The 132240-nt window shown below is 44.0% G+C and overlaps 2 protein-coding genes across 5 annotated transcripts; one reads left to right on the top strand and one right to left on the bottom strand.

Moving 5' to 3' along the window:
* The first annotated feature begins 28547 nt into the window (after positions 1-28547).
* Positions 28548-88569, top strand: PHF19 (PHD finger protein 19). 2 transcript variants are annotated; one of them, XM_077479151.1, is made up of 15 exons: positions 28548-28621; positions 36893-37100; positions 39000-39081; positions 41312-41407; positions 48870-48970; positions 56559-56707; positions 59521-59616; positions 67583-67651; positions 73644-73764; positions 78404-78471; positions 80759-80932; positions 82229-82316; positions 84675-84760; positions 85241-85336; positions 87036-88569. In XM_077479151.1, the coding sequence occupies exons 1-15, from the start codon at positions 28605-28607 to the stop codon at positions 87382-87384; spliced, it is 1800 nt and encodes a 599-aa protein (XP_077335277.1). In that variant the 5' UTR covers positions 28548-28604; the 3' UTR covers positions 87385-88569. The 2 variants fall into 2 exon arrangements, with proteins under 2 accessions (XP_077335277.1, XP_077335279.1); XM_077479153.1 differs by lacking the exon at positions 28548-28621 and adding an exon at positions 32413-32568.
* LOC143981360 (protein CutA homolog) lies at positions 73082-130764 on the bottom strand. Of its 3 annotated transcripts, XR_013274299.1 has the most exons (7): positions 130492-130762; positions 124893-125041; positions 121722-121781; positions 116637-116682; positions 107472-107521; positions 103194-103710; positions 73082-73410 (listed from the first exon to the last, which is right to left on the bottom strand). XR_013274299.1 is itself a non-coding variant. In XM_077479154.1 (6 exons), exons 1-6 carry the CDS (start codon positions 130552-130554, stop codon positions 103608-103610), a joined length of 471 nt encoding a protein of 156 aa, XP_077335280.1. In that variant the 5' UTR covers positions 130555-130762; the 3' UTR covers positions 103121-103607. The 3 variants fall into 3 exon arrangements, 2 of the variants coding, with proteins under 2 accessions (XP_077335280.1, XP_077335281.1); XM_077479154.1 differs by lacking the exon at positions 73082-73410 and having other exon boundaries at positions 103121-103710; XM_077479155.1 differs by lacking the exons at positions 73082-73410; positions 121722-121781 and having other exon boundaries at positions 103121-103710; positions 130492-130764.
* Between the last annotated feature and the right edge of the window lie 1476 nt (positions 130765-132240).

Genomic DNA, 132240 nt, shown 5'->3' with positions numbered 1-132240 from the left:
ATGGCAGAGATGTCACGGCTATGAATCGGTGTGGATTATTGGAGCTGCTATGTGAGGGGTTTACAGATTATCATCAGGGAAGGCAGAAGGGACCTCTTCCCTGAAACCACGTCAGCCGCTCCGCCGATTGTTCGAACCGTGTAAACACAGGAAACAGCTTGGCAGCAATTTGGCTGGGATAGGCCAATCCCTGCTCCAGGGGGGGAGACGCATACACACAGCACGCTTTCCAGGAAAACCAAGACTTGCACAACAAGAGATGGCAACCAAGAAACACTCCACTTCTAAGGAGTACTGAGGATGCCTTGTAGATGTCAAGAGTTTATTATTGTGTCAGTCAAGCTTGCAGCCAAGAGATGAGCGCTAGGATCTTCTTCAAAGGGGAAGCAATAGAGATCCTGCGCTTATTAAAGTAGTAGAAGTATCCTAATTATGGAAGATGCTTGCACCAACAATTGTGTATCCCTTATCAACTAAAAGATCTACCAAAAATTAAAGTAGAACTATAGGCAAAACTTTTTTATTTTTTTTATTTTTTTTTATCATTTTGGATAGAGCAAGGGAAGGTTATAACCCCTGTCGGATTTTTTTTTTTTGTGTGTCATCTGTGTCCTATTGCGGAGATTTCCCTTCACTTCCTTTCCCATATCCAAACAGGAAGTGAGAGGAAATCCCTGTAAATCAAGCAGATTCCCTGGGGATCCCAGGTCACCCAAACTATGGGATTCTTTTACTTTCACTTTCAATGACAATGGTAAATAGGATAAATAGAGAGGGTGAATCTCCTTAACCACTTTCAGACCGGACCAATTTGCTGGTCAAAGACCAGACCACTTTTTGCGATTCGGCACTGCGTCGCTTTAACTGACAATTGCGCGGTCGTGCGACGTGGCTCCCAAACAAAATTGACGTCCTTTTTTTCCCACAAATAGAGCTTTCTTTTGGTGGCATTTGATCACCCCTGCGGTTTTTATTTTTTGCGCTATAAACAAAAATAGAGCGACAATTTTGAAAAAAACACATTATTTTTTACTTTTTGTTATAATAAATATCCCCCAAAAATATATAAAAAAACATTTTTTTCCCTCAATTTAGGCCGATACGTATTCTTCTACATATTTTTGGTAAAAAAAATCGCAATAAGCGATTATTGATTGGTTTGCGCAAAAGTTATAGCGTTTACAAAATAGGGATAGTTTTATAGCATTTTTATTAATAATTTTTTATTATTTTTTTTACTCGTAATGGCGGCGATCTGCGATTTTTATTGTGACTGCGACATTGTCGGGGACCCATCGGACATTTTTGGGACCATTGTCATTTATACAGTAATCACTGCTATATAAATGCAGTGATTCCTATGTAAATGACACTGGCAGTGAAAGGGTTAACCAGTGGGTGGCAGTGTAGGGGTTAAGTGTTCCTAGGGGTGTGTTACTAACTGTGGGGGGGTTGGGCTTTCATTTAGTGTACACTGATCTCTGCTCCAATCGTCACTAGTTGCTAGGCAGAATGGAAAAATTTTGTTTACACAGCATTTCCTCCATTCGGCCGCTCCGTGAGACGATCGCGGGGATGCCCGCGGCGATCGAGTCCGCGGGTCCCGCGACCGGACTCACGGGGGTCCCGACCAGAGCGGGAGCGTGCCGCCGGCGGCTCGCTCCCGATGGCAGGGCGGCATCGAATATTGGACGTACCTGTACGCCAATATGCCTGCCCGTGCCATTCTGTCGACGTACATCGTCATGCGCTGGTCGGGAAGTGGTTAAAGAGGAAGTAAACTCTCCCACTCTGATGCTTCTCTTCATTTAGTCCATTATAATAAGTAATTATCAGACTATAGCCACTGTAATCCAGCCCAAATCGCATATTACTTACTGTTTTAACCACTTGCCGACCATCGCACGACGATGTACGTCGACAGAATGGCACAGGCAGGCAAATGGGCGTACATGTACGTCCCTTTAAATTTGCTGCCCTGCCATCGGGAGCGCTGGTCGGGACCCCCGTGAGTCCGGTCGCGGGACCCGCGGACTCGATCGCCGCGGGCATCCCCGCGATCGTCTCACGGAGCGGCCGAATGAAGAAGTGCCGTTGTAAACAACATTTCTCCATTCTGACTAGCAACTAGTGACGCTGATCTCTGCTCCATGTGATTGGAGCAGAGATCAGTGTTCACTAAATTAAAGCCCAACCCCCCCACAGTTAGTAACACGCCCCTAGGAACACTTAACCCCTACACTGCCACCCACTGGTTAACCACTTCACTGCCAGTGTCATTTACACAGGATTCACTGCATTTATATAGCAGTGATTACTGTATAAATGACAATGGTCCCAAAAATGTGTCAAAAATGTCCGATGGGTCCCCCACAATGTCGCAGTCAGAAGAAAAATCGCTGATCGCCGCCATTACTAGTAAAAAAAAAAATAATAAAAAATTATTAATAAAAATGCTATAAAACTATTCCTATTTTGTAAACGCTATAACTTTTGCGCAAACCCATTAATAATCGCTTATTGCGATTTTTACCAAAAATATGTAGAAGAATACGTATCGGCCTAAACTGAGGGAAAAAAATGTTTTTTTATATATTTTTGGGGGATATTTATTATAACAAAAGTAAAAAATAATGTGTTTTTTTCAAAATTGTCGCTCTATTTTTGTTTATAGCGCAAAAAATAAAAACCGCAGGGGTGATCAAATACCACCAAAAGAAAGCTCTATTTGTGGAAAAAAAAGGACGTCAATTTTGTTTGGGAGCCACGTCGCACGACCGCACAATTGTCAGTTAATGCGACGCAGTGCCGAATCGCAAAAAGTGGTCTGGTCTTTGACCAGCAAATTGGTCCGGTCTGAAAGTGGTTAAAGAAACTTTGGCACAGACCGCAATGAAAACTGACAGGTGTTTAAATACCTGTCCACTCTATCCAAATAAAAAAATAAAAATAATTGCCTTTTAGTTATACTTTTTGGAATGACCAGTGCATGTTAGTTGTCATCATGCATTGCTCTATGTACAGTACAAATCCCATCCATATTCTCTAGTCCCTCTTGGGAGCAAGCAAGAGAGGGTGGCTACATTCCTACATACACTGGGACCACGGAGAACAAATATAGCCACCCTTTAACAGGAAGTCGGGTCACAGCAGCAAAACAAAAAAATGATAATTTGGAGGAGGCTAAGAGAGTCAAGAATACATACTAGAATAGAATTTTTTTTTTTTTTTTATCAAAATTTCATTTTTGTTGTTTTAAAGGACAATGGAATTATTTTACCACTGCCTCCTTTCCAAAGAATTGCAGTGTAAACTCTCTGGTGCAGAGACTGAACAACATGGTTCCATGTTCTCAGTACCGTGCTGCGGAATATAAATGTATAATAATATGTGTGGCTGTGGTGGGGACATTTGAGCTGCTTCTCTGGTGCAGAGGCTGATGTATTTTGGTTCAGTGTTCTCTGCAAATCAATGGAAAGTATGTCAGAGCTACATAAAAGTATGACCATAATAATCATGTGACTTTATCACACACAATAGAATGTACGCTCCTTTGGTACAGACTGATGTGAATGGTTCAGCATTGTCTATACAGAGCTGCTCAATATGTCCAAGTAATTGCATAAAAGTGTAGTGTAACAAAAACCGCGCTGCCCAAACAATATACAAGTAATTGCATAATACATTTATTGAAAATATATTGAGTACAATCAATACTGAGGGGAAAAAAAAACCTCACATGTCCTCGACAGAAAGCAGAAATCTGCTTTTATTTCTTAGTCTGTATCAGAGAACGACTGACTGGCATTCGTGTAGACTAAGCCCTTGTACACACGGTCAGAGATTCCGACGGAATGTGTCCGATCGGACCGTTTTGTCGGATAATCCGACTGTGTGTGGTCTCCATCGGACTGTTTCCGTCGGAGTATCCGATGGACCAAGTTTTCCAACTTGTCGGTAAAATTTTCCGACAACATGATCCGATCGGACATACTCCGATCATGTGTAGAGAATTTCCGATCGGACAAAGTGCCACGCATGCTCAGATCAAATTCCTACACCAAAGCTATTGGCTACTAGCCTGAACGTAGTCCCGTCGTAATGAAATAACGTCATCATGTTCTGAACGATCGGATTTTCCGACAACTTTGTCCGACCGTGTGTATGCAACAGTTTCGGACAAAATCCGACGGATTTGGCTGTCGGAATATCCGACCGTGTGTACAGGGGCTTAGACAGTTGTGGCTGGAGCTGCATACTGCACAGAGCCTGATCAGTGAAGTGCACAGAATTTGCTCTGAAAGATGTACAGTTCTGTAGGGTGTAGAGCAGTGGCGGCTGATGCTCCATTTTTTTCGGAGGGGGGGCGGCAAACAAACCTGAGGCTGCATTTGCTGGGCACGGGCGGGGCTGCGTTTGCAGGGCACGGGCGGGGCTGCGTTTGCTGGGCACGGGGCGGGGCTGCGTTTGCTGGGCACTGAGGAGTGAGGCCTGGGACCTGGGCCCCACTTTGCACAATCAATACAGGCAGCCTAAGGAGAAGGGCCCCCAACTGGCACACTCAGCACTCTCGGCCACACTCCTCTGCAAAGACCAACACATGTGTGCGGACACCTTGGGGCAGGTGGGGCACCACATATCAGAGCCTACATAGAAACATAGTGCAGGATGGGCCCCCAGACCTTCAGAAAGACCCCTCATAGAGAAGGGGCCCCCAGTCATTGCAACGTGTTTTAGAAATTCCCTGCGAGGGGACCAATATCAGACATTGTGGTGTGTTTTTTGTTAATATAGCATACAGGTTAAATTATTTTGTGGTTACATCTGTTTTGTATTTATTTGTTTAATGCATGTGAATTTTGTAAACTGGCACTTTATTTGTTAAAAAAGGAGCACGTTATACACACTTACACTTTTTTATTTTTTGAGGGGGGAGTTCCCAACACTTTTTGTTACAGGACTTGGCCCCTGTCTGTTGGGTATAGAGAATTTGTACTGTAGTTTTTACAGAACCTGCTATTCAGGGTGTATAGAACTTGCCCTGTAAATTGTAGAGAACATCTTCAGTAGGGTGTTCAGAACCTGCTTTGTAGAGCATACAGAACTTACTCATTAGGATGTACAGGACCTGTTGGATTTTGGTCTATAGCGGGGGGTGGCAACCCGTTGATCGCAGTCCACCTGTCAACCACAAGCAGGTGATGCTTGGATCATGAACAGGTTCCTGCCTTCTATGTGTGGGTCCTTGTCTCCCCTCCCAGCCTCTGCCACACCGTCTATCTGCTTATTGTGCTATGGGAGGGAAGGGATGGGGGAGGGGGGCAGAGGTTACTGCTATAGGGGAAAGGGGCACTGTTGTTGGCAGTGTCACCTGCAAAGCAGTGTCCTCTACCACCCTTCAGATCACTCCCCCCCCCCCCCCATCTCTGCATTCTGAGCGCAAAACACCCCTAAACCCTGGATTCTGAGCACAGCCCACTCCTGATCCATGCATTCTGAGCACAGCCCACTCCTGATCCCTGCATTCTGAGCACAGCCCACTCCTGATCCCTGCATTCTGAGCACGGCCCACTCCTGATCCCTGCATTCTGAGCACGGCCCACTCCTGATCCCTGCATTCTGAGCACGGCCCACTCCTGATCCCTGCATTCTGAGCACGGCCCACTCCTGATCCCTGCATTCTGAGCACGGCCCACTCCTGATCCCTGCATTCTGAGCACGGCCCACTCCTGATCCCTGCATTCTGAGCACGGCCCACTCCTGATCCCTGCATTCTGAGCACGGCCCACTCCTGATCCCTGCATTCTGAGCACAGCCCACTCCTGATCCCTGCATTCTGAGCACAGCCCACTCCTGATCCCTGCATTCTGAGCACAGCCCACTCCTGATCCCTGCATTCTGAGCACAGCCCACTCCTGATCCCTGCATTCTGAGCACAGCCCACTCCTGATCCCTGCATTCTGAGCACAGCCCACTCCTGATCCCTGCATTCTGAGCACAATGCACTCCTGATCCCTGTGTTCTGAGCACAGCCCACTCCTGATCCCTGCATTCTGAGCACAATGCACTCCTGATCCCTGCATTCTGAGCACAATGCACTCCTGATCCCTGCATTCTGAGTGTAATGCACTGGTGAACCCTGGATTCTCTGCGGAACGCACTCCTAAACCCTGCACTCTCTTGTAATACTTATTTTTGTTCTGAGTAAAACTATTTTATCAACAAAAAAAAAAGGTCGGTTTTTTTTTTTTTTTGGAGGGTGGGGGACACCATGCCCGGTGATCTTTGTCTTCATCAGTGTTGTTCAAGTAGATCTCCATCTCTCAAAGGTTTCCTACCCCTGCTCTATAGGGTGTACATAACTTGCTCTTAAGCATGTATAAATCCTATGTACAATGTACAGAACCTGCTCGTTTGGGTGTACAGAACCGGCTATGTATGGTGTACAGAACTTGCTCTATGCAGTTTAGCACTAGATCTGAGTGCAGTAACAGACCACCTTCCCAATAACACAGGAAATAAAATATAAATACCTCTTTTCTGAGGTTCTGTCAGGCGTGCACAGACAGGCTGGCCTAGAATTGCAGGCTGCCAAAGTATCTCTTGAATAATAATACATAATAATACAACCTGAGAAAGAAAAAAAAAAAATCTACTTTCAGTTACCTACTTTGGCCATTGACTGTAAAAAAAAAAAAAAAAATAAATGGAAAAAAAAAAAAAAAAAAACTTTGCAATTCTTTTACTACCAGTTCTTTCAGTAAATTTCAAGACTTTGTTTGCTGGGTCTGCAATTATTTGTTTAATATTTAGACGCCCATTAATTAGCATGCTGGTATATCTTGTGTTAACTCCCCTAGTGGGTAAATCATGAGACTGCTAGAGACCATTTTTATGGAACCCACTGACTGCAAATAGAGTAGTTTGTGTCACTCATTATGTCGCTTTCAGCAGCCAGTCCCTATGTTAACCAGACAATGTTGTGACAAACTGTCATTTAAAGATTTTACTTCATAGAGAATGGCTTCCTTACAGTATCCAAAGGAGCATGGCTTATGTTTAATAGAATATATAATTGAAACAATCAATGAGACCATTGATCAAAATAACGACAAAGTTTTCCAAGAAACAAATGTGCCGAATGAGCACTTAGTTTACCTTTAGGCCTCCTTTTTTTTTTTTTTTTTTTTTTACTGCTCTAAATGCAGCCCATTGTTTTTAATGGGCCTGTACACACAGACGCAAATATTTGCAATGCATATAGATGAGTAAAAAAACAAAAACACGCAAATGCACATATGCACCATGATTGTGAACATCCAAATATGCATGTGCGTCATACAGCCCATCCTCACACTGACTATACTATTTTCAAAAACCGCCCGCTAACGAGAGTTCCTCTTTAAATCAGCATTATTTACAGCAAGTGATAATATCTCTTTGCTTTTATAAGCATTTTCTCTATCCGCTGTGCAAGAGCGAAACTATGTAGCACAAAACAGATTTTAATCTGCATATATACAGTATCTCACAAAAGGAGTACACGTACACCCCTCACGTTATTGTAAATATTTTCTGCTATCTTTTCATGTGACAACACTGAAGAAATGACTCTTAGCTACAATGTAAAGTAGTGAGAGTACAGCTTGTATAACAGTGTAAATTTGTTGTCCCCTCAAAATAACTCAACACACAGCCATTAATGTCTAAACCGCTGGCAACAAACATGAGTACACCCCTAAGTGAAAATGTCCAGATTGGGCCCAAAGTGTCAATATTTTATGTGGCCGCCATTATTTTCCAGCACTGCCTTAACCCTCTTGGTCATGGAGTTCCCCAGAGCTTCACAGGTTGCCACTGGAGTCCTCTTCCACACCTCCATGACAACATCATGGAGCTGGTGGATTTTGGAGACCTTGCGCTCCTCCACCTTCCATTTTGAGGATGCCCCACAGATGCTCAACAGGATTTAGGTCTGGAGACATGCTGGGCCAGTCAATCACCTTTTTACCCTCATCTTCTTTAGCAAGGCAGTGGTCGTCTTGGAGGTGTGTTTGGGGTATTTATAAACTGTATCCATAGCCACAACTTTAGTTTTGAATTCAGTATGAAATGTTTAGAAGGATCAATGTAAGGTGTGTGTTTTTATTTATTTTTTTGTTTATTATTTTTTTTTTCTCTCTGTCACAAAGGGAGATTTCCCTTCACTTTCTGTCCTGGTGACACAACAGGAAATCAGAGGAACCCTCTCCAAAGTGAGGGAAATTACTCCACTTTTTTTTTTTTTTTTTTTTTTTTTTAGACATTTGTCACTATGACATGTGGCTGTCAGAAACCATGAATCAGACTGGGACAGAAGTACAATCAAATCACATTTGTTTATTAATAAAAAGGTAAATAGAAAAAAGCGTAGTCAAGCATAGCCAGAGTCCGGTAGTCAGCCAGTCCAAAGTTCATAAACCAGATCGGGTAATCAGCCAGGCCTGAAGTCAGGGATCCAAGGAGAGCAACTCTAAGCAGGATAAGAAGCCAGGTGGAATGTCAGCAAGCCAGTCTTGAAACAAACAGCAGGAGATGGTTCCTTGTGATGTGACCAATGCGAAGGCAAAGGAAAAAGTGAGCTGGAAGGCTTTACATAGGCAGGTCAGATGAGCATCATCGGGAACAGCTGGTAACTGTGGAAAGAGAAGAGAGCTGGCAATTAGCCGACAGCTGAGCGGCCAGCCCAGAGAAGGAAGGGCTAATCCAGCCCTCACAGTGGCCCCGTGTGACTGGTTATGGTTAATTAATTTTTGATTTTTCCATCTTTTTTTTTTTTTTTTTTTTTTTTTTTTTTTTTTTTTACCAGTGACAGTGATTCCCAAGACAACATTTTAAAGGGTGAATCGCCCCAGAGGAAACACAGACAGAAATAAAAAAACTTGACAGAGATTCTACCCTTCCCCACTTCCCTCAAAAAAAAAAAAATCCCATTGGATGAGAGTTCACCAACATGGCACATCCATCTACTACTGATGAAGCTCAATTCACAAAGCCTATACAACAGCGTATGAATTGTTATTTTCAAAATGAGAGAAAAAAAAAGCAGTTATTTTTAGCTGCGCCTGAGTGTAGCCAACTCAGATTTATATGTATCTAAAATTCTAATTTGTTACTGGGACTTATGTTATGATAGTTCCCGGCATCGTACCGTCTTTAGTGCTGATGATCTATGAGCACCATTAAAGCTCTTTTAAGCTCATAAATAATGTTTAATGGCCCCTTAAACTGTATATGTTTTTATTCAGCCTTTTTAATGCAGCCAACATATTTTCTTACACAAAAAAATGACTGAGAAAAAAAAAAAGACAGAAAGAGAAAGCTAAAAAGACAATTCATGAGTCAACTTGTTTCACAAGAGTTGCTTCGTCTAATTGTTTCCATCTTGCAAAGCGAACTTTACCTCCAAGATCTCTGCCTGGAGGGGCGAAGCCGCCTTGCCGTTACAATATCATTTCCTGAACTACACTTTGTGATTCAAGAGTGATGCTGAACTGAGCAAAGCCTGGGATATATCTTGTGCACTTGCCTGGTGTCCAGTGTTAATTTTGGCAGATAATTTCGATTTTAGTTTTAGTCTTAGGACTAAAATGGCATTTTAGTTTTAGTCCCATTTTAGTCTTCTGCAATTGTTTTAGATTTAGTTGACTAAATCTCCAGTAAATTTTAGTCGACCAAAAATGTCTTACGTTTTAGTCGACTAAAACCTCCAGTACATTTTGGTTGACTAAAACAAATTTTAGTCATCTAACATCGAATGGGTGTAATTAAATTGTAATGCATTTGTTAACATTTCTCTACAATTTCCAAACCCATTATATACTGCTGGATTGAAAAACGTCATATGTTATTATTTATGATAATAAGGCATGAATATTGCACTACAGGCCTTATAGTAGAACTGAAGACAAAACTATTTTTTTTTTCCATTTTGTATATAGTAAGAGAGGATTATATCTGTCATTTTTTGCCTTCGGTGTCCCACTGGGGAGATTTCCCTTCAGTTCCTGTCCCATAGCCAAAACGCGAAGAAGAAAATCCAAAGTGAGGGAATCCCGGGGCGTCACCAGAACTAGCGTCCCCATTGGAAGATTTTCCCTCTTTACTGTTCAGGTGTCAACCCAAAATTTGCGATTTTTCTTTTATGTTCACTTTTGATGATAATGGTAAAGGGTGAACTTCTTTTCTGGGGACACAGAGAGGAATAGAAACTGACAAGTGTAATCCTTCTCTCCTCCATTCAAAACGAAAAAAAAATGGTTTTGCCTTTGCAAAATATTGTTTCCCAAAATTAATGTAAATAAAGGCAGTTTAGTTTTAACTACTTAACCGGTTCCCGACCAGCGCACGACGATGTACGTCGACAGAATGGCACGGGCAAGCATTATTGGCGTATATATACGTCCAATCTTCAATGCCGCCCTGCCATCGGGAGCGCGCCGCTAGCGGCGCGCTCCCGCGCTGGTCGGGACCCCCGTAAGTCCGGTCGCGGGTCCCGCGGACTCGATCGCTGCGGGCATACCCGCGATCGTCTCACTGGACGGCTGAATGGAGGAAATGCCTTGTAAACAGCATTTCTCCATTCTGCCTAGCAACTAGTGACGCTGATCTCTGCTCCATGTGATTGGAGCAGAGATCAGTGTTCACTAAATGAAAGCCCAACCCCCCCACAGTTAGTAACACACCCCTAGGAACACTTAACCCCTACACTGCCACCCACTGGTTAACCCCTTCACTGCCAGTGTCATTTACACAGGAATCACTGCATTTATATAGCAGTGATTACTGTATAAATGACAATGGTCCCAAAAATGGGTCAAAAATGTCCGATGGGTCCCCCACAATGTCGCAGTCACAATAAAAATCGCTGATCGCCTCCATTACTAGTAAAAAAAATAATAATAAAAAATTATTAATAAAAATGCTATAAAACTATCCCCTATTTTGTAAATGCTATAACTTTTGCGCAAACCAATCAATAATCGCTTATTGCGATTTTTTTTTTTTTTTTAACAAAAATATGTAGAAGAATACGTATCGGCCTAAACTGAGGGAAAAAAATGTTTCTTTATATATTTTTGGGGATATTTATTATAACAAAAAGTAAAAAAATGCGTTTTTTTCAAAATTGTCGCTCTATTTTTGTTTATAGCGCAAAAAAATAAAAACCGCAGGGGTGATCAAATACCACCAAAAGAAAGCTCTATTTGTGGGAAAAAAAGGACGTCAATTTTGTTTGGGAGCCACGTCGCACGACCGCGCAATTGTCAGTTAAAGCGACGCAGTGCCGAATCGCAAAAAGTGGTCTGGTCTTTGACCAGCAAAATGGTCCGGTCTGTAAGTGGTTAAGGACCGCTCCGGCGCAGTTGTATGTTGGCTGTTTGAAGAGGAGTACCGTTGTTCTGGTTGTCTCCGCTGATTACCGGAGTCATCGGTAGCGGTGGAGACGATCGGGTCCTCTTCCCTCACAGGCTGGATGCTGAGTGGGGGAAAGGTGGCCTCCACTCATCTCCATGGCATTGGATGGTGGAAGCGATGTCAAACGTCACTTCCGCCAAATGCTCTTAACTTCTAGGGATCCGAATGCTGGTTACAGCGCGGACCTGCATTGCTGGGACGACGTCTACTGATGTCGTCCCGTGCACAAGCGGCCTATGTGCCCCGCACTGTGATCAGCGAGTCTATAGATCCCGACCCCTTACCACGTGAACAGCTGTCAGCCAATGACAGCTGATCATGTGATGTCAACACAGCCGGTAATCGGCTATTTTTTCTCCTCGCGCTCACAGCGCAGGGAGAAAATAAAAAGCTGATCACCGGCGGCAGTGAGCGGGACATTAGTCCCAATCGCTGCGATGTGCCACCTGTCAGTGCCACCTGTAAGTGTCCACAATCAGTGCCTGGACAGTGCTGCTGCATATCAGTGCCATCTACCAGTACCTATCAGTGGTACCTATCAGTGCCCATCCGTGCCACCCATCTGTCCCGCCTTATCTGTCTCCATCAGTGCCGCTTTAACTGTGCCTATTAGTGCCCATCAGTGCAGTCTATCAGTGCCCACCAGTGCTGCCTCATCAGCGCATATCAATGAAACAGAACAATTACCTGTTTGCAAAATGTTATAACAAACTATTAAACATGATTTTTTTTTTTTTTTCAAAATTTTCCATCTTTTTTTGTTTGTTTAGCAAAAAATAAAAACCCACCTGTGATTAAATACCACCAAAAGAAAGTTCTGTTTGTGGGAAAAAATATATAAAAATTTTATTTGGGTACACTGTTGTATGACCGCTCAATTGTCATTCAAAGTGCGTCAGCGCCGAAAGCTGAAAATTGGTCTGGACAGGAGGGGGGTTTAAGTGGCCAGTAAGCAAGTGGTTAAAGGGGATTTTTTAATAAATTTATTTTTTTTTACCAAAAAAATAGACATTTTTTATTTTTTATTTTATTGCATTTTAGTGTAAATATGAGATCTAAGGTATTTTTGACCCCAGATCTCATATTTAAGAGGTCCTGATATGCTTTTTTCTATTACAAGGGATGTTTACATAACTATAATAAAAAAAAATATTTATAAGAGATATAAAAGTACAGTGCAAAAAAAAAAATGAAAATGAAAAAAGTTAAAAAAAAAAAAAAAAAATGTAAAACGCCCTGTCCCACCGATTTTGCGCACAGAAGCAAACGCATACGTTATTCACTCCCACATATTAAAAGGGTGTTCAAACCACATATCGTTGGAGTGAGAGCAATAATTCTAGCACTAGACTCTGTAACTCAAAACTGGTAACCTGTAGAAATTTTTAAATGTTGTCTATGGAGATTTTTAAGGGTAAAAGTTTGTCGCCATTCCACGAGTGGGTGCAATTTTTAAGCGTGACATGTTGGGTATCAATTTACTCGGTGTAACGTTATCTTTCACAATATGAGAAAAAAAATTTGTTTGAATGTTACTGTTGTCTTATTTGTTAAGTCAAAGTGTATTTTCCCTAAAAACTTGAGCTTGTAACACCGGTGCGCAAATACGGTGTGACATAACGTATTGCAGATTATATATATATATATATATATATATATATATATATATATATATATATATATATATATATATATATATATATATATATATATATTATATTTAGTTTGGGGGTTCTGAGTAATTTTTTAGCAAAAAAATAAAATGAAAGATTTTTACTTGTAAACATGCGATTTGACATAGGCCTAGTCCTTCAGTGGTTAAACATTATATAGAGAGGGCCCTTTTCTGGCAGAGCACCTGGGTTATTGCACTTTTTGCCCCACTGGTTGGATCTGGTGTAGATCCAATCCACTGCCCCCAGCAGGGAAATCGCTGGCTGGACATGCAGCAGCTGTCCCCATTCTAACAGTTTGTGATCTCAGGTGATTACATAATTGCAGTGCAGTATAATATTAATCATCATTTATGGCTGCTGGCAGTAAAGATCATGTCAATGACTTGCTGAAGGTGTAAAGGAGGTTGAGTTAACCTAGTAAAGGCAATGATGCTGTTTTCACTTTGAATATCCAAGCATGTGCAAGCAAAAATCCTGTTTTCTTTATTTTAGAGGAACATTCTCTATTTTTTGTATATCTGCCCCTCCATTCACAATACACCAAATATTTTAAATTTCAAAGTTTGTTACATAAAAGAAAGCATAAATGATTGGTTGAACGTGTAACAGTAGCACTCAACTCTCAATGGCATATTTGCTACATTTGTGTGGCTATCTTCCTGTAGGCAGTCCTATGGATACCGCTACATATGTATTATACAATATGTTGATGAGAGATGAGTCTGAGCCTAGGTTCGTGAAATCATGTGAGTTCACTCCCGCACGTCAGTCACGATTTCTGGGTCGATTTCAGAGACATCTGTGCGGGTTTCTGCCCAGATGTCAATGGAAATTGCACCCCGAAATCTCCAAAAGTAGTACAGAAACTACTTTTGGAAACTGGTGCAGCACCTCACCGATTAGGGCAGCGCACTTGCCGCCGAATCGCACCAATGTAAACCAGGGTTATGGCTGCATTCACACCTGTGTGTTATCAACTCATAAAACACTGGAAAAAACACCTGAAAAACGCCCAACAAGCAAAATCCCATTAATTTCAATGGCACCTGTAAACATCTGAGCGTTTTGTCACCTGAAGCAAAACGCCTTAGGCCACTTTCACACTGACTTTAAAGTCACACGATTTTTCTGCAATTTCACGGCCGTGATTTTGATGCGCTTTTGACACAATTTCAGGGAATGCCTGTGTAAACTTGAGGTCTTTGGACCTCAATTGGCATCAAAGTTGGACCAAAGTAGTACAGGGACTACTTTTGAAGTCAGTGCAACTTGAAGTTGCACACATATGAACGGTACTCATTGTAAATCATGGGGTAAGACTTGTCATGCAACTTTGCAGTCCCAAGTCGCACAAGTGTGAAAGGGGTCTAAGCTCAAAAAAGAACATGAGCATCTTTGGGGCAGATTACAGGCGTTTTTTCTGCTTTTTACATTGGTGACCTGTACAAAATCGCGGAAAAATTGTAGTAAAAATCGCGTGACTTTGAAACACGAATGCCGCGTACACGCGATCGGAATTCTCTTCGGAAAAATCTCCTGATGGTTTTCCCAACAGAATTCCGACGGAATTCGGCTCAAGCTGTCTTGCCTACACACGATCACACCAAATTCCGATCGTTTATAACGCGGTGACGTACAACACGTGCGACGTGACTAGAAAAAGGAAGTTCAATAGCCAGTAGCCAATAGCTTCCGTCTCGTAGTTGAATCTGAGCATGCGTGATTTTTGGCGTGTCGGAATTGCATACACACGATCGGAATTGCCGATTTAGAAAGTTTTTCCATCGGGAAAATTGAGAACATGCTCTCAATTTTTGGCTGGCGGAAATTCGGACAGCTAAATTCCGATGGAGCGTACACACGGTCGTATTTTCCGATGAAAAGCTCTCATCGGTCTTTTTCTGGCCAGAATTCCAATCGTGTGTACGCGGCATTAGGTGTGAATGCAGCCTGAGAGTTTCAAAATCGCACATTTTTACCACTTTATTTTTTTGCTGCGATTTTTGTACAGGTCACCAATGTAAAAAGCAGAAAAATACCTGTAATCTGCCCAAAGAAGTTTTTTCTTTTTTTTTTTTTTTTTTTTTGGCATTTTGCTTCAGGTGACAAAATGCTCAGATGTGAACAGGGGCCATTAAAATGAATGGGATTTTGCTTGTTGGGCGTTTTTAGAGCTGAGGTTTACAGAAGAAAAACACGCAAAAAAACACCTAGGTGTGAACGGAGCCTTACTGTTATGCAATCATCAAATTATTTTATGTTTTTATTTATGTAAACATAAACTTTGACATTTTATATTTATATTATATTATATTTATTTTTATGATCTTGGTGTTTTAAAAGTCCCAAATAGCCAGTGATTATTTGGTGTATTGTATAACATTGGGGATGTCAACCATGTGGAGCAGATGCTTTCTCTGCTGTGCATTCCTGGTATGCAGTTACAATGCAGACGGCAGATAGCCTGAATATAAACAAAGCCGTGTTCATATAGGCCAAGCTCTATATTAATGACACTCGCAACACAGGGAATGAAAAGCAGAGGAGACTTTATATCTTGCGGAGTCACGTGGCGTCTCTTAAAGTATAAAAAGACTTGTGTTAAAGAGGAACTGCAGTCTGCTCACATAATTTGTAATGAAAACATATTTGCCATTCTGAAGCTTCCCTCCAACCACTTTGCATATTATTTTATATATGTTGTGATTCTGTACTTGCCAAATATGCTGCAGAAGTCTCCCTCCGCTGAGTCTGGCTGCAGCCATTTTAACTGTGGGCAGCTGCTGCCTGTTCACTTCCTGGATTTACACAGACACATAGAGGCACACCTCCAGCCTCTGCAGCTCTCATTGGCCCTCTTATGACTCACCCCCTCTCCCTTCAGGGAAAACTCTCACAAGAGTGAGAGAGGGAGAGCTGTGTATGATATCATAAGCCTAGGCTAATGACCAGACAAGAAACAGGAAGTGGACTGTATAAGGTATTTACTGGCAGAAAAAAAATATTTTACTATCCAAAGTTAAAACAACAAGGGCAGAAGATTTAATAGATGGAAAGATGAAGACATTACTGGAGGTCCGCTCTTGGGTAGAGTTATCATTTACCATTCCAGGTGGGGTATTTGCCTGCATTACTGTATAATTTTTGTAGTGCAGATGAGCACAGCACATGGAGATCTCATTGCTGGGTCATCCCCTCTCTGTCCTCCTGCACTGACATGTTACAGAGACCTGAGGGGATGAGTATTGGCAGGTGATTTCCTTCATCGAACGCTCTGACTCCATGTTAAATAGTTGGTTACATAGTTACATACTTGGTTAGGTTAAAAAAAGACACAAGTCCAACTTGTGTGTGCACTTCTATGTCAGTATTACATTGTATATCCCTGCATGTTGTGGTCATTCAGGTGCTTATCTAATAGCTTTTTTAAACTATTGATTCTCCTCGTGGAAACCACCGCCTGTGGAAGAGAATTCCACATCCTAACTGCTCTTACAGTAAAGAACCCTCTACGTTTAAACCGCTTCTCTTCTATTTTTTATTTTTTTTGTGAATGGCCACGTGTCTTTTTAAATTCCCTTTCACGGAAACATTTTTTTATCCCTATTGAGGGGTCACAGGTATAGTATTTGTATATTGAAATCATATCCCCTCTCAAGGGTCTCTTCTCCAGAGAAAATAAGTTCAGTAATCGCAAACCTTTCTTCATAACCAATATCCTCCAGACCCTTTATTAGATTTGTTGCCCTTTGTAGTCGCTCCATTTCCAGTACAACCTTCCTGAGGACTGCTGCCCAGAACTGGACAGCATAATCCAGGTGCGGCCGGACCAGAGTCTTGTAGAGCTGGAGAATTATCTCTGGAGTTGATCCCCTTTTTAATGGATGCCAATATCCTGTTTGCTTTGTTAGCAGCAGCTTGGCATTGCATGCCATCGCTGAGCCTATCATCTACTAGGAACCCCGGGTCCTTTTCCATCCTAGATTCCCCCAGAGGTTCTCCCCGTAGTGAGTAGATTGCATTCATATTTTTGCCACCCAAATGCATTATTTTTCTACATTAAGCTCTGGTTCACATTGGTCCCGTCTGACATGCGATTTGACACGTCAAATTGGTGGCAATTGTCGGCAATGGCACTATCCTAATCGGTGCGACGCTGCATTTGCAGCACCACACCGATTTCAACAAGTAGTCTGTACTACGTTTTGCGATTTCGGGGCTGCGATTTACATTGACATCTGTACAGATGTCTCTGAAACCACGGCCGAAAATGTCTTTGCAAAATCCAGATACACCACGTCTACAGGCCTTCCTTTATCTAGATGGCAGCTCACCTCCTCATAGGTTAATGGATTGGTTTAGCAAGAACGATTCTTCATGAATCCATTCTGATTACTGCTAATGATTGATTATAACGTTTTCATTACTAAAATCTTGTGTATATAGTCCCTTATCATCCCCTCCAAGAGCTTGCATACGATTGATGTTAAACTAACTGGCCTGTAATTTCCAGGGATTCATCTTGGCCCTTTTTAACCACTTCAGCCCCGGAAGATTTTACCTTTTGCGGACCAGAGCACTTTTTGCGATTCAGCACTGCGTCGCTTTAACTGACAATTGCGCGGTCATGCGACGTTGCACGCCAACAAAACTGACGTCCTTTTTTTTTCTTCCACAAATAGAGCTTTCTTTTGGTGGCATTTGATCACCTCTGTGTTTTTTTGTTTTTTTGTTTTTTTTTTTGCGCTATAAACAAATTTTTTTTAAAAAACAATAAATATCCCGCAAAAATATATAACAAAATAATTTTTTTTCTTCAGTTTAGGCCGATATGTATTCTTCTACATATTTTTGGTAAAAAAAAAAAATCACAATAAGCGTATATTGATTGGTTTGCACAAAAGTTATAGTATAGTATAAAAGTTATAGTATCTATCTTTTATGGCATTTTTATTATTCATTTTTTTTTTTTTTTTTTTTATTAGTAATGTCGGCGATCTGTGATTTTTATCAGGACTGTGACATTATGGCAGACACCTCGGACATTTTTTGACACTATCGCGATCAGTGCTATAAAAATACATTGATTACTGTGTAAATGACACTGGTAGTGAAGGGGTTAACCACTAGTGGGCAATCAAGGGGTTACGTGTGTCCTAGGGAGTGATTCTTACTGTGGGGGTATGGGCTTCAAGTCACATGACAGCGATCACTGCTCCCGATGACAGAGAGCAATGATCTCTGTCATGACACAAGCCAGGGGACATGCCTTGTTTACATAGGCACTGCCCCGTTCTGAGGCTCCGTGACACGATCGATGGGAGACCGGAAGACAACGAGTCCGCTGGTCCTGGCGGCACGGTCATGCTGTACGAGGCAACGCGCGCCTGCTATCCCCGTTTTTTTTAAGGGGACGTACAGGTACGCCCATTTGCCCACTGCTGCCATTGTGCCAACGTATTTCGGCATGCGGCGGTCGGCAACTGGTTAAAATATTGGTGCTACATTGGCTTTTCTCCAATCTGCTGGTACCATTCCAGTCAGTAGACTGTCAGTAAAAATTAGGAACAATGGTCTGGCAATTACTTGACTGAGTTCCTTAAGGACCCTCAGGTGCAAGCCATCTGGTCCCGGTGACTTATTAATGTTAAGTTTTTCAAGTCTATTTCTAATTCTGTCCTCTGTTAGCCATGAGGGTGCTTCCTGTGACGTGTCATGAGGATAAACACTGCCATTTTGGTTACTGAAGCCCCCCAATTGAAGACCAAGGAGAAGAATAAATTCAATACCTTCGCCATCTCTCCATCCTTAGTAACCAAATTCCCTTCATCATTCTTTATGGGGCCAATATGATCTGACCTCCCTTTCTTACTATTTAGATACTCAACCACTTCAATACCAGGCACTTTCCACCATTCCTGCCCAGGCCAATTTTCGGCTTTGAGAGCTGTCACTTTTTAAATGACAATTGTGCAGTCATGCTACACTGTACCCAAACAAAATCTTTATCATTTTGTTCCCACAAATAGAGATTTCTTATGGTGGTATTTGATCAGCTCCTCCATTTTTTTTTTTTTTTTTTTTTTTGCTTGTTAAACAAATAAAGACCTAAAATTTTGAAAAAAATATTTTTTTCTTTTGTTTCTGTTATAAAATATTGTAAATAAGTAAGTTTTCTCCTTCACTAATGGGCACCGATGAGGCTGCACTGGTGGGCATTGATAGGCGGTACTGATGGGCACACATAGATGACACTGATAGGCGACACTGATGGGCACTGAAAGGCTGCACTGATGGGTGGCACTGATGGACACTGATGGATGGCACTGATAGGCATCACTAATTACACTGGCAGGCATGATTGGCATCATGTCTGGACACTGGCATCCCTGGTGGTCCAGGGTGGCATACCTGGTGGCCATCCATGATCAGCATCCCTGGTGGTCCTGGCGGCATCCCTGGTGGTCCTGGGCGGGCATCCACGGGGGGGCTGGGCTGATAATCATCGCAGACCCCCACTGTCAGGAGAGCAGACAACCAGCTCTCCTCTACTCGCCTCTGTCAGACATGAGTGAGGAAAAGCCAATAAACAGCTTTAACTGTTTGCACTGTGATCAGCCGTGATTGGATACGGCTGATCACGTGATAAAGAACCTCCGTCAGAGGCTATTTACAGAGATCGGTGTTGCGGTGTGTCAGACTGACATGCCGCACCACCCTTTTATCCTGAAAGACATCATATGACATCCAGTCAGGATAACTGAACCACCGCCCAGCCGTCATTTTGCTATAGGCCGGGCGGGAAGTGGTTAAAGAATTTCTTGCCATTTATTTTATTTTTTTACACCTCCACTATGTGCCATTTGTGTTCTATTTTAGCTGACCTGATTGCACCCTTACATTTCTTGTTGCATTCTTTGTAAAGTTGGAATGCTGATGATGAACCCTCAGCCTTATATGTTTTGAAGGCCTTCTTCTTTCCTTTTTTATATGCGTTTTTACGTTGAAATTAAGCCACCCAGGACTTTTATTAGCTCTTTTAAATTTATTTACATTGGGATGCACTGGCTAATACCCCTATTTAATGTGCTCTTAAAGCATACCCATTTTTCCTCCGTGTTCATTGTTCCTAACATTTTATCCCATTTAGTATTTTCTAGCCAGGATGGTAGTTTAGGGAAGTTGGCTTTTTTGAAATTCAGTGTCTTTGTATTCCCCTTACCTTTCCTATTTATGTGATTTATACTGAAACAAATTCACCTGAGATCGCTGTTTCCTAAATTGCCCCGGATTTCCACATCCGTGATCAGGTCTGTATTGTTGGTAATCAATAGGTCTAATAACGCTTTGTTTATTGTTAGTGCATTTACTATCTGACCCATGAAATTGTCCTGCAAGACATTTAGGAAATGGCAAGCTTTAGATGAATGTGCGGTTTCTTCTGCCCAGTCTATATCTGGATAATTAAAATTCCCCATTATAATAATAATTCCCATCCTTCCCACTACTCCAAACTGTGATAGGAGGTCCGTCTCCCCCTTCTCCCTCAGGTTAGGGGGCCTGTAACATATTTCCAGTATTACTTTCCACTTAGTTTCCTCCCTTTTGGATTCCACCTCCTCCCTTGCTCCATTAGTGATGTCGTCCCTCACATTCACTTGTACATAATTTTTGATATATAGGCATACCCCTCCCCCCCCCCCCCCCCCCTTTTTTTTTTTTTTTTTTTTTTTTTTTTTTACCTTCCCTATCCCTGCAATATAGGGAAATACCCTTGAATGGTTGCCAGCCAATCATAAGAGCTGTTGAACCAAGTCTCTGAAATTTCCACAAAATCAAAATCCTCCTTGTACAACAGTAGCTCTAGTTCTCCCATCTTGTACGCCAGACTCCTGGCATTGGTGAACATGCTACGTAGTTTAGTCTGGACGCAGACTATCTCCTCCTTGGGTGTTCTGAGGTTGCAAATAGGATTTGTTACTGTACTTACCTCGGGTTTAGGTGCTTTAGTCAACCTACCACTAATGCCCCCAATACTACCCTCTGGAATTTGTTCTGCATTGACTATCTCTACCTCTGGACCCTCCCGCCCCGTCGCCTAGTTTTAAAAGCCCCTCTAACTTGTCGGCCATCTTCTCTCCCAGCCGATCTGCACCTCCCCCATTTAGGTGCAGTCCATCCCTGCTGGTAAGAGCTGGTAACTGACTGAGAAGTTGGCCCAGTTGTCCAGGAACCTAAACCCCCTCCTTTCTACCCCAGCTCCCCAGCCACTTGTTTACTTCTCTAATCTCCTGCTGCCTTTCTGCTGTGTAGGGTGCAAGGCTTTTTAACTGTGTTGTCACATCTCACAAATATGCAAAATGCACAAAACGAAGGGGGGGACAGCGGAATCCACATAGATAAATGCTCATAGCGTGAGAGTTACTACCGTATGACGAGTGCGTGTGCAGTCACCTGTACAGGAAGAAACATACCACTGCTGACCTTTGCCTGAAAGTGCTACTTGTCTGGTTGTCATGATGATCCACTGACTTCAATACTTTGAGTATAAAGAAGTAATGAGCAGGGCCCTCTGATTCAAACTGTATTTAATTGTATTGTAACTGTACTGCCAGGGGTGGACTGAAAACTCATGGGGCCCCCGAGCAATAGGAGATTATGGGGCCCCCAGGCAATCCGAGATTATGGGGCCACACAGTATACACACACACGTATACACACACACGTATACACACACACACACACACACACACACACACACGTATACACACGTATATACACACACACACACACACATATATACACACACACACACGCGCGTATACACACACACACACACGTATACATACACACACACGCACACGTATACACACGCACACATATATACACACATATATATACACACACACACGTATACACAGACATGTTTCTATTGGCTGAGAAGGTACTGGAGAGGTGGGGCAGCTATAATCTCAGGATTTTTAGACCAAAAGGATGTCGGTAAGGGACATTTCAGAGACAGATGTAAAAAAAAAAACACAGATTTTTACATACTGTCACTGGTTTTACTGAGGCTGGAAACCCTGATGGGGCCCCCTAGTGGCTCGGGGGCCCTCAGGCAGTGCCCAAGTGGCCCAATGGTCAGTCTGCCCCTGCTGTCTGCCCTCATCTTGTAAAGGGCACTCATAGTGTGGGAAGGCGACTTGGGGCTTATGCACATAGAGCTTAAAAATGCCACTTTTACAGCCTGTAAAAGCACCTCTATTGAACCCTATATGTCCATGCACACATAGGTGATCACAGGCGTATCAGAAAAGGAGAGTTTACAGGCTGGAAAAAAAAATGCTTCTAACCATGCATAATTGTGCCTAAATGCTAGATATGTCTAGTATTTGAGAGTTAATGCATTCCAATAGCCAGAATAAACTAATATTCTAGCCAGTAGAATACATTAATACTGAGATACTAGAAGTGCCTAAAGCTCCATTCACTCATGATCATAGCGCAACAAGTGTGTGTTTTTTTTTTTTTTTATAGCTTTTTTTGTTTTTATGGGCCCATTCACACCAGAAACTGCACATCACTGCGTGTTTATTTTATTGCATGTTTACGTGCATTTTAAACGCATTTGAGGCGCACTTGACATGCTCTTGAATGCATTTTGCACTGTGTTTGCATGCATTTTTCTATATATTTTATAGGCTTGGCTTAAGGACCCTTTCACACAGAACGCAGTTGGCTGCAGTTTGATGCATTTTGAAAGTGCACTCCAACTGCATAGACAGCCCAAAATTAAAGTAAACTTATGGGCATAGTTCAAATCATTGCAGTGCAGTTCAGCTCAGCTAAAAAAAAAAATAGAGCATGCTGCATTTTTCAGCACCGCAAATGCAGGGAATGTGCTACAAATGCACTTCAAATGTACTGCACTGTGCCCCTTTAAGCCAAGAAAGCCGAGCCCAAAAACATATAGAAAAATGCCCTGCAAACTGCATTCAGATCACACTTCAGAGGCGGTGAGGAAGCACTGCAATGCCCCTTCTCTGCCTGTTTTAACCCAATTTTTCTGATGGAGAATTTATAGATGTAGTGGAGATGACAGGAGTGTTAGCCCTTGTACACACGGTCGGACATTCCGACAACCAAATCCATCGGATTTTGTCTGACGGATTTTGTCCGAAACTTGTGTTGCATACACACGGTCAGACAAATTTGTCGGAAAATCCGATCATTCAGAACGTGATGACGTTATTTAGTTGTGACGGGACTACGTTCAGGCTAGTAGCCAATAGCTTTGGTCTAGGAGTTTGATCTGAGCATGCGTGGCACTTTGTCCGATCGGAATTCTCTACAAACGATCGGAGCAAGTCCGATCGGATCACGTTGTCGGGAAAATTTTATAGCCCAGCTCTAAAACTTTGTCGGTCGTATATTCTGACGGAAACAGTCCGATGGAGCCTACACACGGTCGGATTATCCGACAACACGGTCCGATCTGACATTTTCCGTCGGAATGTCCAACCGTGTGTACAAGGGCATAGAGAAGAGTATGAAGGAAGGCATTCTGTCTAGTAGTAGTATAGGATGGGGATGACTGGATAGGGTTAGCAGCGGATAAGGATGATGGATGGAGAATATATAGATGTAGTGGAGATGACAGGAGTGATAGAGAAGAGTATGAAGGAAGGAATTCTATCACTCCTGTCATCTCCGCTATATCTATATATTCTCCATCCATCACCCTTATCCTCTGCTAACCCTGTCCAGTCCAAATCCCAAAGTTTGGGATATTTTTTTTTTTTTTATAATCTTTAAACTTCTCCACAATTTTATCCCTGACCTGTCTGGTGTGTTCCTTGTCCCTCATGATGCTGTTTGTTTACTAAGGTTCTCTAACAAACCTCTGAGGGCTTCACAGAACAGCTGTATTTATACTGTGATTAAATTACACATAGGTGTACCTAATTATGTGACTTCTGAAGGCAATTGGTTACACTAGATTTTAGTTGGGGGTATCGGAGTAAGGAGGGCTGAATACAAACGCATGCCACACTTTTCACATATTTATTTGTAAAAAAATGTTGAAAACCATTTATCATTTTCCTTCCATTTCACAATTATGTGCCACTTTGTTAAAAAGAGAAGGTAAGAGAGAGACACTGCTCCCTCAAGGATAGTGGGATTTTAATTAATGAATAACTTCCAGTGCGAGCGTCCCAGGAGGCATGCACCAGGACCGGACACACGGGCACAGGCGCACTAGCTCGCAGAACAGCGTGCAGAGGAAGTGAGGAGGGGGAATAAGTCCCTCCCCGCCACCAGGGGCGCCTGAATAGGTTCACTCATGAACAGGGCTCAAGTCCTGCGGGAACGCATGGGAACGGAGTTCCTGTACTTTTTCCATAACAGGAACTCGGTTCCCGTTAGCAGCCGTGTCCTGCAAGACTTTGAAGTATGCAAAGTGTGTGGCAGGTGCTACACCAGCAGCCACTGACACAGCTCGCAATAGTAAGTGCCGCACACCTGACCATTCAGGCATTGCCAGTAGGGGGCCCCATGACAGCTTCCACTTCGATCTACCTGTCAATCACAGCTAGCTGACGGGTAGATCAGCTGTTCTGCTCACAGGACATGCAGGGAGAGAGGTGAGCTGAGGGAGGGTCAGTTTGGGGTGGTAAGCTGAGCACAATACCTGGCAAAGTTTAATGCCAGGAGGGAAGTTTATGTGGAAATATGTGAAGGGTTGGAATAGCAGCGAGTGTGTTGGAGCCCCTGCAGAGTTTGCAGCCCCCCAAGCTAACATACATCTCCTAAGCAGGAACACATCACTATCTCCCCAAGCATTCTGTCCAGATAATGAGCAGTTCATTTATGACCTTTCCGTTTAACCCTGTGTTATCCAAACTCTGTTCAATGAAAAGTGTAACCTCACCACATAAACACTCTATATACAAAATAACATTCCCCAATAAAGATCAGAACATGATGCTCACATTTGTATGGAAGCACAATTGAATGAATGCTGATTATTCAGAGAATTACCGTATTTATGTTTATTGAGGATTGTTGTTTTATGTACTAACAGTTAAGCTTCATACACACAAGACGAAAATTGGATGAGAAATACCACTTATGAAGCGTTCGTGCATATGAGCGTATTTATTTTTATTTTTTTCGGTGGGGGAGGGGATCTAGGGTGGGAGTTCCCACACTTTTTTTTCCCCAGGACTTGACCCTTGCTCATGAACCAACATCCGTGGGAGGTTAACCACTTGCTTACTGGGCACTTAAACCCCCCTCCTGCCCAGACCAATTTTCAGCTTTCAGCGCTGATGCACTTTAAATGACAATTGCGCGGGCATACAGCACTGTACCCAAATGAAATTTTTATCATTTTTTTCCCACAAATGGAGCTTTCTTTTGGTGGTATTTAATTACAGCTGGGAGTTTTATTTTTTGCTAAACAAACAAAAAAAGATGCAAAAAAAAATAAAAAATCATGTTTAATAGTTTGTTATAAAATTTTGCAAACAGGTCATTTTTCTCCTTCATTGAAGTGCGCTGATGAGGCGGCACTGATAGGCTGCACTGGTGGGCACTGATAGGCATAGTTAAGGTGGCACTAATAGGCACAGATAAGGTGGCACCGATAGGCACCGATAAGGCAGTACTGATGGGCACAGATAAGGCAGCACTGATGGGCAAAGATGGGCACAGATAAGATGGCACAGATGGGTGGCACAGATGGGTGGCACAAAGGGGCACTAATAGGTACCACTGATAGATGGGACTGATGGGCACTGATAGGTGGCACTGATAAGTGGCACTGCTGGGCACTGATGGGCGGCACTGATGGGCACTGGTAGATGACACTGATGGGCACAGATATGTGGCACTGGGGTGCAGCACCGTTGTTGAGGCAGATTGTGGGCACTGATGTGTGGCACTGATGGGTGGCACTGTGGGCACTGATGGGTGGCACTGTGGGCACTACTGGGTGGCACTATGGGCACTGCTGGGGGGCACTTATTTATTCGTGAGGTGGCACTGGCAGGGGGCAGGTGGGCACTGGTAAGCTGGCCGTGATCGGGACTGATGTCCCGATCACGGCCGCCGGTGATCAGCTCTTTCTTTTTCTCCTTGCGCTGTCAGCGCGAGGAGGAAAAATGGCTGATTTCCGGCTCCGTTGTATCACATGATCAGCTGTCATTGGCTGACAGCTGATCACGTGGTAAGGGGTCGGGATCGACCCCTTGCTCGGATCCGTGATCAGGCGAGTCTCATAGACTCGCCAATCACAGAGCGCGCCGCGCAGGCCGCTCGTGCACGGGACGACGTCAATAGACGTCGTCCCGGCAAAGGAGGTCCGCGCTGTAGCCGTCATTTGGCTATAGCGCGGATCTCTAGTGGTTAAACAACCAATCCTAAAGCACTCAATGCCACAATCATCCAATCAACACAGCCACATGTTTTAGCATAGAGAAATAGAAATCCCATATGTACAACGGTTCTAGAATACACATGTACAAACATAGAACAACTTATAACATATATAGAAGACACACATATACAGGTGTGTCCTTCTTATTGTCTGGTATAAAAACGGTCACCTAAAAATAATAATTCAAAATAAATACAAATAAGATATTATTATCAACTTATTGATAAAAACAAAAGGGGGGGGGGACAGAAATAAATGAACAAATGGAATGAAATTAATTAGATAATGAATAGAAGAAAATAAAAAATAAAATTTAAATAAAAATGAAAGCAATAAATAACCGGTATGAAACAAAATAGATGTATCAAAATCCCTTACTGATTATTACATCAATCCCTTGGCAATTAACACGATCCAATATCCTTACTGACCAATCCTGGAGGTTCCGGCCTCCACCGGGAAGTTGCTGTGGGCGGTACTTCTTTGACAGCTGATCCTTACACAATGAGATGCCGCAATCATTCACAAATCATCTAAAACCACAGGCTAGGAGAGAATGTGCAGTGAATGTTATTCTGCTATGAATTATTTTATCATTGTTTTAAAATTTTAAAATTGATTAATTGGTATTATAATAATATGTTCTCTGTAACCTAAATGAAATGATGGATGAATGCGGTACCCTGAAGAAGCAGGAATCTGTGAAACATGTTGGCCCCTCTGCATATCCAACCATCTTGTTTCATGTATTAAAGGGGAGGGCCAGCTGCAATTTATTTTTATTTTTTTAAAGTCAGCAGCTACAAACACTGTAGCTGCTGACTTTTAATAAGCACACTTACCTGTCCAGGGTGCCCGCGATGTCGGCCGCTCCCGTCCCTCGGCTTTCGGGTCCCAGTGCAGCCATTCTATCTAAGGGAAACAGGCAGTGGAGCCTTGCAGCTTCACTGCCCATTTCCTACTGCGCATGCGCAAGTCACGCGGCGCTTTGTGAATGGGGGCGCACAGTGTTCTGGGACACACACACACACACACAGTTCCCAGAACACACTGCGCCCCATTCCCCAGAAGACAACGCGAGGAGGAGAAGAGTGAAGATCACTGCGGAGTAGGAAGAGGCAGATTAGGACAATCTGCCTAGCAACAGGCATTTCTGGTAAGATTAAAAAAACATTTTTTTTTCTTTTTTTTTTTTTTTTTGGAACATTTTAATGTAATTTTATTTTTTAGGGCGGCCCTCCACTTTAAGCATCAATTCATAATCAAAATGTTGTGATAACTATGTGATGATTTTTATCTGTTTATTATGTAATAAAAATATTGGTAGGCTGCATTTGATGGGCGCTGGTGAGGCTGCATTTGATGGGCGCTGGTGAGGCTGCATTTGATGGGCACTGGTGAGGCTGCATTTGATGGGAGCTTCATTAAAAAGGTGGGGTATACATGGGCAGGGGAAAAGGGGGTGGAGCCAGAGGGCGGATATATATATGTGTGTATATGTATATATATAGAGAGAGAGAGAGAGAGATAGGTGTGTGTATATATATATATATATATATATATATATGTATGTGCCATTTTGTGTTTGGTCTATCACATAAAATCCCAATAAAATACATTTAGGTTTTTGGTTGTAACATGACAAAATATGGAAAGTTTCAAGGGGTATGAATACTTTTTCAAGGCACTGTAGACGTAGTGGAGACGACAGGAGTGATGGAGAATAATGGGAGGGGTTCTGTCTGGTAGTAGTATAGGATGGTGATGTCACAGTAGCGGTCTCCGCCGCTGGGCGCTGATTGGAGAAGTTCTGGGATCGCTCACATTCAGCTTACGGGGAAGAAGCTGATAGCGGGCTGGGCGGGGCCAAATGACAGGAGGGGCGGAGTACAATGACAGCAGAGGCGGGAAACCGGTGGGCGGGCGGCCAATAGCGGTTCGGGGCGGGTATGGTGGGCGGAGCGATGACAGAAGTGAAACGTCTGTAATTCGCGGGAAACTCTGGAGAAGATGGCGAGACAGACCGAGGGATGACCGCACGGCACAGGTACTGACCCTCCTCCACCGCCCAGTATCACCGTCCCGGCCTGATACCCTCGCACGGCCCTCCCCTGCACACACACCGGCTTTTAGGGGTTAATAAAAGGGGACCTGTCTTGGGAGAATCGTGGGGCTGTCATCGCTGACCTGTCCGGCTGATCTGTGGCTGGAGAGGGTGTGCAGATCCGGAATTCTGCCTGCTCTGCACCACCTACCTACAAAGTGCCAGAGGATCAGCGTGACAGCCAGGCACATAGCATTGCCTTAAGCTAGTCTGGGCTCTTCCATTCAAAGCCTTATTCCAGTCCAGCTTCAGGCGGACTCTTACCCCACTCACTAAGGGGTTAATCCCGAGGCTGGGCAGCGCTCTGACATCTGGAAATTAATAATAGCAGATGGTCACCCCTCCCCCCCCCCCCCCCCCCATGGGTTCAGTGGCTGGCTGGTCTTTGTGGTCTTTTTCTTTTGGCCATGCAGGAGTTAATGTTGGGACTGGCCTCAGAATTTGGCCATGCAAGGGGTTAATGGTAAGCTTGGGGTTAATGGTGGAGCTGGGTTCTACCTTCAGTCATGCATGAATTAATAGTGGGAGCTGGGCTCTGACTCCATCATACATAATGATGGGTCTCATCCCTGAATCTAGTCAGCTGGGGGGGGGGGGGGGGGTAATGGCAAGGCTTTTGGCCACACATAGGGTTAATGGCAGGGCTAGACACTGAATCCACTCATGCCAGGGTTAATGGCAGGTTTGGGCTCTCACTGTAATCATGCAGGAGTTACTGGCATGATTGGGATCCCGGTCTATTCATCCTGGGGTTAATGGTGGGGCTAGGCTCTGCCTCTGGTTACCTAGGGGTTAATAGCAAGGTTGGGCTCTACCTGTGGGCACTTAATGGTAATGGGCTAGGATCTAACTCTGGTCACACATGGGTTAATGGCGAGGCTGGGATCTAACTCTGGTCACTCATGGGTTAATGGCGAGGCTGGGATCTAACTGTGGTCACTCATGGGTTAATGGCGAGGCTGGGATCTAACTGTGGTCACTCATGGGTTAATGGCTAGGCTGGGATCTAACTCTGGTCACACATGGGTTAATGGCGAGGCTGGGATCTAACTCTGGTCACTCATGGGTTAATGGCGAGGCTGGGATCTAACTGTGGTCACTCATGGGTTAATGGCGAGGCTGGGATCTAACTGTGGTCACTCATGGGTTAATGGCTAGGCTGGGATCTAACTCGGGTCACACATGGGTTAGTGGCGAGGCTGGGATCTGACTCTGGTCACCCAAGGGTTAATGGTGAAGCTGAGGTCTAACTCTGGTCACTCATGGGTTAGAGGCGAGTCTGGGATCTAACTCTGGTCACTCATGGGTTAGAGGCGAGTCTGGGATCTAACTCTGGTCACTCATGGGTTAGAGGCGAGGCTGGGATCTAACTCTGGTCACTCATGGGTTAGTGGCGGGGCCGGGATCTGACTCTGGTCACCCAAGGGTTAATGGCGAAGCTGAGGCCCATCTCTGGTCACTGAATGGTTAATGGGTGGGGCTAGGATCTGACTGGTCACTGCAGGTGATGATAGTAGGGATGGGCTCTGACTCTGGTCATTCAGGGGTTAATGGTGAGACTGGGATTTGACTGGTCACCTTGGGGTTTATGGTGAGACTGAGCTTTAACTCCAGTCATGCAGGAGTTAATAGTGGGCTGGGATCATCTGACTGGTCATTTTCGAGGTTTATGGTGAAGCTGGGACCTGACTCTGGTCACCTTGGGGTTAATTCATTTTGAAACTGGGAACTGACTCTGGTCACCTTGGGGTTAATTCATGGTGAAGCTGGGAACTGACTCTGGTCACCTTGGGGTTAATTCATGGTGAAGCTGGGAACTGACTCTGGTCACCTTGGGGTTAATTCATGGTGAAGCTGGGAACTGACTCTGGTCACCTTGGGGTTAATTCATGGTGAAGCTGGGAACTGACTCTGGTCACCTTGGGGTTAATTAATGGTGAAGCTGGGAACTGACTCTGGTCACCTTGGGGTTAATTCATGGTGAAGCTGGGAACTGACTCTGGTCACCTTGGGGTTAATTAATGGTGAAGCTGGGAACTGACTCTGGTCACCTTGGGGTTAATTCATGGTGAAGCTGGGAACTGACTCTGGTCACCTTGGGGTTAATTCATGGTGAAGCTGGGAACTGACTCTGGTCACCTTGGGGTTAATTCATGGTGAAGCTGGGAACTGACTCTGGTCACCTTGGGGTTAATTAATGGTGAAGCTGGGAACTGACTCTGGTCACCTTGGGGTTAATTAATGGTGAAGCTGGGAACTGACTCTGGTCACCTTGGGGTTAATTAATGGTGAAGCTGGGAACTGACTCTGGTCACCTTGGGGTTAATTCTTGGTGAAGCTGGGACCTGACTGGTCATGCAGGGCTTAATGACAGAGTTCCACTTTTAACTTTAGCCAAACAAGGGTTAATGGTAAGGCTGTGCTTTGCCTTCAGTCTCCTGGGGGTTAATGACCAGGCAAGACTCTGCCCTGGTCATACAGAGGTTAATGGTGAGGTTGGGCTCCTGTGAGATTACTGGGTCTTCTTGCCCATTGGTATAATGCATTGGGGGGGGGGGGCACATACAGTAGGTGAGGGGCCAATACATGCACCCAGTATTTGGTGGGTAATATATTGGGGTGTAATCGCTGTGCCCTGCCATGGGGTGTAGGGGAAAGTTGTAGCGCAGTGCCCAAGTGACATCAGAGGGTGGTTGCTCTCCAAAATAAATTGTAATTGAAAAATACGAGGGAGCTTCTGATGCCCCCCTGCGTGCATCGACTGGCATAAGGAGAGGGGGCATTCTGATTGTTTCTTTAGATTTACTAGCATGTGATTGTACATGAATGGGATTTCCCAGGCAGATCCTCGGGCTACATATCGGTATACTCATAGATTGTGACATGTGTGACCAGCCTGGGCTTTCATTTCACATGTCCTCCTCCGTTGAGGCGATCGCCCCGAATGTCATGTACATGATGTGGGTGTTCTGGCTCTTGAATTCCCCGTGTCTACAAGGTGGGACAACTCGGGTGTCACGTTTTGGGGGTGTCAGGCTGAGTTTGACGGTTTAATCTTCTCTCCTGTCAAATGATGCACAGGGATTTATTTTTTTATTTTTTTGTGTGCATTTTGAAGCAGCCAATCACCTTCAAGCCGGCTTGTGTGTATTTTTGGCTGACCTGCTGGACGTTTCCTGTAACGGACGAGAGAAGGCGCCGGGGCACTCCACGCAGGAGGGGGGGGTGGGGGTGTATCAGCGGATCTGCAGCCCAATGACTTCAGGATGTCGGTGAAGCACGGACAGGCGGGTGAACGCCGGACGCCTTCTATGACTGCAGCTTAGGAGAAGTTGGGAAAAGTTTTTCCTTACTTGCTCATTATTGCTCCAGATTTGCCCCCTCCCAAGTGATTTTTTTTTTTTCCTGTGCTACCCTTTCATCTGTAAAACTTTTGATGATTGGCCAGAGAGTAGTGACTGAGGAATGATGAGATGCTGCGTGCCTCGCTCCCTGACGCTGTCACTAGTTCTGGCTCTTTGACAGCTGGGAGGTTGGTTTTGCACGGCAGCCGTTGTGGTTGGTGAGTAATGCTGACTCAATATAATGGTTGTGCATGGAGGGCTCATTAGAATCCTCTGCCTGCAGAGTTCCCCTGTGGGTCACCTGGGGGGGGTGGGGGGGGTGCACCTGCCGGTGTATGCTGCGGCAGCAGGGTGTCGGGGAGAGTTTTATTAGAAAACAGGAAACGCAGAGCACAGAGAGCTTCCCGTGGCCATCACCTGCACTCTGGCTCGCCAAGAGAAGCCGAATCAATACACAAGCAAACAAATCTGCTGCAGAGCCAATATACATGCAGTTGTGTCTACTGCAGGTGGATTCGATGACACCTGGGAGGACTGTCCACTCAGGTGAGTGCTGTGATGCCCTGCAGTTTCCACAAGGGGGAGACACTGACTAGTAAAGGCCAGTAGGGGGGTCCAACTCCTGTCATACTGGCTGAGCTACAGTGGATTATAGCAGTGCATATAGTTGGGGGGGAAAAAACAAAACGAGAAAGGAAGGAGCACTGACCTAGTGCATTACCATAGACAGAGCTTTATTAAAGAGGGATTCCACCTACAAAAAAAATATTAAGACCCCTTTCACACTGGGGCGTTTTTCAGGCTTTTTTCATGCGCTTTAGCGTTAAAAAAAGCGCCTGAAAGAAGCTGCAACTGCAATCCCAATGTAAAAGCCCGAGTGCTTTCACACTGAGGCGCTGCGCTGGCAGAGCGTCAAAAAAAGTCCTGCAAGCAGCTCCTTTGCAGCGCTTTTGGAGCGGTGAATACAACGCTCCTAAAACGCCCCTTCCCATTGAAATCAATGGGAAGCGCTTGTAAAACGCCTGAAAAACGCTATTGGCAGCAGCGTTTTGTGGGCGCTTTTAACCCTTTATTTGGCCACTAGCAGGGGTTAAAAGCGCCCCATTAACGCTCGAAAAACGCTGGTAAAGCACTGCTAGTTTAAGCGGCGCTTTACGAATGTTTTTCGGGCGCTGACGTTTCACACTGGGACTGCAGATGAGGCTTCTTTCAAGCGCTTTACAGGCGCTTTTTTTAACGCTAAAGCGCTTGAAAAATGCCCCAGTGTGAAAGGGGTCTAAAAGCCAGCAGCTATAAATACTACAGCTGCTGACTTAATAAATGGACACTCACCTGTCCCGGGTTCCAGCGATGCCGAGGCCGATCGATCCCTCGGCTGCTGCCGCCACCATTCTAGGTGAGGGAATCAGGAAGTGAAGCGAATCGGCTTCACTTCCCGGTTCCCTACTGCGCATGCGCGAGTCGTGCAGCGCAATAGGAATTGTCCGCGCTGTCTCTGAGACCCGTGTGTGTCCCAGCAGACAGCGCGGCAGGACAGGAAATGGCGTAGACTCCCACGGGAGTCTATGCCTGGAAGTGGGTGTAAATGCCTGTCTTTGACAGGTATCTCCACCCCCCCCTCCCCCCTGAAAGGTGCCAATTGTGACACCGCGGGGGGGAGGGTTCCGATCAGCAGAGGTTCCACTTTAGGGTGGAACCCCGCTTTAAAAACAGAACATATAGCAAAAATGGCTACTCACAAACGAGTATTGATAAAAGGCATAATCAATACAAATCGGGTCCATCACACCGAACATCCACACGTCCAGATCTGATGTCAAGCGAATCGACTAATATATATAATTAATATTACAATTGTGATTAAATGGTAACAAGGGGGTGTACCATAGGCAGGCCAATTCTAACATCCACGCATCCAAATCTGATGTCAAGTGAATCGACTAAATACCCCAACACAAACGGTTGACGCGTTTCGGGGGAGAACCCCTTTCCTCAGAGCCAAGACGGGAGACCATTGCCTGTCTTGGCTCTGAGGAAAGGGGTTCTCCCCCCGAAATGCGTCAGTGGTTTGTGTTGGGGTATTTAGTCGATTCACTTGACATCAGATCTGGACGTGTGGATGTTCGGTGTGATGGACCCGATTTTGTATTGATTATGCCTTTTATCAATACTCGTTTGTGAGTAGCCATTTTTGCTATATGTTGTGTTTTTAATAAAGCTCTGTCTATGGTAATGCACTAGGTCAGTGTGCCTTCCTTTGTTTTTTGTTTTTTCCAGTATTTGAATACCCAATATTCTGAGGAGGGCTGCAAGACTTTTTTTTGACACTACCTGTTAAAACTGTCGGTATCACACTTTGAAGATCCGGACACCAGAGCGCAGGAGAAGTTGTCTTTTTCTTGCATATAGTTGGGCACCATTTTATTGCAGTATATCATTTTTTTTTTTTATGAATACGTGTAAAGGACATTTTGTAAGTTTTGTATATAATAGTATTCTATTTTATATGTATTGCACACAGCCCTCACTGTGCACACGGCACTAATAATGTGTTCAGTACATGTTTGCATTCTTTCGAGTTCTGATTAGAATTGGCCTGCCTATGTTGCGCCCCCCTTGTTACCATTTAAGCACAATTGTAATATTAATGTGATACCTACGTAATCATGTGTATAAAAACCTTCAATTGTGGCATAATAATAATAAAGCAGAACGGTTTATTTCGAAAAGATGTGGAGTATCTTTTCTGTGTCTGTTCCCTACTGCAGTAGTTATTATTAGTTTGGAAACCGCTAATCGATATGAGGATAGGAGTTGCCCATCTATAAATAACCATGCAATCGTGTGATCCCTGCACAACCCCCAGATTCCAGCACCCCAGTTCTGTGTGGTCTGCCCATTTTTCAACATAGGAGAAGCTTTGTATTTATGGTTTTTGTGCATCTCCTCATTTCCCAGCATGCCTCAGTTGTATGGTTTTGACACAGGAAGACTTTGCCGGCTACTGACTCATATCCAGAACGGCAGCACCGCATCTCACATCCAGCTGCCAACAGACATTTTACCCTTTACATGTAACACTTTATAGATTGCCTCTGAACTATTTTCTCTGTTCATCAATATCTGGGAAAGAACTGACCTTACTTGGACCCCCAATAGATGTATGAAATGGGATTAGTGGTGTTCAGGAACAAGAAAAAACATTTACAGGATTCAGATAGGACAGCGGGATGTAACTATCAGGCCAGGAACCTTCAAGAGTCAACACATTGTTGGTTATTATATGGCTTTTTACATCTTTTTGCTGTTTCCTGCGCAATTATTTTTATTGCATTTTCACTTTGTTGTTTGTATTGCCATTTATTTAAAAGACTTGATGCATTTTAAGGATAGTCTTTTTTTTTTTTTTTTTTTTTCCCCCCAAATGACTATAAATTCGCACTGACTCGAAGTATTGAAGCCAATGGGTCAGTGAAACAGGGCAACTAACTTTTTTTTATATTCATTTATTTATTTATTTTTTTATAGGAGGTGCTCAACAATATAGACCCTTGTATATCCAGATTCTGCACTGTATTCTAGACCTATACTAGGATCATAGGCATGTGCAGGGGTTATCAGGTGTACCCCTGGGCACACCACAGGGGCGGACTGACCATTGGCCCACTCGGGCACTGCCCGAGGAGGGCCCCATGCCACTAGGGGGCCCCATCAGGGTTGCCAGCCCCAGTAAAACCAGGGGCAGTATGTAAAAATTTGTGTGTGTTTGTTTGTTTTTTTTCTTTTAAACATCTGTCTCTGAAATGTCCCTGAACATCCTTTTGGTCTAAAAATCCAGAGATTATAGCTGCCCCCCCTCTCCTGTACCTTCTCAGCCATTAGAAACATGTCTGTGTATACTGTGTGATTGTATACTGTGTGTTTGTGTCTACTGTGTGGCCCCATAATCTCCTATTTCCCGGGGGGCCCCATGAGTTGTCAGTCCGCCCCTGGCACACCCTAATCAGTCTGTGCCAATTGCCCCTGCTTACCCGTGTTGCGCCTTCCACAGTGCTGCTCTTTATCATCCATACCCCCCCCCCCCCCCCGCAGCAAGTTTCAGGAAGGAGGGCACACCCTAATGCAATAGTCTGCTCACACCTATGAATGGGATGCAATATGAGGGGCCTGTTTCAAGGTTTTGTCCTTGAACCTGTAGTGGGACATGCTGTGAGGGGCCCCTGTCCAGCTTCTGTACTTGAACCTGTAGTGGGATGTGATATGAGGGGCCCATGTCCAGATTCTGTACTTGAGCCTGTAGTGCAGGGATCTGCAATTGGCGAACCTCCAGCCGTTGCAAAACTACAAGTCCCATCATGCCTCTGCCTCTGGGTGTCATGCTTGTGGCTGTCAGTCTTGCTATGCCTCATGGGACTTGGAGTTCTGCAACAGCTGGAGGTCCGCTAATTGCATATCCCTGCTGTAGTGGGACATGCTATGAGGGGCCCCATGTCCTGGTTCTGCACTTGAACCTACAGTGGGATGTGAAATGAGGGGCCCCATGTCCTGGTTCTGCACTTGAACCTACAGTGGGATGTAAAATGAGGGGCCCTTGTCCAGATTCTGCACTTGAGCCTATAGTGGGATGTGCTGTGCGGGGCCCGTGTCCAGATTCTACACTGGGATTGATAGCAGGTTATGCGAGAGATCCGTGTCCAGAAACTGTAACTGGATCTGTAGTGGAATGTTATATGAGGGGCCCACATCTGGATTCTGCATTGGTATCTGTAGTGTGGAGACTCTGCACTGGGGCTTGGCTTGTAGCACTGGTACAGTATAATTTGCTTGATGGGTTTAGTTTTTTTTTTATACATTTTTTTTTATTTTTCAGGGATCTGTCTCTGGCAATGGAGAATCGCAGCTTGGAGCTGGCACTGAGAGATGTCTACCCTACCTGTAGCAGGTTACGCCGCTCTGCTATGGAAAACTCTGGGAAAAGCGGGCAGGACTGCCCGGAATTGTTGGTCAGTCAAGCAGAAGGCCAGTATGTACTTTGCAGGTGGACGGACGGACTCTATTATCTGGGGAAGATAAAAAGGGTGAGCTGCTGGGAAGCCTTCAGCCATCAATTCATAGAGAAATTAGATATTGTGGAACTTTTTTATTTTTATTTTTTTTACTTCTTTTTTTTAAAGTTATTTTTATTGAATTTCAAGGTAAACACAGAACAGGACATAACAGCCTAATTGGGCATACCCAGGCTGGTCACTACTATACAACAAGAGAAAAAAAATCTCTCTCCCTCTCTCCCTCTCTCCCTCTCTCCCTCTCTCCCTCTCTCCCTCTCTCCCTCTCTCCCTCTCTCCCTCTCTCCCTCTCTCCCTCTCTCCCTCTCTCCCTCTCTCCCTCTCTCCCTCTCTCCCTCTCTCCCTCTCTCCCTCTCTCCCTCTCTCCCTCATGCATGTATGCCTAACAAGACCATTATACACTCCACCACCAATTCAAACCATGCAACGCAAACCTCCAATTTTGCACATACCCTACAACTTCCTTTGATTGTTCATGGGATAAAATTGTACAATACACTTTCGAATGCGTTCTCCCCCTCTTCCCCGTAGATCATTGACAAGAGAGCCCAGGGATGTTAATATAGTCAGGGCAGCTACCCACTTCCTTCCCAGTGCTTAATAGAATGGTACTAATCATCATTCGAATCTGCATTACTGTACTGAGATTCCATCCAAATATCCCATATTTTGTGAAATTTATTGCCACAGCCACGTGACAGGTAAGTAGCTTTATACAGTGGTAGAGCCGTATTCACTAACCTCTTCCAGAAACATATTTAAGGTGCGGCCGAGGCCTTCCATCTTAGTACTATAGATTTACGGGCATAGTAGTAATAGTCCCAGCAGTATTCTAATTGCCCAGTGTGGGGCCAGTGGTTTGACTAGTCCCAACAGACATACCTCTACAGACAATGGCACAGGAACGGTGGTTACTGTCAGAATAAATTCGGTCACCTCCACCCAAAAAATATTTTAGAACTTTTTAAACTTCTGGTCACATAATGATTTGCTATATCACGAACAAATGTTTCATGTCTGAAATGTCAGCATCATTGTATAGAAGCCTTCTGCTTCGGAGAGGCTCATTCCACTTCCTGTAGTGGAACTGGTCGCTGCAAGCACTAATTATTGATCACCTATCTGCCCCCTTGTGGTTTCCAACAATGGGCAGGGATGTCAGCTGCTGTGGGCATTTCCTATAGTGTAGGAATCCAGTGCCTGGCCAAATTATGCCCTCCTATTATGACTGATGGCCTCAGTGTTGCAGCTCTGAATTGCCCTTAGACCCCTTTCACACCAGGGCGTTTTGCAGGCGCTATAGCGTTAGAAATAGCGCCTGCAAAACGCCCTAAAGAAGCTGCACCATTGTGTGTAATGTGAAAGCCCTGAGGGCCTTCACACTACAGCGGTGCGCTGGCAGGACGTCAGAAAAAAGTCCTGCCAGCAGCTTCTTTGGAGCGGTGAAGGAGCGGTGTGTTTACCGCTCCTCCACCGCTGCTGCCCATTGAAATCAATGGGGCAGCGCTGTAATGCCGCCGGCAAAGCGCCGCTATTGCAGCATATTGCCGGCGGTTTTAACCCTTTCGCGGCCGCTAACGGGGGATAAAAGCGCGCCGCAAATCCGGCGGTAAAACGCCGCTAAAAACAGCGGCGTTTTACCGCCAACGCAAGGTGTGGTGTGGTGTGAAAGGGGTCTTAGAGCTACCCTGAGTAAAGCGAGAACAAAAAAATAAAAAATAAAAAAAATAACCGATAAGGAAACTGTAGTCCACCGGATGGATGCCTATATCACCCGGATGTGAAAACGGTGCTGCGTTCCCTGCTGTGCTCCCATTGACTTCTCCTCTCCATTAGTGTGGCATTTTACAGTTACATGATTTGTTCTAAATACTGATATCTGGATGTACTTTTGCTTTTTCTTTCTTGCAGGTCAGCAGTTCAAAGCAAAGTTGTCTTGTGACATTTGAAGATAACTCTAAGTACTGGGTCCTTTGGAAAGACATTCAACACGGTATGTATGCCAGGGCGCTGTGCACTGGACTATGAGAAACTGCTATACGCTTTACTTCAGTCTGCAGCCAGCCAGAGTTTTATGCAACTAACCAGATTCAGTTTGCTCTCTTTGCAATGAAGACAGTTACTTAGTCATGTTGAAAAAAGACACAAGTCCATCTAGTTCAACCAACAGAAAAAAAAAAAAATAGAGTACGTAGAGAACCTCCATACACAAAATCTTAACTCCACAGTTGATCCAAAGGAAGGCAAAAACCCTATAAATCGTGATCCAATTCACTCTGGGGTGGGGGGGGGTTGAACATTTTTTTATTTTTTTTTATTTATTTTTTTATTTTTTTTTTCCACTTGCACAGTTTGGGGTCATCTGCAAATACTTGAATGGTACAATTTAATCCCAAACTCTATCATTTATACCTGTTTAAAAAGTAAAGTCCCAACACAGGACCTTGGGGTACACCACTGTTAACCTTGGACCATTCTGAGTGTAAATCATTCATTACTACTCTCTAAATATGGTCCCCTTTTTAGTCCCTTTTTAGTCCGTTTTCTATCCATTTACAAACTAAATTCTCTAAGCCTGTGTACTATACCTTAAACATAAGCCATGTCAGGGGGAACTGTCAAATTCTTTTGCAAAGTCAAGTATACTAAATCCACAGCCACTACTTTTTTTTACCTAAATTTGCTTACTTCTCATAAAAAGCATATTTGTTTGACAACTTAAGTATTTAGTAAATCCATGCTGTCTATTGCCTAAAATTATATTGTTTTCTAGCAACAACTCTTTGTGATCTTTTAGCAAACTCTCAAGTATCTTCCTAACTATAGAAGTTAAACAAGACAGTACTATGGCTGTCCATATGGATGGGAAGATGACCAAATATGAGGGGAATGAAGCGAATGTTCCTTATAGCACTGAGGGGGATGAAAGACATTAGGGTTGTTTTACTAAAGGCAAATCCACTTTTCACTGTAAGTGCACTTGGAAGTGCAGTCGCTGTAGATCTGAGGGGGACATGATAGGAAAATTAAAAAAACTTAATTTTTGCTTGTACATGATTGGATGATAAAATCAGCAGAGCTTCCCCTCATTTAAGGTCTTCCCCTTAGATCTAAAGTGACTGCACTTCCAAGTGCACTTGTAGTGCAAAGTGGATTTGCCTTTAGTAAATCAACTCCACTGTTCCTTATTACACCGATTTTAGGACTGGAGCCCAAAAAATTTTTGAGCAGAAGTGTTAACGATAGCAGATTCCTTATATACGTTTCTCAGGAAAGAAAAAAAAAAAGACCTAAGTGGCAGATTTTATTTATCCTCCCTCCTTTATGGTTAAAGTTTCCCTTATTGAAAACACTGGCATGGTACAGAAATCATTTAAAAAAAGAGAGAGAATTGGGGCAGAACAAATACTGACAGTATCATGAGCATAGTGCCCTCATGGCATCGGTGCCGGGACAAGGTCACCCAGGGCAAAGATGCCAAACTGCGCCCCCCTTTCCCTTAGGGTCAGGGTGCCCCCTACCCCTGCAATAAACCATTGCGCCAGGGGTAGCCGCACCTCCTGCCCACCCCTTGTCCCGGCCCTGCATGGCATGGTACGAAGTCAAAGCATATACACAGTAAAAATTCCATCACCATGCATTCACCGCAAAATATACAAGATTAGGACCGCAGCCATATCGTGGCCCCACCGGGAGTTGAGGAATAGAAAGGAGTACCCTCTCACTGGGCAGTACATAGCTGCCATACCTCATCTAATTTTCCAAAACCGTTCCTACAAATTGAAGTCAATTTATACATAGGAAGGACATCGTTAATAGCTTTTTCCCAGGAAGCCTCAGAGGGAGGGGATGAAGCCTTTCACTTAAGTATACTTTTTCCCTTGGCATAGTATAGCACGTAAGACATTGGCAATTTTAGTACACTGGGGCCTCTGTGCATCATCTGGAATGCCCAACAACACTGACCCAGGGGAAACTTGAAGGGTCAGCTTAAGACTGAGGTTGATAAGCGCAAACACATCAGCCAAAAACTGTGCTACTCCTGGACCGCTTCAGAACGTATGAAAATATGTTCGCCGCTGCAGCCCGGTGACCTTTGTGGGTAGATCCTGTGCAATCTGAGGAGCATAGTACACTTTGTAAGAATTTTGTTTGAATTTAATTTGCCACTTTGTTTTTTTTAGTGTCCATTACTAACCATTAACCTGACGTATCTCCTTCAGCTGGCGTACCCGGAGAGGAACCCAAGTGTAATGTTTGTAGCGGGAAGAGCTCTGCCACCCACAATCAGATCCTGATCTGTGGAAAGTGTGGACTCGGTAGGTAGATTTCTTATTTTGAATTGTCTGAAAGAATTCGAGATTTGCAGCTACTCTGCTAAATACTGTTTGCTTGTAAATTGATCACATAAAGTAACTCCCCAACCCTTTTTGTGAAACAACTCTGGTTATGGGGCAAAACTTCAATATGGCATGCCTCCCATTGGTTGCCAATAATCCTAATGTAGGGAGGATATAATTGGCATATGGCTCCCACTGATTGCCAGTAATTCTAACCTTGGGCAGGTATAGAAATACAGTAACTATGTGAAATCCCTGAAATGTGTGTTTTTGTTAAAGCATATCTAAACTGCAAACAAAACTATTTTGCAGCTTATCGGTCCTTAGATGTGGTGGCTGCATGAGTTTTTTTTTTTTTTTTTTTTTTTTTTTTTTTTTTTTTTTTTTTTTTTTTTTTTTTTTTTTTTTTTTTTTTAGGATTTTTGTCAGAACAGAAACAAGATAGAACTATATAACTATAGAACCCTTTCCTTCTCTTTTTGTAAATCTAGAGAGGCATGGTTCTGTAAAATCTAAGAATAGTTTAATTGAGAACAGTCAGCAGGAGCGAAAACAACAACATAATTTATTGTTTCACAAGATATCTGGCATGAATAACATGTATTATTTTTAACTTCTTAGAACAGAGATTTAATGTACCAGAAGGGACCAAATAAGAGACATTCATTGTTGGCATTTGTATACATTTATCGGACATAGGGTATCTTGATCTCCATTACAATAGGGTTATGCTGTCACCTTCAGGTGATTGGACACTAGCAAAAAAAGTCACCTTCCCAGGCATAACCCCTCCCCATTAGAAAAGGCTTCATTTTCTTTTTTTCTAGTGTCTTGCTGGTGCTTATGTCTGTAGTTTCTGCACTAAAAGCTAGCCTCTAAATGGCAATAGCTTCGGTAGGTGTCTGTCTGTCTGTCTGTCTGTCTGTCTGTCTGTCAATTTCCTTCAGCTATTCTATTCTTGGAGGAATGGTACCCAAACCACTTTCTGAACATGCAGGGATGGCCTGTAATGTTGCTGGTTGGCTCTGTACCCTGCATAATTGTACATCATATTATCAGAAGTATTTTACACGCACATGAACTTTAATGGCGTCTTAGTCTGTAGGGTTCAATATTAAGTTGGCCCACCCTTCAACTCTTCTGGGAAGGCTGTCCACGAGGTTTAGGAGTGTGTCTATGGGAATGTTTGACCATTCTTCCAGAGGTGCATTTGTGAGGCCAGGCACTGATGTGGACAAGAAGGCCTGGCTCGCAGTCTCTGCTGCCTCATCCCAAAAGTTTTCTATCGGGATGAGGTCAGGACTTTGTGCAGGCCAGTCAAGTTCCTCCACCCCAAACTCGCTCACCCATGTCTTTATGGCCCTTACTTTGTGTGCTGGTGCGCAGTCATGTTATAACGGGAAGGGGCAATCCCATAACCGTTCTCACAAACTTGGGAGTATGAAACTGTCTAGTATGTCTTGGTATGCTGATGCCTTAGGCGTTCCCTTCACTGGAATAAGGGGCCACGTCCAACCCTGGAAAAACAACCTTGCGCCATATACCCCCCCCCCCCCCCCCAATGATTTGGACCAGTGCACAAAGCAAACCCTATGGACTAAGACTGGGATGCCATTAACGTTCATGTGCATGTACAGGCAGACGTTGCAATACTTTTGGTAATATAGTATACAGTATATTGCCTTGCAAACTAGTAGGGTGCTACACAGGTCCAGGGTATTAATCTAAAAGTCGGGAAGTTATTAATGAAGGTCCTTGTAGCAAAGCCTGCTGTAATGGGTGAAGAATAAAATGGAGCGTGCCCTGGTAGGAGCCCTGCTGGTACCCTTTTACATTAGGTCTGGTCCCTTCCTACTGGCAATGGCCATCTTGGATGCATGTGTGGGACTAGTGGAGGATGAGATGGAAAAAGACACGACTATTCCAATAGAAAGGAACACAAAAGAATCCTCATGAAGAATACACTCCTTGGGGGGGGGGGGGGGGGGGGGAGTCGGGGTTTATCGCAGATCTAGAAAGGCCTGTGTGAGTCTTTTCACAGAAGTAATCCTGATCTATTTGATCTGCGCTAGACAAAAACAATAAAAAAAAAAAAAATATGAAGATGGCTGCTGGCCCAGGTTAACAGATACCAACCCAATCAATATAATACAAAGTGCAGCGCTTATAAGTAGGTGAGAAATAAATACAAAATGGTACAAAAAAATTTAATGATAAACAGTCCATATAAAAATGAGGTGTTTTATGTAAGTAAAAGTGAATAAAAAGTCCAAAAATATGCCTTAAAGAAGGTGATGCTTCCCAAAATTATTCTGATCGAGAAGACCTGCAGACCCAAAGGCTCCCAAAATGTCCTGTGAAGTGGCTGCTTACCAGAAATCGTTTGGCTTTCAAATGAAAAGCCAAACATGATGTAGGGGATAAACCCCAAACAAATCCACACTCGGGGCAGCTCCTGATACCCTCAGCTCCTCGATGCCACACTCGTAGGGGATTATATATGACAAAAACTCAGTGTAATACTGTATAACGGTAAGTTTATTTTGTGATCAAACGATATTGCACTTACATTACTGTAGTTAAAAACATGCATTTAATGTTGTATTAGCTTTATAATTTGTAATCCAAAAGGCAAAAAAGGTTAGGCTGAACTTAAGTGGTCCTGCTACTATCTCTTTAAGTGCTCCAGTGAGAGTTCCCTCCGGTATAGTGCAATGCTCAACATGCAACAAGAATTAGCCCTTGAGCCTGCCTAATGTCAGTTTCTGTAAGTTTCTTCCGTGAGGCTACAAATCCCAGCAAACACTGTATGTGATTCTATCTGAATGCAAGTGCGTAACAAGATATGGGCTGCAGCCCGTTCACCAACTGGATCTGAAGTCCAGTTCAACAGCTCTGGTCCAGTGCACCGTAGCTTGCTGCAATGCCGGCTGGCTCCGTCACTCCGTTCCACTGGGTAAGCCGGGTCCTGTGATGCTCTGGCAAGCGTCTCTCATGTTGTCAGATGACTGGCAATGTCTGTTGCTGCAGCGCTCAACAATGTCTGTAGGCTGCTCCTCCTGAAGGCCTCAGCACGGGTCCTCACAGGCAGGCGATGCGTCCGGAAGAGCGCTAAAATGGCCACGCGAGGCCCTTTTATAATCTGTCCAACATGCAATTCTGTCCCAGGTGACCCTGGGTAGGCAAAGGTAAATAGTCACTTCCTATGATGCTTTCCAATGTTCAAGAAAGAAAGATCCAAGTCCATTACTTGCTATTGGCTGCTAGATGGCGCCAAATACTAAGTCACGATAATGTCCATAGACTTGCATCATAATAATTTCAACAAAGATCAATAGGCAGTAATGTCAGCACTACATTAATAATAATATTTGCTATAAAAAAAAATAAAAAAATTCCCCACAAATATGGATCCAAATCCAGGGCTCAGGCTCTAAGCTCAAACCTCGGGTCTATTTAGCCCTCTGATCTAGGGGACAAGTCTTTCTCACAATGATGGGGCTCCCCTTATTGTTTGGGTGGGGTGATGTTTGGCAGGAGGAGATTGTAGACATGCAAGTCTGCAACATAATTGCTCATGGCTACAAGCTGGAATTTTAGAGCCTTTCCCCCTTGCGCTTCATGCTTACAAATGTTTCATTAAATTAAAAAAATGTTTTGCTCTTTTGGCTGCTGCTTCTCATTTTCTCTCAAGAAGATAAGTGATCATTCCGGTCCAGAGGAACATCTCCATCTGGGAGATTTTACTGACATCGGTGTTAATCATAGATGCTTATCTCTACACCTTCCAATCTTTCAACATCAAAAGTTTATGTGGTCTGCAGTGGAGTACTGGTGCTTTGGCAGCCGGACCAGAGAGCCAGAAACATACAGCCTATCCACTGCTTCCAGACTGTTCACTAAGGTCCTGGCTCTGATCCTGGGACTTCTGAGTATTCTATTATGGGTTGCTAGACCACCTGCTTCACTTCTTGACACCAATGTGCCCCAGTTGTTGCACATTTCGAAGAGGTTTGGATGAGTTCCATATTTACAGAAGACAGCATTAATCCCAGCTCAAAGGTTGAATTGTTTGCATCGACCCGTGATACCGTCCAGGTGTGAGCAATCCTCTATAAGGCTGGGTTCACACCTATGCATTTTGCAGATTTGCACTACAGAACATATTCCATAGGAAACCATGTTAAATGGACTGTAGTGCAAATCTGCAAAAAGCACTAAAACTGCATAGGTGTGAATCCAGCCTAAGTGCCTTGACCTGTGAGCTTAGGTGGACTTGCTTAAGATGCTGATAAATCCCTTGATTTGCATGATGGTAAGATGACGGTGCCCTTGCCCAGTTTCATTCCAGGCCCCTCCAATGGAATGTCTTGATGGCTTGAGAAAGGAGGACTGTCCTTGGATTCCTGGTGATGTTACTCCAGGTATTTTTCTCTGCACTGGTGGATATCCTCATACATGCTGGAGATAGCAAAATGGTTTCTTCCTTTTTACCCTGGAGGGTCTTGACAATGGACGTCGGGCTGCTGCGGTGTTCTGGATAACCTCAGGCCAGGGGATTTGGTCACCGGAGAGGTTGATGCCCATCAACATGCTGGAATTGAGGGTGATTCACCTCTCCCCGCTTCATTGGTCAGTGTAGCTGCAGAGCGTTCATGTAAGACCTGTAGGCGTTCGGTCAGACAATGCCATGGCAGTGGCATACATAAATCATCAATGTGGCATCAGAAGTAGCGTGGGCCAGGAGGAAGTGGACTTCATACTGTCTCTTCAAGGGAAATCTATGATTTCACACTGTCTGCAGTCCACATTCCAGGCTTGAAAAAAATTGGATCTTCTGACATCCAGATTCAGTGTGACTTCCAAGGATTCCCCACGGGACTTGGAAATCTTTATTTTGCTTGATGTGAAGCTAGGGGATTTCAGATCTAATATTTCCCCAGATCAATTTTAACATGGGTTTTTGTTCCTGTCTTGCAGGAAGTAAAATTTCAGTATCGCCTGGTATAGTCACATGTGCTCAGTTGTAGATTTGATTGTTGATGGGGAAAGGTCAATGGCTCTTCTAAAACACAGGCAACTGCTAAATATGATTGTGGAATTGTAGAATTTCGCCCCCCATTTTTGTGCATAGCCGTACATCAGATTTCACTTTCCCACTGCTGTATTTATGGAGACTGCCATTGCTGACTTCTTCTAAAGTTGCTAGTTGGCTAATTGTCTCCCAGCTTTAACATACTGTGAGCCACTGACCTAGAACAAGCCTTAGGCCGCGTACACACGAGAGGATTGTCCGTCCAACTTAGTCCGTTGAAACGTGTTTCAGCGGACAATCCGCTCGTGTGTGGGTTTCAGTGGACTTTTTCAGCGGACAGTCTGGCGGACTAAGTCTTTCGGAATTTCCGTAATATTGTCCGTCCAAACTTGGTTTCAGCGGACAGTCCGCTCGTGAGTAGGCAAGTTGGACGGACTAAGTATGGCGCATGCTCAGAAAGGATTTACACGGCGGAAGGTTGCATTGCAGTGTATTGGACGTCGTATTTCTAGTCCCGTCGTACGTGCTGTACACGTCATCGCGCAAGCTTTCAGCGGACTGACTGTTCATCGTGTGTGGTCAAGTCCGTTCATTCAAAAGTAGGACGGACTGTCTGTCGGATTGTCTGACGAACTTAGTTGGACGGACAATCCTCTCGTGTGTACGCGGCCTAACAGTCAGGGAAATTGGAAAGAGGTCAGTACTCCTGATCTGCATATGTATTCTGGGCCAGAGTCAGTCCTGAAGCCAAAGGGGTTATTGTGACAGCCTGACAGCTAGCATTTTCAGAAGGGGGAGGTCGGCAATTGCCAGGCTTCTGTGGGAGGTACACTGGGAGTTGAGATTTCTTATTGTCTGTGCTCTGCAGTTAAGCAGTGTACAACGTTGTCAGGAATGTATTGGGAACATGGGCAAGTCTGTAGGAACATCTTACCTTTTTTTTTCCCGATCCATCTCTTTCCCAAAATATCTGAACATAGGGGCCACACAGGAAAACGAGGGGGTTAAGAAAAAATAATCAAAAATTCTCCTAAACACCAGCTTTGGTGTCTCCAGCTGCCGGGGACATGCACATATTTAATTTGTGTGTGTCCATAACTCCTCCTTCCTGGTATGTTGGTTTCTACCAAAAAGGACATGGATAAGGATCAAAATTTGACATTTGAAATTTTTTTTTTTTTTATTTTTTATTTTTTTTTTGCTAAATAAATCTCTATAGAACTGGTATTTAGAACATAACATTCCTACACTCGCTTATCTCGGCTCTAAAAATGAATGATCAGTCGTGCTAAGCATGTTTACATTTGAACATGTTGGAGCCTATGAAAAAGGTTGTTCCCATAATGCAGTGCAGGCTTATAATGATTAGCGCCAGCTATGCTGTCATCCAATATATTGAGATTCTGCATATACGCCTAATCAGGGCTGGACTGGGACAGATATTTGGCCCTGGACTTCATCCAGACCAGCCCACTTTAATTTTGTAAACAAGCACAAAAACGGTATATAAAACTATATGCAATTGTGCAAAAAAAAACATAAGTAGCATAACATAAGGAGTCCTCACTAACCGCTTTAACTTATTCTCCTCTGTATTTTTCTCATCTTTCTCACATCACTGCATGAAGTTGAGGGCGAGCCACGCAGCTATGAAACCGGCCCACCGGGAAACTCCCTATAGTCCCGATGGCCAGTACATGCCTGCACCTAATTTTGAAGCTGTTGATACTGAAATGGATATTTTATAGATGGGCAACTCCTATCCTCATATTGATTAGTGGTTCCAAATTAATAACTACTGCAGTAGGGAACAGACACAAAAGATCCGCTCAGCATCTTTCCAAATAACTGTTCTCCTTTATTATGACGCATTTAATGGCTTTTATACACATGATTGCGTAGGTATCACATTAACATTACAATTGTATGTTTATGGTAACGAGGGGCGTTACATAGGCAGGCTAATTCTAATAACCACTCGAAAAAATGCTAAACGTGTACTGAAAACATTTATTAGTGCCGTGTGCACAGTGAGGGTATTGTGCAATACATATAAAATAAAATACAATTATATACAGAACTTACAAATTTCCATTACAGTACAGTTTGCACATTACCTGCGTTGCATATTAGGAGAAATGAAAGGAGAGCTGTTGTAATTTGGGAAAAAAATGGCTATGATTGCATTTCTTGTTTTTACCAGCTCCTCTAGCTATAGTGCTTTTACAGGTTTTTAGAATTGTTCCAGTATAAAGAAAAAGGTTGAAAAAATTGTTGAACTGCTAAAAACATTGAAGAGGCAGAATCTAATCGCATAGGTTTCTCTCCGTGGAGGGGTTCCTTGGAGGCTTGGTAGTTGTAGTAGTGTTTTTTGCAAGTTGATGTAAAATATTTTATGTATTTCAGGGTACCATCAAAAGTGCCACATACCCGCCGTGGAGAATGGGGAGCAAACCATTCTAGAGCCTTGGTTCTGCAGGCGCTGCATCTTCGTGCTGGCCGTCCGGGTAAGAAACAAATTCCCCCATTTATTCTGCTATTATCAGCTTAATGAAAGATCTGTTTAAGCAGACCTTCAGGATGGTGAGGTAGGTGTGATGGTATGGCACAAGATGTTCTGGCGTGAAGTATTTGGCCTCTGGTGTTCAGAAGGAAATCGGTCTGCTTTTTTAGTGTATGGCCTTACCAATATGAACACCTAAAGATATCTGCCACTGGGACAAGGAGATAACAATAATTCACATTACACCTACTCGCCTCAGTCTGTGAAGCTCTGCATTCTAGAGTTCTTTAAGTCTAAGTTCACACCTATGTACCTATTTGAAATTGGCGTGTGGCGTTTTGTTTTTTATTTTTTTGCATGCAGTTTTCATGCATTTTGCAATTTTTAAATTTTTTATTTTTTTCTCTTTAAATGCACTGTAAAACACACTGTATAAAGCTGGTTGGTAAGGAGGGGGCCAGGAAGCTGGCTACCATATCCCTAAGGCCGCGTACACACGGGTGGACTGTCTGTCCAACTTAGTCCGCTGAAACACATTTCAGCGGACAGTCCGCTTGTGTGTGGGCTTCAGCGGACTTTTTCAGCGGACAGTCTGGCGGACTAAGTCTTTCGGAATTTCCGTAATATTGTCCGTCCAACTTTGGTTTCAGCGGACAGTCCGCTCGTGAGTAGGCAAGTTGGACGGACTAAGTATGGCGCATGCTCAGAAAGGATTTACACGGCCGAAGGTTGCATTGCAGTGTATTGGACGTCGTATTTCTAGTCCCGTCGTACGTGTTGTACACGTCATCGCGCAAGCTTTCAGCGGACTGTCTGTTCATCGTGTGTGGTCAAGTCCGTTCATTCAAAAGTAGGACGGACTGTCTGTCGGATTGTCTGACGGACTTAGTTGGGCAGACAGTCCGCCCGTGTGTACGCGGCCTAACAACCGATGAGTCATTGAATTGAAGAAAAATAAAAAAAAATTGGCAACAAAAAAGAGTGGGGTCTGGTATGGATTTTGGGGGTCCCCACCGGATCCATACTAGACCCGAAGTGCCTGGTATGGAACTGGGAGGGGGTCCCAGTTCCATACCAGGCACTTCGTGTCTATTATGGATCCGGAGGGGACTCCCAAAATCCATACCAGACCCTTATCAGAGCATGCCGTCCAGCAGGTCAGAAAAGGGAGAGGACAAGTGAGTGCCACCACCCCCTCCAACATGGAGGAGGAGAGTACATCTGTTTTGAGGCGGGGGGGATCTGCACCCCCCACCTCAAAGCGGCTTGCCCCATGTTGATGAGGACAAGGGCCTCATCCCAGCAACCCTTGCCCTTGGGGTTGGGCGGCCTTATCGAAATCTGGAAGCCCCCTTTTAACAAGGAGACCCCCTACACATTCACCAAAAAAGCAGTGAAAAGTATAAAAAAAAAAAAAAAAAAAAAAAAAAAGCCAGTTTTGACAATTCCTTTTTCATTAGTAAAATAGCTCTGAGCTGCAGTCTCTCCCGATGTCTTCTCTCCCGGTGCCATCGCCTTCTTCCAACACCGGCTGCCATCACCTGATGTCTCCCTTGCCACCTTCTTCATCGCCGGTCACCCGTTAAAAAAACAAAAAAAAAAAAGCTGATGTTGTCGCAAAGCTGTCTTCCTCCATTCTTATGTTCCCAGCTGTCCGGCGTCCCTTGTATAGGCATGGGGCGTGGCCATCCAGGGATATCGCCCAGAGAGCCCGTCCCTTGTGACATCGCAAGGGGTGGGCTCTCCAGGCGATGTTGTTGGATGGCCACGCCCCATGCTCTATATAAGAGGCACTGGAGAGTGGGGAACATAACGGAGGAAGACAGCTACGCGACAAGCCGTTTTGTTTTGTTTTTAGCGGCAAGGAAGAAGACGATGGCGGTAATGACATGAGGAGGAGGAAGACGACACTGGGAGATGACAGCTCGGGGAGAAAACTGCAGTGGAAAAAGACAATGACACCGGGAGAGACGGCGGCTCAGAGCTATTTTACTAATAAGAATTGTCAAGGATTAGCTCTTGTGGTTTATTTTTATTATACATTTTACTTTTTTCTTTTTTTTTTTTTATCATGACATTATGGTGGACACTTTGGACATTTTTGACACGTTTTTGGGACCATTGTCATTTTATACAGCAATCAGTGCTATACAAATGCACTGATTCTGGTGTAAATGACACTGGCAGTGAAGGGGTTAACCACCCCTTGGCAGTGTAGGGGTTAAGTGTGTACTGGGGCGTGTTTCTAACTGTGGGGGGGGGGCGCGCGTGGCTGTGTGACATGTCACTGATCTCTGCTCCCGATCACAGGGAGCAGAGATCAGTGACACTGTCACCATGCTGAACGGGTTGATGCTCGTTTTACATTAGCATCTCCACGCTCTTCCTCCCCGTGAGGCGATAGAGTCCGCGGGACCCGACTCGACACACAAAGCTTGCCCGCTGCCTGCCTCTTAAAGGGCAACGTACAGGTACGTGATTCTGCCTGTACAAGCCCTTCTGCCGACGTATATCAGCGCCAGGTGGTTGGCAAGCAGTTAAAGCCGATGTGTGTGCTGTATGTAGAGTAAAGCCACTGGTGTACGCAGTTCTGTATGTGGCCAGAGGTTGGTGCTCGTCTATTTAAAGCTGCTCTGTCTACCGTACTGTATGTTCAATAAAGCTGCTGGTGTACAGCACAATGCTGTATGTGGCCACAGGGTTCGGCTCGCAGCGCTTCCTAGAGAACTCGGGAACAGTGTCTCCAGGAAGTGCTGGGAGCCACCATCGCCTGCAAATCTCTGGCCACATACAAAGCTGTACTGTATGCTGTACACCAGAGGCTTCGCTATACGTATACACAGCGGCTTTACATGGATGAGCAGCAGACGTCTTTACATTGTGAGTGTAATTCTTCTTCCCCCCTTTTTTTGTTAAAAAAAAAAAATGCTGGTACGTTAACTGCTTGCTGACCATCTGCCGTCATTTTGCTGCGGCATTTCGGCACGTGGCCAGCGGTCATCGCAATGTGTGGGCACGAGAGGCAGAACAGGGATGAACGAGCGCGTGTGTGCGCGTGTGTGTGTGCGTGTGTGTGCGCGTGTGTGTGTGCGTGTGTACGCACAAATCCCTGTTCTGTGAGGTATGACAGATCGTAACTTCCTATTAGCTAGGAACCACGATCCGTCACTTCCTCTCTAGGTCGGTCCCCTCCCCCTACAGTTAGAAACACAAATGAGAACACAGTTAACCTCTTGCTCGCCCTCTAGTGTTAACCCCTTCCCTGCCAGTGACATTTTTACAGTAATCGGTGCATTTTTATAGCTCTGATCGCTATATAAATGCCAATGGTCCCAAAAATGTGTCAAGTGTCCGATGTGTCAGCCATAATGTCGCAGTCCGATTAAAAAACGCAGCTCACCTCCATTATTGGTAAAAAAAAAAAAATTGCTATACAACTATCCCCTATTTTGTAGATGCTATAACTTTTGTGCAAACAATCCAATATATGCTTATCGCGGTGTGTGTGTGTGTGTGTGTGTGTGTGTGTTTGTGTTTTCCAAAATTCTGTCTTTGTCTTCTTCGTCTTCCTCCTTCTTCTTCATCTTCCTCTTCTTAGTCTTCCTCCTTCTTCTTCGTCTTCCTCTTCTTCTTCGTCTTCCTCTTCTTCTTCTTCTTCGTCTTCCTCTTCTTCTTCTTAGTCGTCCTCTTCTTCTTCTTAGTCGTCCTCTTCTTCTTCTTAGTCGTCCTCTTCTTCTTCTTAGTCGTCCTCTTCTTCTTCTTAGTCTTCCTCCTCTTCTTCTTAGTCTTCCTCCTCTTCTTCTTAGTCTTCCTCCTCTTCTTCTTAGTCTTCCTCCTCTTCTTCTTAGTCTTCCTCCTCTTCTTCTTAGTCTTCCTCCTCTTCTTCTTAGTCTTCCTCCTTCTTCTTCTTAGTCTTCCTCTTCTTCTTCTTAGTCTTCCTCCTCTTCGTCTTCGTCTTCCTCTTCCTCTTCGTCTTCGTCTTCGTCTTCCTCTTCCTCTTCGTCTTCGTCTTCCTCTTCTTCTTCTTCTTCGTCTTCTTTCTTCCTCTTCTTCTTCCTCTTCCTCTTCCTCTTCTTCTTCGTCTTCCTCTTCCTCCTCTTCTTAGTCTTCCTCTTCCTCCTCTTCTTAGTCTTCCTCTTCCTCCTCTTCTTAGTCTTCGTCTTCCTCCTCTTCTTTCAAAAAATAAAAACCGCAGAGGCGATCAAATACCACCAAAAAAAAAGGGGGGGGGGGGGGTAAAGGACATCAATTTTGTTTGGTTGCAACATCGCACGACCACGCAATTGTCAGTTAAAGCGATGCAGTGCCGAATCGCAAAAAGAATGGCCCGGTCATTCAGTAGCCAAATCTTCCGGGGCTGAAGTGGTTAAGTAATGCTTGCAGATCAAGGCAAAACGCTCCTAAACCGCGTTGCTCGTAAACCAAGGTTTCACTGTAGTTACATCTACTTGGTTACAGAGTTTGAACTGAATCGCCTTTTGCTAAGGTCGGAACGCTCTCCAAGGAAGCGATTTTCTTCACCAGCCAGTTATGGCGAGTTTGTGGTTACGCGCACAAAAGTCTAACTGTCTCTTCTTTAGCTGGATATTCCTTGTTCTGTCTGCTGGTAAGACGCACACCGACTTTTACAGCTTTATATAATGAAGCGCCAGGTTTAGTTAGCAGAACAGCTGGAGAACAAGCTTGGTGTGAGCAAGTTCACAGAACGGTGTGCTTGCGGATGCGGTCATCCAGGCTGGGCTTTGGCAGGAGCTGTGTAGTACAGTTGTAAATTAAGCGACCGTACTTGGGTGTGCACAGCGCTTGTATGTTGTGACCCCGCGGTCAATATTAAGTCATGTCTGGAAATATATTAAACTTGTGCAGCCCTTTAAAAGCTCCAAACACAATTGGCTTGCTAGAAGCAGATTTACTAATGCTGGCCGGAGACCCGAGGTTTGTAAGTTATGCAGCAGTCCCTGGGCCCATGTGGTCAGAAGACCCACATATTCTATGAAAGCAGTGTGCTTGTTGTGTGCTTTGTACATTATAAAGCAGAATTTATAACCATGTTTCTTTCCCTTCTCTGCTGGCCCACATCTTTCCTCCTCTGTACTTCAATTATATAAACAAGGCAAGGTGAGCATACATGTTTATGCGACAGCTGGGAAACCATACATATTTTTAGGTCTTCTTTTTTTTTTTTTTTTTTATCTATCTGTGTGTGTGTGTGTGTGTATATATATGTATGTATATATATATATATATATATATATATATATATATATATATATATATATATATATATATATATATATATATATATATATATATATATATATATATATAATATTTTATTTCAGATCCTAATTTATTTTAGGCTGTGCGGTTGAGCCACATTGTTACCATTTGTTCTTTAAACTGCGTAAGCAGCTGACTGGGTGTACACATGCCATGATGCTTTGCAGTGTGGCAAAAAAAAAATCCCCCCCCCCCCCCCCTTTTCATGTTTGTCAGGCAGTACTGCCCACCAAATGCCACACATTCAACTGAATGGCATTGCACCATTCAAGCGCTATTGGCAGCAGCATTTTGTGGGCACTTTTAACCCTTTATTTGGCCACTAGTAGGGGTTAAAAGCACCCCAATAACGCTCAAAAAAACGCTGGTAAAGCGCTGCTAGCTTAAGCGGCTCTTTACGAGCGTTTTTTGGGTGCTGACATTGTGAAAGGGTTCTTAAAGCACTTGGGCTTTCACATTGGGACTGCAGATGAGGCTTCTTTCAAGTGCTTTATGGGCGCTTTTTTTTTTTTTTTTTTTTTTTTTTTTATAACACTAAAGCGCCTTTAAAAATGCCCCAGTGTAAAAGGGGTCTTACAGTTGGAGGCAACTGACATTATTATTTTTTTCCCTACTCCATCTTTTCTGAATGTTTTTCACTAGTTTTGCATTTGGCTAGGGTCGGTGTCACTACTGGTAGAACAAGGCGATACCTGAACCCTGTAGAACAGCCTTTCTCAACCTTTTCAACACGGAGGAACCCTTGAAATAGTTCTCCGGTCTCGGGGAACTTCCTGCTAAAAATTTGATATCTACAACTCCTGATACATTAGTGTGATGGTCAGTGGGAAGAATGGTCCTTACACTTGTGGTCATTGGGAAGAATTACCTCCTTACAGATAGTTAAAAAGATCAATGGTGTCAGTGGGAACTTATCTGAGAGTCAGAAATTGTCCAATGCTGAAGGAACCCCTACAACCTCTGGAGGAACCCTGGTTGAGATTCACTGCTATAGAGGCTTCACAGGCATTCCAACTCCTCCAGGATGGCACATCAATACGTGCTATTGCTAGAAGATTTGCTGTGTCTCCCAGCACAGTCTCGAGAACATTGAGATTCCAGGAGACAAGCAGTTACTCTAGGAGAGCTGGACAGGGCCATACAAGGTCTTTAACACATCAGCAGGACCAGTATCTACTCCTTTGTGCAATGATGAGCACTGCCAGAGCCCTACAATATTTACCTCCAGCAGGCCACTGGTGTAAATGTCTCTGATCAAACTGACTTCATGACGGTGGCCTTAGTGCCCGACATCCTCTAGTGGGTCCTGTGCTCACTGCCTGGCACTGTGAAGCTCATTTATCATTTTGCCATTGAACACCAGAATTGGCAGGTCCTCCACTGGCGCCTATGCTTTTCACAAATGAGAGCAGGTTCACCCTGAGCACGTGTAAAAGGGTCTGGAGGACGCCGTGGAGAATTGTATGCTGCCTGTTACATTGTTCAGCATGACCGGTTTGGTGGTGGGTAAGTGATGGCCTGGGGAGGCATATCCGTGGAGACCTCTACAGGCTAGACAATGGCACCCTGACTGCCATTAGGTATCAGGATGAAATCCTTGGACTTGTTGTCAAACCCTACGCTAGTGCAGTGGGTTCTGGGGTCCTCCTGGTGCACAACAATGCCCAGGCCTTATGTGGCAACAGTATGCAGTCAGATCCTGGAGGATGTAGAAATTGATACCATTGGCCCGCGCGCCACTGTGACCTAAATCCAATAGAACACCTCTGGGACATTATGTTTCGGTCTATCGGACACCGCCAAGTTGCACCTCAATTTGTTCAGGAGCTCAGTGATGCCCTGGCCCAGATCTGGGAGGAAATACCCCAGGACACCATTTCCTGTCATTAGGAGCATGCCTCTAATGATACGTTTTTAGCAGAGATAGATATATATATATATATATATATATATATATATATATATATATATATATCTATCTAATTCATTTATCATAAACACAGTGGTGATCAAATACACCAAAAGAAAGCTCTATTTGTGGGTTAAAATTACATGCATTTTATTTGGGTACAGTGTTGCATGACCGCACATGTGTGTGTATATAATATTATATTATTATTATTATTATTATTATTATTATTATTATAATATCCAGCCTGGAACTAACAGAACTGTCCTGACCGTGTACCAGCAATGGCATGGTTACAGAGGCCAACAGTGACTGACTGTATTAATGGCAGAAATTCTCCATTGAGCTGACAAATATGGACAATGTATTGTGGATAGCACTAATGCCGTTCTCTTCTCTGCAGAAAGGGGGCGCTCTGAAGAAAGGCCCCATTGCCAAGGCATTGCAGACAGTGAAGATGTTGCTCACATACAATCCGGAGGAGCTGGACTGGGATTCTCCACATCGAACCAATCAGCAGCAGTGTTACTGTTACTGCGGAGGGCCTGGAGAGTAAGACAAACTTTTTGATTTATACTTGTATCTTGCTGCATCTTCAGCTCATGTTCCACATTTTAATGGGGCAGCAGAATGGAACAAAAAAAAAAAAAATCCTTTCCAGAAACGATATAAATGTCTTTGTGCAGAAAATTATTATTTTGCAATTTTTTGACACTTTCAGGTGTCGCCTAGATGGGCCCTTTTATGTTAAACCTCATTTTGTGACTGCCATTTTGGGCCAAATTGACTTGAAAGTGGCAGTTGGTATTATTCTTCTTTAGGAATGAAAAACTGAGACCTTGAAGGAGGGGGGAGGGATATGTTGGCTTTTAGAGTGTAGCACCACAAATGTCAACCCATTTTTTTTTTTTTTTGTTTGTGTGTGATATTCACCTTTTTGAATCCCCAACCCTGTTACCGTCACTGCCCCCCTTTAACCTGATCTGAAAACTAATCTTACATCTTGTGTGAAAATTATAGCCACTATCACACCAGCTGTTGTGATGGAACCCTTGGTGCCCTTATATGTAATCTCATGGTTTTTAAATTCCTCTATATGAAATGGGTTGTGTGGTTTATTGAGCTGTAAGTGTTTTAATATAAATCTCCTTTTATTTCCTGCGCTGTATGAGAGCAGGTAGACAGAACAAAACTCTGGATAGCCGCACACTGGAAAAAGACTTGAAATCCTGTGTTTTATTGAAAAATAGCTATTGTCTGAGTAAGCACTGATTCCAGTGCGAAACGCGTCAGATTTATTGCACCCCCCCTTTTCTCTTTTTGCTGTGGATTATCTGATGTGACCTACAATTTTTCAATAAAACACGGGATTTCAAGTCTTTTTTTTTTCCAGTGTGCGGCTATCCAGAGTTTTGTTCGGTCTACCTGCCTATTGTGTGTGTGTGTGTGTGTGTGTGTGTGTGTGTGTGTGTGTGTGTATCAAACCCTGATGAGTTTACTTCCTCTTTGATTCCCTGCAAAGGCAAAGCATAATGGACTACTATGCATCGCATCGCATAGTAGTCCATTATGTGTCACTTACCTGACACAGGAGCCAGCGAAGTCACCGCTGTCCCCCTGTAGTCCGGCGCATCCATCTTCTCGGTGGGTCTCGCTACTCCGCCGCTGTCATTCGGAGAAGCCACCATGATGTCACTCCCGCGCATGCGCACGGGAGCCGCCACTCGCGGCATATCGCCGTTGACAGTGGCGCGCTCAGTGCGCCTGCGCGCACCGTCGACAGCGGTGCCTGTCTTTCGGCAAATATCTCCTAAACCGTGTAGGTTTAGGAGATATTTCTTGGACCTACAGGTAAGCCTTAATCTAGGCTTACCTGTAGGTCAAAGTTGGTTGTAAGGGTTTACAACCACTTTAATGGGGGGAAGAGCTTTTGCCCTGGAGGGCTATCTTGGAGCGGTGGTTTCTCTTTCTGAGAGCAGTTTGTGATCTTTTCCGATATATTTTTTTATTTTTTCCCATCTGGTGGTAGTTTATACAGTGTAGGGGGGGGGGGGGGGATATTCGAAATAATACACCGTTAGTTCTTTAATTTACCAGACAGCAAAAACAGGAGCCAGTCTCCTTTTTTTAGAGGTAGGTAGTAACATTTGGCCTAGGTTCACACTGGTGTGGACAAAACACTGCATGTGATGTGCACAAGAATTGGACTGCATTCCTGTGCACATCACATGTAATGTCTGCGGTGTGATTTGAGCCATACATTTTGTATGGCTCAAATTGCATCTTATCAGCACCAAATTGTGCAGGATCCCTCCCATTTTTTTATTTATTTATCTCCTCCCCCCCCCCCCCCCCCCCCACCTGAATTGCATTGCATGGTTGTTCACACTCGTGATGTGATTCTGGCAATCACACTGCGTTTTTGAGATCTGTTCCGGGGTGTTAATCCAATATTGGAACCCGCAGCAGATCGCATGGACACCGTGTGATTGCCAAGCGATGCGGAGAAACAAATCTTGTGCCTTTCCTGCATTGCATCAGTGTGAACCAGGGCTAAAAGAAGTACATGACACTAATTCAACTTCCCCCCCCCCCCTCCCCACCAGAGGTATGCGTCTTCAGAGCTCGTTTTCCCCATAGATGTCTCTAGAGGTCTTGCCAACAACCAAGTATTGAATAAAAGTGTAATTCCTTCTTATGAAAAGTTGATTACTACACACAACCCAGGACCTCTTCGTTATTGCACAGAAAAGCAAAAAACTGGGATTATTGCTTTAAAGTGGTTGTAAACCCTTACAAACCACTTTGTCCTACAGGTAAGCCTAGATTAAGGCTTACCTGTAGGTCCAAGAAATATCTCCTAAATCTACACGGTTTAGGAGATATTTGATGAAACACAGGCAACGCTGTCTACGGCACATGCACCGTAGACAGCGGTGCGCCGCAGTTAACAGCGATATGCCGTGAGTGGCGGCTCCCGTGCGCATGCGTGGGAGTGACATCATCGCAGCTCCGACGAATGACAGCGGCGGAGCAGCGAGACCCACTGAGAAGATGGAGGCTCCGGACTACAGGGGACAGCGGTGACTTCGCTGGCTCCTGTGTCAGGTAAGTGACACATAATGGATGCGATGCGATGCATAGTAGTCCATTATGCTTTACCTGCAGGGAATCGAAGAGGAAGTAAACCCATCTTTAACAAATGCAATCCAACTCTTCCCTGTACGCAAAGATGTATTAAGCCTTGTGAATAGAGGAGGGGAGATGTAAATGACCTCTAAATAAAACGCCGGTCATTGTAGAGGGTAAAGGTGCATCTATAATTTTCTGTAAACCAATTAGAATGTTTTCTGGTCTTTCAATAGGTGGTACCTGAAGATGATCCAGTGTTACCGATGTCGGCAGTGGTTCCATGAAGCATGTATCCAGTGTCTGAACGAGCCCATGCAGTTTGGTGACAGGTAGAGCCTCGGTTCTGAGTTATTATATGAAGCCCCCCCCCCCCCCCCACACGCGGTGTGGGGAAATCTATGGATATTTATATGGTCTCCTGACTGTTGACACTTTGCGCAGAGATGTTAACAGGCATTAAATGCTTCACTGCTGACAGCTTATTACTTTTTTAAATTGTACTGAAGGGGGGGGCTGTTCTAGCAGCTTGTTTTCATTCTGCGTGTCCTACAGACACAACGTTAGGAATGTGAGCTGTGTAGTAAAACAGAGGCCCTTTCTTTACCGAATAGCCAGAAAACCTTAACATGTTGGCGCAGGAATTTCTGTTGGGAGATCCTTATCAAAGCTGCACACGTTCAAATGAAGCTATACATAAAATGTTTGCTAGAATATTTAGGCTAACAATACTCGTCTCGCCTGGAGTAAGGGCTCATTCACACCATACGTGCATGAAAACTGATGAGAAAACAACGCAGATTTCACTTGCAGAGACATCAGCGTTTGTGTGTGTCACTTATGTACCCAGGGCCGTCTTTAAAGTGGTGTTGCCGCCAAAAAAAATTGTTTAAAATTCTTAAAAAAAATAAAAAATAAAAATATGTTTTTTTTTTACTCACCTCTAAATACCTGTTGCTAGGGGGTCCCTCGTAGTCTGCCTTCTTCCTTACCGCTTCTGGTGACATCACTTCCCCTCATGCCGCACAGTCACCTGGGACCTGTCACGTGTCCCAGGTGGCTGTGCGGCATATCACGGCGCCCTGCACCGCTCGCGCATGCGCAGTGGGTGCTCGGCTTCTGCCCACAGTACGAATGATGGCGCCGCGAGCTGAGGGGGGGGGGGGGGCTTCGTTCCCCTGCATCGCTGGACCCTGGAACAAAAATATCCAGAAAAACACATTTCAAAACAGTTATGAATTGATTTGCATTTTAATGAGTGAAATAAGTATTTGACCCCCTTGGCAAAGCATGACTTGGTGGCAAAACCCTTGTTGGCACGTTTTCTTGTAGTTGGCCACCAGGTTTGCACCCATCTCCAGGAGGGATTTTGCCTGGACTTTTCCCTCGCGGTATATTCACTTTGAGCAGTCACTGTGAATGAATTAAATAATTTGTATAGCGCACAAAGCGAACTGAATCTCCTCAAGGCGCTGCGATGAGCTTTGTTGTGCAGCTTCTAGAAGAGGAAGGTCTTACGTTTTTTTCCTGAAGACCTGGTGGTTTTCTTCCAAGCGGATGTTGGTTGGTAGAGCGTGTGCAGAGATTGCTGGGGGCTTTTGGTTCCATAACATCTGCCTGATCTCCTAGGAAATGTCTATCTGTTACCTTTTTTTGGTGTAATATTCCTACCTAGATTCTTTCAGGCTGCATTGAGTACATTTTTTTTTTTTTTGGATTTTACTTTGAGCATCCAGGCCGCTGCCCAGTGATTTGTTGGCGGTCTTTGGCAAAGGGTGGCCGGGCTCAGCGCACAGTCACTTTGAAGCAGTGTTTCTCAGAATGAGTTCGGTGTGGTTTCCTCATCTCAATGGCATTCTGTACATTCTTCCACATTCCTGAGCGCCCCGGCAGAGGGCCTTTCATAGCAGATGAGACTTTTTCCGCCTTTCCAGGGAGCTGGATATTCTCCCACGTTAACCTGTTCAGCTCAGAAAACATGATGGCTGCCCTCTGGCCTAGTGTGCTGTGGATGCCTGAAGCCTGCTGGCTGGTTACAGCTCTGAACTGACCCTGTGAGGGGCCACTTGGATCCCCCATAAAACCACAGAAATGTAAAAACCTGTCCTGCTTCTGACAGCCTCTGTTCAGACAGTAAATCTCTTTAATCCCTTCTACTTCCATCTGTGTGTGGGTGACGGTAGAGAGAAGCAGAGTTGTGCTATGACTTGCCTACCTCCAAACAATTGCATGCACGTCTGTCTACAAACCTATATGAACTGCGTTCTCAGGCTATGGATGGGCAATGGTGATAATGCTGCATTAGGGTAACATAATTGAATTTTTTTTTTTTTTTTTACATTTTAATAGTTTACACAGCCTGCAATTGGTCACTTCTCAATCTACTGTTGCAGCTTGTGGTGAAACATTTGTCAGTAAGTAGGGCTGTACTGGTTAAAATTTTCACGTTCAATCTCACTACCAAATTTGCTTAAAGAGTTAGAGAAATACGGGAAGTTATCTAACCTGAAGATAAACTTTGCCAAATCAGAAGCCATGGGGATATTGATACCGCCGCGCTTACTTCCCACTCTACAATCTAACTTCCATTTCAAGTGGACGACGACCACCCTGACCTACCTAGGGACTAACATCCCACCTGACTTATCTGGCCTGTATGCACACAATTTCCCCCCTCTGTTAACAAAGGTGAGGTTGCTTTTGGACTTATGGCACAAAGGGATTCATTCCTGGTTCGGTAGGTGTAATTTACTGAAAATGTGCATTCTACCCAAATTTTTATATCTATTTCAAACCCTACCGATTAAAATTCCCCCCTGCATACTTTAAGCAGGTACAGGCACTGTTTACCCGCTTTGTTTGGGCACAAAAGCAGCCTCGGATACCACGGTCCCAACTCTCCCTTCCGAAACATTACGGAGGTTTGGCGCTACCAGATATCAAACAGTACTATCGCGCTTCCCATTTGAGTAGGATGATTGATTGGAGTCGCAATCTGACCACTAAATTATGGGCCCAAATTGAGCAACACCAGTGCTCTGTCCCACTAAAGACTGCTCTCTGGTGCAGAGATGCATTACCGAGGGAAACGAAAACCCACCCTCTTATAGGCAACACTCTCTGCCAGGGTAAGAAGGCAGCACTACAACACTACCTGACGACCACGGCGTCGCCATTGACACCGGTCCTTGGTAACCCTAGGTTTCCACCGGGTCTGCCGATCACGCAGTTCCGGCCATTACGAGACTCCAACCTCACTGCGGCCTCTCAGTTTGTAACACGTGGGGACTGGGTTTCTATACTAGTCCTTATGGACCCTATCGGTCCCTATCGCCTGGATTTCTGGAACGCCGCACGTTTACACCACTTTCTTCAGTCCATCCCGAACCCCTCAGACTATGCCAGACCGATGACTGCATTTGAAGAATACTTTTCTGACACGGAACCAATCCCCCGAATCCTTTCTAAAATTTACTTATTACTAAACACACCAACACAACCACCTTGCATCTCAAGTCTCACAAAATGGGAAGTAGACTTAGGTCGCACCTTTACGCAAACCCAAATTGATAATATTTTGCGGTTCGCTCTGAAATCCTCACTATGCACAAAAATACAAGAGACAAATTATAAAATCCTTACGAGGTGGTATCTAACACCTAGTCGTCTCCACCTTATCTTCCCAGACACGCCTGAACATTGTTGGCGCTGTTGCGAAGATAGAGGTACGATCCTCCATATCTTTTGGTCCTGCCCCAAGCTAACGGAGTTCTGGACAGCGGTCTGAAACATATCTCAAAAATTCACGGAGTGGCAAATCCTGAATGACCCAGCGTTCTTCCTACTACATGTGTCGACCCTGCCCCCTAGGAAATATACTCGATCGATACTGCGCCACCTCACAAATGCAGCCAAGTCTTGTATCCCTCTACTTTGGAAGCCACAAACTCCCCCGACCGCGGCAATGTGTCTACGGAAGGTGGAAGATATCAACAAAATGGAGGATTTGATACTGACAGCCCAAGATTGGCAGGAAATCTATCGAAAGACCTGGTCTCTTTGGAATGACTTTGTGTACTCAGAGGAGGGCAAGGCCCTTTTCAGACACTAGTTGATAGCATGTCAGTTCGCAGAAGCTCACACAGGGAACGTCGAACCACCCCCATTCCCCTCTCCCTACTCCCTTCCCCATCCCTCCTTCCCTTCCCCACCACTTTCCTTCCTCCCCCCCTCTCCTCCCTCCCTCTCCTCCCTCCCTTACCTCCCTCCCTCTCCTCCCTCCCTCTCTTCCTCCCCTATTCCCCTTCCCCCATCACCCCCCCTTTTTCTTCTGTCTTTCTCTTTTCTTATCTGTACTCTTACTTTTTATCTTGTCTGTGGCCCCTAGCCTGCTCACAATGGCCTTAGCCTAAGATTGCTAGCCAAGACCTCAGAGTAATAGATGGGCACGGAGTGGCACTGGCCTCTCTGCCAGATCTGACCGTGAAAGCGATGTTTATGAGGTCGAATTACCATTTACGTTAAACTGAAAGGTTATTCGCTGCAATATCTGTAATTGTAAGGCATGTTTGGGAGGCTGCGACCTTCATTGTTTCAGTTGTTACTTTATGTTTTGGGGCTTTACCCCATATGTGTGAACTTAATAAAAATGATATTTGTAAAAAAAAAAAAAATTTCACGTTCGATTTAATAGATTTTTTTTTTCTTTTTTTTTTTTTTTTAAATCGACTAATTTTGATTATTTATAACGCACATACAGATCCAACTACTTTTAGCTGATCTCCTTGCATTGCAACTCTGCATAAGTCAGTGGTAAATGTGGTGTACACTATATACAATCACCCGACACTAGTTTGTTTCCACGATCTATGACTCAGGCCGCGTACACACGGGCGGACTGTTCGCCCAACCTTGTCCGCTGAACAGTGTTTGGGCGGACAGTCCGCCCGTGTGTGGGCTTTCAGCGGACAGTTTCAGCGGACAGTTGGACGGACAAAGTCTTTCGGGAATTCCGAAAAACTGTCCGCTGAAACTGTGTTTGAGCGAACAGTCCGCCCGTGTGTAGGCTACTTTCGAAATGAGCAAACTGTTCCCGCTCGGAAAGTCCGCCCATTTCGAGCGCGTGTACAGGTAGGCGGAGCCCGCGAAGGAGACGCCGCCTGGAATGGGCTTAAAGGGGAACCCCAACGCCGAAAAAAATCGGCGTGGGGGTTCCCCCAAAGTCCACACCAGACCCTTGTCCGAGCACGCTACCCGGCCGGCCAGGAAAGGGGGGCGAGCGAGCGCGCCCCCCCTCTCCTGAGCCGTACCAGGCCGCGTGCCCTCAACATGGGGGGGGGTGCCTTGGGGAAGGGGGGGGCCTCGCGGCCCCCCCACCCCAAAGCACCTTGTCCCCATGTTGATGAGGACAAGGGCCTCTTCCCGACAACCCTGGCCGTTGGTTGTCGGGGTCTGCGGGCGGGGGGCTTATCGGAATCCGGGAGCCCCCTTTAAGGGGGCCCCCGGATACCTGCCCCCCACCCTATGTGAATGAGTATGGGGTACAATGTACCCCTACCCATTCACCTGTGAAATAAAGTACAAAAAAAAACACAACACAGGGAAAAAATATTTTATTGCACAGCTCCGGGGGTCTTCCGTCTTCGGGGGTCTTCTCGCCGGACTCCTCCGCTATCTGTGTGTAGCTCTTTTACTAGCGGAGGAGTCCGGCTTTCTTCCTCCCCGCCGCCGGCCTCTTCTCCCGACTTCGGGGGTCTTGTCCCCCTCTTCGGTTCTTCTGCCGGGCCACCGCGCCTTCTTGTAGCTCTTTTACAGGCGGTGGCCCGGTCTTCTGTCGCCGCCGCCGCCGCCTTCCGTTCTTGTTCTTCTTCTTGTTCTTCTTCTTCTTCTCCTGGAGATGTTGACTCGACGAGCTCTCCGGCCGGAATGCCAGAGCCGCGCTGTGCGGTCACTTATATAGTGACAATGGGGCGGTGTCACATGGTATATGTCACATGGGTTGGTCACATGGTGACCCCGCCCCCTTACGATGTCATAGTCCCCATGTGACATCAACCCATGTGACCAACCCATGTGACATATACCATGTGACACCGCCCCATTGTCACTATATAAGTGACCGCACAGCGCGGCTCTGGCATTCCGGCCGGAGAGCTCGTCGAGTCAACATCTCCAGGAGAAGAAGAAGAACAACAAGAACAAGAACGGAAGGCGGCGGCGGCGGCGGCGATGACGACAGCGGCGCCAGAAGACCGGGCCACCGCCTGTAAAAGAGCTACAAGAAGGCGCGGTGGCCCGGCAGAAGAACCGAAGAGGGGGACAAGACCCCCGAAGTCGGGAGAAGAGGCCGGCGGCGGGGAGGAAGAAAGCCGGACTCCTCCGCTAGTAAAAGAGCTACACACAGATAGCGGAGGAGTCCGGCGAGAAGACCCCCGAAGACGGAAGACCCCCGGAGCTGTGCAATAAAATATTTTTTCCCTGTGTTGTGTTTTTTTTTGTACTTTATTTCACAGGTGAATGGGTAGGGGTACATTGTACCCCATACTCATTCACATAGGGTGGGGGGCAGGTATCCGGGGGCCCCCTTAAAGGGGGCTCCCGGATTCCGATAAGCCCCCCGCCCGCAGACCCCGACAACCAACGGCCAGGGTTGTCGGGAAGAGGCCCTTGTCCTCATCAACATGGGGACAAGGTGCTTTGGGGTGGGGGGGCCGCGAGGCCCCCCCTTCCCCAAGGCACCCCCCCCATGTTGAGGGCACGCGGCCTGGTACGGCTCAGGAGGGGGGGCGCGCTCGCCCGCCCCCCTTTCCTGGCCGGCTGGGTAGCGTGCTCGGACAAGTGTCTGGTGTGGACTTTGGGGGAACCCCCACGCCGATTTTTTTCGGCGTTGGGGTTCCCCTTTAACCCCATTCCAGGCGGCGGAGCCTACCTGTACACGCGCTCGAAATGGGCGGATTTGCCTCCTCCTTACGTGGGCGAGTCCGTTCATTTCAAAAGTTGAGCGAACTGTTTGGCAAACAGTTCGCTGAAACAGTCCGCTCGTGTGTGGGCAAGTCCGCTCATGCAAATTTTGAGCGGACTGTTTGCCGAAACTGTTTGACGGACAAGGTTGGGCAAACAGTCCGCGCGTGTGTACGCGGCCTTAACTTCACAGTTCACACAAATATGTTTTAAAATTCAAACTGTAGCAGATCACACCAGAATAGATACAGAAGAATTCTTTAGAGAAAAATGAAAGTAACCAAGGGTGGGGAAGGTGAGATGATTTTCCGTGACTGTGAATCCTCCGCTCTGATCACCTACCAACAGGCTGCCATTCATTATAAAGGAGTCAATGAGAGACATGAACCCAGGAGGCCATGCTGAACAATAAGAGAGAAGCACCAATGCAGCCTGCAACCATCTCTCCATACACAATCATCAGGCTTCCCCAACTTTTCCCAAACTGCAATGCATGCTGACCCCCCAGTGCATTCCACCAAGGCTCCTCCATACACATGGGATTGTATGCAGAACTTCATACCATTCACAGCAATCAGCCCCATGATGAGTCCAATGGATCAACTAGAAATGCGTTGAAAATCCCACTGATCCCAGCAGTGTTTACACCCCCTGAGTGGAGCCCAATCAGCCCCAAATCTGCCCTACTGCTGAAATGTTTGATAAATAAAGCAGTATTCAGTGACCCTCCCCCATGCTGCAGGAAATGAGTGCATTGTGTCTGGATCAGAGCCTGAGAATGCACAGAACCAGGAGTGGGGGAGGAAAGAAGCAGCAACATGCAGGGGGGGGGGGGGGTGACCCTGGTGCAGACACTTGCCTGGGGACAGGACATGACTGGGCTGACTATGCACAGCTCACTACTGGAGGAGCCACTCTGTTACCATACCCTGGGGAAGGGAGTAGGAGTCCGGTGACGTCTGTCCGTGACGTCACCGGATCTCCCTGAAGACCTGGAAGCCGGCGGAGAGGTGAGTACCAATCGAAAAAATGAACAATTAATCGAGGAATTTCTGCAGTCCTATCAGTAAGGATAGCTATATATAATGCAGTGAAGCTGAATTAAGTCAACGTTGTTTGCACCCCCAGACATGGAAATAAGTGCCAACAAACCCCAAAGACTGAATTCAGGCAGGTCAAATTTTAATAATATACATTTTTTTTTGTAAAGCTGAGAGTTGTGATTGTACATATCACACAGATGTTACGCTTTTGCAATTAGCCGCACTGTAATTGTTCATGTTCTTAGCATCTACATAGTTTTTTACTGTTTTTTCCTTTTCTTTTTTTTCCTGCCAGATTTTTTATGTTTTTCTGTTCCGTTTGCAATCAAGGTGTGGAGTTTATAAAGCGGCTTCCTCTGAGATGGTAAGAGTCCTGTAACCACATAAAATATAATAATGATAGAAATATATATATATAATTTTTTTTTTTTATGTCAACTGAAAGTTTGTGTCTTTTTTGAGTACTAATCTACAGCATCTAAATCTGTGCAGTTTGAATTTTCAATCTCAAAACTAGTGATATATATTTTTTTTTTTTTTTTTTTTTTTTTTTTTTTTTGTTCAGCAGTGCAAAATGTATGCAATGTTCTCATAATGATCTACTACACTGTGATCTGGTTTCACATGAAACTGGGTAGATTTTATTTAATTTTATGGAGGAGAGTCGAACGGAGATGTTCAATAGCAGTAGTTTTTTGTTCTACTCCTGTGCTGTAGTTAACCATAGCAGTAGTTTTTTGTTCTACTCCTGTGCTGTAGTTAACCATAGCAGTAGGTGTGAAGTGGCTTGTTTCCACCTTCAAACATGTACCAGTAATTTGTCTTGGAGCAGAAGTGGTGTAAGCACAGATTGATCTGCCTCGGGGGTCCGCAGAGTACTTGCTGCCAAATCAGTTTGTGTAAAGCGTTATTATTTGACAGGGTGGCGGGTCTATTTAGTTCTGTGATGAAAGTGGTTATTGTTTACGCACCAAATCCTCCACTTGCCTAAGCACGGATTCTGCATGCTGCAGCTTGGCTGCATTGGACTGCGATACAAAAGAATGGCTGCAAATTTTGAGTATTTAGATAAATGTACAGAAACAACTTTTCAGAAACGCAAGCTTGGATGTCTCGCCCAATACGGATGCTGGTATAGTGCTGTGGTTACGGTGTTCAAAAAAGCAAGTCTATATTCGCAATGACTGCTGTTCTGCACACATTTCTGCACACATTTCTGCTTTCCTATTATTATACGGAACTTCTAGATCTGGCATTCTAAGTCCCAACATACCTACTTCCCTCTGCTGAAACTGTATAAGGGTCTATGTCAGGGATATGCAATTAGCGGACCTCCAGCTGTTGCAAAACTACAAGTCCCATCATGCCTCTGCCTCTGGGTGTCATGCTTGTGGCTGTCAGTCTTGCTATGTCTCATGGGAGTTGTAGTTCTGCAACAGCTAGAGGTCCGCTAATTGCATATCCCTGGTCTATGTCCATGGGCTTATGTTTACTTTAAATGGGTTATGCATTCCCATGCCAGGCTTTGCAAATGCAACACAATTCTCAAGCTGATGCTATTGCCACAAGCTCTAATAGTGACAATGAGATTTTTGCACTCCCCGTAAAAATTCAATGAATAACAAAAGAAGTATTAAACGGTTGGGTTATACTGTCACCAGGGGAATTGGACATTGACAAAACACAAATTGTAGGCTAGCTTATTATAGGTGTTATCCTACTACAAACATGCCTTAGTTTGTAAGAAAGCAGCACCAAAGGCATGATCATGAAAAGAGAAGTGGGACCTGTGCCCCTCAATGAACCCTACATTTTTTTCCTAGGAGCAGGATTTTACTAATGAGCACAAAAATCTGATTTTCTTTTTTGTCCATTGAGGGACACAGGATGTCCTAAACTTTATGGAAGTCCAAAAGCAGTCCTACAGACGGGTCGGTCACACAGCAAACAATTGCTAACAGTCCCAAGAAAACAAAAGCTAAGAACTGCCTGCAGCTCAAAGTGCCGCGTGGAGGATCTGACACCTGAACCTGGCATCGGATTCAGCGGCAACGTCTACCTGGTTGAAAAGATTAGGTGGCAGCCTTTCAAATCCAGGAAACCGAAACTTGATTCTGAAAAGACCAAGCAGTACTACTGATGTAGTAGTAGTAGTAGTAGTGCAGCCATTCTCAACCAGGATTCCGTGGAACCCTGGGGTTCCGCCAGAGGTTGCTAGGGGTTCCTTGAGCTGTGGCTGATGAACCACCTATTTGATGATGTCTACAGATTTCAAGGTTCGACACCATTTAGCAAAGCCAGCAGCATGACGCCAAATATCTTTTAGCTGTCTTTTAAGGGTGGCATTCTAAACACCAAATTAAGGGGGACATTCTTCCTATTGACCACTAATATAAGGAGCATTGTTCCTATTGATCTCTGATGATTTGGTTTTAGTAAGGGTTCCTTGAGAAATGAAAATTTATTTTTGGGGTTCCTCTAGGGTTAAAAGGTTGAGAACGCCTGTAGTAGAGTGTGACTTGACAGGAAATGTGGATTCCAATGTCAATTGGAATTCTAATCATGAATGATGATCTAAGCCACCTAGAGATGGTGGAACAAGAAGCTGGAGCATCCTTTCAGGGTCCATTCAGGATGGCAAAAAAAAGAAATGGGTTCTTCTGAAATAAGCAGTGGTTGAGAGACTTTTGCTTGTAGCCAAACAATGGAGGGAAATTTCCCTTTTGAACTGGATCTGTACAGAGGGACTGAAGAACAATGCCCTAGCTGAGGTGAAAGGCAGGAAGAAAATGCTGGGATTCAACACAGCATTGCAAAACCAAAAAGTCGCTTGGAGGATAAGGCTTTCAGTACAGATATCCTCTGTGCCAAGGTGATGGCTACAAGAAACAACCCTGTGGGTGAAATTTCTCTAATGGGCTTAAACAGCAGTTTGTGAATCGCAGAGCGAATCCTATTCAGATTCCAGAGTATCAGGGAAACGGACAGGGGAAGCTACATGGGAGACCCCCCCCCCCCCCCCCAAAACAGTATTAATCACAGTGTGAGAGTCCAGTGGTCTCAAACATAGAAGGGGAAGAAACTTGAGCTAGTCGCTGATCAAAACTTGGCTGTAAGAAGGCAAAAATTTATACTATAAAGAAATTCCAGGGTTGAAAGCCCTGAGACTCAACACAGAGATGTATGCCTTCCATGTCTCATAGGAGACCTTGCGAGAAGTGGACTTGCTTTTAACATTACAGAAATTGCAGACTCTGAGATGCCCCTGTCCCTCAGAGCCAGGGCTTCATCTGCCATGCCATTAAAACTAGTGTCTATGAAGCAGGGTAGAAAATTAGTCCTTGAGACAGAAGATGCTGCCGATTTGCTACAGAGCATCTGTAGATCTTGGCAGGTCCATGTACAACATCCACTTGGGTCAGTCTGGAGCAGCGAGGGTCACCATTATGCCCTTTATCTTGATATTGGGAGAAGGTGAGGAAAAAGTTTCACAAGAGTGCTCAATTTGAGATCAGATGAGCTGTGCAGTTACATCAGTAGGTTGGAGGTGGGAAACTGAAGGGGGGTGCAAAACCTGTTTGTAGCCCTGAGACACAACCTCCTACACCCAAGCGTCTGAGGTGCAAGCTGTACAAGTGCAAGATGGTTAAAAAATGTCCACCTGCTCTGAGAATAGGAATGCATCTTCACGCAGTGGAAGGTTCCTCTGAGGATTTGGCAGACCTAAAATAACCAGACTTGCAGGTGGACAGGGAGCCAGGCTTGGGGTAGTCACAACTAGGGATGGGCTTTATGTTCGGGTCGAACATGAGTTTGACTCGAACATTGGCTGTTCGTCAAATAGCAAACAATTTGGGGTGTTCTCGGTAAATTCAAAAGCCACGGAACACCCTTTAAAAGTCTATGGGAGAAATCAAAAAGTGCTCATTTTAAAGGCTTTATATGCAAGTTATTGTCATAAAAAGTGTTTGGGGACCTGGGTCCTGCCCCTGGGGACATGTATCAATGCAAAAAAAAATTATAAAAAACGTCCCGGTTTTTCGGGAGCAGTGATTTTAATAATGCTAAAAGTGAAACAATAAAAGTGTAATAGTCCTTTAAATTTCGTACCTGGGGGGGTGTCTATAGTATGCCTGTAAAGTGGCGCATGTTTCCCGTGTTTAGAACAGTATGACAGCAAAATGACATTTCTGAAGGGGAAAAAAGTAATTTAAAACCACTTTGTGGCTATAATGATTTGTCGGTCTGACAATACACATAGAAGTTAATTGAAAAAACGGCATGGAATTTCCTCACAGAGGAATCCCAAACCAAAATTTTGAAAAAAGAATGCGTGGCGGTCCCCCTAAATTTCATACCAGGCCCTTCAGGTCTAGTATGGATATGAAGGTGAACCCCGCGTCAAAAAAAAAGAGAGAATAAAAAAAGCGTGGGGGGGAAATCCCCCTCAAAATCCATACCAGACCTGAGGCATGGATTTTAAAGGGAACCCCCGTGGCAAAATTTAAAAAAAAAACCCTACAATTAAATGGCGCAAAACTAAAACAATAATCCACAGTAATTTAGAACAACAAAGTGCTGAATGAGCATAAATTTATGCACAGGAGAGACAAAGTCCGCTCTAAATGATGGAAAGAGTCCATGAATTATGCACAATGATTATAGATGCATAATCTGCTCAATGGCAATGTAAGTTTAACAGGATGGGGGAGGGAGGGGAAGAACAGGGGAGTCAGTCCGCAAATCACGGCAGCCACCCAGTGGAAACAGAAACCTTGTCAGGATTTTTCTAATCTACATGGAAAAAATTTGGAAAAAATGGGTGCAAAGTGGAAAAGCTCCTAAGCTGCAAAGATTTTCACAACCTGAGGCTGGAAATGGCACTACGAAAAAACAGGTTCTGCTAGTTTTCAGAATATTGCACCTTGCAGCAATAAGAGCCTATAGTTTCCTTTTTTTAATTTAGGAGTATTAACAGTAGATTGCTACAAAGGGGAAAGGCTCATCACTCAAGGACTGGAACGACTCCGAAACCAACAGTTAGGCAATGGCTCAGAAACCACTAAGGCCATGGGAAAATCAGTACAGAAACTGCTGAAGAGAGGGCAGGAATTCAACCGGTGGTGGTAAGGCGACATAGCCCCAGGGTAAGAGACAAGGCCTCGGGTACTCACAAATCCTGGAAAGCTGAAGTAACCAAGTCGGTATAGTAGGACAAAAAGAATGGAATGAAGTTCCACATATCCCTTTTTCAAACGGGTATATGGCAAAAAAAATGAGTGTGGAGCATGACACTAGACTCCCCCACACAAGTCTGAAAAGCACTCTACACTGGACTATGTGCCCAAAGGTCACTTCCAAGTTTGTCCCTGCATGATGTGGAACTCCAAAGTCAGGCAAAGGATGGCTGCCCCAAGGAAGCTGCATTAGAAGAGCTGAAACTCCAGCAGTGATGTAGTCTTGATTAAAGGTGGTATCAAAAACGAATTGAACTTTAATACGGCAGAACTGTAGAAAAATCATCTAACCTCCTAGGACACCAACAAAAAACGGGCATGCTGGTAGTAAGATGGTTATTCTGTATTGGCCCTACGATTGCGTTTATTTCGCCAGTATCCAATTCTCCCATAGGTGGCACTATAACCAGAAGGTTTAAGACTTCCCGCATTCCTGTATTACAGGGAGGAGAGAAATCGTGAAATGGGTTGCATGTTATTTCATTCCAACTATTTTTGACACATGTCAAGGATTAGAGACAAGTTGTCAGAAACCATGAAACAGACTGAGACAGAAGTACAATCAAATCACACTTCTTTATTAATAAAAATGTAAAAAGAAAAAAGCGTAGTCAAGCATAGCCAGAGTCCAGTAGCCAGATCGGGTAGTCAGCTAGTCCAAAGTTCGTTAACCAGATCGGGTAATCAGCCAGGCCGGAAGTCAGAGATCCAAGGAGAGCAACCGCAAGCAGGATAAGAAGCCAGGTGGGATGTCAGCAAGCCAGTCTTGAAACAAACAGCAGGAGATGGTTCCCTGTGATGTGACCAACGCGAAGGCAAATGAAAAAATGAGCAGGAAGACTTTAAATAGGCAGGTCAGACGAGCATCATCGGGAGCAGCTGGTAACTGCAAAGAGAAGAGAACTGGCAATTAGCCGACAGCTGAGTGGCCAGCCCAGAGGAGGAAGGGCTAAGCCAGCCCTGACACAGGTCTTGAGAATTTTTTTGTTTCTTTTTAGAATGGTTGCTAAAAGTCCTCCAATTTGTCAGTATAGTCATAGGGAGAGGTGGGATGTGCTATCTGATGCCTCCTGATGGTGATGCCATCTATTTTGTGCCTTTTTTTTGTTTTTTTTACAGGGTGGACATTGTGCATCTCACCCTTTATAATCTGGGGGTACTGAGTAAGAAGAAATACTTTGATTTTGAGGAGATTGTGAACTTTGTGAATGAAAAGTGGGACCATCTGCAGCTTGGAAAGGTATGTTCGGTGGCCCAAAATTTATGGGGAGTGGTAAAGCAGTAAGAATACTCCAAGTCATGCTGGTAAGGTAAATTTGGCCCTAGTATGTATTCATGTGAGATTGTAAGCTCCTTGAGGGCATGGACTGATGTGAGTGTACAGAATATGTAAAGTGCTGGCTAAATTGAAGGCGCTATATACGGTATCTCACAAGTGAGTACACCCCTCACATTTTGGTAAATATTTTATATCTTTTCATGTGAGAACACTGAAGAAATGACACTTTTCTACAATGTGAAGTAGTGAGTGTACAGCTTGTATAACGGTGTAAATTTGCTGCCCCCTCAAAATAACTCAACACACAGCCATTAAAGTTTAAACCATTGGCAAAAAAAGTGAGTACACCCCTAACTGACAAATTGGGCCCAAAGTGTCAATATTTTGTGTGGCCGCCATTATTTTCCAGCACTGCTTTAACCCTCTTGGGCATGGAGTTCACCAGAGCTTCACAGGTTACCACTGGAATCCTCTTCATGAAGACATCACAGAGCTGGTGGATGTTGGAGACGTTGTGCTTTTTCCACCTTCCGTTTTGAGGATGCCCCACAGATGCTCAATAGGGTTTAGGTCTGGAGACATGCTTGGCCAGTCCATCACCTTTTTACCCTCAGCTTCTTTAGCAAGGCAGTGGTCACCTTGGAGGTGTGTCTGGGGTCGTTATGTTGGAATACTGCCCTGCAACCCAGTCTTTGAAGGGAAGGGGATCATACTCTGCTTCAGTATGTCACAGTACATGTTGGCATTCATGGTTCCCTCAATGAACTGTAGCTCTCCAGTGCCGGCAGCACTCATGCGGCACCAGACCATGACACTCCCACCACCATGCTTGACTTTAGGCAAGACACACTTGTCTTTGTACTCCTCACCTGGTTGCCGCCACACACACTTGACACCATCTGAATCAAATAAATACGTTTATCTTGGTCTCATCAGACCACAGGAAATGGTTCCAGTAATCCATGTCCTTATCCTGCTTGTCTTCAGTAAACTTTTTGTGGGCTTTCTTGTGCATTGTCTTTAGAAGAGGCTTCGTTCTGGGGCGACAGCCACGCAGAGAACAATTTGATGCCGTGTGCCGCGTAGCGTCTGAGAACTGACAGGCTGACACCCCCCCCCCCCCCCACTTCTTTGGTTGACCAAGGCAAAGACTGTTCTGAGTGGAACCTGTCCTGTTAAACCGCTGTATGGTCTTGGCCACCATGCTGCAGCACAGTTTCAGGGTCTTGGCAATCTTCTTATAGTCTAAGCCATCTTTATGTAGGGCGACCATTATTGTTTTCAGATCTTTGCCATGAGGTGCCATGTTGAATTTCCAGTGACCAGTATGAGAGAGTGAGAGCGATTAAAAACCAAATTGAACACGCCTGCTCCACGTTCACACCTGAGACCTTGTAACACTAACAAGTCACATGACACCGGGGAGGGAAAAGGGCTAATTGGGCCCAGTTTGGACATTTTCACTTAGGGGTGTACTCACTTTTGTTGCCAGCGGTTTAGACATTAATGGCTGTGTGTTGTGTTATTTTGAGGGGACAACAAATTTTACGCTTTTATACAAGCTGTACCCCACACTACTTTACATTGTAGTAAAGTGTAATTTCTTCAGTGTTGTCACATGAAAAGATATAATAAAATATTTACAAAAATATGAGGGGTGTACTCACTTTTGTGAGATACTGTAAATATCTGTAATAAGGGAGGGCCCAAAAACTGGATGTCTGTTTAGGCACCTCCTATTGAGATATTTTGGTCTCTGTTATACTGTAGAGGGAATTTTAGGGGCTTTTTTTTTTTTCTTCTCTCAGACAAAAAGCAAGATGCTGGGAAATCTGGTTTTGAGATTGCTTTTTGGCCATAGTCATTATAAATTTGGAAGTCAGGCGTTCTCAAATGGTAACTCCACTTTAATGGGGGAAAAAAGCAAAAAAAATAAAATTTTATATATATAAAAATGTATATATATTTTATTATATTATATATATTATTATATTATATTTTATATATATATATATATATATAATTATTATTATTATTATTATTATTATTTTTTTTACATAAAAATAACGCAGTAGTGATCAAATGCCACCAAAAGAAAGCACATTGTTATTGAATGTTTATTAAAATTTCCTTGCCATTTCAATCTGCATCGCTGTAATTTTCTGTAAAATGCAATCTGGGAGGTTCTGTACACAGGTGCTGTACAGAACTCCCCCCAGAAATGTAATTTCCTGCTTGTGTGATTGGCTTTGCTGATTTGCCCAGAAGTCTGGACTAAAAAGTCATATTTTGGGCTTCCCTTGCAGTAAAAAGGTAATTTTGGTGAGGTACTCCCAAAGGAAAATTTACGTCTAAAGGGATGCAGACCCTGCCACTTTCCTAATTGGAACCTTGCAAGTGCAGCAACTGATTATAAAATCCCTCACCTTAACATCTCCTCCCCTACTCTCCTTTATTTTGCACACGCACAAACAAAAATTGCTATTTCTTCAGAATAACAAAAGGTAGTGGTCTGCAACAAGGTTTGTTAAAATCCATTCAATGTACATAGATCACCCAGAGGGAATGTTGTGGGGGTTTTTTTTGTTTTGTTTTTTTTCCGCCCTCAACAAAAATTACTCTTTAGACTAGACTAAAGCATCTCTTCCAGGCTGTGACTTATAAGTATTCCTGTCCGACAACTCCAGACTGCCACCTTGTGTTTTAAATCCATACAGCACCTCTTACAAATGCCTCCAACTAAAGCACCCTTTTAAAGAGAAAGTAAACCCTGATGAGTTTACTTCCTCTTTGATTCCCTGCAAAGGTAAAGCATAATGGACTACTATGCATCACATAGTAGTCCATTATGTGTCACTTACCTGACACAGGAGCCAGCGAAGTCACCGCTGTCCCCTTGTGTACGGAGCCTCCATCTTCTTGGTGGGTCTCGCTGCTCCGCCGCTGTCGTTCGACGGAGCTGCGATGATGTCACTCCTGCGCATGCGCACGGGAGCCGCCAATCGCGGCATATCACCGTTAACTGCGGCGCGCTCAGTGCGCCTGCATGCCGCTGTCTACGGCGCAATGCGCCTTACACAGCAGTGCCTGTCTTCTTGTAAATATCTTCTAAACCGTATAGGTTTAGGAGATATTTCTTGGACCTACAAGTAAGCCTTAATCTAGGCTTACCTGTAGGTCAAAGTGGTTTGTAAGGGCTTACAACCACTTTAATGAAAGAAACCCAGAACTATCATTGTTGACTAACTCGTAAAAATGCTAGTTTCTTGACTGTCACAGTAACCCCCATGGCTTCAGTACTTTAAATCCGTGTCCCAGAACATTTCTGCAAATCCGAGAAGCTATGATGGAATTCTTTTTCAGGATACATGGCAGCCTGGCATTTTTTTTTAGATGGTCAGCAGTGGCTTTATTTCTTTTGAAAGGTTCCCTTATTAGATGGATATACAGTATGCTCCTAGGTGGTTTTAACCTCTTAAAGACCGCCTCACGCCGATGTATGTTGGCAGAATGGCACGGCTGGGCACAAGCATGTACAGGTACGTTGCCCTTTTAAGTGCCCAGCCGTGGGTCGCGAGCGCGCCGCCAGCAGCGCACTCGCGACCCGGTCCTGAGCTCCATGGCCATGGGACCCGAGAACCCGATCGCCGCTGGTGTCCTGCGATCGGGTCACAGAGCTGAAGAACGAGGAGAGGTAAGTGTAAACAAACCTCTCCCCGTGCTTCCTACTGAGCCTGTCACTGATCGTCTGTTCTCTGTTATAGAGAAAGACTATCAGTGATGTCACACGCTAAGCCACGCCCCCTACAGTTAAAAAAAAATAAAAAATACAAAAAACACACACCCTTAACCCCTAAAACACTGGCACCTAGTGGTTAACCCCTTCACTGCCAGTGACATTTTTACAGTAATCAGTGCATTTTTAATTGCATAGTAGTTACTATGTGGGTTATAGGCCACCTTCAGGTGATGGACACTGGCAGAATGTGGATAATGACAGAACTCTGGACGGCCGCACTCCAATGCTAAAACGATGCTTTATTCAAATAATATTTAGGACGCAGCAAATGACATCACAGCGAAAGATGCTAACACTGATGCGTTTCGCACTAAGTCTAGTGCTTACTCATAGCTGGTTGACCAACCAGCTATGAGTAAGTACTAGCCTTAGTGCGAAACACGTCGGCTGTTAGCATCTTTCGCTGTGATGTCATTTGCTGCGTCCTAAATATTATTTGAATAAAGCATCGTTTTAGCATTGGAGTGCGGCCGTCCAGAGTTCTGTCATTATCCACATTCTGCCAGTGTCCCATCACCTGAAGGTGGCCTATAACCCACATAGTAACTACTAATGGCTCTGTGTCCCCTGATGTACTTCAAAGAAAAGGATTTTTACAGGTAAGCTATTTTAAAAATCATAATATTCTGGTTTTCCTCCCACTAAGTTTACAAAGAAAAAAATGTTAATGGGTGCCCATGTCCCAGTGACCTGTGACGCACAAAAACATCCTCATTTCTCAAAGGACTAGGGGGAAAAAAAGCATAACGCTGTTTTGGCTGACCACACCTGAGTTGACCCGTCATACATCTGTATTTCTAGCTTTCTGTCACTCCACCTGAAGAACGAGGACAACACCTACTGGAGGCATTAAACAGCTATAAAAGCCGGTGAGCCGTCTGTATAATTTTTTTCTTACCAAAAGCTAAGCTACATGGGCAATGTTCATGTCTTGTCACTAAGATTCAACTGCTGATTTGCAGTCTCCTGTAATGAGTTAGATCTAAACAGATGATATTTAGTAGCTCAGCCCTAAAACTGCTAGTGATCTTTAGGTGTAGCAAACGATCGCTGATGGCTCCCGTGGAATTAGCTGCATGTAGAAGTAGTATGTGGTAGCGATCAATCTCTCATGATTACATAATGCCCCATTTAGGTGTAGCTGAGCTGCACAGGCTGCTACTTGTGTTCACTGGTAGATATTTGTTTAACAAGCAGTTTGCTATTCTAGTGATTTAATTTCTAGAAACACTAGTAGCAGGATTGAGCTGCTAAAATATCTTGCACTTTTCTGACCAATGCAGGTTACTGCCAGTAAGTGGTTCAATCCTTCTCCCTTTTTTTTTATTTTATTTTATTTTTTTATTTCTTGCCATTTTTAGAATCAGTTTGCTATTGTGTTTTAGCCCTTGTACACACGGTCGGAGATTCCGACAACCAAATCCGTCGGAGTAATTCCGACGGATTAATTCCGGAAGAAGTCCGGAAGTGATGTTGCATGCACACGGTCGGACTAAGTTGTCGGAAAATCCGATTGTACATAACGTGATGACGTTATTTCGTTACGACGGGACTACGTTCAGGCTAGTAGCCAATAGCTTTGGTCTAGGAATTTGATCTGAGCATGCGTGGCACTTTGTCCGTCGGAGTAGGCTACACATGATCGGAGTATGTCCGATCGGAGCATTTTGTTGGAAAACTTGGTCCGTCGGATATTCCGACAGAAACAGTCCGATGCAGACCACACACAGTCGGAATATCCGACCAAAACGGTCCGATAGGAAACATTCCATCGGCATCTCCGACCGTGTGTACAAGGGCTTAGAAATCTTCACTAAATTTAAGTTGGTATTTATTTGTAGGCTAGGCTGGAAAGGTTTCAGAATTTGGAGCACATGTGAGGTGCACATGTAAAGGGACGCAGTGGAGCGTGTATGCCAGAAGTTGCTGCGTTACACCCCCAAATCTTTGAACTGCGAGTTCAGCTGGTGTTATCCCTCCTTGGAGACAGTCAAATTTTAAAAATTCTTGCAGTAGGGCCAAAGCTCTTCTTGCCCTACTTTTTCTTGTAGGTCACAGGGCTGCACTTTGGTCTGGTGCTCCTGCTACCTATATTTAGCCAGCAGTGGCCTAAAGCCCTCTGTTCACGGACGTCACCCAGCCGGTCTAGACTCTGAAGAGATGCCAAATTTAATGTCGGGATTCACCCAAATGCTTGGACTGCCAGCTGGCACAGCCTCTCAGAACGCAGCTGAGAGCCTGAGCCAGCCACTCCCTCCACAGTCCAGCCCTCCAGTGAGCGCGGGGCAGAGCAGAGATCGGTAATTTTACAGTTATTGGCTCTCTGCTCATATATGATCAAGAGCCAAGTGTTAAATGGTCTTTTAACGCTTAGTTCTCGGTCTTGGAGGCGATGGGGGACAGATGCAGTATTGGAGCGACGCTGCAGGTTTTTTTTTTTTTTTGGTTTTTAATTCCATACTTTTTTTTTTTTTTTTTTGCCATTTCCAATAATTTTTATTTTACAAGGGTATGTACTACAAATAAGAACTTTTATTCAAATGAGAAAGTGGATATTACCATAAGAGTACAAAAGAATTGTTGACAGTATAAAAATGTGCAATATTACAGGATACACATGAGGTACATCCACAAAACAGGGAACAGATTAGGTGGATCCCAGAATATGGCATCTTGTGTGGACCACTGGCTAAAAGGCCCTATAGAAAGCTCCATACTTTTTTACTAATGTAAAAAGTCCCAAAGTGGGCTAGACAGAAAAAAGTTTGTAGACCGTAATGGTGGCAATGCACTGCATTGTGTATTCCTGTGAGGAGCATTGCTACACATATAGGTGATATGTTCTAAAGTCTGTCTAGGCACTCTTCCCTTTGATTCTTGAACTCCTTGAATATATATAAATATATATATATATATATATATATATATATATATATATATATATATATATATATATATATATATATATATATATATATATATATATATATATATATATATTATTTATTTATATTATGCAGCTAGGTTCAACCTTTTGAAATGTAGAAGGTTGTGAAGGGTAGATGCTTTAGCTGGTCTGGAGGCGTGTGGGGCTCCTTATTTTATTGTGAAGCGATTAACGACCTTTGTGGCCTTCATATCAAACCTATATTTCAGGTTCCTCTGTGGCAAAGAGATGAAGAGAAAAAAGTGCATCTTCAGATTGAGGATAAGAGTGCCACCCAGCCCGCCTGGAAAACTCCTACCAGACAAACTTTTGGGCCAGGCAGACCGCAGACCTGGAGGTGAAGTTAAAAAGAAGGGAAGGAGCAAGTATACCCTCAAAAACAGGTATTTATTTCTGTTCTAGTAGTGTTCTCCTCTCGAATACAATAATCCTGCCAAAGCCCTCCTATTAAAGTGGTTGTAAACCCTTACAAACCACTTTGACCTACAGGTAAGCCTAGATTAAAGCTTACCTGTAGGTCCTAGAAATATCTCCTAAACCTATACGGTTTAGGAGATATTTGCCTAAAGACAGGCACCGCTGTCTATGGCGCATGCGCCTTAGACAGCGGTGCACTGAGCGTGCCGCTAATAGCGGCGATATGCCGCGAGTGGCAGCTCCCGTGCGCATGCGCAGGAGTGACCTCATCGCGGCTCCATCGAATGACAGCGCCGGAGCAGCGAGACCCACCAAGAAGATGGAGGCTCTGTACACAAGGGGACAGCGGTGACTTCGCTGGCTCCTGTGTCAGGTAAGTGACACATAATGGGCTACTATGTGATGCATAGTAGTGCATTATGCTTTACCTTTGCAGGGAATCAAAGAGGAAGTAAACCCATTAGGGTTTACTTCTTCTTTAAAGCGGGAGTCCACCGGGACTCCGTGTTTTTTTTTTTTTTAAAGCCAGCAGCTACAAATACTGCAGCTGCTGACTTTTAAAATAGTGACACTTACCTGTCCAGCGCGCCCGCAATTATGGCACCCGAAGCCGATCTCTAGGTCGTCTATCGGGTCCTGCCGCCGCCATCTTGGGTATGGGAATCAGGAAATGGAGCCTTTCGGCTTCATTTCCCGGTTCCCTACTGCGCATGCGCGAATCGCGCTGCGCAATAAGGACGCTCCCCACTGCCTCTGGGATCTGTGTGTTTCCCAGCAGGCAGCGGGGCACTTGCGGGAAGGGGCGGGCACTTGCGGAAAGGGGCATAAGTTACGCCCCTTTCCGCAGAGAGCTATCCCGGAAGTGGGTGCAGTTACCTGGACTATCCAGGTAACTGCACCCCCCTCCCCCCTGAAAGGTGCCGATTGTGGCACCGGAGGGGGGGGGGAGGGTTCCGATGAGCGGAAGGTCCACTTTAGGGTGGACCTCCGCTTTAAAGAACAGTGGTCTAAGTAAAAAGCTGCATATGAATTAAAGATTGTTTAGTACACAAAAAAAAAAAAATTGATGAAAACCAAAGAGCGTAGCTAGAACAGGTTTTCTGGAATTTGGGTGACATGAGGACATACTATAAAAGTAGTTGTTTTACAAGTGAGTTATGGAATTTCTGTAGTAATTTTTGTCATGTGATCCATAAGCGTGCAAATGGCAATTATCAGAGGTTTTGTACACAATCACTGAGTGAGTCTTGTTCTTATTACAGCCTGCTGCCTCATGACTGCCAGCAACAGAAGAGGAGAGGCGTTCAGCGGAAGCAGTCGGGGTTCCTCCTTGAGGACGCCATCCCCAGTGTCAGTACTTTCTCACATAAACCTGATGTAGAGCTAGCTGGCCGGTTTATAAAGAAGTTTTTGTTTGTGCTGCATCCCACAATGCAATAGGTTGCTAAGGCATTTGTATTGCCTGGTGGCATGCAGGAGATGGAGCATGCATTAAAGTGTTACTAAACCCAGGAGCCTGCATTCGCTTTATCTAGTCCTACACAGAACATGGAAATGCAATTGTTTTAGTAAATCTAAACTGCCAAATACCTCTTCTCACCAGCAGTTAAAGCAGTCTTGTAACCTCCATCAGTGTCTGGCTGTGCACTGGTTAAAGCTTGTAGGAGGCGTTTTCATTCTCTTATGACTGTCCTATGAGGCTGCATGACTCCTGACCCTCTGTCTGCACAGTTCGGATTGGCGCTGTGCTGATCACATGCACCCTCCAAAAAAAAAAAAAAATATCTGCACATGCACAGTTTGGTGTGTATTGCTAGAGTGCCTTCTATCAGCAGATGGATTGGGGACAGTAAAAGAAGGTGAGGATTAGAGAAGACCGAATCAAACAGCCTTTTTACACAATGTGTATTGATACCTTAGGTTCCACAGTGAGTATAACCAGAATGCTGTACTGCATATACAGACTGATTTTACTGTTGTGGGTTTAGTACCACTAACTTTTTTTATAGATGGGTCAAAAATCAACTGGTTCAGCAATGACTGGATACATTTCAATCCCATCTATGCTCGAGATGCACAAGATTTAAAATTTTTCTTTAAGTTTTACCAAAACCATATAATAGGAGGTCAAACTAAAACGCTTTCAAGTTGTATGCAATAAGGTAGAGCCTTACACTATGTAGTTGAAGGTAAATCTAAAGGAAATTGAACAAGAAAATTGTATAAAATATCACCAGTTTTAGTTGATAGTTGAGTCCCCGTTGTCAGAATACAATAGCGCAGCGGGGGAGATTCCTCTCTCCACCTCACTTGTGTGGCTGGGGGAATCCATTTTGTGTGTGGTGTTTCTTTTTTTTTTTTTTTTTTTTTTACTTTCTTGAAACTTAACCACTTCAATACAGGGCACTTTCGCCCCCTTCCTTCCCAGCCCAATTTTCAGCTTTCAGCGCTCTAGCGCTTTCAGTGACAATTGCGCGGTCATGCTACACTGTACCCAAATGAAATTTTTATAATTTTGTTCGCACAAATAGAGCTTTATTTTGGTGGTATTTATTCACGACTCCGTTTTTTATTTTTTGCGATATAAGCGCAAAAAAGCGGAAATTTGGAAAAAAAAACATTTTCTTTTTTCTATTTTAAAAGAAATCCAATAAAATCAAATTTTGTCATAAATTTAAGCCAAAATGTATTCTGCTACATGTTTTTGGTAAAAAAAATTCCGTTAAGTGTATAATAATTGGTTTGTGTGATCACGGACATATGTACGCAAATGATCATGTACATATGTGTGCAGGTGATCACGTACATATGTGTGCAGATAATCATTGGGACATGTGATTTTAGTGGGACATATGTGGGGGACATGTTTTTATTATTAGGGACATGTGTTTTTATTATTTGGGGACATGTATGTTTTGGGGACATGTGTGGGGATGTTGTGTTTATACTGTGTGGTGTGTTTATACTGTGTGGTGATTTGTGTGAACACTAGACTGGTGATCAGTGAGTAAAAAGCTGTAAAAAGCAGCTCATACTCACTGATCATCAGCCGGCTGCAGCGATCTGCTCTCCTCTCCTCAGCGATGACTTCTGTGTGAGGAGAGGAGGAGCCGATTGCCTAGCAACCAGCTGTTTGTTTACATCACATGACGGCCGTGATTGGACACGGCCGTCATGTGATCAGGAGGGCCAATCACAGAGCCCTCCTGCCGATCTGAGATGCGCCGTGTCTGGGTGACACGGGCGCATCGGGATCGCGCCGCTGCGCGGGCACGCGCGCGTGCGATCCCTCTACTTCTGATGTACGTTCAGGAACGTCCTATCAGGAGTAGACGGCTCCCACCCGGCCGTATATGTGCATTGGCCAGGTGGGAAGTGGTTAAAGAAAAAAAATAATCTATGGCCATCCTTGCCTTCAGAGAATGGGGACTGACAGATGGTGTACATGCACCACCACATTATAGTGTCTGCTCTGAGATATTACTTTGTGCTCCCTTTCAAACTGATAGGTTTACTTTAAACATAACATTTCAAAATACAGTCAAATCTTTGTCCGTAGTAGAACCGGCCTCTTTCTGCTTTCCTCTGCATTTCTTCTCCTTGTTACTAATCTATGGTTGTTACTGCTGCTACCTAAATCCATAGTACAAAATGAATGCTGCTCTCATGTACGGTGCACTCACCCCTTACCCTCTCTCTATATTGCAGAGTGATTTCACCTCGGCATGGAGCACCAACCACCACCTAGCCAGCATCTTTGATTTCACGTTGGATGAGATTCAAAGCCTGAAAAGGTGAGTTAAAGTAGACTATGGTAAAACTGGACATAGATGTTGCGATTTCCTTTCCTGCAGCTATGGGGTTGCAGGAAAGAAAATCGCTGATGGGGAAAATTCCCCCCCCCGTGAAGGGAGCTGTCCCTGAAGGGAGAACACGGTATATTATAATTATAATAATAGTAGTAATATAATAGCCGCTAGCAATAATGACATGTAAAATCCAGTAGGCTGGTAGTGCCCCAGTTGATTGCTCAACTTGGCTACATTCAACCTGCCCATACTTGGTTTGAATCTTGGCTAGTCCCTGCTGTACCATCCGAGATTCAGTCTGTGGGTGGCTTTAGATAACAAAGTAACTGACTTTTTGTATGTTTGGGTGATATTTGCAAGGTTTTTAATTTATAAATATGTATAAAAAAAAAAAATTCTCTATATCCTAAATATTTTATAGTACTCTCTCCTCCTTCCTTTTTATTTATTTTTTTTACCCCCCAGTGCGAGTTCCGGGCAAAATTTCACCTCTGATTTGGACTCAAATGATGGAGCCAGCACGTCTGGTTCTGCCTCCACCTGCCTGTCATACGAGTCACGGTAAGTGATGTGGATGTCTATAGAAGCCCCTACCAGCTGGGAAAGAGTAGATTGTGTTACTAATCCAGTTGTATAAGTCATCTACATGTTGGTGAAGCCATTGATGAAGGAAACAAATTGACCTTTTTACTATCTGTTTTATTGCTTTTTGTCTATGGATTCTATATTTCCTTATCTTTACAAATGCAGTTTGCCCGCCATGCACACAAGACATGTGTAATATATTTTGGCCATCTCCTATTTGAATCTGTTCCTTGATAACAGAATGGAAGTAGCTGATGATTTCCAAAGGCCTGTAGGACCCATAGCTTGCTGTAAACGCATGAATCATTATGTAAGCTCTAACGAGCAGGGCCCTCTGATTCCCCTTGTCTTGAATTGTATTGTAATGTCTACCCCAATGTTGTAAAGCGCTGCGTAAACTGTCTGCGCTATATAAATCCTGTATAATAATAATAATGATATAGAAATAAATCTTAGCGCATTTAAATGTTGAAAAGGATAGAGACTTCAAGTGGAGGAGTGGGTGGGAACGCTCCATAGTGGAGGAGGCAGGAACTTTGACAAAGATCTAGCTGCTACTATCCCAGTATAGATGGGAATCGCCATGTAACTAAAGCCATCAGTCTACCCAAGTAATTTTTTATTTTTTAAAGAGCACAGGGGTAGCACAACTTGTTTTGTTTATATTTTCTATGCTAGAAAGATTGTGTAACAATTTTGGCTAAGGAAGATTAATATTTGAACTAGAATAAAAAAAACTTGTCGGTGCAGAAACATATCTCGCTAAGACCCCATACACTCTTAGATTTTTCTGGCGATTTTTTTTTTTTTTTTTTTTTTGTATTAAGATGTACCAAAACCATGTAGTGCAAGGGCCTACCTGATTGCATACAAACTGAAACCAAGTTGGTCCGTCGGATATTCTGACGGAAACGGTCTGATGGAGACCACACACAGTCGGAATATCCGACAAAACGGTCCGATAGGACACATTCCGTCGGAATCTCCGACTGTGTGTACAAGGGCTTAGGCCCCTTTCACACGGATGATCCGTTCAGGTCCGCCTGTCGTTTTTTCAGACGGACCTGAACGGATGCTCCATAGAGGTCTATGGAGCGTCGAATGTCAGCGGTGACAAGTCCGCTGACATCCGACCCGCTCCGATCTGAAAAAGTGTGACGGAGGAAAAGGCTATTTTTACATCCATCATCGGACCGGGTGATGACGGGCACTGCGGTCCGTCGTTACCCGATCTCCCATAGGGGAGAACGGCGCTGTGACAGGTCCGTCCCTGCGCAGTGTGCAGGGACAGACCTGTCATTTTCCTGCTCAGCGGAGATCGCTCCGTCGATCCCCGCTGAGCAAGCGGATATCCACGGGGTGGATCAGCACTGATCCGCCCCGTGTGAAAGGACCCTTACTGTTCTGATGTCAACCCAAAGTTTGGTACATTCTTCTCATTTTACTTTTGATGATAACCGTAAACGGGACAAAGGACGAATCTCCCTAATGGGGCAAAGATGGCAAATACTGACAGGTGTTCCAAAACTTTCTTTCTTTAGTTAAACTTTAAATGAATACATTGTAAACTCTGCTTCTGTGCCTTCCTCTCTCGCTTTGGTGCATACAATTTTATATTTTGGTAAATGCCGCCCTGCCTCTATTTCACATTTTGATTTTGTTTCTTTGGTAACAGTGGAAATGTTGGCAGCCGCAAGCGGAAGCTGGCTTCTAAGTCGTACTCTGCTTTTGAATCGAAGAGGAGGACCCTGTACCACTCAGACCGACAGAACAGCTGTGCTGCAGAATCCGTGGAGTACACCCCGTTGTCTGACTTCCAAGATAATGCTGCTGATAGCCACACTTTCGAGAGCCTCAGCGACGATGACTCCTCAATGCCGCACCTCAAACACTCCATCACAACTTATTTTGGTGCTGCGGGAAGGTTGGCTTGTGGGGAGAAATACCAAGTATTGGCACGGAGGATCACCCCCGAAGGAAAAGTCCAGTACTTGGTAGAGTGGGATGGAACCACCCCGTACTGACCTGGACATAAAAATATATACGTATATTTTGTAACCAAAGTAAGGAAGTGCACGCCGAAGCAAACCCTTTTTTTCAGCCATATTGCCGGTCATGGTGTGCCTACTGAAGGTAATAAGGCAGACAAGACATTTTGACTTTTTAGTAACATTTTTGCTGCAAATTATAATTATAGCACTTATGCAGGGTACAAATATCGAACAGCCATTGGGGCAACAGTATGGACTTCCCCCCCTGATATACTGGGACTGTGAGCAGGAAAGTAGAAATACTTTGCTTCTAGATCTAGAGGTAGCTTTCAAGAGTGTAGACCCAAAGATGTCACTTTGCTGATCTCCACTCCATGCTGGAGGCTAAATCAATAAGAAAGCTGTGGTCAGGACCACAGGTTAAAAAAAAAAAAAAAAAAAAAGGAATTACATAATGGATGTAACTTCAGCTGTCATTTTTTTATTTCTCGCAATCCAATTTTATTTGCTTTCTTTGCCTTGGCAGAAATCTTACAATCTGACTTTAAGCCACATAACCTATTCACCGACTGTTGGGTGTGCATCCCATGTCAGAGACTAAAGTGCAATACTAAAGGAAGGGCTGGAGGTATAGGAAAAGCGTAGTCGCGTTCTTTATATGCACAGATGATGGAAGATTTGTCTACAGTTAATCCATAAACTGAAGAAGGCCCTAATGGGGCAATCATCATCATCCTCATCGTTTTTTGCTTTAAAGATGTTTAGGTGGCTTGTTTGGATGACTAAGGTTTGCTTAGCTGGGTAATGATTTACCTATGTAAATGATGGCACTTACAAAAATGTGCATGAAAGGGATATGTACACAGACAGTTCAAACTTCCAACTTTTTTTTTTTTTTTTTTTTTGTTCCTGAAGCAACAGCAAAATCTGCGAAATGGAATGATGAAATTTTATGTCCCAGTGTCAAATTACTATTTTTAGTCATAGTATGCGACTTTGTTGATTTCAGCATCACGGATTTCAGCGACAGGATTGTCTTTTTAAACATCACTTTTTGAGAGAGAGGGGAACCAAGGAGACCTTTATTTTTTTTTGGGGACCACATCAAACTGAGTGCAGAAAGCAACTCTGCCTGTAGGTGGCGTTTTTTCTCTCTGGACGCTTATTACAGTATATGGAAAGAATATGTTCTATATAGATAAAACTCTTTTCAAAGCACTTATTATTTTTTACCATGACTGCAATGAGGGGCAAATTTTATATTTGTTTTATATGAGCTGCTTTTTAGATCTGCAAGAGAAAAAAAAAAAAAAGTACAATTCTGAAATATGTTTCTTTTTATGTAAGAATGTAATGAGAACTGACATAAGAGATTTTAAAACTATTTTGATAGCTAGGAATGCCTTTTTATAACTTCAACCAGTGCCTTCCACAGAATGGGGTGGTGTCCAACGCACCCAGATTCCAGTGAAATGGTCAGTGTGCTTCTACATAATTGTCACAGCTGTACCACCACCTGGAGGTCTGGAAGACTTTGAACGATTGACTGGAAGACTCCCCAATCCGTTAGAGCCGGTTTTACACAGGGGCGACTCGTCAGACTTAGCCGCCTGACAAGTCGTGTCCCGCTCTGTGCAATGGAACCGTTGTAATCGGAGCGACTCAAGTTGCTCCGACTTAGGTTCCTGTATGACTTTTGGGGCGACTTGAGGCGACTTGCATTGACTTCTATACAGAAGTCGTTTTGCAAGTCGCCGCAGTGGTCGCGTCCGGGTCGCCTGAGGCAGTCGCGCTGTAAGTCGTGCTGCCTCAGTGTGAACCGGACCTTATTGTAAGCACAAGATATAATGCAGTTAAAAGTGATTGGATTGTAACGTGTGTATGTGCCTGGTTTTGTGTGCCGCGAGGAAAAGTTTGAGAGATGACATTGGTGATTAGGTACGTATGGGGGGCGTTTTTTACAACTTGCACAGACTGAAAACCACCCAGTTTTTTACCCATTGTGTATCTTTTTAACATTGTTTCATAATGAGTAATTGTGCGCTTTACGTTTTACGTGATTGTATGTGTATTTTTTTTTTTTTTTTTTTTTTGCATATGCACCTGGGCATATGAAAATAAGGCAACCACTATGCAGGATCTTGCTGCTGGCAAGATCCTGCATAAAAAGTGCTCTGTACCCATGTAATGTTTTGCATGCAGCATAAATATCGCATTTGTTGCTGGATTGAAAGTATCTAGGATACATTCAGCTTCTGTTGCCTAGGGTCCTTTTTTTATTGCTAGGATGTGGGTGTCGCCAAAAGTCCATTTGCATGTAAACCTTATCGCAAACATTTACATGCATGTGGTACAAAATATGGTCTGTACACAGGACCTCGGATGGCAATTTCTTTTTACTCTTGTACAGCCCTGGCCAAAAGTTTTGAGAATATGAAATATTTTCACAAAATCTGCTGCTTCAGAGATATATATATATATATATATATATATATATATATATATATATATATATATATATATATATATATATATATATATATATATATATATATATATATATATATATATTTGTCAGATGTTACGCTGAAGTACAAGCATTTTCATAAGTGTTAAAGGCTTTTATTCACAATTACATTAAAGTGGTTGTAAACCCTTACAAACCACTTTGACCTACGGTAAGCCTAGATTAAGGCTTACCTGTAAGTCCAAGAAATATCTCCTAAACCTATACGGTTTAGGAGATATTTACAAAAAGACCGGCACCGCTGTCTACGGCGCAGGCGCACTGAGCAGGCCGCACGTGTCGGCTCCCGTGCGCATGCGCAGGAGTGACGTCATCGCGGCTCCGGCGAATCACAGCGCCGGAGCAGCGAGACCCGGAAGTCACTCCGGGATACATGGCAGCGGCAAAGATGAAGACTGAGGACCGCTTCGGGGGCTTCGTTCTCAGGTAAGTTATTTATAATGAGCTTGTATGCTATGCATACTAGCTTATTATGCCTTTGCCTTGCAGGTTGCATTTTTTTTTTTTTTTATTAGCCTTTACTTCCTCTTTAAGTTTATGCAGGAGTCAATATTTGCAGTGTTGACCCTTCTTTTTCAAGACCCCTGCAATTCACCTTGGCATGCTGTCAATCAACTTCTGGGCCATAGTCTGACTGATGGCAGCCCATTCTTGCATAATCAATGCTTGGAGTTTGTCAGAATTTGTGGGGGGTTTTTGTTCACCCACTGCCTGAGTATTGACCACAAGTTCTCAATAGGATTAAGGTCTGGGGAATTTCCTGTCTGTGGACCCAAAATGTCGATCGTTTTTATTCCTCAAGCCACTTGCTTATCACTTTTGCCTTTTGGCAAGGTGCTCCATCATGCTGGAGAAGGCATTGTTCATCACCAAACAAAGACATGCAGGTAGGCTAATCGGCTTCTGTCCAAAATTGGCCATAATATATGAATGGGGACCTTGGATTGTGGGCTCTTTGAGGGTAGGGACCGATGTGAGTGTGCAATGTACAGGGACAATTGTAGACACTCAGGTTGAACTGGATGGACTGGTGTCTTTATTCAACCTAACTAACTATGAAACTATGAAACTGTTCTTGGATGGTTGGGAGAAGTTGCTCTCGGAGGATGTTTTTGTACAATTCTTTATTCGTGGCTGTGTTCTTTGGCAAATTTGTGACCGAGCGCACACATGAATGGTCTCAGGATGCTTTACTGTTAGCATGACACAGGACTGATGGTAGCGCTCACCTTTTCTTCTACAAACAAGTTTTTTTTTTTTTTCCAAATGCCCCAAACAATCGGAAAGGGATTCATTAGAGAAAATTACTTTTCCCCAGTCCTCAGCAGTCCAATCCATGTGCCTTTTGCAGAAAATCAGTCTGTAACTGAAGTTTTTCCTGGAGATAAGTGGCTTCTTCAGCCCTTCTTGACACCCAAGCCATCCTCCAATAGTCTTTGCATCACTTTGCATGCAGATGCACTCATAACCTGCCTGCTGCCATTCCTGAGCAAGCTCTGCACTGGTGGTGCCCTGATTCTGCAGCTAAATCGACTGTAGGAGACTGTCCTAGCGCTTGCTGGACTGACTTTGACATTCTGAAGCCTTCACAAAAACTGAACTCTTTCTCCTTGAAGTTCTAGAGCAGCCTTTCTCAACCTTTTCAACACTGAGGAACCCTTGAAATAGTTCTCCGGTCTTGGGGGAACCCCTGCTAAAGATTAGAAATCTACAACTCATGATACATTAGTGTGATGGTCAGTGGGAAGAATGGTCCTTACACTTGTGGTCATTGGGAAGAATTACCTCCTTACAGATAGCTAAAAAGATCAATGTGTCAGTGGGAACTTATCCGAGAGGCAGAAATGGCCCAATGCTGAAGGAACCCCTAGCAACCTCTGGAGGAACCCTAGGATTCCACCGAACCCTGGTTGAGAATCGCTGTTCTAGATAATCCAATGCATGGTTAATTTAGGTGCAATCTTGGTAGCAGCAATATCCTTGCATGTGTTTCCTTGCAGGTAACCATGGTTAACAGAGGAAGAACAATGATTTCAAGCGCCACCCTCCTTTTTGAAGGGGTTGTAAAGGTTCAAATATTTTTTTTTATGAAAATAAACCTGTTATAATTGCCTGTTCTGTGCAAGGTTTTTGCACAGAGCAGCCCCGATCCTCCTCTTCTGGGATGCCCTGCTGGTGCTCCTAGCTCCTCCCCTTCATCAGGTGCCCCCCCCCCCCCCCCCACGGAGAGACACTTTCCATGGGGGCGCACGTGCGGGCATGTTCCTGAGTCCCACTGTTGCATCCATTGACACAGAGCGGGATTCGGCATTGTTCCCTGCTCCCGTGTCACTGGATTTGATTGGCTCCCGCTGCTATCAGTCTATCCAGTAAGGGCACCTGTGTTAACGAGAGAATCCCTGACATAATGTCAGCTGGTCCTTTTGTGGCAGGGCTGAAATGCAGCGGAAATTTTTCATGGTAAAGAGGGACTTTGCAATTGCAATTCATCCGATCACGCGTCATAACATTCTGGAGTATATGTAAATTACCATCTTAAAAGCAGACTTTAAAAATGTAATATTGGTGTCATTCTCAAAACTTTTTGCCACTGCTTTTTTTTTTTTTTTTTTTTTTTTTTTTTTAAACCTGTCAAACGCCTAGTATATTACTGAATGGCACCATCTTGTGGTGGCCCATTATCTGGCATGTGATTTGCATGTAGTGAGAAAAGCCACTTGAAAGAAGGCTGAGCCTTTCCCCCCCACCAATGATTTGTGCCTATGTGTTAATGCATATAGCCCAGAGAATCTAGTTTGGACAAAGGAAAATGTATGGGGGTTTAGGAATTGTGGTTACAAGCAGGTACTAAATTTATTATAGTGGGGTGGAGGATTCTTTTTGGACAACAGTAACAACTTGTCTGTGGTCTTAGCCCTTGTACACACGGTCGGAGATTCCGACAACCAAATCCGTCGGAGTAATTCCGACGGATTCATTCCGGAAGTGATGTTGCATACACACGGTCGGACTAAGTTGTCATAAAATCCAATTGCACATAACGTGATGACGTTATTTCGTTACAACGGGACTACATTCAGGCTAGTAGCCAATAGCTTTGGTCTAGGAATTTGATCTGAGCATGCGTGGCACTTTGTCCGTCGGAGTAGGCTACACATGATCGGAGTATGTCCGATTGGAGCATTTTGTCGGGAAATTCTACCGGCAAGTTGGAAAAGTTGGTCCGTCGGATATTCCGACGGAAACAGTCCCATGCAGACCACACACAGTCAGAATATCCGACAGAATGGTCCGATAGGACACATTCCGTCGGAATCTCCGACCGTGTGTACAAGGGCTTAGGCCGCGTACACACGGGTGGATTATCTGCCCAACTAAGTTCGTCAGACAATCCGACAGACAGTCCTTCCAACTTTTAAATGAACGGACTTGACCACACACGACGAACAGACAGTCCGCTGAAAGCTTGCGCGATGACGTGTACAGCACGTACGATGGGACTAGAAATACGACGTCCAATACACTGCAATGCAACCTTTCGCCGTGTAAATCCTTTCTGAGCATGCGCCATACTTAGTCCGTCCAACTTGCCTACACACGAGCGGACTGTCCGCCGAAACCAAGTTTGGACGGACAAAATTACGGAAATTCCGAAAGACTTAGTCCGTCAGACTGTCCGCTGAAAAAGTCCGCTGAAGCCCACACACGAGCGGATTGTCCGCTGAAACACGGTTCAGCGGACTAAGTTGGACAGACAATCCGCCCGTGTGTACGCGGCCTTAGACTTTTATAGCTGACCGACCCCCCCCCCCCCCAGTAAGTTGTGCAGTTGGATCCATAACGTGCCATTCAGTAGTAGAATCTAATGCTGCACAATGTTTTGTACCTATAGCACCTTTTTCATATAAAGTATATTTAAACCCAATCGATAAAAGCCTTTTTTTATATTGATGTTTCAAAAAAAAAATTCTAATTTTCAATACCTTTTTTAATACAGGCTGCAGATTTAAAAAGAAAACCTAGCAGTCCTACTGTGAAGCTCGTTGTTGGGGCACTTCCTGCTCTAGAGTAACAACACTCTGTCCCCATTTCCTGCTTTGTCACCCTGTCACATAGCTTCTGCTGGACACTGTCTGTTCCAACAACCTTGTGCAGGCATGGTCCACTATTGTCACCATCAGGAATCCTGCCCTAAGGAATACCACATAGCCACTGCTGGAGTACATGCATATAGATTTGTAGTACAGAGACGCAACAAAGTATAAAAATTATGGCAATTGTTTACAGTACAATGTGCTTTTGGTAAACTAAATGTTTAGTTGTAGTTTATGGCTACTTTAAAGAAGAAACCCTGATGGGTTTACTTTTGCTTTGTCTCCCGGCAAAGGTAAAGCATAATGGACTACTATGCATCGCATAGTAGTCCATTATGTGTCACTTACCTGACACAGGAGCCAGCGAAGTCACCGCTGTCCCCTGTAGTCCGGAGCATCCATCTATTCGGTGGGTCTCGCTGCTCCGGCCACTCACAGCGCCGGAGCAGCGATGACGTCACTCCCGCGCATGTGCAACGGAGCTACCACTAACGGCATATCGCCGTAAGCAGCGGCATGCTGCTAACGGCGATAGTGCGCATGCGCCGTAGACGCCTGTCACTGCATTTTAGTAAATATCTCCTAAACCATGTAGGTTTAGGAGATATTTCTTGGACCTACAGGTAAGCCTTAATCTAGGCTTACCTGTAGGTCAAAGTGGTTTGTAAGGGTTTACAACCACTTTAAGTACCTTCTCCAGTATGTTTTGTTGGTCCTGTAGATTGTGTGCATTAAGTTGTTTCTTTTCTAGTTACATCTTTAATTGCTTTGCAGGCTGGACTGGATTCATATCCAAACTATTTAGCTGTGCATCGAACAATCAGTCGCCAGCTATTGATGGCACATCTCTATCAGTTGCAAAAAAAGAGAGGCACGGATGTTTTTTGATTGGTAGAGCTGACTATATAAGGCTGCTGTTCTTTGCAAAATAATGAGGTAACTGATCGTTTGACCACTAAAATAGTGGTCACATGATCACTAATCCTTCCGCCACACTGTTTAAAAAATAAGTTCACCTTTTCTACAAAAAATTAAACCCCTTTCACACCAGGGCGTTTTGCAGGCGCTATAGCGTTAGAAATGGCGCCTGCAATCCGCCCTAAAAAAGCTGCACCATTGTATGTAGTGTGAAAGCCCCGAGGGCTTTCACACTGCAGCGTTGCGCTGGCAGGACGTCAGGGAAAAGTCCTGCCAGCAGCTTCTTTGGAGCCGGTGAAGGAGCGGTGTGTTTACCGCTGCTCCGCATTGAAATCAATGGGGCAGCGCTGCAATTCCGCTGGCAAAATACCGCTATTGCGGGCGGATTTAACCCTTTCTCGGCCGCTAGCGGGGGGGGGTAAAAGCGCCCCGCTAGCGGCTGAAATGCGCTGCAAATCTGACGATAAAACACCGCCAAAAATAGCGGTGTTTTACCGCCGACGCTATGGGTGGCTTGGTGTGAAAGCCGCCTAAATGTACATCTCTTTGCAGGTTAAAAAATTTGCATTTATTTTTGTATTGGGAGCCTGTAAAGCGTTGCACCAGCGATCAGGAGATCGTTGATGCTATGCAGGTCTCCTGCAGACTGTCAGTGTATCTGCTTACCATACGGGTACACACCGAGCGTTTTCAGGACTGGTCAGCAATGGCAGCCTCTGTATTTGGTTCAGTACAGTTTTCCTTCTTTTTTTTTTTTTAAAGCATTGATTTACCTCCAAAGTACCGGTATATCTAAAGCCCACTTTTTTGTTTTGGATGGAGTAGGGAATGGTTAAAACCCCTATCGGGTTTTTCTTTCTTTTTTTTTTTTTTGTTTGTTCGTTCCATTTTTGTCCCTTTTGGGAAGAATTATCTTTACTTCCTGTCCCATAGACACAACAGGAAGCAGGAGCTGATCTCCAAAAAAAATAAAAATAAAATTTTACAGATGTCACCATAACAAGTATCCCCATGGGAAGAATTATTTTTTATCTTGCCATAAATGTGGGCCTATTTCTAAGCCGGGATACACGGCTGCCACGCACAGCCATCCAAAGTCACGAATGGCTGTAGGCGACTACACAGGTTTATGCAAGTAGCGGCACATAGACACTCCTATAGCCATTCAGTACGACAAATGGTTGTATAGAGCAGCTATGTATCCCAGGCATGGAAATACTCCTGCAACTTACATGATATGGCCTTCCTACCTGTTCTGGTGCTTCACCTAAAGATACATTTTTAAAGAAGGGTCAAATATTTTGTAGACAAGTTTTAAATCGAAATCCTTCTAACATGGTCATTGAACGATCGAACTATAGAATGTAATATAATATATATATATTTTTATATAATATTTACTAAAAAAAAAATGTTTTATCCAGGGGCATGTGTGGGTTATAAGTATAGCTCTGTATGAGAAAATGAACGTGCGTCACCCAAATAATCAGCAGCTGTTCTGGCTGCGTTTTCCGAATGTAGAATTGCCCCGTAATATGTGACGGGGGCAGAGATGCTAGTAATTTGCTGCTTTGGAATATATTCCCTTAGCAGTGTAACTGTATATCACATTATTTTTTTTTCATAATTGCTATACTGAATGGGGGGGGGTCCTCTTTATACTGGTGCAAGGTAATAACCAGGCAGGTGTGTACACTGTTATATCATTATTTTGCTGTTTTACTTTTGCAAAGTAGTAGAAATGAAATATGCCAGGGATATGCAATTAGCGGACCTCCAGCTGTTGCAGAACTACAAGTCCCATGAGGCATAGCAAGACTCTGACAACCACAAGCATGACACCCAGAGGCAGAGGCATGATGGCACTTGTAGTTTAGCAACAGCTGGAGGTCCGCTAATCGCATATCCCTGAAATATGCCTTTTTGAATGTTTTCACAAATTTTAAGGACTTTTTTTTTTTTTTTTTTTTTTGTCTGCATAAATATTTATGAATGTCACCAAAAGTTTATTGTAAGTGTTGATTTGTGTAATATACACAGTCCATACAAAACTGATATTTCAGTAAAGGCTGGACGCTGGTTTAACCACTTCAGCCCCCCTGGAAGATTTATCTCTTAATGACGAGGCCATTTTTTGTGATAATGGACAATTGCGCGGTCGTGCGATGCTGTACCCAAACAAAATTTGATGTGTTTCTATTTATTTTTTTTCATCATAAATAGAGCTTTCTTTTGCTGGTATTTGATCACCTCTGCGGTTTTTATTTTTTGTGCTATAAAACAAAAAAAGCAACAATTTTGATTAAAAAAAAAAACAATTTTATTATCTCAATAATATCCCCCCCCCCCCCCCCCCCAAAAAAAAAAAGATCTTCCTCCGTTTAGGCCAATGTGTATTCTTTTACATATTTTTGGTAAAAAAAAAACGCAAAAGTTATAGCGTCTACAAAATAGGGTGTAGATTTATGACATTTTTATACATTACTATTTTATTTTAATTTTTTTATCAGGACTACGAGATTTCGGTGGACAGATCGGACACTTTTTTTTTTTTTGGGACCATTGACCTTTCTATAGCGATCAGTGCTAAAAATAACCACTGATTTACTATATAAATGTCACCGGCAGGGAAGGTGTTAACACTAGGGGGCGATCAAGGGGATATATGATTGTCTTAGGCAGTGTTTCTAACTGTGGGGGGGGATGTTACTCCCTGGGGGTGGAGACCAATCGCTGTTCATAAGCATTAGGAGCAACAGATCAGTTTCCTCACCCCTGACAGAACGGAGATCTGTCTTGTTTACATTGACAGACCTCTGACCTGTCTCTCTCAGGAGCGATCGCGGGTGCTTGGCGATTTTCGGATCGTGTGTACGGAGCATTATTGTGTCACGGAAGTCCTTTAAACCACATAGTTTCTTTGTAACATAAAATGATTTCAAAATCCAGGTTTTTTTTTTTTTTTTGTTTTTGTTTTTTAACCAGCAGACTGCAAAAAAAAACACTCATTGGGTTCTCCCCCCGATCTGCACGATTGTATTCTGACATCGGGGACTCACCCCCCCCCTCCCCCCCCCCTTCCTTCCCTTCAGAACACAATGAGCGCTGGTTTTCCAGCAGGGCTGTTTGACAGAAGCCAATCTAACGATCTACTTCTGTTGAACAGAGAGGGTTACACACAGATTGAAATTCATCCGGTTCCTGTTGAATTAGCCAGAATTTCAATCTGTGTGTAGCCAGTTTTAGGGCTCATGGACACTGCAGCTTAAAAAAAAAAAAAATAGCTTTTTGCAGGCGTTTGAGTTTTATTTTTATTTTTTTTTCTGCTCTATAAAGCTTCCTTTTATTTTTTTTTATTTTTTTTTCTTGTGCTTTTTCTTGCTTTTTTGAGCATAAGCTGTTCCCCCCCCCCTTAACCCTCCTAGATGATAATTTCTTAACCACTGTATAAGCCAAAGGAAAAAAAAAAAAAAAGCTGGAACAAACATTTTTCACAAGTGTGTGTGTGTGTGTGTGTGTTTTTATTTTTATTTTTTTGCGTTCTTTGGGGCACTACCTCCTCTCAAACGCGTGTTTGGTGGGGGGGTTCTGCCTGTAGGAGCATATGCCTCAAAAAGCCATAGTGTGCATTGACACATGGGGGTTATTTACTAAAGGCAAATCCACTTAAAGTAAAGTCACTGTAGGTCCAAGGGGGAGATATGCAAGGAAAAACAAAACGAATAAAAAAAACAGCATTTTAGCTTGCACATGATTGGATGATGCAATCAGCAGAGCTTCCACTCATTTCAGATCTACCCCTTAGATTTAGAGCGACTGAACTTCCACTTGTAGTGCAAAATGGATTTACCTTTCATAAATATCTCCCCATTTGGCTAATATGGAGGGGAGTTTCTAGGCAGAAAAATCAGCTCATAAGCCTGTAGGAGCGCTTTTTTTTTGTTTAGTTTTTTTGGGGCTGCAGTGCACATGACCCCTTTTCTAAGGGCCGTGGTGAATGGGTGGAGTTGGGAACTCGGGCGGCTGAACAGCTCTTGCTTCCAATTAAATGCAGAGACTGTGTATTCTGACAGCTGCAGGTGCTGGATGACTGGCGCTGCAGGTGCTGGATGACTGGCGCTGCAGGTGCTGGATGACTGGCGCTGCAGATTTGTCCATTTATGCTATTTAGGCTGGATGGAGGAATTGCGTGATTTCTCTTGTTTGTTTTGCAAGGCTGAATGAGAGACATCCTGCATGGTCGGCTTTTAGACTGCTAATGTCAACCCAAACCTGGAATATAGGTTGTTTTTTTTGTTTTTTTTGTTTTTTGGGCTTTATTGACACTTCAAGATTTAAAGTTGCTGCTAAAATTAGTTTTAGGACTGTAAGGCTTCTACTCATAGGTGATTGTTACTTCCATTTTTTTTTTTTTTTTCATTTTGGTCCTTGGAAAACGGTAAATGTTGTTTTTGTTCTTGTTCACGTGATTGTTTGCATTACTTTCATTCTTTTACATTATTTTTTTTTAGAGTTTTAAAAATCTATTACAGTTTTGATCTCATCGGCTTCCCCCCCACAGGCCCCTTTCACACGGGCTTTCCAATCAGGTCTACCTGTCAGTTTTTCAGATCGATCCTCCATTCATGCCTATGGGGCAGCAGATGTTGGCGGTGACATGCCCACTGCTATCTGATCTGATCAGCGGAGTGCTTTCCCCTGCTGAGCAAAGCTGAGTCCGCCGGGGGGACCGCCCGTGTGAAAGTTTTTTTTTTTTTTTTTTTTTTTTTTTTTTTTTTTCTTGCATAGTAGGGAAGAGCTTAAATACCATACCTGGTATTATTCCATTTTTTAGTTTAATCTTTAATCCTTCAGTGAAAAACAAGTAAATGGAAGGATGTAATGCAGATTTAACTGAGCATCAGGTTGAACAAACGAGTGAAACCTGCAGCAAAATCTGCATTTTTTTTTTCTTTTAGGCCCCTTTCACACTGGGGCGTTTTTCAGGCGCTACAGCGCTAAAAATAGCGCCTGTATAGCGCCTGAAAAAAACTGCCCCTTTCACTCTGGAGCGGTGCGCTAGCAGGACGGTGAAAAAAGTCCTGCTAGCCGCATCCTTTGAAGCGGTGAAAGGAGCGGTGTATTCTCCGCTCCTACCCATTGAAATCAATGGGGCAGCGCGGCTATGCCGCCGGCAAAGGGGTGCTTTGCGGGTGGTTGTAACCCTTTTCCGGTCACTAGTGGGGGTTAAAACTGCCCCACAAGTGGCCGCATACCGCCGCTAAAAATAGCCGCGGCTTTACTGCCAACGCCTGCAACGCCCCAGTGTGAAAGGGGCGTTACATTTAGTGGTGTGTGTGTGTGTGTGTGTGCGTTTGTTTTTGTTGTTTTTTTTTTCCCTCCTGTACATTTTATCATGGTGGAATTTTGTAGCTCACTGCAGATAAGAAGGTGAAACTCGCCAAGATCCTGACTGTAGCAACTCATATTAATGAATGTTAGAATTATTATTATTATTATTATTTTTTGGACCACATGGTTTGGGAAAGTGCGTGAATGACAATCTGCATTGGTTCTAGATGTCAAAGGGCCCAGAAAGACTATCTGGATTCTTGTACAATTAACAGATACAGCACAGATCCCGGTTTCATATCAAGAGTATCAATCAGAATTAACTTCTTTTTTTTTTGTGCTAAGCTGATTTACAGAATAATGCTGATTATATGCAGTGGGTTACGCCATACTGAATCTTGTTCTTTCATTTAAATACAAATGAGTGAGACTTACAGAAAGTTACGTTGACCGTTTTTTTGCACTGTTCCTATGCTTTATTCTTCATTTTTAGTGTGAAATTCACATTTTACATCTGTGTGTGTGTGTGTGTGATGTTCAACAGCAACTGTATAGTTATTGCAACTCTTCTGCTCTGTGAAACAAATTGCACATTTGTAAGGGGAATATATCAAAACTGGAGCAGCCCGAATCTGCAGCAGCTGTAAATGGCAACCAATCGGCTTCTAGCTTTCATTTTTAAAGTGTAACTGAGCAAGCTGAAGGTAGAAGCTAATTGGTTTCCATTCACAGCTGCTCCAGTTTTCATAAATGTTCCTCACTGTTTTACCGGCGGTCCCTACATGCCTTCTTTTTAAGCCCTTCCAACACCCAAAACAGGGCCGCATCACCAATTTTTTTTAAATATTTTAAAGCTGTCTGGTTTTTATTTTTATGCTGGAGGAAATTTTGTTTCATGAAGTGGACAGTTTATGACAATACAGCTTTGTAAGAAACTCCAGTTTATTAATAAAAAAAAGTATGATATATTTTACAAAGCAAAGAAGGATTCCAATTGTCTTATTTTCCATGAAATATTTAAAGTATACCCAATGATATACAATGTAAAAATAAAATGATTAATTATAATGACTTTGGGCGCATAGCCTATCTGCTGAGTGATTCCCATTTTTCACTCTGAATGTTGTGCGCTGCACCTTCTTGTCCTATCTAAATCAATACACAGCTGCTGGTATCCTCATCTTCTGTATGGCCCTGAATCTGAGCCTAGGAAAATGCAGCAAGCGTGTGGATGAAGATGCACATCAATCGCATATCAAGACACTGCTGCGCTGAACATATGAACCGTAATGTGCCTGCTTAAAGTGGTTGTAAAGGCAAAAGTGTTTTTGTTTTTTTTTATAATTTTTTTTTTTTGTTTTTTTATAGCATTCTCTGCATTAGGCTTCATGTACACTACAGCTCCTAAACTTGAGTTTCGGATCTTTTAACTTTTTTTTTTTTTTTTGCCAAAGCTCCTAAACTCAACTCTATAAAAGTCTATGTGTCAATGTACACATGTAGGCCTTTACCAGAATTTAGGAGCTGCTGCAGTTAGGGGAGCTTTAAAGGGGTTGTAAAGGTTTGTTTTTTATTTTCTAAATAGGTTCCTTTAAGCTAGTGCATTGTTGGTTCACTTATCTTTTCCTTCGATTTCCCTTTATAAATGTTTTTTTTTTCTTTGTTTTCTTTGTCTGAATTTCTCACTTCCTGTTCCTCCTCAGTAAGCTGTTGTGGCTGACTAACCACCACTCGGATGATGGTGAGAAGTTTACTGAGGAGAAACAGGAAGTGAGATATTCAGACAAAGAAAAAAAACATTTAGAAGGGAAATCGAAGGAAAAGGTAAGTGAACCAACAATGCACTAGCTTAGAGGAACCTATGTAGAAAATAAAAAACAAACCTTTACAACCCCTTTAAAGCGGGAGTAAACCCAGTTTCAAAAAACACTTACATTCCCGGCATGCCGGAAATGCTAACTTTCACATTGGTTGTGCTCTCAACCAAACTTTCAAACCATCCAATGGCTGGCGTCATAACTGATCACATGTGCAGCATTATGGCAGTTGAAGAATCATTAGAGGCCAAGATGGCGGCTTCCTTGACTGAAAATGATAGAAGGGTTTACTTCCACTTTAAATCCAGCTCTGTGCAGATTTTGCTCCCAATCTCCTTGCAGGAGACGTAGAGGCAGCAATGGGAGCCATTGGCCCCTGCTGCTGTCAGTCAAATCCTGTAAGGAGGTAGTGGGGTGTGGTCTTTAGCTGCGCTGTGTCAATAGATGCACACAGCCAGGCTCTTTTTTATTGAGCCTGCATGTGTGCACCCATAGCAAGCAACCTACTATGGGGGGGCACTTGGTCGGGAGGAGGAGTCTCAGCGGTAGACCCCAAAAAGTCTGTCGCTATAAAAAAAAAAAATCACCCCAAAAGTCATGTTGAAGTGCGAATATTGTAGTGGGGCGCACAAGAGTCTGCCGTCTTTCACCTAGCCTATGGCTCTCTACTCCTGAGTGTCCCAGAACTGCATACCAAAACTTGAGGTCTGGTATTTACAAGTATGCCAAAACTATGCACAAGGATGGACAAATTAACATGGATAGATTAATCAAGACAAGAGGCTGGCAGGCTGGTAATGGCTGAGAGATATGTGCCTCTATTGATATCATTGAAAGGGGCCAAAAAAAGAGTCTTTAAAGCTGACCTATTACAAACCACTTTATAGGCCTTATTGCTAACCACTTGGCCCATGGGTATTTTAGGTACTTTGGCTCCCAGAACTAGCATGTTTAAAATTTATAACAGACCGGCAAGATTTATAAGAAATTCTTTTGTGTTGCAGCAATGCATGTTAGAGGTGTTGCTTTCCCGTTCATTTTTTATGGCACCCAAAATCACTAACAGACCACAAAAATGTAAACCCTTTTATATAGTTTTTTTTTTTTTTTTATTTCCACGTGGTCTAAGGCACAAGTGTAAATACCTTTACCAACCATGTTTAGGGCTCCCGGCTGTCATCATCCTGCTTATGGGCTTTGTTTTAGTCTGCTTGTTCTTTGTCTTTTCAGACCTCTATTGTAAGCGTTTGTATCCAAGTTGTTTGTTTTTCTTACATCCTTTCCATTTTGTCGTGCTTGTTTTAGACCTTGAATGTTCTCTGTACTCAAACTGCATCTTGTTCTTGCCCACATTGATCCACTTGACCTGCTCCCAGCTGTATAGGTTGTCCTGTTTTCTGAATATTTGGATTATCTTTTTGGTCTTAACTTTTCATAGAGTTGCTTATCTGAAGACATCCAGATTTGACATTTGGATATAGCTAACAATACTGACATTTACTCAGAAACTGCAAAGTCGTAATGCTTCTTGAGGAAACTATTATGAAGTTCCAGACACACAATCCATGATCATTTCTCTGACATGACGTCTTCAAGCCATCTGAAATAATCTGGGTTTCCGTCACCAATTGGCACTGTCAAGATATCTGGCGTTTCAAAGGGATGAACATATCTAAAAACCAAAACATAACATGCCTCAATTTTGTTTTGTTCATCTTTTTATGAATGGTAAACTGCAATCAGAGAAACTTGCCCAGATCTCCATCTTTGGAATGACTGGGAGCCTAACAAATCTAATATGCTAAGGATTAGGGGTGCAACAGATCAAAAAAAACTCACGGATCGGATCGTTCCTCGGATCAGAGTCACGGATTGGATCATTTTTCGGATCGGCAAATAATTGAATTCGCAAAAACCTATGAAAAATCCACCACCATATAGTCCCCACTGTAATATCCACATCATCTCCCCCACTGTAATATTGGCTGACCATGATGGCTGGGTACGGCTGGCTATCGCCAAGTATGGCTGGGTATTACCGAGTATTGCAGGGTCTTGGCAGTGTATTGCATTGCAGAGTATTGGCAGTGTATTGTATGGCAGGGTATTGAGGGATGGTTGTGACTGCACTTGTCACAGAGCAGCCCACAGTGCTGCTTCCATCCGATCTCTCCCCTCCACTGTACAGATCTGTACACAGAGGGGAGAGAGGAACCGGCGTCGTCATGACGCCGGTTTGTCTACAAGTGATCGCTCTGTCATTGGACGGAGCGATCACATTGTAAACCCTGATGGGTGCACCAAGATGGCCGCCGCTTCAGAACTAGGCCGAAGCCACGGCCTTTCCTAAGGCCGAGAGCGGATCGCGGCTTGTGCCGATCCGAACAGGGTGACCCGTTTGGATCACGGATCAGTGACGATCTGTTGCACCCCTACTAAGGATCCTTTCATACTGGTCAACTGCATTGCAGTGTGGTACTGAACTAATTTTAATGCACTTCAGCCCCTTTCATTTTATATAAGTTGGCAATTCACCACCATGAAAGTTTAACAGACTGGCAACATTCTATAACATGCAGATGGTTTGTTGCAGTGAGCTACAACATAAGTGTGCTGCAGTGAACAGCCATTTACACCATTTAAGGGGTGTTATGGGAACAAACAATAAAACCCATTAACGCTAAGCTTATGTGTGACTGGGCCTAAAAACTTGTCCAAAAAGCTAATTGGCTATGCATATTTTAAAGCTGTATTCCAGAGAAAGGAAAGTCTCCCTTGCAGTTGGGCTACTGCTGCACTGCAGCGCTTCAGTCCATGTTTAGGTCTAGATGGCAACAAAAAATTTACAGCTAATTGCTCTTTCTTGGAGTACAGGACACAAGAATTGATTTATAGGCTACTACAGTGCATCTGGAAAGTATTCACAGCGCTTGACTTTATTACAATATGGATTTAAATATGTTATTTTCATCAAAATTGTACAAACAATACCCCATAATGCTAACATAAAAAGTATGAAATCTTTGAAAATTTATTAAAAACAAAAAATGAAAAAAATTACATATCCAGCCTTTGCTCAATACTTTGTTGAAGCACCTTTTGGAACCAATTACAGCCTCACGTCTTTTTGAGTATGAGGCTACAAGCTTGGCACACCTACTTTTGGGCAGTTTCTCCTATTCTTTGCAGGACCTTTCGAGCTCCATCAGGTTGGATGGGGCTCCAATGCACAGCCATTTTCTGATCTCTCCAGAGATGTTCCATTGGGTTCAAGTCTGGGCCACTCAAGGACATTTACAAAGTGCCACTCCTTTGTCATCTTGGCTGTGTGCTTAGGGTTGCTGTCCTGTTGGAAGATGAACCTTTGCCCCCAGTCTGAGGTCCAGAGCGAGCTGGAGCATTTTTCATCAAGGATGTCTCTGTACATTGCTGCATTCATCTTTCCATGGATCCTGACTAGTCTACCAGTTCTTGCCGCTGAAAAAACATCCCTACAGCATGATGCTGCCACCACCATGCTTCACTGTAGGGATGGTATTGGCCAGATCATAAGTGGTGCCTGGTTTTCTCCAGACATGACTCTTACCACTCAGGCCAAAGAGTTCAATCGTTGTTTCATCAGACCAGAGAATTTTGTTTCTCATGCTCTGAGAGTACTTCAGGGGCTGTCATGTGCCCTTTACTGAGGAGTTGCTTCCGTCTGGCCACTTTGCCATACAGGCCTGATAGATGAAGTGCTGCAAAGATGGTTGTTCTTCTGGAAGGTTCTCCACAGAGAAATGCTGGAGATCTGTCAGAGGGACCATCAAGTTCTTGGTCACCTCCCTGACTAAGGCCCTTCTCCCCGGATCGCTCAGTTTGGCTGGGCGGCCAGCTCTAGGAAGAGTCCTGGTGGTCCCAAACTTTTTCCATTTGTTTTGTGCTGCAGACATTTTTCTATACCCTTCCCCAGATCTGTGCCTCGATACAATCCTATCTAAGCATTTAAGTCCAAGGAATTGTCTGTAGACCTCTTTGTTTGTGCTCTGACATGCACTGTAAATGGTGGGACCTTATATAGATGGTGTGTACCTTTCCAAATCATGTCCAATCAACTGAATTTACCACAGGTGGACTCCAATCAAGTTGTAGAAACATCTCAAGGATGATCAGTGGAAACTGGATGCACCTGAGCTCAATTTTGAGTGTCATAGCAAAGGCTGTGAATACTTATGTATATGTGATTATTAAAAAAAAAAAAAAAGTTTGCAGATTTTTCAAACTAACTTCTTTCACATTGTCATTATGGTGTATTTGTAGAATTTTGAGGAAAATAATGAATTTAAAACATTTTGGAATAAGGCTGTAACATAAAATGTGGAAAAAGGAAAGTGCTGTGAATACTTTCCGGTTGCACTGTACCTTCAGGTTATTGGACACTGGTGTCCCCATGTAACCCTGCCCACTCTGTGAGGCTCCGATTTTGTTAGCAAGCAATGGAAACATCCCATGGGGGGGGGGGGAGGGGCTGTGTTCTGTACAGCACTCCAAAATATAGACTTTACAGGTATGCCAAAATTCCTCTTGTCTTCATCATGCAGTACAGGACACAGCAATCGACTGACAAACCTTGGGATGCCCCCAGGCAATAATCAAGGTGAGGGCAAAAGGACAGCTAAATAACCGCAACAGGCCCACAGGAAGAATACAAGAATTTCAATGGGCCTTTAAGTGCTATTAAACCCAAAAATGTAATGCATTGCAGCTTACTAATGAGATGTGGTGGCTGCACCTGTTTTCTTTTCTTAGGCCCCACCCCCCCCCCCCCCCGCCCCCCGCTCCCACTACTTTCGGGGACCTAGAAGATGATGGGGGGGTCATTCAGAAAGCGTAGCATGACTTGTTCATGCGCAGTAGGAAGCCAGCTCTAAAGCCTAAATGCTTTACTGCTGGCTTCTCTTGGTTACAATGCCGACGCCTGCACCTGAACCGATGGATGAATTGGCTTTGGGGGGCCAACATCGCGGGCGAGAGGGGGATATTTGAGGTGGAATGTAGCTGTTGTGACTTAAGGGTGAGTGGTGCATGGCACAGAGGTACACCCCTGATGAAGGAGGCCAAGATTGCTCTGAAACGCGTAGGGCCTTTGAGCATCGTGGCCTAATTCTTGTCATATGGGTGACCTTCTATCTATGACAGATATCATTTGCATGTATTTTTAATTGTGCTTTGATTATTATACATGTTCTCTTGTTGTGTTTAACATACATTTATATTTTGTGTGTAACAAATTTTGTTATATTTTAAAACTTGAAATTGTGTACGTGCCGTAAAAGTCCTAAAAATAGGGGGTTGTTCTCCCTGATTTGCATGGCACAGAGGTAGTAAAATGAAATAGATCAGGGAGATGGGTAGGAGGGATGTTATGGAGGGTAATGTTTAGTGCATTCATACCTGACATATCCTGATAATTCATTTATTTTTGCTGTCCTGGTTTTTACAATCTGCACAAAAAAAAAAAAAAAAACATATTTAGCAACAGCTAAAAGGGTAAAATAGAACTTTTAATTATAAAACAATTTTTCAAATGCCTATAGAACTTATCGGAATATTAACAAAGAAGTCTTTACTGTTTTTTAAAGGTGATGACAGCTTGATGGCCAATCGGAAAGTGCGGTTCAGTTCACTCTACGCACATTGCTCTCTGACAAAGAATACACTACATTGTGGCACACAAGGAAGAGATCAGGTCACTATGCAACTGCCTGGTTGCTGCTACCCATTTGCCTAATGTGCAACAAGTGGTACTCCAGCAGTTTTGAATAGAGTGGGAAATGGTTAGAACCTCATTCAGATTTTATTGTTGTCTGTCTGCTGGGCAAAATTATACTCGCTTTCTGTCCAGGTGCCATTTGTTGTTAGTAAAATATAGAAAAAAATCCAACTTTTTACAGTTGTCATTGGAACAGAAGGTGATGGGAAATCTTCAAATGGGGACACCTAAGGTGAGATTTCCTCTAATTTTACTCAGATCGTGGCAAATTCTCCCCAATAGGGACAGAAACCGCAATAAAAATCTGACAAGGAATTTAAACCCTTCACCATGTCAAACATAAAGAAAAAAAGTTTTGGTTGCTATTACACTTTTAGGGGGTTTTAAGCCAGCAGCATTCACCTGGATCTTTGTGAATGAATGAATGACTTGTATAGCGCTGCAACTGCAAACTGAATCGCCTCAAGCGCTTGATCCGTCCTGTGCTTCCTGGGTCTTGAGTTTTTTTTCCCCTGAAGGCCCGATGGTTTTCTTCCAGCTAATTAGCCTGACCTTATTCCACATTCTCATTATTGTTTTGAGAACTGGAAATTCTGCACTGTATAATTCATGGCCTTCACTGGTGTAGCACAGTGGTCATCAACCCTGTCCTCAGGGCCCACTAACAGGCCAGGTTTGCAAGATAACTGAAATACATCACAGGTGATATCATTTGCTGCTCAGTGATTGCAGTATTCTAGTCTGCATCTCCCCAAGGTAATACATAAAACCTGGCCTGTTAGTGGGCCCTGATGAGGACAGGGTTCATGACCACTGGTGTAGCACCCTCCTAGACAGGGCCGCTGTTAGAAGTCATGGGGCCACCCAACCTCGCCTACACCCCACCCACCAAGTTCCTCCGCTGCTCCCACCTGGACCCTTCTGTTGACCTGATGGGACCCAAGGAAATGTAATTTAAGCCCTGGTAAGCAAGTGGGAGCGGGGGTGTGGTCTAGTAAAATCAATTTATTAATTTAGGCAGAGATGCACAATTAAGCTGATGGTGCCTGGGCCCAGTACAAACGTCTTATCAGCAGCCCTGCTCCTAGGTAGGTGCTAGGATTAGATGAGTTAGAATTTGTTGTGTTTTTGATAGGTAAATCTAGTTGCTGCACTGTAGTCAGTGTGGTTGCATTTATTTGGTAGGCAAACGTATCCAGTGAAGCTGTAATCTGCTAGTAAGGTCTTCTCAGTGTGTTCAGTTGCTAACAGTCTGACCTATATCTTGAGAAGTTTCTGGATAATAGGTGTTAAGCTATGCAGATGGCAACATGAATATCCCAGAGGGGCAGGCTCTGATGGCATGCTGGATAACTGTATATATTCTGTGAGCACACTGATCTCAGGGTCTTTTCCCAAGAGGGGATTAGTCTAGCCTGGGGGGCACGCTGCCCTCCCAGATGGAAGCTGCTGTTAGAGATACCTCAGGTGGAGTATTCCACCACTACCCTCAACCCTATCCAAAAATATAAACAACAAAACGTCCCCTAGGCTGGCTATTGAAAAATTGTGTGAATGAGCGAGGCAAAGCCTGTGGGAAAGACCTGGACAGTAATTCCGTGGCTCCTATGGGGTTAGCACTAAACAAGTAGATTTTCAGGAAAGACAAAATCATGGGTAATGTTGGGTTTATAATTAACAATACAATTGTTCCATATAATAACCACTTCAGTGACACTGATTGTATCCTTAGATGCTGATTCTGCAGATTTTTTTTGGGGGGGATCAACTAACAAAAAAGGAATAATCTATATTTACAGATAATCCCATCCAAAGCTGTGTTTTGTTGTATCATATGGTCGGTTTCAAGCAAAAAAAAATTCACAACTGTTAAATGTTGGGCTGGCTCATTTACTGCAATAAAATACTGTAGAAAGTGATTATTTCAGCAAAATAATTCTTATATCAATTATAATATAGTGTATACATGATCAGCACAAGGGTACACAAGAAAATGATTGCTTGCTCCTATTAGTTTTAAAGTGTATGTACAGCTACAACAATTCATTCCTACTTGTAGATAGAGTGTGGAAGTATTAGAACCCCCAATTTTTTTATTGCTATCCAGTGTTCCATTAGAGGGTTTTAACCTAACTTCCTGTCCCATTGACATCCCACCAGACAGAAAGTGAAATTTAAACAACAGGACAGACAGATAAAAATCTTTTATTTTATTTTTTATTTTAAGTAGAGTAGTGGAAGGATAGAACCTTACCTTTGTCGGATTTGTATTTCTGTTTGTATCTATATTGCAGATTTCCCCTCCCTTCCTGTCTGATGAAACTGGTGTGTCCACAAGACACATCTCTTTAACGGAACCCCTGATAGCAAAAAATTGAAAAAACAAATTGATGTTCTAATCCTTTCCCACTCTATCCAAGGATAAAAAAAAAAAAAAAAACAGTTTGGACTTGACAGATTTTAACCCCTTATAGCCCCCCTCCCAATTAGTAGTAGTAGACTCCTAATCCAAAGCCACCTGACCAATCTGCCAGGAGACTGCCACCTGCCATCTATACTTGGCTAACTATAAGCATCTGAGCCATTCCCCGCCTGTCAGACACATATATATACAAGGTGGGGAATGCCTCAGATGGTTATGACTGGCCAACTGCATTGATTAACCACTTCAGCACCAGAAGAATTTGCCCCCTTAATGACCAGGCCATTTTTTGCGATACGGCACTGCGACTCTTTAACTGACAATGACACCAACGGTCAGAGATGGTGGTGGTAGCGTGATGGTCTGAGGCTGCTTTGCAGCTTTAGGACCTGGACGACTTACCATAATTGATGGAACCATGAATTCTGGGCTCTACTAGAAAATCCTAAAGGAGAATGTCCAGCCATCCGTTTGTGATCTCAAGCTCAAGTGCACTTGGGTTATGCAGCAGGATAATGATCCGAAACACAACAGCAAGTCCACCTCCAAATGATTCAAACAAAGCAAAATTTAGGTTTTGGAGTGGCTAAGTCAAAGCCCGGACTTAAATCCGATTGAGATGCTGTATCATGACCTTACACGGGCTGTTATTGCTGGGAAAACCCTCCAATGTGGCTGAATTAAAACAATTCCGCAAAGAAGAGTGGGCCAAAATTGCTCCACAGCAATGTGAAAGACTCATTGCCAGTTATCGCAAACGCTTGATTGCAGTTGTTGCCGCCAAGGGTGGCACAACCAGTTCTTAGGTTTATGGGGAAATTGCTTTTTCACATAAAGCCAAGCAGGTTTTGCCAGCTTAATAAATTAAACTATCATTTAAAAACTGCAGTTTGTATTTACTCTGGTCATCTTTGTGTAATAATACAATTTGTTTGATGATCTGAGTCATTTAAATGGCAACAAAAATGAGTACACCCCTTAGTGAAAATGTCCAAATTGGGCCCAAAGTGTCAATATTTTGTGTCATTATTCTCCTGTACTGCCTTAACCCTCTTGGGCATGGAGTTCACCAGAGCTTCACAGGTTGACACTGGAGTCCTCTTCCACTCCTCGATGACATCATGGAGCTGGTGGATGTTAGAGACCTCGCACTCCTCCATATTCCATTTGAGGATGTCCCACAGATGCTTAATAAGATTTAGGTCTGGAGACATGCTTGGCCAGTTGGCTTGAGGAGGGGATAATGCTTGGCTTCAGTATGTCACAGTGCATATTGGCATTCATGGTTCCCTCAATAAACTGTAGCTCCCCAGTGCCGGCAGCACTCATGCAGCCCCAGACCATGACACCACCATGCTTTTGTGTAGACTAGACACACTTGTCTTTGTACTTCTCACCTGGTTGCCACCACACACGCTTGACACCATCTGAATCAAATAAGTTCATCTTGGTCTCATCAGACCACAGGACATGGTTCCAGTAATCCATGTCCTTAGTCTGCTTATCTTCAACAAACTGTCTCCAGGCTTTCTTGTGCATCATCTTTAGAAGAGGTTTCCTTCTGGGACAACCAATTTGATGCAGTGTGTGTTCTATGGTCTGAGTACTGACAGGCTGACCCCCCCGCCCCTTCAACCTCTGCAGCAATGCTGGCAGCACTCATACGTCTATTTCCTAAAGACAACCTCTGGATATGACGCTGAGCACATGCACTCAACTTCTTTGGTTGACCATGGCGAGGCTTGTTCTGAGTGGAACCTGCCCTGTTAAACTGCTGTATGGTCTTGGCCACCATGCTGCAGCTCACTTTCAGGGTCTTGGCAATCTTCTTATAGCCTAGGCCAGTGATGGCGAACTTTGGCACCCCAGATGTTTTGGAATTACATTTCCCATGATGCTCAACTACACTGCTGAGTGCATGAGCATCATGGGAAATGTAGTTCCAAAACATCTGGGGTGCCAAGGTTCGCCATCACTGGCCTATGCCATCTTTATGTAGAGCAACAATTCTTTTTTTTCGGATCCTCAGAGAGTTCTTTACCATGAGGTGCCATGTTGAACTAGTGACCAGTATGAGTGAGAGCTATAACACCAAATTGAACACACTTGCTCCCCATTCACACCTGAGACTTTGTAACACTAACGAGTCACATGACATCGGGGAGGAAAAATGGCTAATTGGGCCCAATTTGAACATTTTCAGTTAGGGGTGTACTCACTTTTGTTGCTTGAGGTTTTGACATTATTGGCTGTGTGTTGAGTTATTTTGAGGGGACAGCAAATTTAAATTTACACTGTTATACAAGCTGTACACTTACTACTTTGCATTGTAGCAAAGTGTAATTTATTCAGTGTTGTCACATGAGAAGATATAATAAAATATTTACAAAAAATGTGAGGGGTGTACTCACTTTTTTGAGATACTGTATATACAGTAGAAAATATTTTTTTTTTCCAAAAATTTGAGTCTTTCTTATTTTTTGCTATATAAAAAAAAAAAAAAAAAAAAAAAAAAAAAACAGTGGTGATCAATTACCACTAAAAGTAAGCTCTATTTGATAGATATCGATTTTATTTGGGTACAGTGTTGCATGACTGCGCAATTACGAGTTAAAGTAGCACAGTCCTGAATAGCAAAAAATGGCCTGGTCATGAAGGGGATAAAGCCTTCCAGAGGTCAAGAGATTAAGACCTCTGTACAGAGGGTAGCAAGCCCTATAAGTAGCATTTCCCTGTAAAAAAAAAAACATCGTTTGGACCCATTATAGCAGGGGTCTCAAACTGGTGGCCCTCCAGCTGTTGCAAAACTACAAGTCCCATGAGGCATTGCAAGGCTGACAGTTACAAGCATCACTCCCACAGGCAGAGGCATGATGGGACTTGTATTTTTGCAACAGCTGTAGGGCCGCCTGTTTGAGACCCCTGCATTATAGCCATTCCTCTCAATCAGGGGTATGCCACCTCAGCACTCCAGCTGTGGTGAAACTACAAAACCCATCATGCCTCTGCCTCTAGGAGTCATACCTGTGATTGTCAGGGTCTTGCAATGTCTCATGGGACTTGTAGTTTCACCATAGCTGAAGGGCCAAGGTTGACTACCCCTAACTCCTACCCACAAGGTAGTGTTCCTTCCAGGGGCGGATCCAGAGTCTAGTCGTGGGAGGGGCACTGCCAGAAAATAAGTTTGTTTTTTTGCGGGCAATTTATGAGGGAAATGGCTGGTGTTGGCGCTTCAATCATCATGGCACCATAGTTGTTATGGTGTCAGGATGATTGAAGAGCATTATTTATATTATTACACTGCAATATAAAATGAAATGGTTCAACTCACCTTAATGCAGAATCAGTGGGAGCCCTGAGCGTGTCACTTGCCATGTCATCTGCCACACGTTGCGGATTGTCCACCTGCCATGTCACGTGCCACACGTTGCGGATTGTCCACCTGCCACATGTTGCGAATTGTCACTTGCCACGTCACCTGCCACGCGCTGCGGATTGTCCACTTGCCACGTCACCTGCCACACGTTGCGGATTGTCCACCTGCCACGTCACCTGCTACACGTTGCGGATTGTCCACCTGCCATGTCGCCTGCCACATGTTGCGAATTGTCACTTGCCACGTCACCTGCCACGCGTTGCGGATTGTCCCTTGCCACGTCACCTGCCACACATTGCGGATTGTCCACCTGCCACGTCATCTGCCACATGTTGTGAATTGTCACTTGCCACGTCACCTGCCGCACTTTTCAGATTGTCACTTGCCACAAGTTGGGGGCAGAGAAGGAAGAATACTGGCGCTCAGCCACTTACAGTGGACGCTGGACATTTTAACAGTCTGTCTAAACTCTAAACTGCAGCTGCAGCAACAACTTTTCCCCTATTTGAGGCTTCAGCTCCTGTCACATCGGCTCTGAGACTTGAGTCCGACGTGACTCACTGACGTCACTCGTCTGAGACTCAAGTCTCAGTGCAACTGCGAGTGCGACTGCAACTGTTCTCTCCCTGGCCTGTTACAGTGAGTCACGTCGGCTCTGAGAGTGAGACTGGAGTCCGATGTGACTCACTGACGTCACTCGTTGCTAGACGCCAGGCGGCCCAGGCGTTAGCAACGAGTGCAGGGAAGAGGCTCCACCCACCTGTTCCTCCTGCTCCTGGTATTAGTCGAGTCTCTCTCTCTGCACCGCTGATCGGCTGATGTGAGAGAGACTCGGCAGAGGCAGCGACAGAGAATGGGAGACATGTCATGTCAGTGCAGACAGTGCTACTATTTCGGGGGGGGGGGGGCAATTGTCCCGTTGCCCCCCCCTGGATCCGCCCCTGGAACTTCCTTCAAGCCATCACCTCCACAAAGCAAATGTCTGAGCTGGCAGCGTTATCCTGCAAGGTGCTCTATTTGGTTTTGCATAGACACAAAATGGCCTTGAGACCCAAAACTTCTTTGTTGCCTAAGGTTGCTTCTGCCTTTCACCTCAACCAGAACATTGTTTTTTGGTCAGTATATCTGGCTCCAGTTCACCAAAAAGAGATTTCCCTCCATTGGTTAGATGTAGTTCAGGATTCGCAAGTCTATCTCTCAGCCACTGTTTATTTCAGAAGGACCGATTCTCTTTTTGTCTTCCTGGATGGACCCTGAAAGGATGCTCCAGTTTCTTGTTCCACCATCTCTTGGTGGCTTAAACAGACCAGCATTCAAGCATTGGATTCCACATTTTCTCGCCAAAGCTCATTCTACAAGTTTCTTTGAATGCTTTTTGGCAGCAAGCATCTGATTTTGAGATGTGCGAAGGCAGTTACTTGGTCCTCCAATCTTTTCGGGATCTACCAGGAGGATGTTTCTGCTTCATCTAATGCCAGCTTTAGCTATATATTTCAAGTTCTCGGTTGTCTACTTGGGCCCTTTATCAATTGTTTGTTGTATTGCCCAACCTTCACTTGTACTGCTTTTGGATCATCCAAAGGTTAAATGGTTCAATAGATGGGAAAGAAAATTGGATTTTTGTTCTCAGTGTAAAATCCCTTTTTTGGACTCCATTGAGGGATGCCGGTCTCGCTCCTTTGTGTTTTTTGTTCATGCTATTGGCACTGCCTTGTTACAAAACTGAGGCATGCTGGTAGTGGGAGGGGTTATCTCAGGCTGGCATTCAGTTTATTTTGTTTGCCAGTATCCTGGTATCATTTAATTTGAAGCAGAACATATATCAAAAAAATATATATATTTTTAAAGGAAAATATGCAACAACATAGTTGGTTTAAATTTCTGTGTTTAGATCCACTGGTTCTGAACTCAAAAGTGAAGGTTTTATTTGTTATATGGAACATCTAAAAATGAGAATTGTGGCTTAGCAATGGCTGAGTGTAAGAAATGTAACTGTTGTGCAGAATTTTCCTGAAAAATAACCTTGCACGTTCTGGCATGTGATGGTGCCCAGAGATTTCTGTGTATACAACCTCATAGTTGTATATCTGCTAGTCTCCGGTGATGGCAGTTTGGCTTGGTGATGTCACTATTGTGCAGCTCACTAATCTTCTTGCTGGAAGCTCTAACATGAGGAAGCAAAACCATAATTTTACCTATGTCTACACAGTGCAAAACAAGGCATGGTAAGTCAATAATGTGGATGAGATCAATTGCAGGGAAACACAGCTAAAACTGGCAACTAGCCCTTACCCTCTGCCTTCCTTTTTGGGCACAACTTCCAGAGTTCTTTTTCACTTTAAGGGGCTGATTTACTAAATGTGAATTTTCAATTTTGATTGAGTCCGCTTTGGTCATCTTTAAACGTCCAATCATGTGCAGGTGTTATTCATCTTTTAGGTTAATTGTCGGGCACCTGAATGGGCTTTTGAAGAGAACACATACTTAAAGTGTTTGTAAACCCTTACAAACCACTTTGACCTACAGGTAAGCCTAGATTAAGGCTTACCTGTAGGTCCAAGAAATATCTCCTAAACCTATATGGTTTAGGAGATATTTACAAAAAGACGGGCACCGCTATCTACGGCGCATGCGCCATAGACAGCAACATGCAGGCGCACTGAGCAGGCCGCAGATCACTGCGATATGCCGCTTGTGTCGGCTCCCGTGCGCATGCGTGGGAGTGACGTCATCGCGGCTGCGGCGAATCACAGCGCCGGAGCAGCGAGACCCGGAAGTCACTCCGGGATACATGGCAGCGGCGAAGATGAAGACGGAGGAGGAGCGCTTCGGGGGCTTCTTTCTCAGGTAAGTTATTCATAATGAGCTAGTATGCTATGCATACTAGCTCATTATGCCTTTGCCTTGCAGGTTGCATTTTTTTTTTTTTTTTAAATAGCCTTTACTTCCTCTTTAACCCACTAAATTAAAAAAAGAAAAAAGAGCAAAACACAAACTATGTGAGAGAGCATTATCACTAATATCTGTAAATGACCGAGAAACACTTACTAAAAGCACCTCTGTAGACTCCTCTATTTCTCCTTTCCAGATGTACCTGTGAAATATCAATAAAGAAAATAATATATATAACAGTGTATATATATATGTTTAAAACCAACTGGCTGTATGGAACACAGTAACTGTTTAATAAGGGTGCCTGGTCTGTTATGATTCTTATTAATTTATTTTCTATCTTTGGATGAATTGCGAAAGGTTAAACCATGGGTGTACACCATGCGTCCTTCCAGCTGTTGTAGAACTAGAAGTCCTCTTATGCCTCTGCCTTTGGGAGTCATGCCTGCAACTGTTAGCCTTGCCATGCCTCATGGGACTTTCCTTGCAATGCCTCATGGGTCCTGTGCTTCCGTAAGCCCTTGTACACACAGTCGGATATTCCGACAACAAAATCCGTCGGATTTTGTCCGAAACTTGTGTTGCATACACACGATCGGACAAAGTTGTCATAAAATCCGATCGTACGTAACGTGATGTTATGTCGTTACGACGGGACTACGTTCAGGCTAGTAGCCAATAGCTTTGGTCTAGGAATTTGATCTGAGCATGCGTGGCACTTTGTCCGATCGGAATTCTCTACACACAATCGGACAAAGTCTGATCGGATCATGTTGTCGGAAAGTTTTATAGCCCAGCTCTAAAACTTTGTCGGTCGGATATTCCGACGGAAACAGTCCGATGGAGCCCACACACTGTCGGATTAACCGACAACATGGTCCAATTTGCAAACGCAAATCGATCCTTACAAATGTAATAGAAGTCAATGGACCTGCATCAAAAACGCAAGTGCCGCTTTTTTTACCGCGATTTTGCCGCGATTTGCGTTTTTTTTTTCTTTCTTTTTTCACTGTATATATCTGGTTGCTAAGCAACCACAGTGTAAAAATAAATAAATAAAAAATAAATAAACGCAAAACGCGGCAAAATCACGGTAAAAACGCGTGTCCAAAAACGCAACAAGCGCCGCAAAAAGCACTGCGAAACGCTCAAAAGCAACATGCATAGATGTGAATCGAGCCTAAGGCCTGATTCGCACCTATGCATTTTTAGTGATTTTTGCATTTTGCATATTTTCACTGCAGAACGTGTTCCATAGGAAACCATGATAAATGGACTGTAGTGCAAATCTGCAAAATGCTTTTCGAACACTGAACCACTACCAATCAGGTAGCGTGGGTCTGATACCCATCACCTGACTGGCTGAAAGGACAGGCGCTGAGATTGGACACCTATCAGGAGGAGGGGAGGAGACGCATGGAGGATACAGCTCACCGCTCTTTGACCCACTGCAAGGTTCCACATTTTGCTGCCATCACCTGCTGCCTGACCCACCACTGAGATAGCGTAAGACGGCGAGTGGATGGGGGGGGGTCACAGTAGCATCTTTTGATGGGCACAGTGGCAGCATTTGATGGAGCAATGTGGCAGCATTTGATGGGCACGATGCTAGTATTTGATGGGCACAGTGGTAGCATTTGGGCACAGTGAGGCTGAATTTTATGGGCACAGTGGCGGCATTTGATGGGCACAGTGGCGACATTTGATGGCACAGCGGCTGCGTTTTATAGGCACAGTGGCTGCATTTGATGGGCACAGTAAGGCTGCAATTGATGTTTTCATTTCATTTCATTCTGTGTTCAGAATTTTTCAGTTTGTTTGCGCCCCCCAAAAAATTTTGAGCACCAGCCACCACTGGATGGGATCATCATTGTGCTGTTTCTCCTTACTTGTTGAATGACAGGCTGATAGGCATAATTGTATGATTACAGGCGTGAATGGGGCCTCATGTCTTAGTTTTGCCTAAGGCCTCACAAAGTCTAGAGCCGCCTCTGCTAAACATGACTATTCCTGTTGTAGATTTGATGTTAGGACCTTATGTCTATATGTAAAATAGCATCCTGGAACACTAGGGTTCTGAACTCCAAGGTTAAAAGATCATTGGTGTTTCAATTTCTGCATCGTCACACGCCTCACATCTGTGTTCTCCAAAAAGACTAATTTGACTGGTGGTAAACTCCTGAGCCTTAGGATGCCCTGGGTTGGTCATTTATACCATTCCACTTATTCTAATATCTCACATGGTGTTCCTGTACTGAAATGCAAATCTCTGCCCTTCCGCCTTCTGGCATTGGACGTTGACCCAGGGGGTAGGTATATTGCATGCAATTATTACTAACTTGGAAGTTGTCATAGTGGGATTGTATCTGCCCCCTCCAGTCTCCGTGCATTTACTTTACCAATTGGCATCTAAACTGTTGGTTTATGCTACTGATACCATTATGATATTTGGGGACTTTAATATGGTGCCAGATCCTGGGATGGACAGACTATCACAGACATCCTGCTCCGCCACGAACCTGACATCTTGGGCAGAAGACTCCAATTTTATGGATGTTTGGAGGTGTAGACTCCCTAACTTGCGGGCGTATACATGTCATTCTGCCTCTTACAGAACCTTCTCAAGAATTGACCAGGCGTACACCGGGGGGGGGAAGGGGGGGGGTCTGTCCTTTCCAGGGTTCGGGATGTCACCATTCCACCCAAGGGTATCTCTGATCGTGCTTCTATTTCCCTGCAGCTCAGTTTGACGTGTGCTTTGGCAGAAGGCTTCTGGCATTTGTCTAGGTTCTGGCTATCTGACTCGAGGGTTGACATCCCTTGCAAAGCTGATATGATAAATTTTTGGAACTCCCAGAATCACACTGTTTCTATCCCTATTACTTGGGATGCATTTAAGGCCTGCACAAGGGGTAGCTTCCAAGACCATATTGGGAGGTTGCATAGGGGTCTCCGTAAGGAATTGCAGGAGGTGGAACATAAAGCTATGGCCCTGGAGACTATTTATGCTAGGGATAGGGACCCTCTGGTGTATTCCTCTCTCCAGGCAGCTCTGCGGGATGTCTCCCTTATCTGTATATCTGCTATGAAAATTCACCTGCTCCATCAGAGCCAAAGGATCTTTGAACAAGGGGAGAGGAGTGGTCGACTGCTGGCCTGGTTGTCATGGCAACACTCCACCCCAGTGTCCATATCCTGTATTCAGTCCCCTACTGGGGAAGTTATGGTAGATCCCTTGCAGATTAATGCTAGGTTTGTATATTATCAGGAGCTCTATAGCTCCCGAGTGACGTACACTGAAGGGGAACTGCATACATACCTGGCTTTAGCTGACCTACCATGTCTTATAGACTCGACCTGGGAAAGGTTGGTAGTCCACTTACACTTAGGGAGATTCAACTAGCGGTCAAATCTCTGCAAGCTGGGAAGACGCCAGGCCCGGATGGGTTCTGGCAGAATTCTTTAAACATTATGCTGATGACCTGCACCCTAAATATCGTGAGATGCTATTGAAGACCTTGGAGGAGGGCTCCCTACCCCGTCTATATCTGAGGCGTGGTCCTCTCCAAGCCTGGCAAGGACCCTGAACTATGTTCCTCATACCAGCCGATAACTCTCCTGAATGTAAATCTAAAAATTGTTGCTAAAGTTCTGGCTGGCTGCTTAAACTCTGTAATTACTGCCCTGATACACCCTGACCAATCTGGGTTCATGCCGGGCAGAGGAACTGACATAAACATCTGCAGATTGTTGACGCATGTAGATAGGGCTATTCAGGACAGCCCAGGGGTGGTGGTATCTCTAGACACAGAGAAAGCATTTGACTCGGCAGAGTGGGAATACCTCTGGGCTGTCCTCCAAAAATGTGGGTTCGGACCTGTATTTATCAACTGGCTGCATTTAATGTATGCTTCTCCCAGTGCTTGGGTGTGCACCAACAACTCTCGCCAGCTTTCCCCCTGGGTAGAGGCACCAGGCAGGCCTGCCCACTCTTATTTGCGCTAGCAGTGGTGCCCCTGGTTTCGCAGATATGAGCTGCCTCCGGGGGATCCAAGTGGGGGTGGTGGAAGAGAAAATACCAGCTGTGAGGAAATATAACAAACTATTCATAATATATGCTACATACTATGTTCTTAGAGAGAGTTTGCTGAAATGGAAGGCTGCATTGCCACCCACCGTTGTCTCCTGGAGAAATTCTCTGAATAATGTCCTACCTTTGAATAGAATAACGTACATTGACAGGAACTGTCCAAGTAAATTTGACAAGATCTGGTCTTCCTTGATAGATTATTGGGGCTCCTTGCAAATGGAGATTTCTCCACCTAGCCCAGAGGTGGACCCTGTAGAATTGAGCATGCTACTTGACTGGGTCTCCCCCGGCATGGTTGTGGTTCCCCTCCCTCTCCCCTCCAGCTTATTCCCCCCCTCCTTTTTAGTAGTTTCCTCCTTTAATCCTGCCCCCCCTTCCCCTTATACCCTCCTGCCTCTTCCCTCTCTTCCCGTTCTTTCCCTTGAACCCCCCACCTTCATACATGACCCTCTAATGTCTGTTCAGGACCCACTGGTTTGGGTGATGATTTGATCCTGGCCTTTGTCAGATTCTCCAAATAAGTTGTTTATTCTGTTAGATGTATATGAACGGCCTCCCCTTACACAGTTTTCTTTATGTTGTGCACATGTATACCTGTACATTTATGTATGCCTTGCAACTATTTTCTGTTACTGACATGTGATTACTGTAATAAAGTTCTTTCAATTGTAAAAAAAAAAAAAAAGCTGTGCATCCCAGGAGGACATTCCTACACTGTTCCGGAGTCTCTTGTCATGAGCTTTACCAGAATCCTGAGAGAAGGCCCAGTGATGTCATCCAACAGTGGATGAGGGTTCTGTGCAAGGTCCACTTTAAGGCTGGATTCACACCTATGGCATTTTTTGTGCTTTTTGCATTTTGCAGATTTGCACTACAGTCCATTTAACATGGTTTCCTATGGAACACGTTCTGTAGTGCAAATCTGCAAAATGCAAAAAGCACAAAAAATGCTTAGGTGTGAATCCAGCCTAATAATTTAACTTTTTTGATTTTTCTCTCTTATATGTTTGTTTGCTTTGTAGTAGGGTTTTGCCATAAACTATCCACTTAGTTAGCAGCTACATCTGCAATCTTGATGAATGTTTTCAATGGACTTGCTGGTTGTGACATGAGAATTGGTGTGTGAATTATTGATGTTTGAATGCACTTACAGCGATGAGCTTTTTGGCATAATATTCACACTGGCTGCCAGTTTCTTCTCCAGAATGCCCCTAAGGAAATTGGACAAATTAAACAATTTTACCACCATAGTCATACATCCTGTATTTTCCTGATCTACAATGCAATGGTCCAGTTCTATAACATTGATTTCCATTGTGATGGTCATTCCCCAACAGATGTTGTGCATAAAGCTACTGCCCATCCTTTTATCTCTCTGTGTGTCATTTTATCTATAGGTAAATATATCACCAGCACACCCTCATCATGAACCAGCAAGTGTCACAGAAGTTACCAATTGCATTAAAGAGGAGGTAAACCCTGATGAGTTTACCTCCTCTTTGATTCCCTGCAAAGGTAAAGCAGAATGGACTACTATGCATCGCATAGTAGTCCATTATGTGTCACTTACCTGACACAGGAGCCAGCGAAGTCACCGCTGTCCCCTGTAGTCCGGAGCATCCATCTTCTTGGTGGGTCTCGCTGCTCCGCCGCTGTCATTCGATGAAGCCGAGATTACATCACTCCCGCCCATTGACTGCAGCACGCTCAGTGCGCCTGCGCGCTGCTGTCTACGGTGCATGCGCTGTAGACAGCGGTGCCTGTGTTTTGTCAAATATCTCCTAAACCGTGTAGGTTTAGGAGATATTTCTTGGACCTACAGGTAAGCCTTAATCCAGGCTTACCTGTAGGTCAAAGTGGATGGTAAGGGTTTACAACCACTTTAAGCAAACGCCTACCTAAACCCCATTGAGCATCTCTGAGGCATCCTCAAACGGAAGGTGGAGGAGTCCAAGGTCTCTAACATCCACCAGATCAGTGATGTCGTCATGGAGGAGGGGAAGAGGACTCCGGTGGCAACCTGTGCAGCTCTGTGAACTCCATGCCCAAGAGGGTTAAGGCAGTGCTGGAAAATAATTGTGGCCACACAAACTATTGACACTTTGGGCCCAATTTGGACATTTTCACTTAGGGGTGTACTCACTCTTGTTGCCAGCGGTTTAGACATTAATGGCTGTGTGTTGTGTTATTTTGAGGGAAACAGCAAATTTACACTGTTATACAAGCTGTACACTCACTACTTTACATTGTAGCAAAGGGTAATTGCTTCAGTGTTGTCACATGAAAAGATATAATAAGATATTTACAAAAATGTGAGGGGTGTACTCACTTTTGTGAGATACTGTATATCTGCCAGTCATGGATTTACTGCCTTTTGTGGATTATTACCAAATCATTGACTTTAAGGTATTGATTGGTACTTTTTGTGGATTAACTGCCTACTATGGACTCTTGTTTTAAGAAAGACTATTTATGGATATAGACATCTCCCTATGATACAGTTACTTCTTGGGGCATTAGAGAGCTTTTGTATAGCAAAGTGTGTGGATGGCATCTTTCAGAACTGTTATTTCTTACCTGCCACTACTTCAGTAAAAGATCTTTATTTGTTCATCCAAACTGCCTGATCTCTAAAGGGGTGCATACATGGAGTATCAAAAGAAAAGGGCTTGCAACTAGGGGACTGAAGTTTTAGAAGATACAGTACAGAGGTCTAACGGGTAGAATGCTGTCCAGAAAAAAATAGATTACTGTTGCTGATGAATACCGTATCTGTGTAATTTGCTTAAGCAACCAACCAGACAGGAAATGGGTGACATAGCAGGGGTGATGAATACTCTGGTTATGAAGGGGTGTTATGTTTGGCCCCTTCACTAGTGGCTGGTTCTCCACATATGGAATTGATCTCATGGCACAGAGTACTTAGGTACCTAGCCTGGGAGTCACGGGAGTGAGAGATGAAGTAGCAAGGCCTCAGGAGGAGAGCAAGCATAAATTTATGGAAAAATGTGTTTCCTGTGTCCAATAGCAACATAGAGAATATTGTCACTGGGAGTGGCATAACAGTACTGCCTAGTTGGTGGAAACTGGTACAAGCTCCACGGTTCCAGCACAGAAATTATGAACATCTGGAGGGAGAGGTCTTCGTGTTCTCTAAGCCCTTGTACATATGGTCGAAAATGTCCGATCGGACCGTGTTGTCGGATAATCCGACAGTGTGTGGACTCCATCGGACTGTTTCCGTCGGAATATCCGACCGACAAAGTTTTAGAGCTGGGCTATAAAATTTTCCGACAACATGATCCGATCGGACTTTGTCGAGACTGTGTAGAGAATTCCAATCGGACAAAGTGGCACGCATGCTCAGATCAAATTCCTAGACCAAAGCTATTGGCTACTAGCGTGAACGTAGTCCCGTCGTAACGAAATAACGTCATCACGTTCCGAACTATTGGATTTTTTCCGACAACTTTGTCCGACCGTGTGTATGCAACACCAGTTTCGGACAAAATCCGACGGATTTTGTTGTCGGAAGGTCCGTCCGTGCGTACAAGAGCTAACAGAAGATGTGTCCGCAGTGCTTAGTGCTAAAAGTGTATGGTCACAGATTACAAGGTGTTAACAGTGCAAGTGTGCTTCTAAGTTTGGAGTCCTGCCTTGATGTTGATTTCATGTGACCGCAGCTCCTACCTATGGTTTATGAATTAGCAGGTGCAGTTACACGGTGTCCCCTCTGGGTCACTTTAAGCGGAGCTCCAACCTCATTAACTTCCGCTCAATGGTATAGTACAGGTATCTGCACCCACTTCCGGCATAGATAGCCGCAGATTCTGCGGGTATTTACGCCACTTCCTGCGGGTCCTCCGTTGTCTGCTGGGAAACACACGGATCCCAGAGACAGTGGGGACCATACTACTGCGACTCGTGTATGCACAGTAGGGAACCGGGAAGTGAAGCCGCAAGGCTCCACTTCCTGATTCCCATACCGAAGATGGCGGCGGCAGCACCCGAGAGCCGATCGAGAGATCGGCTTCGGGTGCCGACATCGCGGGCGCGCTGGGTGGGTAAGTGTCCATATTTTAAAAGTCAGCAGCTGCAGTAATTGTAGCTGCTGACTTCTAAAAACAAAAAACGGCGGAACTCCCGCTTTAAGCACTGCCCAAAAGTTAATAAAGTGTGTAAATAACTTTCATGGTATTGTATTATCATAATGTATGTCCTTATGTATCTGAAGACAGATCAATCTACCTAGTGGCCCGTTACCAGCTCAGTCCAGACATCAAACAGGATGTAGTCTGGTAGTAATTCTTGCGTTATTTTACCTGGCGATATCTTTAGCGACCTGGTCATTTGGACAATTGATGAAAGCCAAGGAGTGAGACCCAGAGATGTATCTTCCTGTGACCGCAGCATGAATGTGGCACAAAATGCTTTTAAATACAGGGAACAGTAAACATGAAGTAGTCATTAGCTGCAAAGCAAAACACAAAGATTAAAAAATTAGTGAAGATCGTACAACGTAATGTAAAAGTTTATACACCCAGCTGTAATTATTGTCCAGTAACCCCACAAAAGAATTGTGAAGCTTGTGTAATGTAACATGGCAGCTAACATACTGTAGATCACACAGCTGATTAAACATCAGATAACTCTTATACAGGTTTTATGAGTGTAGCCCCCTTGTCCTAAACAGGGGCTACTATTGCAATTTAGTTTTTGACTGGGCTGTAGCTTGGACTGATTGTATAGTTTTTCGCCATTTTTTTCCCCTGAGCTTAAAGTGTTACTAAACTCGGGAGCCTGTATTCACTATATGTGGTCTCCCACAGTACACTGATCATGGAAATGCAAAAGCTTTAGTAAATATAAACTGCTAAATATCTTTTTTCATCAGCAATTAGAGTGGTGTCTGGCTGAGCACAGGTTAAAAACTTGTAGGAGGAGTTTTTATTCTCCCCTGATGGTCCTGTGAGGCTGCAGGACCCCTGACCCTCTACCTGGACAGTGCTGATTTGCCCTGTGCTGATCACATGCACTCTCCCAAGATAAAAAAAAAAACTCTCTAGCAATACACACCAAACTGAGCATGTGCAGCTTGCCCCAAAGGCATTCTTCTATCAGGAGATTGTTTCAGGAGATGGTTTGGGGACTGTGGAAGAAGGGGAGGATCAGAGGAGATGGGATCAAACAGCCTTTTTACACAATGCAGAGGATTCCATAGTGAGTATAACAAGCATGCTTTACTGCATTTAGAGACTGATTTTACTGTTGTGAGTTTAGTAACACTTTAAGTTGACTTGTGATTTCTCACTGTCTCCAGTAGATGTCAATGGTCATAGTATGAGATTTTACAAACCTAAGTTTTATAAATAATGATATTTTCTTCAGCCACTCCAGTAGGAGGTTTATGCCACTGGTGTATGCTGGGGATGGATATAAATATTTGAGACAGGCCATGTGGTCTCTTTTTTTCCACTAGGCTGGGACCTAGGGTTTGTGCTGTTGGATGGAGCTCTGCATGTGCTGAAGTGGCCCTGAAGCTGTCCTGCCTGGTCTGGAGGACGTTGGGCCAAGGGGGAGACCGCTGAAAAGAGCCAGGAAGAAGGCTGGTCTCTCAAAAGGGCCTGGTGATTTACTTGGAGGATGCACTGAAATTTGGGATTATGCTTACAGTGTTGCCAGGTTGAAATAAAGGTTCTGACACTGAAGCTGTAAATTGATCTGGATTTGGAGAGTGTAAGTGATCTGGTATGCAGGGGCAGACTGACAACTCATGGGGCCCCCGGGCAATAGTAGATTATGGGGCCCCCAGGCAATCAGAGATTATGGGGCCACACAGTATACACAAACAAACACACACACACACAGTATACAATCACACAGTATACACATACATGTACACACAGTATACACAGACATGTTTCTATTGGCTGAGAAGGTACTGGAGAGGTGGGGCAGCTATAATCTTTTTTTTAGACCAAAATGATGTTGGTAAGGGACATTTCAGAGACAGATGTAAAAAAAAACACAAATTTTTACATACTGTCCCTGGTTTTACTGAGGCTGGTATTAGAATGGTATTAGAACCCCTAACCCTCACCTCCTTAACTGATCTACAATAAAACTTTAAAAAGAAAACATAACTAGCGCTCAACATCCTTTCTCTGTCCCCCTTTTAGGCATGGATTAAGCCCTGGGATGAAATGCTAGCCTGCCCCTGCCTCTGGAGGTGCTATCGTGCCTTTGGGGGTGTCTCCTGAAAATCTGTCAGTGTATCGGCTTGCTCATACCTCATACGAGAAAGTAGATACAATCTGACAGGAAGAATCAATGGACTACCACAGTGCTCACAGCACTCAGGGCCGTCTTTAATATTGATTGGACCCTGGGAAAACATTTTCTTGGAGCCCCCCCCCCCCCATGGCATTTCACTCTCCACCAGCTCTAAGACATAAAATAAATAGCAGCTAGACTTAAAATCAGTTTGCTGTATCAGATCAGGCAGCAATTGTGATTGGTTGCCAGCGATTACAGCGATCATTACTGCTTACTGACTGGTTACAGCACACATTGCAGCTCACTGATTAGTTGCTAGAGGTTACAGCAAATGATTTCTGCTTGTTTGCTAGAGATTACTGTACAGTAATACTGCTCACTGATTGGTTGCAAAAGGTTACAGCACATCATCTCCTCACTGCAGGAGAGCATGATATACAAATGAATACCGCCTTTATTTACATATCAATGCCGCCGGCTGCAGTTATTTACTTAGTAATGCTGCCGCTATTTACTTATGAATTAGGGTTATTTACATGTAAACACAGGGTCTGCCGGTGAATCATCTGAATACAATAGGGCAGAGCTGGGCAGCATTAGTAACAGCACTTCACACTGAGATATCGGGACACCTCAAAGGGACGGGGGAATTTAAACTGGGATAGTTGGCAAGTATGAGGCAGCTGCTTTGGGCCCCACAACAATGACAGGGCCCAGGGCAGCTGCCCCTTTTGCCCTGCCTTAAAGACGGCCCTGACAGCACTGTGGTAGTTCATTGAAAACTACAAGCCGACAGTCGCAAAGGCTGCCGGACCTTGTCGTTTTCCATTCACAGAGGAATTGTGGCAGCAGACACTGGGAGAAGATTCCCGGTCTGCTGTCACATCGGGGTGGGGGGGGGGGGATTGGAGCTGGTCCATTCATAACATGTAACATGTTACACCCTGAATATGGGTGTAACATGTTATGAAAGGTGAATTTATCCTTTAAATAGAAAAATCCAAAGGCATATTGTCATTTTTCTAAGATATTTTGAGGAAATAAACATCATTCTTTCCTGTGTTAGAAAATTGCCTCAGGAAATAAAATCTGTTGTATTATGAGACTTGAACATTCACTCTCACACAAGTCACATGCAGAGGGTGTCCAGCTCACTGAATTATTCACTGTAATCTATTGTGTTTCCATGTGAATAATGCAGAGTATAATGAAGAGGGGATTCCGTTACTGGCATCCAGTGTAATAATGAGATATTGCAGTTTTTGAGCCAAAATGGAAATTGTTTTTGTGTTGGTGACTTGTGTGTAAAGTGCAGAGTGTTCTGAAGTAAACAATTAGGCCAGATGGAATTCACTCCATCTTGCATTATAAGTTAAAGGGGAGCTCCACCGAAAAGGGGAAGTTCCGCTTTAGGCTGGGTTCACACTGAAGCGATGCGGGAACGCCGCAAATCTGCAGCGTTTTCCCGCATCGCATGCCTCCCGCCGGCACTTCACACTGCCCTATGCGGACTGCTGGGAGTGTCAGTGAAACCTTAATGACACCCCAAGATCAATTCGCTTATCGCAGTGCGATCTGCAAACTCGGACAGGAATTGGATCGCATGGTGTGAACACCCATGCGATCCGATTCTGCTGCGGACCAAAAAAAGGGTCCTGTGCAAGTTTGCGGCGGGTGCGATGCGAATTCAGCCATACTATCTGTATGGCTGAACTCACATCGCACAGAGATCGGATGTGATTTGCACTGCAGTGCGGTGCGAATCACATCCGGTTCTCGTAGCCGCTCCAGTGTGAACCCAGCCTTAAGGACTCCTTCCCCTCTCCGCCAAATGGCACTTTTTTTTGGAGGGGGAGCGGGTTAATGGTTTTGATAGCCCACAGTTGAAATGCCGGCCCGAGGAGAGAGGACTGAGGAATAATAATAACACAGAGGACAAAACAAAAGCCGATCACCGGCTTGTCTTAAAGGGACATCGGTCCCAAAAAGGAAGAGGCAATTATGCCTCATTTATAGAGTAACAGTGCCCACAAGTGCCACCTATCAATGCCCACCAGTGGTGCCAATCAGTGCCACCTAGAAGTGCTGCCTATCAGTGTAACCGATCAGTGCCCATCACTGCCACCTATCGGTGCCCATCAGTGCCGCCTCAACAGCGTATAGCAATGACGGACAAAAATTACCCGTTATAAAATGTAAAAAAAAAAATCGGTCTTTTTACATTTAAAAAAATATATAAAATCGCACAGGTGATCAAATACCACCAAAAGAAAGCTCTATTTGGGGGGAAAAAATTATAAAAAAATTTCATTTAAGTACAGTGTTGTATGACCACGTAATTGTCATTCAAAGTGCGACAGCGCTGAAAGCTGAAAATTGGTCTGGATAGGAGGGAGGTTTAAGTGCCCAGTAAGCAAGTGGTTAAAGCAGGAGTCCACCGGGACTCCGCGTTTTTTTTTTTTTTTAAAGCCAGCAGCTACAAATACTGCAGCTGCTGACTTTTAAAATAGTGACACTTACCTGTCCAGCGCGCCCGCGATGTCGGCACCCGAAGCCGATCTCTAGATCGACATTCGAGTGCTGCCGCCGCCATCTTGGGTATGGGAATCAGGAAATGGAGCCTTTCGGCTTCATTTCCCGGTTCCCTACTGCGCATGCGCGAGTTGCGCTGCGCAATGAGGACGGTCCCCGCTGCCTCTGGGATCTGTGTGTTTCCCAGCAGGCAGCGGGGCACTTGCGGGAAGGGGCGGGCACTTGCAGAAAGGGGCGTAAGTTACGCCCCTTTCCGCAGAGAGCTATCCCGGAAGTGGGTGCAGTTACCTGGATTATCCAGGTAACTGCACCCCCCTCCCCCCTGAAAGGTGCCGATTGTGGCACCGGAGGGGGGGAGGGTTCCGATGAGCGGAAGGTCCACTTTAGGGTGGACCTCCGCTTTAAAGATAAGCTAGTGTGTTTCTGTTAAAAAAAAAAAAAAGATAAGCTAGTGTGCATGGAGCCTTTTTACAAATCCCCGGTGCAGAATCGCCTATGAACCTGCCACCTTTTGCATGGGAAAACTATGCTTCTATAGGAAGCACGTCTTTCACTGCCTTCTAATTTTGCCTGTGGCATCATCCTTTCTGAATAGTAACAGCTGAATCAGCAGAAGCCCAAAATATCCCGCTTCCAAAAATCTTATCAAAACTTTCCATCCTACTTTGTAACTCTGTATAAACTCGTGAAAATCACTCATGAAAATATGCAGAGAATGTACTAACCCAGTGTGTAATAATTGTAATCTGTACTGAAGGTTATTATCCAGCAACACGCAGCGCCAGAATTGGGTGAAGGTAACCCATTGGGTTCTGTGTCTCTGCCACTTTCCAACTAAGAGCCCACTGCAGGGTTGCATTAGGACACTAGATGCCACCTGTCAACTGGAATTTCTTTATCATCATCTCCACATTAATGATGTATATAATACAGAAAATGTGGAGGTACCATGCCTGGAAAAGGAACTGGAGAAGTCTGAAAAGTTGGCATTTTAAATCTGTTCAATCAATTATATTATTTTAATGCCACATTTTCAGTTTCAATCTTGTCCATACATCTATACATCCATACATCCAGCAATCTACACTTAGAGACATGAATAAAGTCACTCACCAGTAGCACAACCATCCAGCCTGGGCGATGCCAGTTCTGGGGAGGTGACCAGCACCCCATCATTCTTTACCGTCTCCTGCCACGACTTTCCTCATGACCCAGGATGGTGGTGGGAAAGGGGAGGAGGGAGGTGAGTCCTGTGTGCCAGCCTGAGCATAAACTGGGTCTGTGCCTGTGGTGGGAAAAGGGAGGAGGGAGGTGAGTCCTGTGTGCCAGCCTGAGCATAAGCTGGGTCTGTGCCTGTGAAATATGTGAGTCCTCCCCTCTCTCTCTCTGTTTCTCTTCTCCATCTCTATTTCTGTCTCTCTCTTATTCCACCCCCCATTTCTTTTCTCCCTTTCCTTCTCTCAGCTTCATTTACTTAAAGTGGAACACCGGCCAAAATGTGCTTTTAGTTTTGGATGGAACAAGGAAGGATTAGAAACTCTGACAGATGTTTCCTGGTTTCAGTTATCATTTTGTTTTTTTCCACTCATTTCCTATGTGGTCACTGGGACAGGAAGTGAACAAAATCTCTCCAACAGAGATACATCAATGGAAACTTGACCATGTTCACCATGATTACCAAATACAAATCTTTGGTAATCATGGTGTCATTATTATCATTAATTAAAATCATTCATTTTAATTAAATACAAAATAGCTGGACTTCCTCTTCAAGGTTCTTACTTCACCAGTCACTTCTTCTAAATGCATAGCCACTATCCTTTGACACCTATTAATTCACATTGTGGCCTTTGGATCGGGTTAATCAGAAGCTCGCTAAACTCTTGGATGATGGTGCTCAATTTCTAGATTAAAAGAGTCAGCTGGATAGGAAAAAAGAGAGAGAGGAGAGGGCATGGGCTGGATTCTTTCACATCTATGTGTGTATCTAATCTCTTTGTATGTTGAACTCTATAGGGTTCCTTTATGTAATTCTCTTCTACTCAACAAATTGTATGTGTGAAAATAGAGTAAAGTTCAGTTCTTGCTGTCTTCCTGCTTTTTCTTCTAGTTGGAGAGTGCGATCCTACGACTGGTAATTCCTATGACTGTTAATCTGTGTGGAAGGTGAAAATCTCCTCGGAACGCGTGGCTGGTGTATAAAGAAGCCATTCAGGATGGCAGAGCAGTTGGAGCCTGGCACAGTGTGTGTATTTTATGCTTCATACTGACTGCTTTTCCATTGACCTATATGCTACAAAAACAAAAAGTCCTCTGTATGCCTGACCACCACCACAGGGATGTCCATCCTGTGTCCCGATAGCACTCTCTGAGTGAATATCCATCACAGAATGAAATAAAAAAACAAAACTTTATGAATACTGGAAGAAAGAAACAAAAATGCATGTTGGACCATCTTCCAAGGCAAAAAAAGAGGAACACTTTTCTTCTCCAATGGTTTTAGGTGTAGCTGCTGGCCGTGCCCACAGTCACTTTTGCCAAGGAAGGATGGTCAATGTTTGCTGTGGAGAAAGCAGAGATTTGTACTTTGTACACCGCAGGGGCGGACTGACCATTTGGGCCATGCCACTAAGGAGCCCCATCAGGGTTGCCAGCCTCAATAAAACCAGGGACAGTATGTAAAAATCATTATTTTTTTTTTTAAATCCCAAGATGATAGCTTCCCCACCTCTCCACTACCTTTTCAGTGTGTGTATGTGTATTCTGTGTGTGTATACGGTGTGTATATTGTGGGTGTGTGTGTATATACTGTATGTTTGTGTTTGTATACTGTGTGGCCATAATCTATTGCCTGGGGGCCCC

The sequence above is a fragment of the Lithobates pipiens genome, unplaced genomic scaffold (assembly GCF_037356315.1).
Source record: "Lithobates pipiens isolate NorthernLeopardFrog02 unplaced genomic scaffold, aLitPip1_a1.2 Scaffold_14, whole genome shotgun sequence".
Taxonomy (NCBI): Eukaryota; Metazoa; Chordata; class Amphibia; order Anura; family Ranidae; genus Lithobates; species Lithobates pipiens.
This window is presented reverse-complemented; position numbering and strand designations above follow the sequence as displayed.

Excerpts from the sequence above, each read along its gene's own strand:
- LOC143981360 (XM_077479154.1), bottom strand. The coding sequence starts at position 130,554 with ATGATGGGGTGCTGGTCACCTCCCCAGAACTGGCATCGCCCAGGCTGG. Across the intron at positions 125,042-130,491 it reads GCTGGATGGTTGTGCTACTG|CTAATGACTACTTCATGTTT; the intron begins GTGAGTGACTTT and ends TTTGCTTTGCAG. Across the intron at positions 116,683-121,721 it reads ATGCCAAAAAGCTCATCGCT|GTACATCTGGAAAGGAGAAA; the intron begins GTAAGTGCATTC and ends GATATTTCACAG.
- PHF19 (XM_077479151.1), top strand. Across the intron at positions 37,101-38,999 it reads ATCTGGGGAAGATAAAAAGG|GTCAGCAGTTCAAAGCAAAG; the intron begins GTGAGCTGCTGG and ends TCTTTCTTGCAG. Across the intron at positions 84,761-85,240 it reads GAGATTCAAAGCCTGAAAAG|TGCGAGTTCCGGGCAAAATT; the intron begins GTGAGTTAAAGT and ends TTTACCCCCCAG.